The sequence below is a fragment of the Silurus aristotelis genome (assembly GCF_946808225.1).
Source record: "Silurus aristotelis genome assembly, chromosome: 26".
NCBI classification, from domain to species: domain Eukaryota; kingdom Metazoa; phylum Chordata; class Actinopteri; order Siluriformes; family Siluridae; genus Silurus; species Silurus aristotelis.
The window spans coordinates 7,621,833-7,766,011 of NC_139599.1; the positions used below are offsets into that span (position 1 = coordinate 7,621,833).

Here is a 144,179-nt window from a genome sequence, read left to right on the forward strand (position 1 = left end):
TCAAACTCAAATCTTACGCTCGCCCATTTTTCCTGCTTCTTACACATTAACTTTGAGGACAAAATGTTCACTTGCTGCCTGATACTGTACTTTATATCCCACACACTAACAGGTGCCAGGATGATAATCAGTGTTATTACTTCAACAGTTATGTTATGCCTGGTCAGACAAACAATAAATTATGGTCAGTGCTGGTCTTACAGTTCATGGACAATATTTAGGGGCTGCAACGGATAACTGTACTATAATCCAGGCACCTTTAGAGTAGGTGTTTGCGATTAAATCCTTTCCCTGTACAACTATTAATCCTGTAAATTTTACAGAATCATTGATCCCAGATAATGTTGTAGAACCCCTAAGGACAAGCAAAACATGATGAACTCCAAAGGTACCAACTCCGAGGTACAATCATGTTTAAAGCTTAATCATTCTCCAACATTTGCATTCCTTCTGGTTTCCTGTGTGATTTGTGATGACGGCACAAGCAAAGGTTTTATGTGGTCACGGAGTCACAGGGTATTTCGAATTCATTCAACCCACCACCATAGTTTTCCTTCTGTTCGACATTCGTCCTCAACCCACTGTGTTTCTGAAATTCTCAGAGTGGACGACGCAGAGAGACAGACCGAGAAAGAGAGGGATGGAGTGATTAAAGTAGAGGGAGGGAGGGAGGCAGGGAAGGAGAGAGGGAAAGAAAGAGGCAGGGCTGACTCAGAGATGTGGGGGCCGTTCGAGTGCAGTACTGCACTGAATCATCAGCATCTTATCCAATATATTCCCCCTCGGATTTGATCACTTCAAACATCATCATCATCATCATCAGCAGTAGTGGGTGGGACTGTAAAGTGTCCCCCGCTCTCCCTCTACACACGGCTGGAAACGTAGTGGGAGGCAAAAACGAGTGGGAGGACTAGTAGTGAGAGAGAAACAGGTAGAGGAGAAGAGATAGAATGAGATCAGCTGAAGTAAAGATGCACACATTCATTCAGGTGATGAAGAATGCGTTTAATTTAGCAAGAGCGGAGACATGCGAGCCTCCGGGATATATGAGAGAGAGAGAGAGAGAGAGAGAGAGAGAGAGAGAGAGAGAGAGAGAGAGAGAGAGAGAGAGAGAGAGAGAGAGAGAGAGAGAGAGAGAAGCAAAAAAAAAAGAAAACTAAAAACATATGACATGTAATACTATAGAAACAGATGGTTTACATACTAGGAGGGTACAAACGGTGACATTGATAATTATTTGCAGTGGATATGAGATGTTGTTTTAAAGGGCGTAACAAGATGTTTGCTTAGGTTTAACACACACACACACACACACACACACACACACACACACACACACACACACACACCAGTGAGACATGAGGCAAAAGCTTTAGGAGAGAAAAAATAAACTTAAACAGTAGAGTACTAGTGATCTCTGATATACAAAATAATAGGAATCAATACAGATACAGGTAACAAATATGGCACTGATACCCGCTCATTTGCTTATTATCAAAATGCCCAAATTCATCATTCTATACTAAACGTTGCCCTTCAGATGAACAGCTCATCACAGTGCAAACTGTGCAATTACAGCATCGTCCTACACAAGAACCCAAGAACATCCACACAGAGTCTTTCAGAGAGAAACAGAAGTGGCCGAGATGAGAACACAATGCATGAGGAGTCAGTGTTTGAAACAATGAAGAGAGCATACAGAGAAACTGAGATACGTGATCGAGGGCGTAGTTCACCTCTGTGAGCACTGCGACATGCACATGTGTGTTCCATTTTTCTGGGAATGCTGTCTGCTAATGCTCTACATACTGTACTCAGGTTTAAAGATACCGTATTTCCCGGACTATAAGCCGCTACTTTTTCCCACTCTTTGAACCCCGCGGCTTAAACAATGAAGCGGCTAATTTATGGATTTTTCCTGGGTTTTTCACAAACTTCAAGCCAAAACACTGAGCCCCATAACATTAGACCGATGAATTTGCCGAACGGGTTTAAGGTGAACCAATGAAACTCTATATTAAATCAGATGCGCTCCCACTGAATCGGGCCGCACCACATCATAAATATGGATGATGTTCCTCTGACGTTCGACCTGCCGCTCACTCGGACTGTCAACAGGAAAAGCGAATCATTCATCACGCTGAAAACAACCTGGCATGAAAAAACCCACTTCACCTGTGTTCTGAGCTGCACGGCATCGGGAGAAAAGCTTCACCGATGATGATTTTTAAACGCACGACGATGCCAAAAGGAAAAACTCTCGAGAGAAATAGTTGTGAAAGGAAGGAGGAAGACAGTGAACAATGACTTTCTTGGTAGGCTACTGTTTAGATACAAGCCGTGTTACAGACACTGTCTTTCATTAAAGCCTGTGTAAAGTTCATTAGTTTCAGTGTAGACACCTGCAGCTTATAGACAGGTGCGGATTATTTATGTTCAAAATCTTTGTCAAATTCAGTGGGTGTGGCTTTTATTTGGGTGCGTTTAATAGTCCGGAAATTACGGTACACACTCTTTTGATACAGACACTGTTCGGTGCTACAGTAAACCTTCTGTGACGTTTCCTGATCGATCAGCAGTGTCTGTATGCAGTACAGACCAAAAGTTTGGACACACCTGCTCATTCAAAGAGTTTTCTTTATTTTCATGACTATGAAAATTGTAGTGTCACACTGAAGGCATCAAAACTATGAATTAACACATGTGGAATTATATACATAACAAAAAAGTGAACTGAAAATATGTCATATTGTAGGTTCTTCAAAGTAGGCATTAAGAGAATGCCAAGAGTGTGCAAAGCAGTAATCTAAGCAAAAGGTGGCTACTTTGAAGAATATGACATATTTTCAGTTAAATTTTTTGTTATGTATATAATTCCACGTGTTAATTCATAGTTTTGATGCCTTCAGTGTGAATCTACAATTTTCATAGTCATGAAAATAAAGAAAACTCTTTGAATGAGAAGGTGTGTCCAAACTTTTGGTCTGTACTGTATGTATCGAGGAGCCCCAAGAAACAAAACAAAATAGGTATTAATGCATCCTTTACAAATAGCCACCCTGAATTCATTTAAACAAATAAAAAAAATAAAAAGAAGAAAAAAAAGAGAGAGAAACAGAAAGCCATGGAGCATCAATTGCATTTTAATTAAAAAGTTTGTTTGGGTTTTTTTTTTCTTTTCCACCAAGTGCCATGAAATACAAAAATCAAGAGTTAAATCTTAACCCAGAACAATATATTAAATAATTTGGATTTATCACGGGGAGCGAGTTGATATGAAATACATTTTTTTTTCTCTATATGTGCAATTACCATTATATAATACAGAAATATTTACATTCATGTCCATTTGAATTTACATGAAACATCAACCAAGTAATGGATAACCAAAATACAAAAAAGGATGACTTTCATGGAAATAATAATTAATAATAGTAATAAAAAAAAGAAGTTTTACATGAAATGAAATCCATAGAATTCTCATATTAAAAAATATAACGGTTTTAAACTTCTATGACAATGGCATGACAAATCAAGATTGCTTCATTTTCAAACATAGGCACGTAAATTGATTCCGATCTGAGGCTTGGAGAGACTGGAAGGCTACTTGGCCGCCATCTTGAAAGTGGAGTTCAGGCACCGAAAGCGGCGAACGCTCTGTGTGTACTTGCATTTTTTTTCAATATTCGTTTTTTGTAAACAAAATCGCTGAAGACTAAAGGGTCTGGGTTTAACCTCAATCCTATTCATCGACTTCAATCCCATTCAGTCAGCGGTGCAAAAATACCTTATCGTCTATTATTTTATCATGCAATATCTGGTTAGTTGCGCTACCCTCTGGAACGTTCCTCGTTCATTTTTTTCCTCTCGCAGGTGAGTAGTTTCTTTGGCGTCGATGACTAGTTCTAATCTTTTCTAGCTTACACACTAAAAATTAAATCAATCATGCTTTTTAATCACAAGTCTAATTGCTGATGTCCTATGAAATGAAAAAAACAAAACAAAAAAAACAAACACCCCAAAAAACAATTCTGTAAACCTCCCACCACCACGCCACTCTGTATTTAAAATATCAATTAATTTACTCTTGCTTATCTTCAATTGAAGAAAAAATTAAGCAGCTGATTTAAAAACAAAAAAAAAAACAACCACCTAAAAGATTTCATTCTCAGGTCTGGAGCAGTCCCTTGTTTTAAACCTGTCAGTATACCGATCGCTTTAAGGCTACAGGTGCCCATGGCACATCGAAACCGACATCTCAGGAGTTCATGAGCGAGTTTGTAAGGGATGGATATATAACAGTATGTATATAATGTGAACATTCAAATCATAATAGTAGTGATTATTAAAAAAAAAGAATAATAAATACAAGCAGTTTGACGTTTACAGACGTTTTGTGAAGCTAAAAACAAAACGTCCGAGCGACTCTGCGGCGTGATTCAGACGCTACCTCTGGTCTGTTCTTTGAAGTTTCGAGCAGCTCTGACAGATGAGGCATGTGTGGGCCGCTTGTATTTTTAGGGCCGAAGCGGCGAGAGGTGACCTGCTTTCGGTATGATCGATTGTCTCGCCTGAGGTGCGCTTGCAACAGAGGAGCATAAATAAAGGGAGGAAAAGAGCGACTTTTGCTGAAGAAAACGGTGGCGAATTTGGCAAGCTGCACCGATGCCCTGTTTTCAGCGCTGGAGCTGCTTCGAGTAAGGGGAAAAGAAAAAAAAGGAGAAGAAGGATGCTTTTGGAGTTCAGATCCATGTCCTTAAAATGGCACGGAGAACTCTTGACGAGTAGAGCTCTTCTCACCGTGTTCCTTTTTTTGTTTAAGGAGGGTTCTGGGTTCTGGAAGACGCTCATATGCCTGTGTGTGTGTGTGTGTGTGTGTGTGTGTTTGTGTGTGTGTGTGTGAGAGAGAGAGACTGAGTGAGCGAGAAAAAAGAAAGAGAGATAGAGAGAGAGAGTGGGCTTTCCAGGTACACCTTTCACCGGCCTGCTATAAGGCAGTGATTGAGAACACGCGCCGACAGCGCCGACTTTCCCCTCAGTCTCATGTAGAAACATTCAGCAGTCTGGTGGATTTATTCGGGTAATTGATGGCCAGGCTGATAGCAGCGATGTTCTTCAGGGCCTGCGCGATAAAGAATGACATAAAAGAAACAGAATGAAGGTAAAAAAAAAAAATTAAACAGCCAGAGGTTATGAGAATGCAAAGTATTACAGGTAATTAATCAGTCTGTTTTTACACAGCTGGGGTCCTGACAACCCCTACGCACTCGTCAATGACAGTCACACAAATGACTTGTTTTGTTTGTTCATGTGCACTTAAAAAATGTTTTTGAAATAAATCAGGCTGCCAAAAAAAATGATTCCCGAGCCAAAATGGAAGCGTGCTACAGCTACGGTACTCTTCAGCGCATCTGAGCAGCCTACACCGTGTTCACACACAACACAACACAACACGAACGTGTTCCCACCTCTACCGATCGCATCCCTGCAGGATAATTACTAAAAGCATCAGAGTTAAACACAACCCACACACACACAGGTCGACATTTCATGTTCTGATTTCATGTCACATTGCAGAGGCAGCGATTGTCGAGTTGTTGTTTTTTTCAATCCGCTGAGCGAAAACATTTTAGCCTTGAGACACATGAGGAACCTTCTGGACTTTTCTGGCTTTGATCCTGAAGAGACACAGAAGTGTCAAGACTGAGGGGGAAAAAAAAACGAGTAATTTTTACCTCAGAAAACCGCTGCTGTATGTTGCTGTAAGAAGCGAATCAATGCTAATTTACTGTCTAAACTGATATTTAAGTTCATGCTTCTAAAAATGTATAAGCAACTACCTGATTATACTGTATACACTTTGTATGACATGAGCGATCCGAATCACTGCTCTGGCGTCCTATCTTTAACATTATACAAAAAAAATTTGCAGTTAACTGCTTTCATTACACAATGTCATGTTCAACACTAACAGTATGATGGTTCTAATAAGTTTTAGACCACTGCAATTACAATCATAGCCAATCGTGATGGCATGCGATTTGCGGCAGGAAAAAAAAGAGTAAGGTTATTATCATCCCTTTTCCGAGAATAGAAAATAACCAGATCCAGGACTGTCTAGTTTGGGAGAGTCTGTTCCTCATATTTCTGTTATTGGTTGAAAGAAATGGAACCTGATGTGCTCTTCTGCCGTTGTTGCTCATCCACGCCAAAGTTTGATGTTTCAAGCAAGTCGGGATACTTTTCTGCTCACCTCGGTTGTAAAGAGTGATTTAGGCTTTTTTACCCACAAAATTGTCGCTTACTCTGTGTTTTTTGTTTTCACACCATTCGGTATGAATGTGTATAAAAATCCCGGCAGATCTGCATTTTCTGCTAAACCACGACACTGATAAAGCCACAGAATTCACACTTTTCCCCACATTCTGATGTTTGATGTAAACCATAACTGAATGTCTGGACCTGGATCTACAGGACTGGCTGATTAGACAACGTCCAAGTGTTCCTAATAATGTAAATAACAGGTGTACGTTAATGCGACACAATACATTAATGCATCAAGGCCTTGTATTAAATCAATAGACCTAGTATTGTTTAGTTTTTTTACCTTTCTCTTCCATTTCTATTAATTCGCTCTGATACGCCATACAACAATGCAGAGTTCTCCAGACAACATCTCCAACCCAATACGTGTCCTTTTCGCTTTTAAAACCAACGTAACTGCATCCGTTCAAAACCCGGTCACTTCATCGTTTATCATTATGTGCTTAAACGCTTCAACCTCCTCGTTTTCGATCTGCTTTCCTTTTTGTGTCTCTCATTCGCCAGCGGCAGCTGTGGATTCGTGTTATTAAAACTTGAACCAGCAGCACTGAAGGACCTTTATTCCACTCAATATTGCCAAGGAGAAAACAAAACATAAACCGTAACAACCTCATTAAGTTTTCATGATATGTAGCTCAGCATATAGATACGCGAATGCAGTCATGAATGCTCGGGGCTAGGTGTTTCCTTTTTCATAGCAAAGTCAGATAAGCAGCTCGTTTTGTTACGTTTTTGTTCAACAGTTCAATTTCGCAGTTTTTCACTAATTCCCTCAGCTTTGTTATGCGCTTTTTGCTTGAAACAGATACCACTTTCCTGTATAGATTGTTCCCAGGTAATGTAACACTATTTACTTTTTTGGTGTTCAGGCTTGAGAATAATAAGATTTTGCCCTGCTCTGCTTGCCTCTTATTTTATAGCCCCGCCCCCTGACAAAATATCACAGATCAAATAAAACAAGGTCAAGTGCTGAATTATTGATTAAATGAAATGTCCTGTCTCACTTTTCTGCAGCTTGAAACGCAGATGTACACATCATGGTGTAATTACAAACTGATTATACATCGGTTAAAAGCTAGTGCACGTGACTCCTGGGTTCATTCTTTACTCACCACAAACTAGTCCTATTATTTATTTATTTATTTTGTTTACATTTCCAGCATTTGTACAACTTCTTCATGCTACTTATTTTTAGCATGTATTTCGTCAATCATTTAAAACAAAGTGTTCGAACACTTGAAGGAATAGAACAAACTTCATAGATAGAGGAGGACTTTAGGACGTCTTACCTGAGCTGTGCGGGTTACGAGCTGTTCGCTGGTTGTGAGAGCGAGCAGATACTCCTGGAGTACGCCCTGCTCCTGAAGAACAGAAAGACAAAACGAAACAAAAGCAGCCATGTGTCAGCTAATGCTCCACAACCAATACTCCACTCTCAAATAACATCAGACATCTAATCCTTCAGTGTTTAAATTTCCTGGGGGAAAAAAAAAGTAAAAACTAAAAAAAAAATACGTTCATGTGCAGATCAGCAGGGGAATCATTAAATGTAATAAACAGTAGGTCAATTTATAGCCTTAAAGTCATCCCTTATCATCTCCCAGCGCTGCCATTCCATCTGTTTGTACACCGACAAATTGATTTTCCAACTGCATTTATTCACCGGCTATGAAGTGGAGGATTTGCTGACAGACCAGCGAGCTTGGAGATAGATAAAAAGATTGCAGTGTTTATAACGAGAGACTGAAAATTGGGATTGTGGCAGAAAAAAAAAAAAAAACCTCCTGCAGGAGACATCGTCCTGATTCAAGCCAGACTCCTCTTCGTCTCTCTCTCTGGAGCTCTGTTTTAAACCGACTTAATGCCATCTATGGTAAGAAGGTGCACCATGTTCCCAGAACCTTTTCTCACTTTTAGGGAGTGATTAAGGTTTTTTTTCTTAATGTGCTTTGGTCTTTCTACACTGTTAATGGAGTTACACAGAGCCTGTTTAAGCTGAACTGCTATTAGGGGAACATGGTATCACTGACTGTGGTGTATTTTTGAATGGCAATCACAATGACATAATAGTATATGGTAAAAAAAAGTTGAACCAGCTCTCTAATAAACATTAATTGATTGGTTCCTGGTTCGAAAGACCAAGTCAGCGAAGTCACAGTAGGATGCTGCCTATAGCTTCACACGTTAATCAGCGGCCCAGACGTGTGCAGCGCATTTAATGGTTATAGAGTGCATTTTTACTGATGTTGATTTGCATGCCACAAGAAAAGCGTCTAGCAAGAAAACATGTCTAGCAAAAAATGTCTATTTATCTGGTCTACTGCCATAACTTAAATAGCACAAGCTATGCCTCAGGTAAAGTTTAACCTCTAAAATTTCTTAGAATCGAGTGTTCGAGTTACCTTTAAGATTAAAACGTGTCTGCATGTATAAGAATGTAGGGAATGAAATAGGACAGGGCGTGCTGTCAATCACCACTCGGGTCCTATAAGACGACATGACGTAATGTGGAATTAATAAAAAAGCCTATAGATGATTTTTTTTTCTTTACACCAACAATTTCCTGTCGATTGCAATTTATTTACTATACAAGGCACACAAGTGTATGTTGGATGTGGTAGCATTTAATTTTACTTTCACTTGAACTATGTTCCAGCATGACAATGCACCTGTGCACAAAGCCAGCTCCATGAAGATATGGTTAAGGTCTTGAGTGGCCTGCTATAGAGCTCCGATCTCGACCGTACTGAACACGTTTGGGATGAATTGGAACGCTGACTGCACCCCAGAACTTTTCACCATACATCAGTACCTGACTTTACCAACACCCTTGTGGCTGAATGAGCACAAATCTACAAAAACACACCCCCAAGATCTAGTGGAGGTTATTATAACAGCAAATGGGGACAACATTTGGAATGGAATGTTCAAAAAGCATACACAAATCCTATAATTAAGTGTCCACAAACCTTTGTGTATATAGTGTAGCTAATATCAGTAACTATATATGTACAGTACATGTGCATAGCTGGTGAGAATGTGTGTGTGTACAAATGTAAGGGTGTAATGAGGACTTGCTTTGAGCTGTCAAGATGTGCTACTGCCCTCTAATGGAGTTTTTTTTCCCTTCATTCCTCTCTTGCTCTTTTAGCCACGCACACACACGTGCACACGCTGCTATGTATTTGGTCAGATGAGCAAGTGGATAACAGTAATAAACACAGAGTGTGTGTGTGTGTGTGTGTGTGTGTGTGTGTGTGTGTGTGTGTGTGTGTGTGTGTGTGTGTGTGTGTGTGTGTGTGTGTGTGTTAAGCACTACTCCTAGCACAAACACTTAAACACAGCAATGTGATGCATGCAAACACATGATTTGATGCTGGGGGATTATAAATGATACTGTGTGCGTTTGCGCGTGTTTAAAAGCGTCTGAAAGGAGAAGGGAAAGATCGTACCATGGCTTTGGTCTCAGCAATAAAGAAGAGTTCAGTAAGAGCTCGATGAAGAGGCAACAGGACCGTGATGCTGGTGGGATCCTGATTCAAACCGCCCTCCATGGTGGTAAAGAGCTGCCACAGTGGTCTCAGCAAAGTCAAATCACAGCCCCTGCAAAACACACACACATACTAGTCTTACCATTTTGCATTGATGTAATAATTAATGCGATGAATTATGCTGTGCTCCAGCTATTAACAATTCAACCCCCCCATTATCGTTGAGGAGCCACTTTGGGGAACATGACAGTCAAATAACTAACATTTTAAATATTTAAAACACGTATAAAGATGTTTAATCATTTACTATAACGTCATCGAGATGGTTTGGACATGTGCAGATCAGGGACATAGGGTATATTGGTAGAAGAATGCAGGGAGGCAGGAAGGAGGAAAAGAGGAAGACCAAGGAGGGGGTTCATGGATGTGGTGAAGTAAGACATGCTGGTGGTTGGTGTGAAAGAGGCAGATGTGGAGGAAAGAGTGGTATCTCCATATCTCCATATCTCCCATTGGAACGCTGACTGCACACCAGGTCTGCTCACTCTACATCAGTACCTGACTTTACTAACACCCCTGGAAAAGCACACTCCAAAATCTCAAGCAACATCCTCCCAGAAGAGTGGAGGTTATTATAATAGCAAATGGGGACAAAAACCACAAATCTTATGGTCAGTTGTCCACAAACTTTTGTCCATACATTGTATGTTCAACTGAACAAACATACTTCAGGTTCATTTGCAACATGAGAAAAGTTACAGGAAAGAGTACAGCAAAATCTCAGTAGCTGCTTGCAGCCATCATGTTTATATATGATAGAAAAAAACTAAATTGGAGAAAAAAAATTGGAGGTTTTTTTACAAAAAACAACATGACTATCCTCTATTCCATTAATTTTTATTTGTAAAATGTCACAAGCAGCTGTACAGAAATAAATTTGATAAATGTATGAATTTATCCCCAAATGATGGTAACAAGGAAGTACTCGCTGACAGGATATCAGGAGAAAACCTTGAAAAACAAGACTAAAAAAACCCAAAATATCCATTTATCGCGGTTTCATCATTGTTGAAGTTGATCAAGGCCAACCAGGTCGTTTAGCCAAAAAACTGAAGCATGAGTTTCAAATAGACGAGTGACAGAAAATGGGATCCGCCATCAAGTAAGTAAATGTTATGGAAGTCCAGATAGCATTCAAATAGTAAAACCCAACAGCAGGAAAACACATCCACATTGTGTGGTGTTTGTACACGAGGTCTGATCTGTACACAGATATAAACACACACACACACAGCATACACACACAAAATAATAATAAAAAAAGAATGAGATCATTCTTTTTTAATAGGCAGTGATCCAGTGTAATTCAGTGCTCTGGCACACTGCTGCATCATTTTTAGCCACAGGTGGGCAGAGAGCCATTTGCATGGCCTATTCCTCCAGCCACTTATTCACAGACCATAATATTCTCATTTTAGATACACACACACACGCACACACACACACACACACACACACACACACAGCCTGCTGGGGATGATCGTGTCCAGGAGTCCAGACACCATGGAAAACATGCAAATCACCTTACTGGCATGTGAACCCATTGTCATGGCAACAATCAAGGAAGAACACATGCGGCCAGTGTTATATGCAAAAGCTTTGTAAATCTAAAGTGCGGACGCTTACACACACACACACACACACACACACACACACACACACACACACACACACACACACACACACACAAAACTGTCAACTTATTAACAGAGAATTTCACAACCTTCTAAATGACTATGCATGAGATAATGAGGCAACAACTTTATTTACTCTGGATCTGAGTTCAGCCTTTTATAGTTGACTAAACACCAAATCTGGAACACACATGCACACACACACACTTTTGTGCATAAAGTTATAAAGAAAATTAGATTATAAAAAAAGAAATATGTTAATGGTCAGTATCAGTTTCTATATATATATACCAACCAGACATAACACCTAGACTTGGTCGCCCATGATCCTGTCGCCGGTTCACCACTGGTCCTTCCTTGGACCTTTTAATAGATACTGACCACTGACCTGTACTTATAGATACAGACCAGGAACACCGCACAAGAGCTGCAGTTTTGGAGATGCTTTGACCCCAGTCGTCTAGCAATCACAATTTGGCTCTTGTAAACCTCACTTAAGTCCCTACACTTGCCCATTTTTCCTGCTTCTAACACATCAACTTTGAGGACAAAATGTTCACTTGTGTGTATTGAAAATAAAACCCAAAAGGCACCTGCACTTTTTTTTTTTTATTTATTTGTGCTCAGCTGTCCATTTCTGCCCATCATAGAATGCCTTTTCATCAGAATTGCCTTTTAAAACATTTTTTAAAGTGGCGCGACGAACTCCGACCACTTAGCTACGCCCCTTTAGTGACCCATCACTCTCTACTCAACATGGACTGAGCAGGAATATCCAGCTCGACTTGAACATGCATCTAGGAAATGTCTCAGAAATGCATGTAGTTTCATTAGAGAGTTGCAGGTTGTTAACGATGACGAGTGCCGGTAAACACTGACTGGAAGTGGCTGAGAGATCCACTCCATTATTTGGGATTAAAAGTGTGATCCTCCTTCAAAGCCCTGCCTTCTCATGAACAAAGTGTCAGAGGTCAATAATGAAATTGAATCGTTCCAGACGTTTGGAAAATTTCAAACAAAAAATTGGCTTGATGATTTGAAAACATTAGTATTTAGAAACTGCTTAATACTTTCAGGATGATAATAATAATGAAAATAATTAGAATAAATGAGAATAACGAAATAAAAAATAAAAATAAGGTACATGGAAAACCAGAAGGCATCATTACAGCTGATTACAAACTGCTCTACTAAAAGTGTAAATATTAGGGCTGTATTTGAAAATTTTCAAATTTCATAATGCGTAGCTGTTTGTTTAGAGTCAAATAAAACCCACTTTTGGTAAAAATCCTGTCACCTGATGGAGGTAAAGTTAAGTAATGCTAATTCTCTTTAAAATAGTGATAATAGTTTAGAATTAGGGGTCAGCAGACGTGTGAAAAATCTACAGTACAACAAAAAATTCAACCCTTTTTTTTTCCCAGCTTGGCCACATGAAATATTTTTTTAATTGCCATTTTAACCCCTTTTTTGGTGCAGCTATTATATTTCTTGCATACTGAGATGCTTCATTATTACACTGAGTAGTAAACAGTAATGAGTCAAACAAAGTGGATATTTGGTGCGACAACACTGATGCTTTAAAAAAGATTTCTGGAACACTGCTTTCCTTTTTTTAAGGCAATAAGCTATTATCTTGGCCAAGCTGCCACAGTTGGTGAAATTGCAAAAACCTTCATTTCCTCAGATTAAAATTGCAAATTCATTTGCTAAATGATATTTTAGTCATGGCTACAGACCATGGCAGTAAATGCTTTTTCACTAAGAACATCATACTGTATGTCAAAACATTGCTGTGGTAATTGAGAAATATAATATCATGGGACATTATGAAAAACGTCATTGGCATTACAGAACAATATTCACGGGAAGAAGCCAGAAGCAATAATATCTGCTGATGTTTCCAAACACGAATATTCTTTGGGAAGAATACCAGGGCAACTTTTTCCAGAAAAGAAGCAGAAATGTATAAATATCAGCCTGTCTCTCGCAACTACACCTGTAGCTATTCCACTAAAATGAAATTCACTATAAATTTTGATGTATGAAAAACATTCAGTATATTATTGGTCCGGAAATGTGGCCCACTGTCCTGTCTAAAATATACCTTTCTTTAACTACATACAAACATTCAATCATTTTTTTTAAATGCAGTTCGATTGTTTGAAATATAAACTGTTTTTGTACTCAACTTGCAATAAATGAATGAAACTAACCACTATAACATTTACCCCATTTTCCGGACTATAAGCCGCTACTTTTTCCCCACACTTGGAACCCCGTGTCTAAAAACAAAGAAGCGGCTAATTTATGGATTTTTCCTGGGTTTTTCACAAGCTTCAAGCCAAAAAACTGAGCCCCATAGCATCAGACCAATGAAATTGCAGAACGGGTTCAGGTGAACCAATGAAACTCTTTATATTAAATCAGATGCGCTCCCACTGAATCGGGCCGCACCACATCATAAATATGGATGAGGTTCCTCTGACGTTCGACCTGCCGCTCACTCGGACTGTCTACAGGAAAAGCGAATCATTCATCACGCTGAAAACAACCGGGGATGAAAAAACCCACTTCACCTGTGTTCTGAGCTGCACGGCATCGAGAGAAAAGCTTCACTGATGATGATTTCTAAACGCACGACGATGCCAAAAGATAAACTCCAGAGAGAAATTGTTGTGAAAGGAAGGAGGAAGACAGTGAACAATGACTTTCTTGGTAGGCTACTGTTTAGATACAAGCCGTGTAAGAGACACTGTCTTTCATTAAAGCCTGTGTAAAGTTCATTAGTTTCAGTGTAGACACCTGCAGCTTATAGACAGGTGAGGATTATTTATTTTCAAAATAAAAATCTTTGTAAAATTCAGTGGGTGCGGCTTATATTTGAGTGCGCTTAATAGTCCGGAAATTACGGTAAGTGAATGTAATATAAATGCAAATTATTTTATTAAGAAAGTCCCCACAAAATCAACATTTTGTGGCTTTAAGTTTTACTATGTTGGTTGATTATCTATAAGATAATCTACACGTTAGCATTCTCCAAAACAAACAAGGACAAAAGTTTGTGGAACACCTCATCAAAAGAAACCATATCCATATTTAGTCCCCATGATAACCTCCACTCTTCCGCTATTTGGATTGTGCTTGTGGAGATTTGTGCTCATTACACCACAAGGGTGTTAGTAAAGTCACTGATGTAGAGTGAGGAGGCATGGGGTGCAGTCAGTGTTTCAATTGATCCCAAAGGTGTTTAGTAGGATTGAGATCAGAGATCAGGCCACTCAAGATCTTCTATTCCAACTGATGTAATCCATATTTTCAGGGAGCTGGCTATGTGCAAAGGGGCGTTGTCGTGTTGGAACAGGTTTGGGTCTCCTAGCTCATGTAAAGGAAAAATGTAACGTCCTATTAAAAACTGTGCGCCTCCAAATTTGGGAAGAAACACTTTTGGCTGGTGTCCCAATTCTTTTGTCTATATAGTGTATGTGCAGTCAAATATAATTAGCATTGGACCTTTCAGAATTTTTTCTGAAGAAGTCGTTGTTGGATCTACAATGATCTCAAATGTTGAGTTATTTCATGAGTTGCTCAGTAGCCCCTGGTTCCACAAAGTCAACTGACTGTATAAGACTGTAGAAAGGACATTACTCATAATCACACACTATGGTGCTTGAGTTAGTTCTCATTCTCCAGTGTATTGTATCGTTTTAAAATGTATAATCATACTCTTGATTTCACCCGAATGAGGACGGGTTCCCCTTTCGAGTCTGGTTTCTCTTAAGGAGTGTTTCCTTGCCACAGTCGCCCCAGACTCGCTCATCAGGGATAAATACACATAATTCGCTTTAATTCTAAAGCTGCTTTAAAACAATGTCCAGGCTGTAAATGTGTTTCTGGCTGTCTGAACATGTCTGAGTTTCCCAAATGAATGATGATCAGGGGACTTGCACCCAAAGTACTAGCTATAAAGTATGATGTAACCCAAGTTTTGAGGTGATATTAACATTACTGATTATTAAAAAGGGGGAGGAGCCACTTGATATATCCCAGCATTGACTTCCTGTCAGTCAACACATCCAGTGTTTTTCAAGGCAATTCACAGGCAAATTAAATGAATTTAAACATTTCATGCGAGTTCATGGCCTGACAGTTCACCACCCTCGGAACGGGAGGGATATGTTCACCCAACCATCAGAAGCAACCTCAAATAGAAGATGCAAATGTTTCGGAATGCAGTAGGAAAATTCTCCTGACTCGATGTGATCTAAACTTGCATTTCAGTATTAGCAGAGCAGTGCTTGGGATCGAACTACAGAGCAAATACACATTTTTCTTTGGAGCGTAGAAACACAACATATGTCCTGTCCTTCAGCATTATTTTCATTAAATTGTTAATGATATTATGGCTGAGAGAACCCAAGTGAATGAAAGGAAGGTAGAGAGAGAGAGAGAGAGAGAGAGAGAGAGAGAGAGAGAGAGAGAGAGAGAGAGAGAGAGAGAGAGAGAGAGAGAGAGAGAGAGAGAGAGAGAGAGAGAGAAGTATAACTAGCACATACCACTGAGTGGAACACTGCAGTATCCGCAGCAGCAGGTGAATCGCCTTCAGACGCTGACCTCCTGTCTGCCGACAAGCCACACCCACCTGCCATTCCCAGATGTCTGCCAGCGGCAAATGGGCGAGAGCCTGGTTATCGGCCAACATCTGCTTCAGGATCTCGAAACCTGCGTTCGGAAAAAATAAAGTGGAAACGTTGATTACTTGGATCAGTGAAGAGACCAAAATCTCTACAGGTTAATTCATCTCATTTAATAAGGATTAAACCGTATTACTAGATTTTGACTCTTAATGAGGATTTCTATCTAGAAAAGCAATTCCAAACAGACGCAGCTCTCTGACGAGTGAGATTTACTGTACTGGTCTGCACTATTTTCAGCTCCACTAATAAGGCCTTGCTTGGCCGACATTGTACCCGGGCAGGATGGGTAAGCAAATTAACTTTGGTATGGTTTGTTTGGCAGTGAAAATAGAAAACATTCTTGGATCAGTTAATTTTCCAATAAGCTACATCACCAGAAAAGTGAGCTATTCGAGAACTGATTTAATATCAGATTTTCCACACAATAGGATTCTTAGACATTCAAACAAAAAGAAAATCCTTGGTTTAGCACATCTAAGATTATTGCCAATTATGGACATTGAGGGCTCCTGGGCAGCAATCGGAAATATTTATAATGAAGCCAACGACAAAGCACTACATGTTTGGATTTTTTATAGCCAGATAGAAAGAAAAATTTAAGGATGATTTTCCCCTGAACATTGTTCCCCTCACCAAAAGTGCTTGTTTTGTTACTGCAGAGGTGCTTTTCAAAATCAGAGCAACAAAAAAACACATCATCCTTTGTTAAAAAAAACAAAAAAAAATGTCCTTTACTCCATCACGACTCATTTTCCACTATTTACCTGGAGCCACGGAAAAAACCTGGGTTGCCAAGTTTAACCCGATTTCCCTCCTGCCTGAGACAAATGACTCTAGCGGTCTATATAAACAAAACATTTTTGCACAGGGAATGGAGGGGGAAAAAAAGGCTATTTGATGTTCTAAGACAGACTCGTCGTTCCAGAGTCGGGGCAGAAAAGGTGCACGACTCAATTAGTCTGATAATTAAGAGTGTCGGGGGGGCGCAGGTGAGGGGAGTGCACCTGCTGCTGCCCCGAAAATGACTACAGTAATCAATCACGCAGAGAACAGGCTGAGGTAGAACTGGGTCAAGCAACTTTGATTGAAATAGACGAGATCTGCGAGCCATTTTACTAAAATTAGGATAAAGTGTGTAAGAAAACAGGACTACGCTATTAAAGGGTGGGAGAAACGCTGACCAGTTTGGAAGCGTCCGCGGTGTCCTCCAGTCACAGTGAACTTGTAGCCCCACTCTGTATTACTCATATCTGACGTGAACCTGTAGTAAAGAGTGTCCCCTATAGGAGAAAAGAGAGAAGCATTACAAATCACCACTTACTACATTTTACTTTCTTACATCACAACAAGCGCTATATAGTGCCGTTTATAGAGTATTCAATCTTTACTTCGTTGAGGAACCCTTGTGGAACCAAGATGATTTCATTGTGATTTTGATATTAAGCATTTATACAAAATAATCTATAATACTGAAGTGAAGGAGAAAATCTGTACAGTTTGAAATAGTAATTTATATAATAATAGGTAATCACGGTCTCAGTTCTCATAGGAGAGCTATACATAGCTAAAAAAAAAAACAGCATCATGAAGACCAAAGATCTATTAATACAAGCCTGGGACAAAGTTATAGGAATGAGGAAATCCAAATTTTGAATATCCCATGATGCACCTTTGCATTTATTATTTTAAAAGATACGGCACAACAGCGGTTAATACTAATGTCAGTGACAACATAAGATCCACTATCTAGATCAGATGAGTTGTTTACCTGACATCCATCAAAGCTGGAATTTATGGAGGACTAGGCAACTTTTTGGAAGGCATTTTGTAAAATCCTTTTCGGAAGAAAATAATGGTTCTTTGGTCAGATGAGCCCAAAAGAGAAATTTGGCTTTGGCACAAAGCTTTACATTCTGTGGAAACTCAACACTGCTCATAGCCCTGAGAAAAGCGTCTCTACATGAAGCATGGTGGTGGTAGAATCCGGCTTAGTGCATGTTTTTCATCATCAGCAAATGGGAAATGAATCAGGCATAAGTGGAAGGGGAGTGAAGCAAAATACAGGATTATCAAAGAAGAAAACCTGTTCCAATCCACAAGACTCTCTCAGAGATTCGTCTTCCATCAGGACAGCAGTTTATGAGAATGCAGTTAAAATTACACTGGGGTTGAAAACTTAGACAAGTCTCTGCTCAAGCTTGTATACCTGGTATCTCCACGTCGGCCCATTTATGGTAGGATCCGCTAAAGGTGTGCAGGTCCTGCTGGAAATCGGCGCTGCTGGCCAGCTGCAGCTCATCACAACCATCCTCAGTTTGGCAGCGAGAATCGAACTTCACAGACAGATAAAAAGCCCCTGGGATGTGCACCTTGTCCTGAAACAGTGGGGGAAATTAGAGCATGTCCAAGCATCTTTTATATAATAATTCACACTGTCATGGCAGAATTGGGCAAGATGGGGAAGGATAGGGCAAATTCGAGTGAAATGTGGGTTTTTAGAGGTAGAATGTGACATGAAGCTAAAAGGGGGTGTGGTGGGAGGTTATGGGGCAGATTTAGGCAAAATAATGGCAGACTCGTGGAGTAATATGATGGCAGTGGTCGAATTAGGTAAACCGAGGTGTTGAATCAGGAATCAGGGCAGGTGGATCAAATTAGGAGATAATATTAGCAAAATTATGAAAGCATAGGAACAAATAAGGAAGGTATAGAAGCTGTATGGTAGCAAAAAGTGTTACGGGAAGGATTTCGGACAGAACGAGAGCAGTAAACTGGTTTATATGAGCAGAATGAGGACAGACTCATTCTGCTAAAACAAAATGTTGTCAGGAAGAATGGGGTCAGTACATGAGCTGTATGTAGCCCGCATCGAGGTGAAATAGGGGGGGATTGGAAGCAGAAAAGTAGCGAAATATTGGGTCAGTATATACAGTAGCTCACGACTGGCATGAAGTCTGTATGAAAGCAGGATGACGGTTGAATAGGGAGGCAGACATGAAGCAAAATGAGAATAGAAGCTCTGATTTCATACCTCAAAGTTGGTGTTGTTGTCGTAAGGATGTTTGGATTCCCGGACCTGCATAGCCATAACAGGCTCCTCCATGAACTGACAGGCAGTCAGGGACAGACTGTCCAGCATGTTCTGACTGCAGCCCTTTATGACTTTCTGCAGAATCTGTGTCAAGGCAAAAAAAGGACAGTCAGCACACACACAAATTCACAAGCATACTTGCCCTTTGTTAAGAAAAGTTTTCAACTGATTTTGGAATGCAGGTTTTATAAAGAGGATCTGAATGGAATGTGCTTTGGAGAAATAAAAGTTGTAGATGGAGATGGATAATGTAGATGTTTGGAGAAAAAGGTTTTCCACAAGACTGAGGTTGAATCTTATTTATACATTTATCTACATTTCCATTCCAGAAATGGCACGGCACTCCATGTACTCCTTCTAAACCAAAAATGCTGCAAACATGCTAACAATAAAAATAAAGTAGTTAGCCAACTATTTTGTTGTGTGTAAGCCTTTAAACACAAACGTGCCTTCTCCCACAGCGGCTTCTCCTCCAGCTGCATGAGCATGTCCAGGATGTGGGCCATGTGTGAGGCTCCACTTAGCTCCAAGTCCTCCTCCCTGATAGGTGCACAGTCGGGCCAGTGGGCCAGCAGCAGAGCCAGCACATGGCGGGCGTACAGGATGCTGATGGCCTCGTTCACACGGAACAGGTAGTGGCGAACAGCCTTGTTGCTGCGTGCATCCAGCTCCTTGTGCAGCAGCGATGAGCTCTTTGTGCGCCGCTGCTTGGCATAACTGAGCTGCAGCTCGCTTTCTGTGATGGTTATCAGCTTCTGGGTCACCGCGTTCGTCTCTTCGGTGGCCGTCTCGCAACGCTTCGGCTTTAACTGTAAGACAGAGGATTGGAGAAGTTCAGAGTCTCACAAATAATATTTAGTACATCTGTACCATATATAATATTTCTTTGTGGTACCGATTCCACAGCCACTTCTGAAAGAAACCTTGCCAGGTAAGTGCTAAGATATGCTTTGAATAATTTATGCTAATTAAAGAAGAATTTCTTTAAAAAAAATTTAAACAATAAGATTTTTTTCAACCATTATGCAGTGTCTACATTTAGGTGTGAATACTACTGTATATACATTACATGGATAAAAATCTGTCAATAAGATTCTATAAGCGTACTGAACAGCTCATTCCACGTTTAGTTCCCAACCTCTGTTATAATAACCTCCACTCCTCTGTGAAGATGTTTCACTAGATTTTGGGGTGTGCTTGTGGAGATTTGTGCTCATTCAGCCACAAGGGTTAGTAAAGTCAGGTACTGATGTAGGTGATGTGAGGAGGCCTGTGGTGCAGTCAGCATACTAATTCATCCTAAAGTTGTTCAATAGGTTTGAGGTCAAAGCTCTATAGCAGGCCACTTAAGGTCTTCAACTCCAACCATTCTTTATGGAGCTGGCACATTGTCATGCTGGAACAGGTTTGGGTCTCCTAATTTAAGTGAAGCGACATTAAAAGACATACTATACAATTGTTTTGACTTCAACTTTGCGGCAACAGTTCGGGGAAGAACCACATATGGCTGGAAAAGTCAGGTGTCCCATCCCTTTTGTCTAAACAGGGTACTTCAACTCAAGTAACCCACTAAAACTCAAGATTTCCTTGTAAGGCTTACTATCAGTTATCATCTCATCTAACATTTAAGAACGGCAGAGAGAAACATACCGCACAGGTGATGATGATCATATCCGTGTCCACCGCCTTTGCATGACGCTCGTCTGAGTGTGCGCGTTTTACAGGCTGCCATTTCTGTGCCAGTGTCCTTATTGTCTCATCAGTCTTTATTACGTCTCCGTCAAATCTGACAAAAAGAAGCGTTTTCCGATCATTTTCGCAATTCTTATTGTGGTTATTATTATTATTATTCTGCTATCCCGAACATTTCCTGAAAGGAGGAATATTTTGAACAGGAAATGAAAAAGCTGCTCACCGTTTCTGCACTTCACGAAAAAAGGAGTCTGTCCTCTTCATCTGGAGCTCATACAAAGCTCTCAGAATGTGTAATGGAGCGTTTAGAGCATCATGAGTAAGCTGAAAGCACACACACACACACACACACACACACACACACACACACACACACACACACACACACACACACACACACACACACACACACACACACACACACAAAGGTAGATAAGGTGAGGAGGAGATCTTTCAATCCAACCCATGTAAACCATATCTTCATAGAGCTGTCTTTTTGCATAAGGGCATTGTCATGCTAGGACAGTTTAGGGTCTCTAATCATTACTTAATTAATGACGGTGATTAAAACGAAGCAGCTTGCAAACTGCGCAAAACGTATCGAGAGGATTGAACATCTTCAACATCAAACCCAGCATGAGGAGTTCATTACTAACACGTACATTGGCAAGGTGAGAGAAATTGCTTATGCCAATGTTACTAACGTAGCTATCAAACACATTTCAGTACGACCATCCTAGTACAAAAACTTAAGCATTTTTGATGACCAATAGGTATCTAGAAAAACAAAGATCATAACATGTTCCATGAAAACCCTGACCGACGGATATTAAGTACAACCCCAATTCCAAAAACTTGACACTGTAAAATGTAAATATAAACAGATTGCAATGATTTATAAATCCCATAAACCCAAATTTTATTCACAATAGAACATAAACATACCAAATGTTTAAACTGAAGAACTGTACCATGAGAGCCTAAAGATCACGAGCATCCAACTATCCATTTTCGCCTTGATTTTTCCAGATTCTTTCAAACGTTTGATAATATGTACAGCAAACTATGAGATATTTAACTGTTTTGCAATTTTATTTTTCGAGTAACATTATTCTGAAATTGTTCCACAAGTTGTCTTTCACAGTCTGGTTATGCTCTGCCCATCTTTACTTCTGAGAAACTCTGTCTCTCTTAGACAGTGGTCCCCAAACCCTGGTCAATTGTTACCGGGCCGCACAGAAAGAATACATAACTTACATTATTTCCGTTTTATTTATTATCTGATTCTGAACTAAGTTTTTTTTTTTTTTAAGAAAATTACCGGATTCTCTCCATTACATCTGTCTATGACTCACTCTTGATGTATGTCATAATGCCTCGGTCACATGATTTACCTCCATCCGCTACCTTTTTAAAGAGGCTGCTCCGGCTGCTAACACATAATACATTACCGCTAAATTCAAACCCCCAAGCGAGCAAAATGAAAATAAACAGTGGATTTACATTTATTATTATATTTAAATAAAAGCAGTTTTTATGCCTGTCGTATCGTTTTATTTTGTTGTATTTATCCGCCACACCTTAAAGGCCGGTCCGTGAAAATATTGTCTGACATTAATCCGGTCCGTGGCGCAAAAAAGGTTGGGGACCACTGCTCTACACTAATCTAGGGCTCGAGTAATTTGCTTCGTTTAGTCCATTTAACTACACACGAAGCACTGCGTTTCCCACAGACCATTATTACTGACTTAACAACACTTACTTGTGTTGCCCCGTCCCAACTTTTTTTTTTAATGAGATTTGCAAATCTTTACATTCTGTTTTCACACAGATTTGACGATGTCCCAACTGTTTTGAGAATTGGGGCTGTCGATTCTGCTATTAGTACATGCACTAAGTGGTAAAATTGTCATCAGTGCATCCCTACTCCTGCGTTCCAAAATGACTGTGCATCCCATAAATGAAGAAAAGGTAAAAAAAAAATATATATATATATATTAATAAAAAAAAATTATGTATAATGTGCCTGCTTGGAGCTTAGTCATGACAATGTCTGTGTTGCCCTGTCACTCTCACCTGGAAGCAGGCCTTTGTCTCTTCGTCCAATCCTTCGAGAGGGTCAACGTCTTCAGCGCAGCAGCTGGAAAAGTCAGAGTCATGCTCTTTCTCTCTTTCTCTGTCCTCCTCTCGCTCGCCGCTCTCGCTCTCCTCGGCCATGGAGTGGATCTCGCGTTTGGACGAGTACAGCATGATGGAGAGGATCTCCAGGTCACGCAGCAACCACGTCTTGCTGAAGCCTGTGCCTTTGCTGCATTTGCGTACGAGCAGCTGCATGAGGCCGGCGCTGTGCATGGCCTCCTGGGCCTGCTCGCTGCCGTGCTTCTGTTCACACACACACACACACACACATTTTACCATCTGCTGGGATATAATCGATGATGCAGAGTTGAAAAGCTGAGTCTTTAGGCCAATACATTATATTATATTTCCGCACAAATGTTAGTATGGTGCCAAGAACGAAGCGAGCTAATAACTGCAGGTCTGACCAAATTCCCCTGTTCTCTACTTCTACAAACTCAGCTGTTGAGTTTATTATAACCATTGGGTTACAGATCTTTTTTGTTTTTTTTGCTGTTTTTCAGATCTTTTTAAGTTGACAAAACAATACAGTACATATTACTATAACCACATACACTAGGGCTCAAAAGTCAGCAATTGAATAAATAGGCATGATTACTACAGTGTTATCTCTCTTAATTTCGATAACACAAAACCCAAATAACAGTCTGTGTATTATTCACCTTCACTCCACTACCATTTACTGCATGAGCTATCTAAATAAGAAATAAATCCGATAATCTTTAAGTGTGGAATAATGACAAATCACAAAGCTAGGCCGCTGTGACACAGCGAAAGGAATGTGGACACCAGCCACCACCATCACACACATTTGTTGTTCTTCCCCAAACTTGGAAAGTTAAAACATTTGGAAGCCTACAATTATATAGAATTCACTTGCATGCTGTAGGCTTTACAATTTCCTTTCACTGGAACAAAAAGGCCAGAACATGTTCCAGGATGACAATGCATCTGTGCATAAAGCAAAGTCCAAAAACACATTATTACTGAGGTGGAAGAACCGAGGAAAATCCCCAACCTCAACCCCATTGAACATCCTTGGGATGAACAGGACTTATCATACTACGTCAGTGCCTGAACTCGTTGATGTTCTTGGCTGTGAATGACCACCAACCATCTCCAAAATTTTGTGGAAATCCTTCCCAGAGGTTCAGAAAGATTCTTGGGTATATTGGTCAGGTGTCCACAAATCTTTAAATTTGAATTGTAGAAGGCCTAATTGATCACCTGCTAATGATGTATGATGTGAGAATCTGGCCACATTTACACCATTCAACAAAAAAAGTACTATAATCTACAATAAACTGACTTTTTTGCATTTCACGCACAAGCAAGACAAAATGTCAATCTGCAAAAGCCTGCATAAACAAAACAATTTTCAAAAAAGGGAAAAAATCTAAAGAGATGTCATTATAACTCTCAAAAGAATAACAGAATTAATGTATTTAGTATTTAGTATCTAGTAACTTGTTACCAACAAACACATCACAGATATGGAACTTGTACAGTTCATTAAGCGTTCTATATTGTTGCTTTTACTTCTTGCATGAAATAAAAAAAATTGATTTTTTGACAATATCATTAAACAAATATCGATGATCAGACTACGACCACGGAGCGCGTGCGTCAGCTTTTTGTGCGCGTTTGCGATAGCGATAATAAGCTCGCGTCACCTTAAGGATGCTGTAGAGGCCTTTGAGGGCGAGCGAGAGCACCCAGGTGGCCTCCACTGCGTCGGGGGAGCTTCTGTCCACCCCAGTCTGCAGTAGCTGGTTCACGATGGAGATCAAGTTCTTTAGGTAGTGGCTGGAGAGAGCCAAGCTCTCTTCAGCCTGCACCAGCTGGTAATCCTTCACTGTGAGGAAAGTGAATAATGAGTACAGACATAATAAATGCAGTGCAGTAAGTCGGGAATGAAACCACAATGGGGCGTGCTGGAGAGAAATAGTCGATGAAATTGTGTGGTGATGAATGAAATGAGGGTTTAAAAGGTTTGGCTTTGAATTCTTAAACTCGTGCAGCAGATCAGAAAGTGCTGTTCCAATATAAGATGCAGGATTTCTGATTTGATTAAAATGGCAGTTAAAATAAAATAATTGTATTTAATTATTTCTTTTTTTGTAAGTCAACTAGGCTCACATTTATAACAATACAATTTAAGCATCATGGCTATAAAGCACATAAAGCACCCTAAGCCTAAAAAAAATAAAAAATAAATAAATCCAAAATATGCAATATATGGACAAAAAGTATAGGGACACCTGTTTTTTTCTATCTTTTCAAAACGTCTCTTCCCCAAACTGTTAACAAAATTGAAAGCATTTAATTGTATCGGATTTCTCTGGATGCTGTAGCATTACATTTTCCCTTCGTTTGAACTAGGAGACCCAAACCTGTTCCAGCATGACAATGCTCCTGTGCACAAAGCCAGCTCCATGAAGACATGGTTGGAGTAGATCTTGAGTGTCCTGCTATTTAATCCTACTGAACACCCTAGGCCTCCTCATCCTAAATCAGTACCTGGCTTTACTAAAACCCTTTTGGCTGAGGACAAATTAAAACAAATCTCTACAACCACACTACAAAGTCTGGTGGAACATCTTCCCAGAAGAGTAAATAGCAAATGGGAATAAAGGTGGAATAGAATCAAAAGGTACTAAGAATCTCATGTTCTCATGTTCATGTGTAATTTTCATCATACAACATGTTCAGAGAGACTTTAAGCATTGATTTATTAAACGGTCCAATCCAGGCCAGTCATAACCATAGAAATCTAGTCAGAACACACTCCAGAAATACTCTCACCCGTCCTCCTTTTCCGCGTCTTGACGTCGACCACGGCGGCTCGGTTCTTCTCGGTGAAGTGTTTAAGCAGGATGATGTTGTGCTGCTCGTTAGCGTTGTCTATGAACACCGACTGAGTTCCCATGCACAGCACCTGAAACCCAGCCGTTTGTTTAACTTCAGAAAGGTATATTTGGATCATGGTCATTTATGTTTATAGCTTCTCGTCACAAAAGCCCTTTAAAATGTGAAGGATTGTTTGACGTTGTAGTGAGATGAGCCAGACGTAAACATGGCTCGTGTCTGGGACTTGACTGCTCCTTTTTTTTACATGAAGACACACCAGGGAATCTTCCAGGCACTTTTAATTAATGCCCTTTAAAACTATTTCAAAGATTTTAAACTATTTTTCTACTGAACAAACCTGTTCGCATTAAACTGGCACAACCTGACTAAAGAATGTGTACATTTACATTTCGATCTCCAATGAGGAAAAAAGCCAGAGGCAAGAGTGTCATGGAAAAAAAAAAAAAATTATTAAGACAGAAACTGAGCATGAAACAGTAGAAAAATCTAACTGAAAAAGAAAACCATCCACTTCTAGGTGTCACACTATAATAGATTTATAAATCATTACGCTTTTACACCCGCACACTATAATGTCAAACATTACAGAGTGTGTTAAAAGAATATTCAGTATAAATAAGAGTCCAGAGACGAGCACTTTGACTTTATGATTAGAGCAGCAGTTCACTACATCCATGAAATGATCTACTAAAGTAAATAATAAAACGTCATAAACTGTGCTCACTGTGTGCGTTTTTATTTAATACCTCAGGGAAGATGACCAGGACATGCAGAGTGAAGATGTTGGTGCGTTTAAGTTGGTGTGGTAGATGCTGAATGCAGTGGTCGGTGAAGAGTGCGATGACGTCGCACCACTGAGGACACGAGTTCAGATTTCGCAAGATGTCCGCCACTGAGCTCGCCCAATCTAACCCGATGCGACTGCAATTACACAAAGGTGTGGGGAATATAAACAAAAAGAATTATCACGTTTCATTCTTTATAGGCACAAACCTTTAGCTCATACAACTGAAACATTCTCTAGTGTTTACAGAGTCTTTATGGATCCAACCTTTTGTAATTATGATGTCATGTCCTCCCAAATAGCAAATATTGGTTTAAAAAGGGCTTACGGATGTAAAGTGGTGACGATTGATAATTAACAGCAAATAAAATGATTATGTGATGTGGAAGTGCGCATGCGCACTTGTGGCGAGTTGAATAGTTTTGCGATGGCTTGCAATTTAAATAAAATCAAGAACAATAGAAGCTCATTTGTTTCCCTTTTTGGCCAAAAAAAAGATGAAAACCTTTCCAAAAATTGTGTGAACATAAAAGCCTGGTCATAGGGTGGCAAGTGGAAATGTAAATGAAGGCTTTCAATTTGCTGGAAACATATAAAATATATTTGTTTTGTAATTTTCTAATGAATGCATTTTTTTTTTATGTGTAGCCGGTTTTATTATGCTCTTGAGGACCGGCTTTCAGATTTTTCCAATTTCTTAATTGGATTGTGTGAGATGGGATTTAGTACCTAAAAGGAAAAGAAATTCAAAAATCAAGTGTAAAACGAATTTGTCAAATCAAGGCCAAATTCACAAATTACAACTTTCAAATCTTTTCAAATTGAAACCCCTAGACAGACAGACAGACAGACAGACAGACAGACAGACAGACAGACAGACAGACAGACAGACAGACAGACAGACAGACAGACAGACAGACAGACAGACAGACAGACAGACAGAGATGCCAGGTTCCTGCATGCTTTTATTCCTGGTTGGTATCTGTAATTGGATTGCCCAAAGGTGTAAGAAGTTCTGACCTGTCCAAGCACACAGCACCGAGGCTGAACAAAAGCTGAATGGTTTTCCAGCCTGGTGTATCATTGATCGCTCCGTTGGCTTGTGCAAGCAGCTCAAATTTCTCAGAAAGAGCCTCTGTGACGGCTGCATCGGCCTCGGCAGGGGAGATGCGCAGAAGCAGCTGTCCTAGAAGCCCGAGTGTCAGGTGGTAGGCCTCGTTCAAACAGCCCGCATTGGAGATGACAACACGGAACAGTAAAGGCAGGATAGGGCTCAGACCGGAGAGGGAAATCGTAGTGCCCTGAGAAGTCAAAAGGCCAAACAGTCATATCTTTTTTTTGTGTGTTTTTTTCAGATAACATTAATCCTCAGGAAACATTCGGAACATCTCAACAGGTACACTGTATGGACAAAAGTTTGTGGATACATGATCACAAGATTCAATGTGCTTTTTAAACGTTTCCACATTCAGTCTCAATTTTAATATTATAATATCCTCCACTCTTCTGGGAAGATGCACTAGATTTTAGAGTGTTAGTAAAGTCAGGTACTGATGTAGGGTGAGGAAACCTGGGGTGCAGTCAGAGTTCCAGTTAATCCTCAAAGGTGTTCGGTAGGGTTGAGGTCAGAGGTTTATAGCAGGCCACTCAAGATCTTCTAATACAACCCATGTAAACCAGATCTTGTTGGCGCTCACTTTGAGCACAGACACATTGTCATGCTAGAACAGGTTTGGGTCTCCTAGTTCAAGTGAAGGGAAATTTAAATGCTGCTGCTTCCAAAGAAATCCAATACAACTGTTTGCCTAAAACATTATAGTCAATTTGGGGAAGAACCACATATGGCTGGAAAAGTCAGATGTCCCAATTATTTTGTCCATACAGTGTATATATGAATAATACATCTAAAAAAGTTTCTGCTGAAAAAAAAATAAAATAAAATAAAATGCCTGCAGTTTACAGTTGGGTGCAAAAGTTTGCATCTGTGCAAGTGTACATTTCTGCCTTCGACTGTGCGTAACGTTGAAGTAGAGTATAAAAGTAAACGTTACTGGTTTTGCTGGAGGTAACATGGCTGCTAGCAATCCCAGAATCCTCTCCCTGGAGCACTCCGCAAACACGTGCTCCTGCAGAGGCCCTTTAGGTGTCCCATCCTCCTGTTCTTTGTTCAGGTTCTCAGAGGCGGCAGAAGTGATGGTATCACCAGTGGAATCAGCATCTGAAATGGAAAAATACAATTTGCACGTTCTATCAAAGTTATTTGTGCATTAAGAATTCTAACATTTAACAAAAAGTTAACATGTCTCATATCATGCTCGCTTATTCATCTTAATATGCTCTCACACTATCGTACTCAATAACTTTTGGCACACTGACTTATGAAGGTTGGTGCTCCCTGTGACTGTGCGTGCAGCCTTTTTTTGCCATCCATTGGCGTGTTATATGGTATAGATGTTGTGGCTTGAACATGTTAATTGTAGATTCAAAGTGTTCTACATAGTTACATTGACAGTAAGCTACATTGAAATATGCCTTGCAGTCTCACCAACCTCTGAGCTCTGGAGACAGTGTGCCCTCGCTATTCAGTGATGGAGAATCAAGCGTATCCTGGGAAACCAACTGGCCCCGCTCGTCTTTCTCCTCTGCGGACAGTGTTTTTAAAAAAAAGGATGGTGGAGAGCAGAGAGCTGCAGTGCTGCCAGGTAGAGAGGATGTGTCCGAGATGCTGAGCTCCTGACTGGGCACTGGGCTGGGAGGACACGGCTCCGGCTCATTAGGGGACAGCAAGGACAAAAGAGCTGAAGCACGCAAACCTTAAGGAGGTCAACGGGAAAAGGAAGGAGATGGACAGTAAAAGTCAGAAGATCAGAAATAATTGGGCTCATTTCCCGCAAGCATATCAGTACAGAATGTTTCCGTAAAAAACCCGACAAATGTCCATCAGCTGTGCGAGCAAAGTGCAACATTTCAATTCATCTCAGGAGCATTTGCTCATACAGATAATGAAGGAGACTGATCTGAAACTTGTCATTTCTGCAGAATCACTTTTCACAAAATCCACCATCTATACTGAAAACACACTCGATTTTTCTTTATAGGTTACCTTTTCCTGTCTGGCCCTTCATTAAACACTCAGTGATGAGCTGGGAGCAGCGGCTTTGCAGCGCTGCGGCATGACCCTGAGTCACGGGCTCCGTTGACTCGCACATCAGCTCGGAGGTGAACAAGGCCAGGCTGGCAAACAGGAGCCAAGAGTAGTTATGGATGTAAGGCTGGATGAGCCGGTGTCGATCGCTGATGCGGATGGTCACCATGGGGTAGACTGTGATACGGTGGGTGGGTAAATGACTAGAAAAAAAATTTAAGAAAATGTTACAGAGGTGTGGCCAAAAACAAAATGCTGCATCTTTTTTTTTTTTTTTTTTACATACACATATACTAGGAATGATAAGATCCATCGACTCGCATTGGTGCATTGGCATAAAAGTTAAAAAAGTGTGCATTAGAGATACAAATTTGCATTTGTACCGCAATGCCTTTTTTTTTTTTTTTTTACATATTTGCAATTGTAAAAAAACTATTTATTTATATATAATTATTAGTAGATGTGCTACACTTTTTTTTATTTATTTAAAAAGGGATGAATAGTTTGTGACAAATATGTTACATTTAAATAAATTTGTCCTAACCAAGGCATGTCCTGAGTCACCTAAAATGTAGATTAACCTGGCAGAGGTAGAGCTGCAACTTCCTGGAGACAACAGGAAAAGAACCACTGGTTTTATTAAATCGTTCTTTTTTTTGGCACTACAAAGGCCTGTTTTATAAAAGGGCCATGCGTTAGAAGTCACGTAAGTAAATTTACGATTTGCTGTCTGTCTGAACCAAAGAAATCCAAATCATCTGTACCATATTAAATTGTATGGAATAGAATTTTTTTTTTCATTGCATCGTATTGCAATGAATCGCACTGTGTTGAATCAAATCAAAATCGACTCGCACTGCATTGTAATAGGGGTTAATCGTATCGCATCTTATCGTATCGCTGCTTCATATGCATTTTTAAAGTATCGTTTCTTTGGCTATGCAAGTGAAATGCAAAATGCACTGTCCTTGGTAATGGAGATGCACATCCCTAAAATATACATACACTTTTTGCATAGTTTTTTATTATGCAAATAATATTTTTATTATTATTATTTCTCTTATACCTGTCTGGGTATTTCTTGGTGTTGTAGCAACCGAAGCAGAGATCAAAGTCCTCGCAGACATTGCAGTTGATTCTGCTGCCTACGATGAGACCCTGGCAGTGATCACAAGCATACTCCATGTTCACCATCTCATGCTCGTCCTCGTGGCCTTCAGGCTTCGCGCCGCCTGTAGAGATAAAGCAGAATCTATTAACAACAGAAAACACACCATTCACGCTAATAATCACTAACAGGATTCCAAAACATTGGCACTACTCCTGTAATGAGGCTGCCTTGAGTGGTCAGACTTTACAAGCATCTGCATGCCTTTGGGGGAAAAATGATTTAAGGTCATAATTGGAGAACGGAAAGAATTCCTTTCATTCCAATATATATACAGTAGCTCACAAAAGTAAGTACAACATTCACATGTCAAACATTTTTGTAGATCTTCTTAACGGACAATACTATAGAAATGAAACTTGGCAGTATAGATTTACTCTCCTCTGAAAACAACAACATACAGCCATTATTGTCAAAATAGCTGGCAACAAAAATGAGTACACCCTAAGTGAACATGCCAAAACTGTGCCCAAAGTGAGAGCATGGGCATGGAATTCACCAGAGCTGCACAGGTTGTTGCTGGGATCCTCTTCCACTCCTCCATAATGACATCACAGAGCTGCTGGATGTTAAACACATCTCCACCTTCCGCATGAGGATGCCCCACAGATGCTAAATAGGGTTCAGGATGAAACATACTTGGCAACGCAATCACCTTCAGCAAGGAATTTTTCATCTTGGTGGTATGTTTGGGGTCGTTTTCATGTTGGAAACCTGCACTTCAGCCTGAAGTAAAAGGCATCATGTTCTGCTTCAGAATGTCACATGTTGGAACCCATTTTTGCCCTCAATAAACCACAACTCCCCAGTACCAGCAGCACTTCTGCAGCCCCATTCCATGATGATACCACCACCATGTTTAGACAATTTTTTTGGCAGTCCTCATCACAGTGTCGCCACACATGCTGGACACCATCTGAGCCACGAGACTTGTTGCAGTGTGTGGCAGCACTCATGTGTGTTTTTTTAAGTCAGCTTCTGCACCTGATGCACAGCACATCAACTTATTTGATCGAACCCTTGCGAGGCCTCTTCCGAGTGGAACCCGTCTTGGAAAACCTCTGTATGACCCTGGCCACTGTACTGTACCTCACTTTGTTAATAATCTTCTTATCTTCTAACCCTAACCCATCTTTATGGAGAGCAATAAATCTAATTCTTAAATCCTCAAAGAGTATTTGCCATAAGGTGCCGTGTTGAACATCCAGTGGTCAGTATAAGAGAATTGTACCCAAAGCACCAAATTTAAACTGCTCTAATACAAGATACACAAATTTCTATGATCCTGTCAAGCAGACAAAAACATGAACATGATGAATAGCACATGTGGCTTTGCATGGTTACACGATGTACAGCTACTCCAAAATGATATCCAAGTTTTATTTCTATAGTTCTATATATATATATATACACAGCACCACTGTGGGTAACTTTATACCACTCTTTTTTTGCAAAAAAGCAAAAAGCTCAGATCTGCTTGATGGTTTGTGACCATCCATCTTCCTGTTGATGACATTCCAGAGGTTTTCAATAAGGTTCAAATCTAGAGATTGGGCTGGCCATGACAGGGTCTTGATCTGGTGATCCTCCATCCAGACTCCAAGTGCTCCGGATGTATGGCATGGCACATGGTCCTGTTGGAAAATCCAATCCTCTGAGTTGGGGAACGTTGTCTTAGCAGAAGGAAGTCAATGTTCTTTAAGAACAACCCTGTACTTGGCTTGATTCATGCCTTCACAAAGACAAATCTGTCCAATTCCAGCCTTGCTGAAGCACCCCCAGATCATCACTGACCCCCCTCTATATTTTACATTTGGTGCAAGACACTGTGGATTGTAGGCCTCTCCAGGTCTCTGTCTAACCAGAACACGCCCAGGTGTCGGGCAAAGCTGAAAACTGGACTCATCAGAAAAGATTACCTTACTCCAGTTCGCTACAGTCCACTTCCTGTGGTCTTTTGCAAACTTCAGACTGGCTCTTCTTTGCTTTTCACTGATGAAGGGCTTTTTTTCTGGTTTTATATGACTGTAGCTCTGCGTGTAAAAGCCTGTTTCACTTAACCACAGTCTCAGTTTGCCACTGTTGTTGAAGGTCACTTGAGGTCAGCCTACAGTTCTTGATTGACATTCGAATAAGTTTGCGGTAATGATACGTTTTCAGCCTGTTCCAGGCTGTAGCTTTGTTGCTCTGTTGCTTGATCTTGTTTTTGTGAACTGCTGTCTTTGAAATATTAAGGATAGAAGCAACTTGACACTCACTAAATCCTTGTGCCAGTAAAGCTAGGATTGATCCTTTTTAAATTCACTCAAAATCTCTCTTTTCACTGTTTTTGGCATGTTCAATGGTTATTTTTAGATTTCCAATTACATTTGAAAGAACTTTGTACCATCCAATTGGTCACATTGCAAGAAGAGTGTGTTGATTACAGCAGCGCTTTTTTATACTTTTCCCATTAAATAGGATTGGATTCAGGTGATCACCAAATCAGTACCTCATTAAGCAGAACGAGGTGTGCTTGTGTAGAAATAAAAAAGAAAACTGGCATATAATATGAAATCATCATTAGTGTTATATCTGCTACAAACAATCATACCTTCATTATTCACGTTATTCCTATTCCCTTATTTTTGTGTCGACTAGCAACCTCTCATGTTAATGAAAAAAAACACTCATTGCTGTGCTACTGCTTTTACGAGGAGTTAAAGATTTCGGCGGCTCACTCAGGAAGCAGGTCTTGCACAGGTCCATGTCAGTGCACTGAAGACAGCGGTAGCGGTGTCCGGGCGCGATTCTCTCACATCCATCGCACGAGATCTCCACGTTCAAAAGGTCGCAATAGCGTGCGATGAACATGTGCATCTGCAGAGAGGACACGAGGTTACTTTCAAAAATCTACAAGGAAACACACTTAATATTGAGGATTTAATTTAGTGTATGTCCAATGTTTTAGTTTTGTGTAGTCCATTTAGTTCCAGTTTAGAAAGAGTGGCGGGGCGGGGGGGGGGGGGGGGGGGGGAGGTTCGGGGGACAAATGAGCATAAATGTATATGTGGTATTTTCCATGGAAAGGAGATTTGTGTAAGAGTGAAATTTACACAAGTTTGGGGTTGAATTCATTGTAAATATTTATAAAGAGCTTAAGCCTGGCTGGAGCTCTGGAATTAGAACAGGTGTTGACATTTCCCCCCTCATGTGTACTGAGACAAAGAGACTCGCTGTTGCGAAAGACACACTTAGGACACAATATAATGTCCATTTTCCTTACTGTCATTCTGCACAGGGCACTTGTTTGCTATAAAAACCTAATTATTTACAATGCTTTCGACAACTTCCTCCATTTGTTTCTATTTTCTAATAGGTTTATGCTGTGGTTTTGAAATTCTGTAACTGGGTTTTTTGTAACTAGTTGACAAAGAGCAACATGCAAAAGTGAAGTCTTTGCATGGCAAAATCACTGAACATTAGCATTTCTTTGTGGATTCAGGTGTGTTCTACCTTTCTCTTGTCCTCAGGTGAGGCTTGCGAGATTTTGTCGAACCATTTCTCGAACATGCCGTCCATGCACTCGTCCATCCACTCGGTGTTCCTCTCGAAGTCCGCGATCTCGTCCTCTTCCGTCCACTGGCTGCAGGAATGACAAAGAAAAAGAGGCATAAATTAGCAGACATTAGAGACACTGAAGTCATGCACACATGGTTAAAAATAACGCTGAATCATTTGTGTTTAAATAAATTGATTACTGATTAAATAAACAAGACTGAACACAAAAATCAGAACCTGAAAGGGGGCGCTAAGCTTCATCACACACCTTATGGCGATGTCATGCACGCTGATGTTCTCCTGAGACATGGTGAGGAGCAGATCAGGAAGTCTGATGTCTTCAAATAGAGGCAGATCTTGAACTTCCCAACTCATATCTAGCAGGTGTAGCAGACATGTCTGTACACATGACAAGGCAGGAAGCAGCACCCTGGGGCACAAGATACAAAGCTTTATTTAATCTATTACACACACACACACACACACACACACACACACACACACACACACACACACACACACACACACACACAAAATGAGGGTTTGAATCCTGCCCATGATTCTTGTGCTTGTCTTTGCAAAGTAACAGACATAAATTGTAAAAAGCTACAGGAATCTGTCAGTAATGATTGCGGCAGGTGGAAACGCTGTTTGGTTCTTCCGGTTTCCCTGTTTGGATTCAGAATACAGATTCCTGCCACCTGCTGGTATAGGAATGTTATGTCTCATGCACACGCAGAACGTACACACCCTTGTTGGTGTGTCAGAGGTGCCTGCCTAATAATCGCAATTAATTGGTCGACCTCTAGTTTAAACTTTATTGTTTTGCACCACTCTGTTTAAGGTTCAATACTTTTTAACACATTTTCATAAATATGCCTGCGGTACATAATACTTTCAGTTTTATTGAATATACATCATCATTAGTTAAATTTTTCTCTCTCTCTTTCTCTATTACATATATATTATATATTAGGGCTGTATATATATATATATATATAAAACGTGTGACTTACAAACTAGTTGTAGTGTACTATCATTTTAAGGTACTGTAAGAGCAAGTACAGTACAGTATTTGTGTGTTTGGTATACAGCACACACACACACATACTCGCAAACCTATATATATATATACACACACACACAAACACACACAATATTATATATATATATATATATATATATATATATATATATATATATATATATATATATATATATATATATATATATCATGCATTCTCTGTAAATGTGAGATTTTGTTTTTGTTAAATCATCTGGAGCATGACCACAGGCATGCTCCAGATGATTTAACAAAAACAAAATCTCTCATTTACATAGAATGCATGATGTTATACTGTGCACAGAAGCTACTTTAATGAATTAAAAAAAGCCTCATTCGCACAATAACATTTTATCTTACTTGTCATTGAGTTTACTGAATCCTTGCACGGCCTCTACAAGCATGTGAATGAGCTGATGGTAGGACGACCTGACTCGATCTTTCAGATCAGGCCCACAGCCAGACAACTGGGAGAAATAACTGTGGGGGGGGGGGGGGGGGGGGAGAGAGAGAGAGAGAGAGAGAGAGAGAGAGAGAGAGAGAGAGAGAGAGAGAGAGAGAGAGAGAGAGAGAAGACTGCTTTAAAATAAATACACACTAGTAAGTAGGAATAAGGAAAGAGGGACTGAATAAGCAGTAACAGTAACAAAAGAGAAAGCAAAAGAGAAAAAAAAATCCAGGTAAAATGCTTGAGATATAACCAAAATATAAGATCACTATGAACTTATGATGTTAATCAGCATGGACCTTTACACAATATTACACTATACTAAACAATTCTATGCAGCAGTGCTTCAGTTTGTGTTGTCAGTCGAAATAAACGTCATGAAGGTTTAATCTTCTACTCAGCATTGTACTGGATTGGTAAACATGTTCATTATTTCATAATTTCAATAAAACAAACCAAAAAAAAAACCTACATATAAATGGCAGTCTGTGTTTATTAAGTAAATTGTACTGCTGCAGGAGACAAAATTCAGATGGAAAAGAAAATGTGATATGGATAATAATCACATCATTGCATCCTAAACCAAAATCAAATCAAATAATAAGGTACCAGTGACTCCCTCAACCCGAATTACCCCTGTTATCATAGTATAAAAGTAAGAGTAAACATAATCCAAACCATTTAGATGTATGACGAGAGAAGTCGTACTTGGTGAAGTCTTTCTGGCAAGCCAGCAGCTCCTGCAGGAACAGAATGCAGGGAGCCTGGAAGAGGTGCGGTTTCCCCATGGACAGTAAAAACTGCTGCACCATGTCTAAAACTTCACACACACTCGTAGTCTGGGACTTTTTTAAGGCAAGAGTCTGAAGAATGCTACACACAGACACACACAAAAATGAATTAAGGAATTATGAGTATATAGAGATACATTTACTTCTTATTAATTATATAAAGTCTAACATTACAGTACTTTTAAAGATGAATTAAAAAAAATGATACAACTATTAAAAAATATGCATCGTTTTGGAAGAAATAAATGTGACCCTTTATTTTAACGTTCCATGATCCATTATTTCTTGCATTTGTTAAAAAGTATACAACACTAACTTCAGAATCACTTTACCACAATGGTTACAAGCTATAACTATAAAAATACTTATGTTAATGTCTTGGAACGGCTAAAAAACGTTAGTTAATTTTATTGCAGTTATAAAATCCAATTTTTTTTTTTTTTTCCCAGCTCTCGTCATTTTTACCAAGAAACCACAAATCTCTCCATCCGAATGTTTCCCATGTCTGAAAACTTACAACTCTGACTGTGAAAACATTTACATTGTATATTACATTTATGGCAATTTAGCTGATGCCTTTATCCAGTGTGATTCACGTTTATGACCACCTCCCTAATATTGTGTCGGTCCCCCTTTTGCTGCCAAAACAGTGCTGACTCGTCGACCATCAACAACATTAACTTCTTCTGCAATTTGAGCTACAGGAGCTCGTCTGTTGGATCGGACCTTCGCTGAGCCTCGGCTGCCGCCGGTTCACCACTGTTGCTTCCGTGGATTACGCTTGATAGATTCTGACCACTGCAGACCGTAAACAGCCCACAAGAGCAGCAGTTTTGGAGATGCTCTGACCCAGTCGTCCAGCAATCACAATTTGGCCCTCATCAAACTCGCTCAAAACCTTACGCTTGCCCAGTTTTCCTGCTTCTAACACAGCAATTTTGAGGACAAAATGTTCACTTGCTGCCCAATAATATCCCACCCACTAACAGGTGACAAACAGATAATCAGTGTTATTCAATTCACCGCTCATAATATTATGCCTGATCGTGTATATATATATATATATATATATATATATATATATATATATATATATATATATATATATATATATATATATATATATATATTTTTTTTTTTTTTTTTTTTTTTTTTTTTTGTAACAGCTGAGCTACAACTTCCCCATTTCCCCAAACCTAACCAGAAAATTTTAAACATGTTAAAATATGGCGTGTTCATTATACCTGGTCTCACTAATCACCATGTCCTTCACAAAGCTGAATATGTGTTTGAGAATCGGGAATCTGTCTTTGACCGAGGGCGTGGGACGTGTTTCTTCGACCGAGCGGTAGGAAAGCAGTCTGAGGCGACCGCGGCTAAACGGTGCTCTGCGGGAGAAGGTCAGAGGGGAAACGGGCTCTCCGCACTGCGAATGAAGGCTTTCTGTGGATCCTCTCGAATCCTGAGCACTGCCACTGCTGGAAGCTCCATGATCGGAGGGAGCGGACATCTGAGCCTCTACTTTTATAGGACTCTGTGAGGATGAGGAGGTGGATGGAGCAGGACAGGCCTGGAAATCCTCTTCTGATATAGACACAGAGTAAGGGAATACAGGGAGAACTGGGACAACAGGGGTCTCTTCGAGTTTACAGGGGTCAGGATGTAGAGGAGGGGCACTGCAGGCATCGGGGTTGAACCTGAACAACAGCAAGGTCTTACTGATGCAGATCTCAGCTGGAGAGGGAGCGAGAGAAAACATGAACATGGAAGAGAAAACATAAAGAGTTTGAAAATTATAGTTTCAATAAAGTCAACATTTTCTGGTGTTTAATGTTAATGAAAGCTGAAGTTTTCTGTATTTCTAAGTAATTTATTATTATTTTTTTTAATAGATAAATAAATAAATAAATAAATAAATCGGTATTGATGCTAGCTGATACTTTCGGTATCAGAACCGAAAATGTTGTACTACACCATTTCTAACTATTATTATTCGTTGTATTGTTTTCATTAAATGCCGCTTAAAAATAATAATAATCATTTTAAAAAACCAACCCAAAGACTCTGGTGTAACTTCTACGTGACTTTCCCCTTTCTCTCCTGCACCATTCATTTTGATCACCATGGAGCGCTGCTTCATCTCCAACTAAAACACAAAAACACGGTTCCCTTAAAAAACAACTGCCGCATGGTTCGCATGCAATAAATAAAATCGATCAGGTCTCACCATCCATGTCCTGATGCCATCGGCAAGCATGTAGACCTGGAAAAGGTCCTCAGTCAGACAGCTCTGCCCCTGCTTCACCACTGGAGAAGCAAAAAAATAAAAATAAAAAAGGCAAATCAGATGAATGAGTTGTGGGAAATTTAATTACAGCCTACAGTCCACACACACACAATGTGTGTGTGCATGTGTGAGAGATACACAAAGATTCAAGGCTGCTGAATGGGTGTCACAGTTAATTAAACATCACTAACATTAAAATGATGCTCATATGAAAATAGGGTTTTGGACATGGTCAAGCGCCGGTTTGTGAATGGGGGCGGAGCTGGAGGATCAAGTGGTAAGGATAACATACCTATGCATAGTTCTTTTAATGAGCATGCTCAGTGGATAATATAAAGGAGAGAGAAGAGAACCATGAAAAAGAGAGAAGCTGAACTGTTTATTTTTTCCTGGGTTTTTTTCACCAGTGTGGAGAGCTTTCCCTTATACAAGCTTTATTTTGCATTATATCACAAAGAATAATCTCGGAAACAAACACACACACACACACACACACACACACAAGAACACACATCTCTGAGAATTCAACTTTCCGCTTTCTCGTGGGTCTCATCTCAAACTTTTTTTAACCTCCATGCCACCCACTGTGACAGAGCACACTCAAATAAATCTACTCACAGGTGTGTGATCCTTACCATTCAATTCTTCCAATTCTGCCCTCTATTCACAAGCCTATGCTCAACCACGCACCTGCTTCCACCAGTGTTTAAAATATTCAAGGTTTTTTTGTGTATAATAAAATTTCTAGAAGCATGCTGGCTCTAGAAAAAAAGAAAAAAAAAATTGCCATAATCACTGTAAATGAACTATTCATTTTTTTTATTCTACTCCACATACAGTTAAAAGTAAATAAGAACACAATCAGTTCATTCCTCTGCTTTTCACACATCATTCTTGAACTTTTCATAACAAAAGGCTTTACCAAAGTTCCTGAGAGAAGTCTGGATCGCCGGGGTGTGGTACACCATAGCCGCCCAGATCGCGTTCACCGCATGATCGACCTTCGACCCGACAGCGATCTCGCTCCTGAGGAGCTGCTTCTTGCAGGACAGCATGAGGTTCCTCATGAGCTCTGCCCTCTCATCACATGACTCATGGGAAGGATCCCAGCGAGCGAAATCCACCAGGAACTCCACTAGGTCATCTCCAGAGTAGACGGATTTGGTCTGTGAGCAAAACACGCACACAGGAAGATAAAGACTATTGATTCTCGAGGGGAAATTTAATATCCAGCTTAATGCTTGCTTCAGAGAGAGATGCATGAATGGATTAACCTGTTCAAATGGGTTTGCTCTGGTTCAGGATTTGGTTGCCCAGATACCTCACTGACTTGACAAATAAATAGGTAGCCAACAATGTAATAATGTTTAGAGATGTCATGCATATTGTATGTGCTTCTAAACACAGTCATGTGACCATCATTTCAGCTATGAGACATGGTGTTCTATCTTGAACTGTGTGTGAAAAGTATTAGACTCCACAAACACTCCAAAATCAAGTGGAACATCTTCCCAGAAGAATGGAGGTGATTATAACAGCAAATGGGGACTAAATGTGGAATTCCTACTTCATAATGATCAGTCTGCCTGAGCGCTTGTACCTGTTTTGTATCGTTGCTGCAGTATTCGAGTTCTCGGCTCCTGGCTGGTCCGATCAAACCGTGTGTGAAAACGGGTCTCCACAGAGGAGAAGAAATCACGTGATTCATTACGGCTGCAGGAATCTCCTTCATGCTGTGAACCTCTTAAAAAAAAATAAAAAAAAAGTAATTACATCAATATTTCACTAAAGAATTCATTCTGGGGGAGGGGTAATAGCATTTACCTATTCAGAGTAATACACCTGTTTTTGGATCATCTCCACTGGTCCATGGGATCATATAAATAGAACGTTATGTGATGTATATATATCATACCTTGTGTGGATTTGAGAGCCATGGTTCGTGAAGCCAAGCGGCCCATCAGCCTCGACACAAGCAGCTGCAGGTCGGAGATCCAAGAGACGCTGATGTCTGGAAGGCCGAATGCAGTCACTGTGAACTTGTAGCCCCACTCGGTGTTACTGCTGTCCGAGTGGAAGAGGAACTGCAGCTGGTGGCCTGCTTTAAACGTGACTTTCTAAATAAATTTAAATGAATAAAATGAATACAAATAAATATAGAAATAAAACTCATTTCACTTACTCGTTCCACCATTTTATTTTCCACATTGCTGTATTTTGTTCACTTTCCCTCCTTCAGCATTACAACATAGACTTGGAATTATATAACAGAAAAGTGCAGCAATAGACCAGTTTTTGCAAAATTATAGGCAAGTAAAAATAAAAAGGTCAAAGTCATTAGCACGTTGTGGCAATAAATTAGTTTATTGCAGAGTTTTTTTTGTGCAGTTTTCCAAAATTGTAGATTATGGATACCATGTTCAATATATATTCAGCAGCCCAGAATAACCATTTACTGGACGAAGATGTAGAAAATGGGACCTATACAATGTCAAGATCACAGGGAACCAGTGGTACACAAACCATGTAGTTGAGTTACAGTAGAGATATGCAAGTTAAAAACACCACTCAAGTAAAAGTGCTCCCTTTGAACTTTCACTTGAGTAAAAGTACAGACGTATTTGCCTTCAGATGTACATGAGTATCCAAAGTTCTATGATTTATTACGGTTATTATGTTCCTATGATAATTTTTGTCACAAGACGCTTTGCTTAATCAACTCAGTGATTGTGAAGACTCTATTGTTACTATTAGCACCAATCTATTCATAAAATGATACTAATGAGTCAAACATTGATTGATATCTAATAAACATGAGCCCAAAACCTTCTTTTTAACAACAACAACAAAAAGACCACAGGTGTAATGGCAAATTAGAGTATGTCATTATCAGTATGTTGGTGATAAGTAGATACCACCAAACAGCGATCAAAACCAGGTAGGAACAGAGCATGCACTTTACTCTGATTGGTGGATTGCTAGCGTGATCGACCGGTTACGTTTTTATCCACTCAAATAAAAAGTAACGACTGATTTGCAGAATGGAGTCAAGGACAAAAGTCAAATATTTGACTTTGAAATGTAGTGAACTTAAAGTAAATGTCTACCCAAATAGAAACAGTTTAGTAAAGTACAGATACGAGAAAAAGCTACTTTAAGTACAGTAAAGAATTACATTTACTCCGCTACTGTCCACCATCGTGAGAAACTAATATAAAAACGCATATATCTCACCTTTGGCCACTTTTCAGTGCCAACTTTCATGTCGTAGCGCACTTTGCCTCCTCTGTAATCGGTGAACTCCAGATAGTCGTACCTGTCAATTCAGTAATATACAAGTTTAATTGATGATTTAATTACAGTAACAGGTATAAATCTATTATAAGGAAACATTCATGAATACATCAGGACCACCTTCTTTTCAGACTGGCTACAAGTGTCTCAGTGCTCTCAGACGTGAAGTGTTTTTACACTAGACACCCGCTTCAATACCGTTCCACTTATTTCAGTGATGAAACACTGTTCTGTTCGGAAAAGGTGCTTTGTCATCAATAATCCTGTAATTCGTGTCATCAGTTAATTTTGTGACAACGATTTGTTACATTCTATGATATAGGTAGTGAGTGCGTCCTAATTATGAGATTTCGAACCAGATACCTTTTCTCTGTCTCACAGCGCTCGTCGAACTCCACCTCGAAATACGTCGCACCGGGACACAGGAACACAGTGTTCTCATGTTTACTGTCTTCGTAATTGTGAGGGGACTCCATGACCCATGTCCTCAACACCACCGGCTGCTGAGGATGCTGCCAGCCATCCACATCCCCCTACAAACCGTGCAGCATTTCATTAGTTAAGAATATATTATATATATATATATATATATATATATATATATATATATATATATATATATATATATATATATATATATATATATATATATATATATATATATATAAATGCTTTTACTGTCACCTTCTATTACAAACAAATGAATTAGAATGCTCTGAGATGACCTTGGGAGGAAAAAATAAGCATCTCGCTCACCTTGGAGGACTCTTCTACACCACAGGACAGCTTTTTGAGCAGCTCCAGCAGAGAAAAAAAGCTCCTGAGAATGATGCAGTGAGGAATATCCAGAGCACACATCTCCAGCAGGAAGAGCGCCTACATCAACATATTTTGAGCAAATCTAAGCAACAATACAAATAAATGCTAAGCTACTAGCGAGTATGTCAGGTATAGTATGGAATAACGCAGTAAAGGCACCCCGACTTGGAAACGCATTTGGCGGATGTCGGTACAACAAATAACACCGAAACTGGTACATGTTCTAATATACGGTAGTTGCACCATTATGATCATCTCCATTCTAGCCCTTAATGATGAGCGGGTTTCAAGTTTTACAGTTTGGTGTTCATACGATGTTCATTTTGGAATCAAACTGCTTTTATTTCAGCACAAACAGATTGTTTTGGTGTTTGTTAGTAGTGTGACTGAAAATGAATACTTTTAAAAAATACAGAACAAAAATGGACAAATATAGATTATGGATGTGCATCAACTCAAATGGGAATCTTTGCTATGCATTTACAGCATATGCTCATTCATCCTTAGTAACTGCCTGATCAGGGTCAATTTAGTTAGGTTAGGAAATTCACAGCATGCTGACTGTGGTGGGATTTTTCCACCTGCTATATGGTTTAAATAAAAAATGGATACAAGTATGGATTTTGGAGGCATGATACAGAATTTGCCAGTCGCTCACATCCCTAGGGTTTATTTTTTGGGGGGGGTTTTTTGCTGTGGAAGATTTGGCTATTCAAATTTTTCTTTGGACTTTGTGGAAAGGCAAATAGGATTTAAGACAAACAAAAGACACACCCCAAAATATAGGCTCTATCTAAAAACACCTGTTTTTCTAGCCACCTTTGCAGTTTATCATTTTAGAATTCTAATATTAAACTATGGCTACATCTTATTTAAAAATAAACTGACAAAATAGCATGCAGAACAGACTTTATAAACATTATGGGTAAGTCAGTACCAGCTGCCTGGTTGCCATGGTGCTGATGGAGTTGCCGAGTTTGGCAATGATGTCGGGAGCAGAGTACGTCTCCAGCAGGGAGCTCAGAGTGGTTTGGGTGTTGGCGAGGAACTGTGCTACATCTGTTCAAATGCAAGCAAAAAAGAGCGTTTAAAGCCTTACATCATGGAAAACTCGTGTTCACAGAAGTGCAAATTAAGTACAAGACGCTGACTCGTGTTTTTCTTTAGCAAATGCAATGCGAATAATAAAAGTGGATTATGAAAAAAGTTATTATTCGAATAAGTACTTGATACACATGAAAAAAAAAAAGAATGTAGCTTGTAGGATTGAAATGTCTCAAAGTAAGAAATTGGCATCTAGCTCTAGATATCTGACTCATAGAGACAATTACATGCAGATGGATTTTTTATTATTATTCTGTTCATCTTACATTTGATCAATATGTCTCTGGCCAGATCACAAGATGCCACCACGCCTCCTTTGAGCTGAAGGAAGCACCAGGAGAGCAAACTGCCTTGAAGAGCCCAGAACAGAGAGAGCAGGACCTTTCGACTGGGTCCTCCAGGGTTGTCCACCATCAACATCTCACACTGACACACACACACACACACACACACACGCACACACACACAAATATTACACTCCAATCACAAACCTGTCTACTATACAAACAATTAACTATAATATACAGCAATGTCTAACAATATAGACGGTGTTCAAAAACTGTTTAAAGCCTTTAGAACCCAAATACTGAGTGATTTAAAATAACATACATACCAGACATACATATACATATATACATACACACATACACACATATATATATATATATATATATATATATATATATATATATATATATATATATATATATATATATATATATATATATATATATATATATATATATATATATATACACATACATATACATATATATATACACATACATATATATACAGTGCCTTGCGAAAGTATTAGGTCCCCTTGAACTTTGCGACCTTTTGCCCCATTTCAGGCTTCAAACATAAAGATATAAAATTTTTTGTGAAGAATCAACAACAAGTGGGACACAATCATGAAGTGGAACGAAATTTATTGGATATTTCAAACTCTCTCCAGAAGTTCAGTGAGGATCTCTGAATGATCCAATGTTGACCTAAATGACTAATGATAATAAATAGAATCCACCTGTGTGTAATCAAGTCTCCGTATAAATGCACCTGCACTGTGATAGTCTCAGAGGTCCGTTTAAAGCGCAGAGAGCATCATGAAGAACAAGGAACACACCAGGCAGGTCCGAGATACTGTTGTGGAGAAGTTTAAAGCCGGATTGGGATACAAAAAGATTTCCCAAGCTTTAAACATCCCAAGGAGCACTGTGCAAGTGATAATCTTGAAATGGAAGGAGTATCAGACCACTGCAAATCTACCAAGACCTGGCCGTCCCTCTAAACTTTCAGCTCATACAAGGAGAAGACTGATCAGAGATGCAGCCAAGAGGCCCATGATCACTCTGGATGAACTGCAGAGATCTACAGCTGAGGTGGGAGACTCTGTCCATAGGACAACAATCAGTCGTATACTGCACAAATCTGGCCTTCAGAAGAGTGGCAAGAAGAAAGCCATTACTTAAAGATATCCATGTCGTTTATAGTTTGCCACAAGCCACCTGGGAGACACACCAAACATGTGGAAGAAGGTGCTCTGGTCAGATGAAACCAAAATCGAACTTTTTGGCAACAATGCAAAACGTTATGTTTGGCGTAAAAGCAACACGGCTCATCACCCTGAACACACCATCCCCACTGTGAAACATGGTGGTGGCAGCATCATGGTTTGGGCCTGCTTTTCTTCAGCAGGGACAGGGAAGATGGATGGAGTCAAATACAGGACCATTCTGGAAGAGAACCTGATGGAGTCTGCAAAAGACCTGAGACTGGGACGGAGATTTGTCTTCCAACAAGACAATGATCCAAAATAAAAAGCAAAATCTACAATGGAATGGTTCACAAATAAACATATCCAGGTGTTAGAATGGCCAAGTCAAAGTCCAGACCTGAATCCAATCGAGAATCTGTGGAAAAAACTGAAAATTGCTGTTCACAAATGCTCTCCATCCAACCTCACTGAGCTCGAGCTGTTTTGCAAGGAGGAATGGGCAAAGATTTCAGTCTCTCGATGTGCAAAACTGATAGAGACATACCCCAAATGACTTACAGCTGTAATCGCAGCAAAAGGTGGCGCTACAAAGTATTAACTTAAGGGGGCTGAATAATTTTGCACGCCCAATTTTTCAGCTTTTTATTTGTTAAAAAAGTTTGAAATATCCAATAAATTTCGTTCCACTTCATGATTGTGTCCCACTTGTTGTTGATTCTTCACAAAAAATTACAGTTTTATATCTTTATGTTTGAAGCCTGAAATGTGGCAAAAGGTCGCAAAGTTCAAGGGGGCCGAATACTTTCGCAAGGCACTGTATATATACACACACACACACACACACACACACACACACACACACACACACACACACACATATATACACAGTGGTGTGAAAAAGTGTTTGCCCCCTTCCTGATTTCCATGGCCCTGTGTAAAAAAATGTTTGCCCCCTAAACCTAATAACTGGTTGGACCACCCTTAGCAGCAACAACTGCAATCAAGCGTTTGTGATAACTTGCAATGAGTCTGTTACACTGATGTGGAGGAATTTTGGTCCACTCATCTATGCAGAATTGTTGTAATTCAACCACATTGGAGGGTTTTTGAGCATGAACCACCTTTTTAAGGTCATGCCACAGCATCCTATTGAGATGCTGTGGCATGACCTTTTTAAGGTCATGCCACAGCATCTCAATAGGATTCAGGTCAGGACTTTGACTAGGCCACTCCCAAGTCTTCATTTTGTTTTTCTTTAGCCATTCAGAGGTGGACTTGCTGGTGTGTTTTGGATCATTGTCCTGCTGCAGAACCCAAGTTTACTTCAACTTGAGGTGACGAACAGATGGCCAGATATTCTCCTTCAGGATTTTTTGGTAAACAGCAGAATTCATGGTTCCATTATTTACAGCAAGTCTTGCAGGTCCTGAAGCAGCAAAACAGCCCCAGACCATCACACTACCACCACCATATTTTACTGTTGGTATGATTTTCTTTTTCTGAAATGTGATGTTACTTTTACACCTGAAGTAATGGGACACACACCTTCCAAAAAGTTAAACTTTTGTCTCAGCAGTCCATAGAGTATTTTCCCAAAAGTCTTGGGAGCATCAAGTTGTTTTCTGGCAAAACTGAGACAAACTTTTATGTTCTTTTTGCTCAGAAGCGGTTTTCGTCTTGGAACTCTGCCATGCAGACCATTTTTGGCCAGTCTCTTTCTTATGGTGGAGTCATGAACACTGACCTTAACTGAGGCACGGGAGACCTGCAGTTCTTTGTATGTTGTTGTGGGGTCTTTTGTAACCTCCTGGATGAGTCGTCGCTGTGCTCTTGGGGTAATTTTGGTCGGCCCGCCACTCCTGGGAAGGTTCTCCACTGTTCCATGTTTTTGCCATTTGTGAATAATAGCTCTCACTGTGGTTTACTGCAGTCTCAAAGCTTAATAACATTTTCCAGACTGATAGATCTCAATTACTTCTCATTTTTTTCTAAATTTCTCTGGATCTTGGCATGATGTCTAGCTTTTGAGAATCTTTTAGTCTACTTCACTTTGTCAGGCAGGTCCTATTTAAGAGATTTCTGGATTGTGAACAGGTGTGGCAGTAATCAGGCCTGGGTGTGGCGAGAGAAACTAAACTCAGGTGTGATAAACCACAGTTTTAAAAACTTTTTTAAACAGGGCCATGTAGTTTTGAATTTTGTTTTCCCTCCATTTAACCTCCATTTAAAAACTGCATGTTGTGTTCACTTGTGTTATCTTTTACTAATATTTAAATTAGTTTGATGATCTGAAACATTAGTGTGACAAACATGCAACTGTATATATATATATATATATATATATATATATATATATATATATATATATATATATATATATATATATATATATATATATATATATATATATATATCATACCACTGTCTGTGTGTGTGTGTGTGTGTGTGTGTATATATATATATATAAAATAAAGAACACACCTCTTTAGTGGCCACGAGGAGCAGTGTGTCCATAACGCTGAGGATGGGGGAGATGTCAAAGTCAGCTGGTGCTTCTTTCGGGGGCAGAAGCAGCAGACCACTCGGGTCCTGATCACTAAAACAGGAGAGAGAGAGAGAGAGAGAGAGAGAGAGAGAGAGAGAGAGAGAGAGAGAGAGAGAGAGAGAGAGGAGTACAGCAGAGACAGAAAGAAGAGACAGAGGAGTGGAAAGAAAATAAAAAAGGCAGAAAAAGTGAGTGAGTAAAAAAAAAAAAAAAAAAAAAAAAAAAAAAAAAAAAGGAGAAAATTTTACAGTTTACATTGTAGTGATGAAACTGTGCATGTGTGTTACCTGAAATAATTACAGAGTGATTCGAATGTCAGCTTAGCCGACTCGGGCTGAGCCTCCTCTGTCAAGTTCTTCTATAAATGGAGAGAACAAAAGCACATGACACACAGACCAGAACACAACTCTCTAGCTCTCTCACACTCACACACATACCATCATGTCAAAGAGTTTGTCTCGTCGGCTCTTTTTGTCTGGGTAGAAGATGGCAGCGCCTCCCAGGATGGTCTTCACTGCCTGTTTCTTCAGAGCTTTCTCCAATGAGGACTCTCCTTCAGACCCATCCACCACTGCACACATCCCAACACCAACATCATTAACCAAAAGCACAAAGTTTTTGCAAACTGCACTGTTAGTTACACAAAATCACTTAGTAGCTTGCAAAAGTGAGACTAATATTTGAAATGGACTAAAGAACTGGACACCTGACTATGTTACCACTATTTTAGAGGCACACAATTGTATTAAATGTCTTCGGGTAGCATTACATTTCCCCTTCACTTTAACTAGGAGATCCAAACCTGTCCTACCTTGACAATGCCTCTGTGCATAAAGCCAGCTCCATGAAGACATGGTTGGAGTAGAAGTATTTAAGTGGCCTGCTATTCAATCCTATTGAACACATTTGGGATGAACTGGAACACCGATTGTACCTCAGGCCTCCTCACCCTACATCAGCACCTGACTTTAATAACGCCCCTGTGGCTAAAAGAGCACTAATCTCCACAAACACATTCCAAAATCTGAACTTTCAGCAAAATACTTTTGTATCAATAACTGCTTGGCAGTATATTTCACATCATTCTTCATTAATATAAGTTGTACAAGTGTCATGTATTGTCATTTGGAATAGCAGATTTGTATTTTTCTATAGTTTAATATATCAATATTTTAATATAAGAATGCATTAAAACAACAAAAATTACATCAACTAAATCCGATGGATCTAGAAATTTTTTTTTATGAAATAAATAATTATGCATGATTGTACATTATTATAATTACTACATCGTCACAGCCATATAGTTCATACCCTGACATAGGTGACTGTACAGCTCCCCTACAGCTTCAGCAGGATCCACATCTGTGCTCGCTGACGCTCTGGCTGCGGATGACGAAGGTGATGAAGATGATGACTCCGTGCTCTCTGGTGAGCTCCGGGACTCTGGCAAGGCAGGAAGAGCTGAGAAACAGTTCTGAAGGAGCTGCAGCAAAAGTACCTGGGCCTTCATCGACTCCTCTCCACCACTGACAGACGCAAAAAAATATATATAAATAAATACAAATTATTTTCTAATTTTGAAAACACATTTCCAAATTTTCAGTCGCATCATTGACTTTGTTTTTTGCAGTCAATGTAATTACAGTTACTAAGGCATAAGAAGAATATACTACATAACGTTTGAACATACTGGTGTCATTCGGATGCATTTTCCTATAACATTATGTCTCAATGAGACCTGAATACTCACATAGACCTGAGTTTTCTGTAGAAGTCCCAGAAGAGTGGCAGATTCAGCCCACTGAAATCTAACAAAGATTTCTGTTTGTGCAGCATCATGTCCTAAAAACGACATGTAAAACTCCATTAGTCTACACACAAAAATATACACCACTGAGGCACGAAACTACAGCCTCCTGGTATACTGCTCTATTATCTATCAAAAAAATGTTTCTGACAGAAAATAACTATTACAACACTCACTGGCACACGTGAACAAATCATGCCTGTGTATATGCACTGTACATGTGCGTTACCATGTCCCGAGTCAGCTGCTGGATGAAGTACAGAGTCTTTCTGATTAGCGTGAGGCCTGTAACCGGGCCACAATCGACTCCCTGTGCACGAGTATTCAGCTGCTCTTCTAATTCCTCTTCCTCACCCACACTCTCAGAATCCGGACACACATAGCCGCTAAAGGCTAGCTGTTGAACCCCGAGACGCTCGGCTGAGTCCTGCCTCACACACACGAACTTCACCATGAGGAACTGCAGGAAAAAAAAAAAGACACACACACACACACACACACACACACACACACACACACACACACACACACACACACAATTATCCAAAAATACTGGCTACACTATTGCTGGGTTACTCTGCTTGCAAAATACATATAGATGGCGATGAAGGGATTTCACAACTTGATCTGGATTCGATCGGTGGTATCTTAGTCGTTAAGCATTGGACTAGGGCTGAAACGATTCCTTGAGTAACTCAAGTAAATTTCGAATACAAAAATATCTTCATATTGGCTATTTAACTACACACGGAACATTGTGTTTCCCCACGGACCATTATTACTAACGCACCACCCACCAAACTCTGGAGTGAACAGGGAGAAAACAGCAAGGGGCGAGGAGAAGATTCAGGCCAAAGAAAACACCAGAAAGTTTCCAAAGTTTGGGATAATTTTAAACTAAAAATAGATAAATAAATAAATAAATATATAAAGTACAGTGCATTTACCTTTTTTGAGAGAATTGGAAATTGATTTTTTTAAATATTTTTATTTATTTTAATCCATATATTTGTATTTGCATTTTGATGTCATATGGCAATAAAATGCACTAAATGGGTTTAGTTTTCACAGATATTCTGGTATGCAATTTCAGCAATAAAAAAAATTTCAGCAATTTCTAAAAAACAAAACATTTCTTTTAGATACTCGTCTTATTTTCACCTGTATATTTTCTATTGCTCTTTAATAAAGAAAAGGATACTTCTTATCCGATTAATCGATGAAATAATCGGTAGAATACTTGATCACTAAAATAATCGATAGCTGCAGCCCTAAACTGCTCAGTTGTAAGTCGCTCTGGATATGGAGGTTTGATAAATGCAATAAAACCAAATGTATAAATATGGGGGTTTGGGGAAATCACAATTATGCACCTTTACATTTTCTTTTTCGTTCTATGGTATTTACAGCCTATTACATATTTTATTATTTTACAATTTCACTTTTGAAAATGATTCATGAAATACTTTATCTTATGTATTTGGAAAGGCAACATAATGACTTTCGATTAGTGATTTCCAAATATTCAAATGACTTATGTTGATTAACATAAAGAAAACATGTCTGCATCAATGGCACTCAATTATTTTACATAGTTTATCATTTATTTTTTTTCCTATATAAATTAATAAACAAAAAACACAAATAAAAAGCATGAAGATCAAAAATCCAACATTCTATGTAGTAAACTTGGGTTATTCTCCTAAACCGGAGAGAGTTTATAAAACAAACGAACAATAAAAACTGTATATGGAAGTTAGTTAAAATAAATTAAATTACAGCGCAGATTCTACAGAGAGTGTGACTTTGACGGGGGTGGGGGGGGTGGGGGGGGGGGGCATGGTCGAGTGTCGCTTTGTTTATGGAGGGTGAAGGCGGCCAGGCGATGAGCAGAAAAGACAAGAGAAAATAACAAAGAAAAATGGTGAACAGAATGGTGCTTAACTCAAACGTTCTTCCTGTCATTTATTTTCCACCGTATTCAATTAGCAATAAAATGTCTGCATCACCGGGGTGAAAAGTCCAGTGACTGTAATTGGTTCAGGAAACAGAATTATACATGGAAGAATGATTGGATTTTTAGATCCATCATATCCAATTCCTATTTAACTTCAGTGTAACAGAAGCAAGAATGGAAGAAAAAGAGAGAAACGGATAGGGTGGGAAAAACATGTCCTACATTTGTGACGCGGAAATGCTGTAGCTTGATCTCCACATCATTCCAGTCGTCCTCCAGCTCAAACCAGCCCACGGGATTCTCCTCTTTCCAATCCGCTGCTCCTTTATTCAAATGTCTGAGTGTGTGTGTGAGAAAGAGAGATTAGGGCAGAAAGAACCGGAATGTACGCATTCACACATGGTACTGATGTGCTTAGTTTATTAGCCGGAACATATTTTTTTATTTGAGCTTGATAAATCCAACACTCTGCCATATTACTAATATTATGGAGACTCAGCATAATTTAAGAACTCCTGAGTATGAAGCTTTTAATCTACATGCACCAACACACCTTCAGCCTGCTCTGTGCTCTGACGTTGAACCTGTTCAGAATTATAGTTTTTCTTTTACAGAAGTTCAACTGGGCCATTCAAGAAGTTCAAATTCTCATTGACTTCCATAAAAAAAAAAAAAAAAAAACAGACTTTTATAGCTTCTTCATTCAATGCTCAGAGCATGGCTCGAACTGTTCGAGATGTCAAAACTCTGTCAAAACTCACATAGCCTCCTGTTCATCAACGCCACACTCTCTCTGCATTCATCTCTCCATCAATTCACCAGTAGAACTTTAAAGCCATATTTCTTTTAAATGACCTGTTAATTGAAATATCAATCTATCTCCTATTTTCTACTAAAAACACTCTTCATCTATCAACTTGTATCACACCATTTGTTCATCTACCTTTCTACTAGACAGTTAATCGTCTGGCTCTCATCCATTCTGTAGTGCTGCTCACACAGTTCTACACCGGCATCATCGAGTCTGTCCTGTGCACTTCCATAACTGTCTGCTTTGCCTCGGCTACAAAATCAGAGAACCGATCCGACTGCTGAAAAGATTATTGGTGCTCCCTTGTCAAGCTTTCGTGAAGTGTATATATCCAGAGACAAGAATAACTCTGGATCCCTCACATCCAAGCCATCTCCTTTTTAAACTTCTGAATAGAATAGACTAGAATAGAATAGAATAGAATAGAATAGCTTTTATGTGTTACATATACATTACAGCACGGTGAAATTCATTCTTCGCATATCCCAATATGCTCAGATGCTGGGGTCAGAGCGCAGGGTCAGACCCTGGAGCACAGAGGGTTAAGGGCCTTGCTCAAGGGCCCAAGAGTGGCAGCTTGGCGATCCCAGGGCTTGAACTTCTGACCTTCCGATCGTTAACCCAGCACCTTAACCACTCAGCTACCACTCTTTACAGAGCACCGAACACCAGGACAGACAGGCACAAGAATAGTTTCTTCCCCCAGGAAATCGACCTCATGAACAGTTAAATGCAATATTGCATTTCTTTGTGCAATACCACTTTATATTCATTTCATTTATAAAATATGTGCAATACCAATAATAATTTTTTTTATCACTCGAAGCTTCTGTCAACCAAAAAAGTGCATACATACATGCCAAAAAAGCTCTCTGATTCTAATTCTGAAAAGTATTGGTGTGCCTGACTTTTCCAGCTGTGTGTAGTTCTTCCCCAAAGTGTTCCCACAAACACAACTGTATAGCACGGCTTCGGATGCGGTACTTGAACTAGGAGATCCAAACCTGGCAATTCCCCCCTGCACACAAAGCCATCTAGTGGAACATCTTCCCAGAAGATTGGAGGTTATTTCCAAATCCATACAGTGTATTTTTAAGCTTAGGAATCAGTTTCAGACGGACTTGGGCAAACCCCCCCACCAAAATTTTTTGTTTTGTGAGGAACATTACCTAAACACCAAACCGAAATACACTAATACCCGTCACACGTCCACAAACACCACACCAACACATCAATTTGACGTACTTGTCTTTGACAAACTCCTTGTAGTCCTTAAAATCCCACGAGTCGTATTTCCTGAACTTCTTAAAGTGCTTGTCTGCATCAAAAACCTCCGAGTCATTGTAAGCAAACACCAAGCCACATTTAGCACCGATGGCACCTTTACGCACCTAATTAAGAAAGATGTGAAAAAAGATTAAAATTCAAAATATAATCACATGGTTTCTTCTGCATGAGTACACAAAGTTTAATGTGAAGATGGGAATTCCTAGAAAAGTATGGGTTATTATAAAAGCGAATGTGGAATGGGATCTTCAAAAAAAAAAAACACACACACAAATCCTCTTATAATCAGGTGTCCACAAATTTTTGTTTATACAGTGTACTCTGCAGGCTTAAGTATCTCCTTTTCATTACCCTGAGCACAGTAATACAAGCAAGATGCTGTCTGGACCGAATATTTGGCCGTTTTTGAACAAAACCCATTTATTTGCAAGTGAAGCCCTGAAGTGTCATTCACCTTGATTCTGATCTGTGTGATCTGGAAGCACGTCTGGTCCTCGGTGGAGAGAATCACACTTGCTCTCGTCTTTCCGCTTTCTGTGAGAAATCCTACACGGAAAAATTGTGTACAGGTTTCAGCACGGGTCAGTAACCTTTGAAAGCTTAAAACATCCCGTAATGTCAAAATTGTATTTTATGGCCAATTTTGTCGCGAATAGAGGTTGACCGATTACTATGCACCGATAGTTGATTGCTGGAACTATTGCCTATTGGCAAAAATAGATACCGATAGCTTTTATGGCTTCCGGTCTGATGTCGTTACGAGAGATGCCTGTAGATGCGAATCACTGATACAAAGCGCTGTTTGTTTTTACACCCAAGACTGTGTGCTGCACGGAGAGCGCTATATTTGATTTTGAATTTATTGATTATATAATATGTATTAATTGAATTATTTCACATGCATTTAATTTAGCCCATTCTTATGAGTCACTACTGCTTTTTTTTTCATAATAAAGTTCACTACCATTTTACATGAAGTGTTATGTTTTTTTTTAATCCAGTATCCATTTTGAAAAACTATTTGTTGATTAATTGGTTATTGGCAAGTATGATTTAACCTAGCAATCGATAAAATCCACTCGGTCGACCTCGAATCACAACGTACTTCTATTTCTGTCTCCAAAGCTTGATTCCAGAAGAGAATTCAAGAGCTGTCAAACACTAAATTGGCTGCAATTCGAGGGTTAAATTTTTTAATAATGGATTTAAATCAACAAAGACCCTGTAAACAGGAAGGTGAAGTAAAATGAGGTTCAAAATTACCATCTCCTGTTGAGGGGTCAGTCAGCATGTTCTCTGGACCACTTTTATCATCTCGGCTCTTTACGTCACACGCTTGCAAACGTAGCTGTAAAGTTTTTCCTACGGCAAAAGCGACAAGATTATGTAGAAATATTGTGCCGATCTACTACATACACTACACATAGTGTTTTACATTGTGAACTTGGCCATCTTAAGATACTGATCATGATTGTTGTGGTCATGAATGTGTTATTATAGTACAGAGAAGTACAGTAGTGTAAAAGCAAGAGTGCGTTACCGTTGCGGTAGAGCAGCTGGAGGCGCACCGAGGCCATGGAGGCCAGCAGTGAGGCCGCACGATACTTTAAGTTCACTCGCTCGCACATCCCGGCCAGAGACAGCAACAGCTTCATCACACTTCCCCGAGCCAAAGCAAACGCCAAAAGAGTCAACTCAGCATCCGGCGTCACACAGCAACTATACCAGAGAGAGAGAGAGAGCGAGAGAGAGAGCGAGAGAGAGAGAGAGAGAGAGAGAGAGAGAGAGAGAGAGAGAGAGAACGCAAAAAAACGACGGACAGACAGACAGACAGACAGACAGACAGACAGACAGACAGACAGACAGACAGACAGACAGACAGACAGAGGGAAAGAAGGAGAGAGAACGCAAAAAAAGGACGGACAGACAGACAGACAGAGGGAAAGAAGGACAAAGAAAATCAGAAAGAAAGAAAGAAAGAAAGAAAGAAAGAAAGAAAGAAAGAAAGAAAGAAAGAAAGAAAGAAAGAAAGAAAGAAAGAAAGAAAGAAAGAAAGAAAGAACGAGGACAGAGAAAGAAAGGAAGCATAAAAGAAGGACAAAAGAGGAAGGAAAGAAAGAAAATCAGAAAGAAAGAAAGGGGAAAGGATTGTGAAGAATAGGGAAAAGAGAGAGAGAGAGAGAGAGAGAGAGAGAGAGAGAGAGAGAGAGAGAGAGAGAGAGAGAGAGAGAGAGAGAGAGAGGGGAGATGAGGCTGAATCAGACACGAGTAAAAAGCAGCAGTGTGTAATTATGCAGTAATTACTGCTGCGTATACAATTATCTCATCACGGCAAAGCATTATCAATACATCAAAACAGAACATCTTCCAGCTTATTAAAGTGTGTGTGTAAAGATGAAGCTTACTCTGCGATTCGGAGGAGGAAGGCGTCCACCTCTTCCAGAATGTTGGGGGAGAAGAACTTTGGGAACTCATTGGAGGACGATGATAACGACAGAGGCGGCATGTGCTCTAAGGCTTTTCTGAAGACACACACACCAGATTTACACGATAACATACCAAATTCACACAATCACAGTGGGACACTTAAATCTGTACTTCTGTTAATATCTGTCATCTATCTATCTATCTATCTATCTATCTATCTATCTATCTATCTATCTATCTATCTATCTATCTATCTATCTATCTATCTATCTATCTTATTCTTAACCTTATTTGTATACTCTAATGTCTACTATATAGTTATACTTTTCTATTTTTATTTTCATGTTTAGATGTTGGACACTTATAAAAAGCATTTCACTACATGTGCTCTGTATGAATGTGTATGTGGCAAATAAAATTTTAAGTGAACTTGAATTTGAGATTCGTTTACAAATCAAATAAAACCCTTGAAACCTGTTCAAGCCTACACAAAATCCAATGCTAGCTATTGACCTTCAAAAGTTACAGGGGTCCCTATTTAGAAAATGCTTTCAAATTCCACAAGGCGCTGTTTTTTCATTAAAAAAAAAAATAAAAAAAAAATTAGAAAAAAAATGTGACCATGGATTTTGACTGCAGCATTGTTTCATGTGCACTAGACTCTACACAGGATGGCGCAGAAAACAAAAAACATCTGGTGAGAAGCAGGCTCTGGGTCAAATCAAGAGCTGCTTTGTTTGATGAAATAGATTAGAGAAGAATATCCGGACTGGTTAAATTTGACAGAAGGTGTGTCAAATAACCACTCTGTACAAACCATGATAAGCAGAAAAGCATCTCCGAACTTGTAATATACGGAAAGACTCTGATGTGTGATAAAAGGTTTAACAACTCACTGTGTGCTCTGTAGGACCGTGTTGGCAAGGGCGGGGTTCGTCTCCATAGACGCCGTCACCAGCGAGGTAAGCAAAGAGAGGTACCAGATGGCCGAGGCGTCTGACACGGATACCTCTCTGCTCTTAGTCACCTGGTAGCCCATGGTCTTCAGGCCGTGAATGCGCGTGTCACAGCCATCGCTCAGACACCGCTTGATGTTGATCTGAACATCTGGACGGGCAGAGTGCGCAAGGTTATTCACTTTTGTTCATTCGGAGATGAAAAAAGGTCTAGTAGATATTTACAGCTATTGTCTCTAATTCTACCCGAGTTCTCTGATTAACATTTTGCCAACTGAACAGCGAGTCTTCTCTAAAGCTACAGTATGTTCACACACAAATCTTTAGCTATGGATTTTCAATTAGAGCTGCTGACTTCTGGCAACATAAATGAAAATAGACGACTCAGCGTTGAAAAACTTGAACTTTAGGCAAATATGGAGAAACTCAGTACATCGGGAGTGAAGAGAGCAGAGCGCACAGGATCCTTCTCCTGATTTGTTTGTCAAAATGGTAGCTAAAAAAAAATTTCTATGGCAACCAGTAAAAGGAACGCCTACTGGTGACTTCACTGTACAGCGACTGATGATTTGAAGCGATACAATTGTACGGTTTGAAGAAGGCAAAATGTTTTAGAGCCTTACAAAAGCTCTCAAGCACCTTTAAGATCTTGTGGATTTCCAGCTCAGCCACAGGTCTTCAGCCAGTGTTTAATGACTAAAGGCAAATTCTCCCCTCATAATGATACCCTGGATAAACAGGAAGTCGTGGCTTACTGTTTAAACGTTCCTAAACACTCAGTATGGGAAATGTCATTTCTGACCACAAAATTAGCAATGGGACAAAATATAAGCAAATACCAGCACTAGAAATATGGCCTATAAAGATAAACAACAAGCTACAGTTACCATCATGTTTGTGCCTACGTGAAAATGTTACGTTGCTCTACTAAGATTTCAGATCATATTATCGACATGCTTCTGGAAGCTTACATGGCTGGGAGATGTTGGCGTTGTCCAGCAAGGGCACGTAGCCTGTGACGTTGCTGGGGATGCGAATGTCTCTGATCTCCTGCAGCGATCGCCGGCTCTTCCCTACGGCTACAGACACCAGCTGGGGCATGTAGCTGTGATCGCTCGAAGCCACAGCGATAGCCAACCGCCTGAGCACAACATCCGGCTTCAGCTTTAACCTGCAACAGAGTAAAAAAAAAAAAAAAAAGAAAGGAAGTTAAATTAGTGCTGCCCAAAAATCAAGAACTTGGTTTCGAATTCAGTCAAAAGGTTTTCAAGCTACTTTCATGGAACACGGTTCTTTGTTGTAATAACGATGGGGTATTCATGGATACTCAATGGTTTTATGAAATCAAAAGCCCTTGGTGTAAACAGTTTATAGAGTATATATAAAATGAGGTCCATATACTTCTCAAAGAAGCCATTGGTATTTTTTTTTCTCCAAAAAATAAAAATAAAAAAATTATAATTTGAATTATTTTTTGGGGACAAAAGTAAAATATTACACAGATGTATCATGTAAGATACTGAACTCTTTCTTTTAAAATTGTATTTAATATTAACCATGTGACTGCATTTGTTCCCAAATGGATCATCAGTTGTTGAACAAACTTGTGGAATCCATGTCAGCCTGAGAGCAAAAGTTAGGAGGCTGTCCCCAAATACTAAGAAACTCAAAAATTCATGTAAATATAAAATAAAATCTACCTTTAACACAAGAATTGAATCTATTAACAATATACAGAATGCAAAATAAAAGCATTCTACTTCTATCAATGTACATAAAAGAAATATGACAAGAGCATGTGCTTTGCCCATAAACTTTCTTTCGGCTTCTCCCATTAGGGGTCCCCACAGTGGATCATGCGTATTCATGATTCGCATGTTTGATTTGGCACGTGTTTTTACGCTGGATGCCCTTCCTAACGCAACCCTCCCCATTTATCCGGGCTTGGAACCGGCACTAAGAGTGCACTGGCTTGTGCAACCCTAATGGCTGGGGTTGGTTCCCTGACCAGGAAATTCGAACCCGGGCCGCATCGGTGAGAGCGCCGCATCCTAACCACTAGCCCATATCCTTACAATAATTCGCTGATCTTATGAACCCCCGCACAAATTATTTTGAATGCTACTCCAGAGTCGTAGCTTCAGATTATAAGTTTCTTTAATGTGCAGAAAGCTGCACAAACAACAGACAAAAGCCTTGAATATAGAAAAGACTGGGGTGGACTTTGTGTGCGTGTCGGTTTAATATACAGTTTGTGTGTGTGTGTGTGTGTGTGTGTGTGTGTGTGTGTGTGTGTGTGTGTGAAATGGTTGGCTGGTTTAAATGACAATAAAAGCTTCTTGACTTGAAAAGAAAAGCAGGGATGTATTTGTACATAGGCAAGTTTGTGTGTGAGAAAGTAAGTTGTCCAAAAAATAAATAAATAAATACATTTCACAAAATAGATTTTTTAAACTGCTAGCAGTCTTTTCTCTCTAGTATTGGTAGACTAATTCTCTCAGTGTCATGGGAAAGAAATAATAATAGAAAAAAAAAAAAATAGTAATAATAATAACAACAACAACTGCTTCTGGTTGGAAGTCGATGTTCTACAATGAAAAAATTCCCAATGGGCACCAAAAGTGGCACCATGAAATCCTACACAGGTTTGAACCCTTATTAAGCCAGTGTGCGACGCAAATATCAAGAGTTTAGATTTAGAAATTGTGGTGAACGTTTAGATTTATGGCATTTGGCAGAATAATTCTAGAGCACCTTACGATTATCTCAGTTCTACTGCTGAGCAATTGAGAGTTAAGGGCCTTGCTTAAGGGCCCAGCAGTGGCAGATAAGTGGTGCAAGGATTTAAACCCATGACCTTCCGATCAGAAGACCAAAATCTCATCCGCTACCACTTCCCATAATTCAACTGCCTGTAAAAATGAATGAATGAATGAATACCTACAGAATTTATGCCCCATAATGACTTAATGTTTCTAAAGGAAATTCATCAACATACTAAATCAAATTATGGCTCTTTATGAACACTTTAATAGCAGAGGCCTGGCATTAAACCAGCTGTTACAACCATCCAAACATTTGCCCTCAGTGAAGAATGTGCATCTAAGAATCAGAATTTTAGCAAATGTGCTTAATGCTGACAGTCAGAATTTGACTTCCAACTGAATCACAATCTTCTCTTATTCAAAGCGTTATCAGTAAGAGCTTAAAAATTGAGTAATATCACTTTTGACCTATTAATAGACACACCCAAAAAGGATCGAGTCAAGCGATGCTGTCAATGGACAGAACAGACAGAGTTAGACAGAGTTTCTAATGACAATTATATAATAGCCATTAAATACAACCATTATCGCCACAATGTTTACTGCTCTGAATCCTTCAGGAGTAACCTGTCCAAACAAGCCCTGCACTCGGGATCACGAGGTGTATTTCCCAGGAGGCGAGTGAAGTGAGAGAAACAAACCCTCGGAGACTATGTAGGTTTAAAAGCGGAGAAAGACGATCCATACCTGATCCAGTGGGATCGTGCACTGCCGTCAGACTGCCAGTAGGACACGGTATCACCGTTGGTCATCCTGAAGATGTCTCCGCCGTTGGACGAGGCTTCGATGGAGCTGTAGCACTGAGACACCACCCTGACCCGATCCACTTCAGGGCCCTGGGACAGCTCTGTCCCGTACTGAATGTCCAAGTCTTTCAGACACAAAGAGAACAAGGATAACTAGAAAACCCTGGATTAAGACTTGGAGAGTCCGTTTAAGGAGCAACAATTCCATAAGGTTAATGACTTCTATGAAAACGGGGGGGGGGAAGTAGGGACCACACCAGACTTTCACATTACACTTTCTTCTGAGTGCAGGTTTCCCCGCGCTACGATGGAGATCCGTTCTGATGACCCCATCGTAACTTGAAAATATGGTAAGTTGAAACATGGCCTAGTCTTCCCAGGAGTCTTAAAAAATGGTGTTCAGAACAAGGTAGTATACTGTGATTTGTCAGAAATTTTATAAATTACAATACATAATTTAGCAAAACAACAATTTACACTACCTGAATGTACAATATTTACGATAAAGTATATATGTATGTGGTAACGGGCGCAGACCATGAGTGCCGATTTGCGAGTGGAGGATGGAGTCGGACGCACGTGATGTGGATAAAATGGAAAGAGACGAGAACTAAAACCGGGCTTTGAAACACCGAAAACACAGGAACTCTGTCGACCGCTAGTGAGAGTACGGCATCTCACAGGCGTACATCCTGTTAACGTCCAAACATACCGTACAAAAATGTAAATGCTGTGCGAAAATGTTAATACTGAAATCTTTCCGTATACCTTTTTTCGTCCAACCATCGTAACTCGGGTACTACCTGTATTATGTTTTGGGGTTTTTTTGCTAATTATTTCCCGATTTTCATTAATGTCTGGTTCTATGTAGCACCAGGGTTCTGGAGAAACGTTGTCCCATTTCACTGTGTCCTGCGTCAGCTATATCTGCTAAAAACATTATAGTTTATTATCTGTCTCTTAACAGATGCAGATTAAGATGTATGGCTATTATGTGAATTTATACTACGATCAAATACTTGACTAAATACTTGATTCTGATTGGCTGGAGGGTGTGCCTATAAACTGCTGTTCCAGTCAGGCTTTTATTATATTATTATTATTATTATTATTATTATTATTATTACTACAATGCATTATGTATAAACAGTTACATAGTTACCATAGTAACATACAGTCACAATGACATACAAAGTAAAGCAGCTATTGTAAATATTCCCTAATAACCATTGGATCGTACAAACGAAACTAATCCAAATCCAGCACCACCATGGTGTCAGTCCGACCTCTACCTTTCTCTTTCTGCAGCAGACAATCCAAGTAGTCCTGCAGCACTGCAGCCCTCATGGAGCTGATGCTATTGTAGCCATCCAGAAAGGGGAAGGGAATGGCACTACTCGGGATGCGATTCCTGTGCAGGAACTTCAGGATCTTTGAGGCGTGTGCACCTATTCTGTCTTTTGACTTGGAGAAGATGTCCACAAAACCTGCAAAAGAAATACAAAGATAACAATGGGAATTAACATGCAAGTCGAAGCACTCCCTTGTTGTGAATGGATGTATGTTGGCTGACTTGCATTTGATCTTATTTTATTTCATTATTTACAGAAACTGAAGTGCAACAGAGGTCAGGGTGTCTTTTCCTGGAACTGCAGGAACTACCACTACAACGATCAACTGCTACTACAATAACTACAACTATAACAATACAAATAAATAAAGACACAAATAATACTATGTGGGGTCCAAGCACTCAACTCAAATGAACTGATTAACATGTGGATTTACTATACAGCAGAGACATATTTTGGGGCTATATATATATATATATATATACACACACAGTACAGACCAAAAGTTTGGACACACCTTCTCATTCAAAGAGTTTTCTTTATTTTCATGACTATGAAAATTGTAGAGTCACACTGAAGGCATTAAGGGCTATTTGACCAAGAAGGAGAGTGATGGGGTGCTGCGCCAGATGACCTGGCCTCCACAGTCACCGGACCTGAACTCAATCGAGATGGTTTAGGGGTGAGCTGGACCGCAGAGTGAAGGCAAAAGGGCCAACAAGTGCCAAACATCTCTCGGGAAACTCCTTCAAGACTGTTGGAAGACCATTTCAGGTGACTACCTCTTGAAGCTCATCAAGAGAATGCCAAGAGTGTACAAAACAGTAATCAAAGCAAAAGGTGGCTACTTTGAAGAACCTAGAATATGACATTTTTCAGTTGTTTCACACTTTTTTTTGTTATGTATATAATTCCATATATAATACCACGTGTTAATTCATAGTTTTGATGCCTTCAGTGTGAATCTACAATTTTCATAGTCATGAAAATAAAGAAAACTCTTTGAATGAGAAGGTGTGTCCAAACTTTTGGTCTGTGCTATATATATATATATATGGTATTACTTTCACAAACATGTTCTGCACAACAGAAAGTTTAGGTTTTTCTTACTTTTCTGTCTGTAATGAAAACCTTTGCGTGTCTGTGTATAACGACGATTATTTTAAAATTTAAATGGCGAAATGCTGCTGAAGTGGCACCATGGCAGCTCTGGAGTTGAATGTTGTCAGACAACAGATGCCGGATACACGAAAAGTGTGTGTCAGTATGTGTGGTAAATGAAGCCACGTGTCGGTGACGTTCATTCTTGCATCAGTCTTGTGATGCAGAACACGCAGACATTTTTTAAACAGCCGATGTTTGTGTGTTTATATTCGGACACGATTACATATCCCGATTTGATCAACTTTTGCAAGAATTTTGTGACATTACACTTCATATAGTACATTTTAATGAACGGATTCCTCAATATTTTTGGCATATTTTCAACATCGCAGAAATTTTTTTACAGACACCACCTTCATAACATCCGGTTTACATTGCTAGTGGTCGTTCTTATCAAATCTGTGAAGAAAGGCCAAAAACCCTAGAATAAATTCACAAAAATACCTTTTGCATAATAAACATATAGGCAAAAAATTATGTATTCTAAGTCGGCCATGCTAAATGGTTCTCGAGGCTTTTTGCATTTGAAGAACCCATGCAATCAAAAATGTAAATCAATAGTAAATAGTTTGTAGGGCGGACGGTTGATAAAATACAGGTCAAAACAAAACATGGTGCTAAAATGGTACCAATAGGCTAATCAGGGCTGTGTCTCTTGCATGAGAGGCCATCAAAGATCACAACCTACTGAAAAGTTTCCTGTCTCTAGGATTTACAATGTGGTCTCCATGATACAGTGTTTCCCCGAAAAGAAGGTCTCCTATTCTGCTCCAAAAACGCGGTAGGGTGTATTTGGTACATTTATTGGTACAAAATTCTACAGATCATCCACTTCATATTGCAACCTGTACTCTGTTTGGTTATCTGTTTACCGTAACCTCTCGTCCAAAGGCACCCGCTTGGGCATTTACAAATACTTAACGATAATTTTTATTTATATTACCGGTATTAATTGAATATTATATTACTATAATTATTATTATTATTATTATTATATAGTAATATTATATTACTATAATTATTATATATTAATATTATATTACTATAATAAATTTTTTTATTATTATATTATATTAATATTTTATAACCCAATACATCATCGTATGTTGCATGTTGCATGTTTTAAAGCAGACAAATAGACGGATGAATGACTGAATGGATGGATCTAAGGAGGGAAGGAAGACGGGTTGAAAGCAAGAAAGAAAAACTAAAAATTACCTCACACATGATCCTCTTCTAAACAGAGAACAGTTATCGTTAATCCTACCGCATTGGATCATACCTGGAGTCAGCGAGCAGGCCTGTAACTGTCTGATCACGTGACTGAGTTCTCCTTGCAGATTTGCACCGTTGCTGTTCTTCAGGGCCATGAGCATGCTCTCGACATCGACAACCCCATCGCCCTCGGCATCAAACTGACCAAAAGCCTGATCAAACACAACAAGAGAACACAACGTTCGTTAGTATGTTACATAACGATATTTTTCCGCTTCAGTATTATGCAATTCAAGCAAATTGACCATTAGTGTCGAATTATTAAGACTGGCCTGAAATCGTCATGCTTGTAGCACTAAAATGGGGCAAAACATTTGATATTATAACTGTTCATAGGTAAAAGTGTAATTAGGTGAACACTACACTCGCCAACTAATCAATAAACCTTTATTAGATGAGCCGAATAGTGCATGAGCATGAAATTCATGTCATCCGGAATACAAATGGGAATTCATTACTCAAAATAATTGGATAATGTTTATAAAATACAGATACAAATGGAGCGAGACTATTTGTGCCTTCTGTAAGCTTGGGGAAAGGGTTTGCAGAGTGCTAGGCTGAGACAAGCACTGTAGAATCCCATGGGACGTGGAAAGAGAGCAGGCAATCAGGACGTTTTACTTTCAAGTAGACGCAAGCAAGCAGTCAGACATGCAGCTTGAATTAAGATATTGAATGATCAAATACAGATCAAATACAGGCACCGATAATGTTTCGTTTTTAGTTCTTTGATTGAAAAACTAAATATTTGCCTTTTAATATAGAAATCCTTAAACTATTACTGAACAGTGGGAACAATTTAACTTTTAGTCGAATTTGTTTTCAGGGACATCATTATATCTAAAACATACATATTGCCATTAATGTAATAAAAAAAAAATATATATATATTCTGCACCAAGACAGTCATACTATACAGAAGATTACACAGAAGTCGTAATCGTCATGTAATGCGAATGCACATGATAGCGGAGGCATATGCAAGTGCGGGGAAACAACGTTTTATTATTACCTACAGCAAACAAATCTGAATCAACAGGCAAAAATCTGAGCATATAACAGGCAGAACGTCACGACGAGGACAAAACAGGAGGGAGAAATGAGAAACGAAAACGTGATCAAAAACCATGAAACGTACCGAACAACAACAACAACAAAAAAAAACATCAAATGGATACACATGGGTTTTTGAACACAAACTACCCATAGTTGCGAACAATAAAGGCATGAGACAAATGACAATACGGGGTGGAGACATAGCATGGCACATCAAACGCACATGGCTGAACAAACACAGAAACGCGGAAGTGCGCTCCCAGCCTTCTTTTTGTCAGCTGCCGTGTCGCATTCGGCATGAGAGGGATTCTTTTTTCCGAGAAAAAGTCCAATTACTTCTAAAACATTTAATATGAATGTCTAAAAATATTAGAAACGGTCGTGATATATCGAGAATAAAGTTTTGCGAGTGTAAAAAAAAAAAGTTACATTTCTGAGAAATGTTCATGTGCAAAAATAGTATTTCTGGTAAACTTACTGTGAAGTTTTCTTAAAATATCATGACTATTGTAACTTTATCATATCAGCACATATTGCAACTTTTGTCTTTCAAATATTCTGACTTTATTACCAGAATCTTGTACTGTAATAAAGTGTACCTCCACGACACTGTCAGATCGGGGTGGACACACACACACACACACACTCACACACACACACACACACACAAGAGGTTGGAGGCCATTCTAAACACAAAATAGTGTCCAAAAGACTAGACAGCAAGATACAAACTGTTTAACTGATCTTTTTTTTTTTTATACTAATACCTCAGCATTTCTCTATTCAATCTTATTAATAGCATTTCTTTATAACACAGCAATGATGGATTCTTGAATCTGATTGATCAGAAAGTAAATTTTCCTTTGTATTTTTTTACCGATTGTCCATCAGCACATACACTTAGGAATGTTACTTGGGAACATTACTATGGTGGGGTCAAAACACATGATACAGCACCCCTGGAGCACAAAGAGTTAAGGGCCTTGCTCAAGGGCCCCAACAGTGGCAGAAGTGATAACAGGGATTGAACCTCTGACCTTCTGATCAGTAACCCAGAGCCTTAACCACTGAGCTACCACTTCCCCAAGGTAATGGTTTATTCCGGTTTTAGTTTTTTTTTTCATTTCTTTTAATGCATTTTACAAGCATCCTTGTATCCCTGTCAAAATGCTTTGATTATATCTGACAGAGCTGATTTCTTAAACTAGCGTTGGTAAATATTTAATAAAACACAGTCAGAGACAGGTGTTAAGGGTGCGTTTCCACTGCTGGGCTGAATCGTTCCATCCCAAACATGCCTAAATCGAAGCTATTGAGCAACGAAACAAAGTCCTCGCAGCACTATGAGCCCCACGTGATAAGGCGGCAAAAGTGCCAAGCAATGCGGGTCAATAAACGCAAGACGAGCAGATTTATTCTGGACTGATGACTAGATCAGACTGGAAGTGTCAAGGCAGATCACTTAGATAAGTGAAGCTTGGAGCAGCTATTGGATAACGCCCCGATTAGATCATTGGCATGATGACGTCACTATGACTATAACTAGCAGTAGACTTCTTGCATGAAAATGACTCATCTTTTGCCATTTTTTTCCTCAGCAAAAGCTAGAAAATGTACTGGGAGTGTGGGTAGGCATTCAAAACACCTAATCCTGAGTGAAATCAATAGGTTCTAAAACAACTTCTCATGCTAAAGGTCACTGTACTATCAAACTGAAATGCTAAGAAACCTTTTGGCTAGCATGAAGTGTAGTATCTTCTCCTTTGTAGTACACATTCCACTACTACTACTGTAATAAACATTCTACTTTTTCCACATAATGCCAAAACGAAGTTTTTCACTCAACCTGGCAATATGTAGAGATGAATATTGCCTCATGTAAAGTATGTAAGAGTAGTTTAGGGTTAAATACAGGCTAGTTTGTGATAAACATCTGTTGCCCCCTTGTTGTTTTTATTGACTAGGGCACAAAGAAATTTTAATATTCATTGATCCATTTAGTGAGTGGATGATTGGTTGGATGGATGATTGGATGGATGGATGGATGGATGGATGGATGGATGGATGGATGGATGGATGGATGGATGGTAAAAGGTACACAGCAACTAAATGCACTTCAGCATACTACATGGTTTGTGCACTTCAGCCACCACTGCTACACACGGTTCTCCTTTGGCCATTAAATTTTCAACCAATTAAAATATACAAACATTATGGAAGTACAATAATTAAAACTTATAACGACACAGCGTTTGCGAGGTCCATTCCAAACTTTTAGCAGTGTTTAATTAAGCAGTGTTTCATTTTCATTAAAGATTAGCTCCCTGGCCAGGCTGTCACTACCATGACTCTCAAAAGACGCCTGTCTGAATCATCACCTTCTCTTTTCTGATTCTGCTCTTAACTACACTATATAGACAAAAGTTTGTGGACATCTAATTATAGCATGTGCTTTATAGCATTTCATTCCACGTCCCCATTTGCTGTTGTTTGTTTCGACTAAAGAGTTTTACTGAATTTATGAGTGCGCTTGTGGAAATTTGCGTTCATTCAGGAAACAAGAGTGTTACTAAAGTCAGGTAGTGATGTAGGATGAGGAGACCTGGGGTGCAGTCAGTGCTCCAATTCATCCCAAAGTTATTCAATATGATTGAGGTCAGATCATATTGAGCAGAGTTTACTCTACATCAGGTGCTTCAGAGTTGCCCGGAAAGTCAGAAATAAATGAGAGTAAAACTAATACATAAATACTAACATTTGTTCTTTACAGTCTACAAGTTTGATCAAACTTTGCATTTTTCAATGGATTTTTTCATCTACCGTATTTTCCGGACTATAAGCCGCTACTTTTTCCCCACTCCTTAAACCCCCCTGGCTTAAACAATGAAGCGGCTAATTTATGGATTTTTCCGGGGTTTTTCCAGGTTCACAAACTTCAAGCCAAAAAATTGAGCCCCAAAACATTAGACCAATGAAATTGCGGAACGGGTTTAAGGTGAAGCAATGAAACTCTTTATATTAAATCAGATGCGCTCCCACTGAATCGGGCCGCACCACATCATAAATATGGATGAGGTTCCTCTGACGTTTGACCTGCCGCTCACTCGGACTGTCAACAGGAAAAGCGAATCATTCATCACGCTGAAAACAACCGGGGATGAAAAAACCCACTTCACCTGTGTTCTGAGCTGCACGGCATCAGGAGAAAAGCTTCACCGATGGTGATTTTTATACACACGACGATGCCAAAAGAAAAACTCATGAAAGAAATTGTTGTAAAAGGAAGGAGGAAGACGGTGAACAATGACTTTCTTGGTAGGCTACTGTTTAGATACAAGTCGTGTAACAGACACTGTCTTTCGTTAAACAGGTGCGGCTTATTTATGTTCAAAATAAAAATCTTTGTCAAATTCAGTGGGTGCGGCTTATATTTGGGTGTGCTTAATAGTCCGGAAATTACAGTATATATATATATATATATATATATATATATATATCTATATATCTGTATATATAAATAAATCCATTTAAAAAAATGCAAAGTTTGAAAAATATATATATTGACAACACGGAAAAACACACTGCCTGTCTTCTCTGAGCTCACATTTTGCATATTTCTTCAGTATACACTTAGATTTTTGCACACACTACTTAGCACCTTGAGTCAGGTTTGAACTAGGTGAACGGTGCTGTGTAAAAAAAGTTACTATTTTTAATTAAAACAGCTTCAGGCACTTTTGTTTACTAAATAACACCAAGGTAATCGGGTGGGTGAGGTAACGTGTCAATATTTCATTCTTCAACCTGTAGCAGCTAAAGTAGCTCGAGAGTACTGTATACACAAAAGTCTATTCCAATGTTCCATTGTTACAACGTCTCTTTTTATTGGACTGACTACCAGGGTGTTATTTCGGAGAGCAATCTAATATTGGAGTTAAAATGCAGGAATCCTTGACGCTGCCTGACTGATTGTTAAAATCACATGCCTTTCATTTCCTGTATTGGCAGGGCGATGCCACATCAAGGTGTGTGATCAGGTTACCAGGAGGTGTACTGAACATGTTGCGGTTAACCACAATCAATTCTGAAATTGTCAATGTGGGTCCGCTATGACAATTTACTATACTACCGGTTCCTGCTCAGAGAGTTATGAAGCGCAGTATGGAAGGAATAAAATGCTTAAAAGCATTGAATTATAAGAAAATAATCTGATGGTTCATATTACTGTTACCACCTTGACGTTGCTCCAATTACAGGACTTTTCAAAGTGCTCTATTCCTCTTGCATCACAGATTGTCAAGTTAATAAAACTAAAAACCATTAAACCTTCCTCGGAGAGGCAGGAGACTTCAATTTAACTTCATTCCATTTTAAAATGCGAACACTGAAAACTTCTACCAAACATCTCTTCACGGATCGATTTCTACGTCGATTCTTTATTCTTGTATATTTTTCTCTGCCAGAGACTCACGTCCACTTCATTCCGGACCGTCAAATGCCATCAATCTCTTGGTGGATGTTTAATGCCTCATTTACCTGATGATGCTTCTGGAATTGCACTGACTCAGCATTATTGTTTATATGAATAGCTTCTTTGCATATTCCAGCTATTTTTTTTCCTGACATTCGGTCAAAGACTGCTTATTCAACATCACTACACTCAGAGGTAAAAACTCTTTCTGCCCCTGTTTGGCACTATTTTGATCAAATATACCCAGATTTAGAATGGGGAAAAAAAATGCCCCCCTTCTATTTATAGAGCATAGCAAATTTGGCTTGGGTGTATTCCTGGGGGCAAATCTGATGCCTCTGTGCACATTTTATATCTTTGCAATAATGTAATCTTTCGAATGTCTTCCAAAATCACAATCATGGTGGTCCTGTGTTCATGTAGATATTAATGATTTTCTAGCTACATGATTAAATGTCTTTCCTATTACATGGGCTTTAATGAAGGTAAAATCAAATCATGACTAATTCGATATTATTGTTGATCAACCCTCCCTATGTCAGGACACCTCCTGGGCCCAGTTACTGTAGGTGTGTGTCCTGACTGGGGACAGGGGGGGGGGTGAGAGGGTGGATTTCCGGGTTAGAGAGATTTGTAAATAGTAGACAGAGGACAAAATATTCAGGCAACTCCACTGCATGTCAATGTTAACATCCACAATGTGGTTGAAATGCAGCTCTATGAGGACATTCAGCAGTACAAACTACTCTTATTACCGACTGTGCGTGATTTAGTAAAGAGTTTGGACACCGATCGGACAGTTGATCATTAACTTGTGTTTGTGTGCGTGTGTGTGTTCTTGGGATAAAAATCCAGCACGGATCTTTCTACCTCCTCACACTCGTCCCGCTGCGCGTCTCTGCTCTCCAGCATGTCGCAGAACTGCTCCAGGGTGAGCGCTTCCTCGCCGCGGCCGAGTCTCTCCTCCAGCCAGCGCACTAGCGCGCTCTCGTTGCGTGCGATTGCGGACTCCGACACGGTGAGAGTGTTGGTGTCGCCGGCGCGGCCCGCCGCCTCCCTCAGACGCACCTGATCCATCAGGGCCTCCGGGGACGGCAGGCCGGAGCCTGCTACAGGTGCGTGAGTCAAGCCCCTGCCGCTGCGTCCCGAGCCGGAGCCTCCTGCTGCTGAGCCGCCACCGCCACCTCCTCCGCTTCCACCGCCGCCGCCGCCAGTCCCGTTCCCCGTGGCCGCCGCAGAGGCCGGGCCGCCTTCCGTGAAACTCGGGCTCTCCGCCTCTATGTCCTCCTCGTCACCGCTCCCAGTGCCGCCGCTCTCTGCGTTGCCCATCACTGATGTCCTTAGTGCGGACTAACACACGAACACTTGACCGCTTTCACCTCCGTGACTCGGTCTCTTTTCGCCAGATCCGCGCTCCACTCGACCGCTTTCGGTCGCTGTCACTACCGCATATGATGTCGGCGAGCGTCACAGCCTGGGTTACGGATCTGACAGCGAACTTCCGCGATGCTCCACCATGACCCGTGTGTAACAGAGACCCCCCTCTAGAGCCTCCCTCCAGTACTGCACCAATACCTCTCTTTTTCATTATCTTTTTTTTTATAATCTTTTGCTTATTTCTTTCTTTTTTCACCCTTGTTCCCTTTCCTTTTTCTTCTCTTCATTACTTAATTACTGTAGGGTAATTTGTATTTGGATCATGCACATGTGTGTCAGTCTTCTTCTTCTTCTTCTTCTTCTTCTTTCTGCTGCTCCCATTAGGGGTCGCTACAGCGGATCATCCGTCTCCAAAACCCTCTGTCCTCTACATCTGCCTCTTTCAAACCAACTACCTGCATGTCTTCCCTCACCACATCCATAAACCTCCTTCTTGACCTTTCTCTTTTCTCCTTCCTGGTGGCTCCATCTTTCCAGCGCGTACCTCCACCTCTCCAGCCCCTTCTCAACCTGTTCCCTACTCTCACCAAAAATCACAATATCATCCGCAAACATCTTAGTCCACTGGGACTCATGTCTGACCTTGTCCGTCAACCTGTCCATCACCACTGCAAACAGGAAAGGGCTCAGAGCGGATCCTTGATGCGGTCCAACCTTCACCTTAAACCAGTCTGTCGTTCCTACTGCACACTTCACTGCTGTCACACTGTCCTCATACATGTCCTGCACCACCCTTACATACTTCTCTGACACACCTGACTTCCTCATACAATACAACTCCGATCTCTGCACCCTGCAGTACCCTTTCTCTAAATCCACAAACACACAATGCAACTCCTTCTGACCTTCTCTGTACTTCTCTATCAACATTCTCAAAGCAATTAATGCATCTGTGATGCTTTTCCACTGCATAAAACCACACTGCTGCTCACAGATGGTCACCTCTTCTCTCAGCCTGGCTTCCACTACTCTTTCCCATAACTTCATGGTGTGACTGATCAACTTTATTCCCCTGTAGTTACTGCAGGTCTGCGCATCTCCCTTATTCTTAAAAACCAGCAAACCCCTTCTCCATTCCTCAGGCATCATCTCACCTTCCAAAATCCTGTTAAACAATCTTGTTAAAAAACTCCACTGCCATCTCACCTAAACATCTCCACGCTTCTACCGGTATGTCACCTGTCCGATCGACTTTCCACTCTTAACCTAGCTATCTTAACCCTATCCACTTCCTGCTTTACCATCTCCACACCATCCAACCTTCTCTCTCTCTCATTTTCCTCATTTGTCATCTGCTCAAAATACTCCCTCTATCTTCTCAACACACTCTCCTCACTAGTCAACACATTTCCATCTCCATCCTTTATTGCTCTAACTTGTAGAACATCCTTCCCAGCTCGGACTCTCTGCCTGGCCAAATACTTTTCTCCTTCCTTAGTGTCCACCTTCTCATTCCACCACCACAGCTCTTTGTCTTCCTTTCTATTTCCAGATGTCACACCAAGTACCGTCTCTTTTATCACTTCCACAGTCATTGACCAATCATCCAACACCTTTTTACCACCACCGAGCCCCTGTCTGACCTCTTCCCTGAATCTCACACTACACTCTTCCTCCTTCAGTTTCCACCATCTTATTCTTCTTTTAGTCCTCACTCTCCTCCTCTTATTCACCTCCAAAGCCATCCTACAGACCACCATCCAATGCTGTCTAGCTACACTGTCCCCTGCCAACACCTTACAGTCTCCAATCTCCTTTAGGTTGCATCTCCTACACAGAACATAATCCACCTGTGTGCACCTTCCTCCACTCTTATATCTCTATGATCCTCTTTCTTCTTAAAATAAGTGTTCACCACTGCCATTTCCATCCTTTTAGCAAAATCTACCACCATCTGCCCTTCCACTTTCCTCTCCTTAAAGCCATACCTACCCATCACCTCCTCATCACCTCTGTTCCCTTCACCTACATGCCTAATAAAGTCCCTCCCATTCACCAATCTTTCATTCCTAGGTACACCATCTACCACTTCATCCAACTCACTCCAGAATTGTTCCTTCTCCTCTATTTCACAATAATCATCACCCCTTTAACTTCCCGCTTTACGTTTATTACTCAATCAGAAACTCTCTTCACCTCCACTACACTCTTACTGTACTCTTTCTTCAGGATTACCCCTACACTATTTCTTTTTCCATCCACACCATGATAGAACAGTTTAAATCCACCTCCAATGTTCCTGGCCTTACTCACTTTCCGCTTGGTCTCCTATACACACAACATATCTACCTTTCTCCTCTGCATTATATCAGCTATTTCTCACCCGTCATAGTACTAACATTTAAATTACCAACCCGAACCTCCACTCTCCTCCACTGCTCCTTTCCCTGCCGTCTCTGTAGACGTCTTCCTCCTCTCCTTCTCCTCCTTCGGCCAACAGTAGCCCAATTTCCACTGGTACCCTGTTGGCTAACAATAGCTGTGGTGGTTATTGGTAACCCGGGCCTCGACCGATCCGGTATGAAATTCTGATTCATGATCCGCATATTTGATTTGGCGCATGTTTTTACGCTGGATGCCCTTCCTAACGCAACCCTCCCCATTTATTCGGGCTTGGGACCGGCACTAAGAGTGCACTGGCTTGTGCAACTCTAATGGCTGGTTTACTTTTGTGTCAGTCTGGCCAAACAAATAAATATTTTCAAGATCCACAATATAATCCTTATTTAATGAATGCATTTTTTTAAGCTGAATGGATAATTTTTTTTTTCTACAAATTGTCATTATAAAAACATTAACATTATACTGAGAATAGATTTTATCTGCTTCAAGGCTATAAACAAGCCTTGTTTAGTCATCTATATTCATCATTTCTTTTTCTTTCTTTATTTCTTCCTGTTTCTTGAAATAATAAATAAATAAAATACTGATTTTCAAAATATTTGGATTGGCCATTACAATATAAAATTGTATGATTTAATATTAAAGTATTATAATAAAATATTTTTTTTAAATATACAATTTAGCATTAAGTTTCTTACGATTGCTTAAGCAGTTTTAAAAACAATGCCCATTTTGTCAAAACACTACACACAATTTACACATTCTTTTTCAAAATAAAACACTTCAATGTACACAAAATGTACAATAATTTAACAAAACCCAATTTTTACACCATAAGAAACACACAAGGGTAATGCTATGATTGATTCATTTACACACTGCTGTTCACGCTTCTGAAATAAAAAACATTTTCTAATGATATATTATGTATTATATTATATCTAATTATAATAGATTCAAATACATTTGATATATTATAAGAATATATTATGATATATTCTTTCCACATTGCAAAACCATTTCTTTCATTCATGCATTTTTAAAAGGTTGCATTTTGCGCTGAAACTCTAAAGATTCTAAATACAATATAGTTCATGAACAAACACATTTGTGGAGACAAGACAAAAGCATGACTTGAAAAAACAATCCCACCTAAGATCTCTAATCTATTCACCTAGCTAGATCTGGCCATAGCACTTCATCCACATCGCAGGCAATGTCCTCTCTCGCAAGACTGTTTTTGAAATGGCGAATCCATCCTTGCACAGATCCTGCACCAATTAGGTCACAGGCCTCCTTTATGGGTTGAATGAGGGGCATCCTGACATAGGGCTGGAGATCATAAACCTTTCCGAAAAAATTAACTCAATGGGGTTAAGGAAGGAAGAGTATGGTGGGAGGTACTGGAGTAAAAATTGTGAATGATCATAAAACCAGATTTGGACCAGAGGGATTTCATCTGCTCTGCATCCATTTGTTCTTCTGCTTTGACAATGTTGTGTAGTCTGTCTAAAGATTTGAGAATATGGGCCATGTTGTAAGGACCTAACTCGGCATTGCGGTGGACGACCCCATTCTGCATAATTGCAGCACACATTGTAATGTTGCCTCCCACACTGGACCAAGACATTTTAAGTGGCTAGTTAAGTTTCCCTTTCCTCTTATTTTAGTCAGGTTCGACCAAGCATCATATATGAAGATAAATGCACATGTGATTGAATCAGCAGGGGCATATTCATGCAATATGTCTTTCTCGCTTTCAGAATTTCTTTCAGATGGCACTTGGTTGAGTTGTTTCAGCTGTATATGATGTTTTTTTAAGGATTCGTCCCAGTGTTGAGAGAAAGACCTGATGGGCATTACTGAAAACTGTGTGGTCGTTCAGGATGTTTGGCTGAATTTCTGAGACGAATCACATTATTGGTCATGTTTATCATAGCTTTCTCTTGTTCCTCTTTGAATAGGGGGCCGCTTCCTACTCAATGTTCTCAAACCTTAATTCTATGTTGATCAAGCAAAATATGTTACTGTAAAAGTCACAGGACAGCAGATAAGACATTCAAACATGGGACACACTGAATGGCACCAAATAGTACTGAGGGAGGTCAAGTAGTTGTCTATATTGTACTGTAGACAGGAGTGTAAAACGTTAACCTGTTGCCATTTTATAATGCGTACACCTGATTGTTGAGTTTACAGTTAAGCACCTAAGTGTCTGCACACTTAAATAATTAGTTTGTAGGAGTGGTGTTTTAGAAATCACTGCCTTGAAATGGCAAAGAAGTGACATTATGTTAGATTTCTGTAGAGAAGTGTGTTTAGTGCTTTATAAAACAATGTGTGTAATGTTTTGCAAAGGGTGAGGCTGAGAATGTGCATATCTTTTGCTCCTTGGGTGTAAGGTTTCGCTAACTGTGTCTCTTTTTTTTTATTTAGTGTGCAAGCATTCGTAAAACAAGTATTTTTAAGAAATGATTTTGCCTTCTGCATCACAGTCTACACACCGACGTTCATTCAGTAACAGACATGCGCACTACGATCAGCCCAAACCCGGAAGTGTATGCTCGCTTCACGCTTGTGTTTATCCTGGTGTTGAGGATGCCGGTTATGTTGTTGTGTTTGAGAGAGCTATATTTTTTTTTCGTGTCCCGGTTATGTTTATAAAGTAGCACAATGATAAAATATGTTGTGGTGCTTATTTCAGTGAGTTTGGCGCTGTGGAGCGGGTCTGAGTGGATGAACTTTTGGATTTCTGAGCCGGGAGATGATCAGGATTTGGTGCTCAACAAGGAAGAGCTGTCACTTTATAACGGGGAGAAGGACAGCAAAGGACTTTACCTGGCAATTTTAGGCCATGTGTTCAATGTTGAAAAGGGGAGGAAGCACTATGGTCCAGCTGGAGGTTATCGTTTTTTTGCAGGTATTTCTCCAGCACCACTTTCTGACGCTATATATAAAATGCTTTACATAGGAAGCACGGCTAGGGGGCGTAGTCAGGGTGCAGAGCAACAACAACAAAAATGCAGGGAATGGAGCTGGACCTGATCCAACACCTTGTATAACCCGAAATCTGATTCTACTCCCTGGATTCTGGTTCTGCAGCATGGAGATAAGAAAATGATAAGATTGGGATTCACCCACTGAGAATCTAGGAATCCCTCTATGTGAGGTGGTAGCTTAGTGGTTAAAGTATTGGACTTATCTGAAGGTTGTGAGTTCAAATCCCAGCCACACCAAGCTGCCACTCCAGGGCCCCCCGAGCATGGTCCTTAACCCCATAGCTGCTCAGTTGTATGAATGAGATAAAAGTCGCTCTGGATAAGGGCTTCTGCCAAATGCTGTAAATGTAAGGATTGTGCACAAAATACTAACTCCTGCATCTGTTGCAACTGCATGCGAGTCATTGTGTTCCTGTGTTTGCAGGCAGAGATGCATCCAGAGCCTTTGTGACAGGCGATTTCACAGACTCGGGGTTGACTGACGATGTCTCGGACCTGTCTCCGTCTCAAATAGTGGCACTCTATGACTGGCTGGCTTTCTATCAGAAGGACTATACACCTGTAGGTAAGATATGGTGGTGTTCGCAAAGACATTTGATTAGAAAGCATCAGAGAGGTGGTAGCTCAGTGGTTAAGGCATTGGATTTCGGATTGAAATCTCAGCAGTTCTAATCCCAGGACCACCAAGATACCACTGCTGGGTCCCTGAGCATCAGGGATCTTAACCCTCAAATGCTTAGTTGTAAGTCGCCCTAAGGGCATCTGCCAAATGCTGAAAATCATAAAGCTATTTGCAGGTTGGATGAATAACTGACAGCAGTACCAATAGGGAATTTAAAAAATATATATATATTTTTACCCAAATGAATAAAAAAAGACAGTGGTGTCAGTGATTCGCCTCTAGAGGCCGCTCTTGCACTGTATAACGCAACCCGGAATATCTATCAGTATTGATTTTTGCTGATAGTTCAGCGGAACCGATAAATTGGTCGACTTCTAATACCAAGCGCGTCGTTATTTTTCTTTGTCATTACCTTATTGAGGCATGTTTTCACTGTTTAGATGTTTTGTCAATTTTGCCCTTATATGGAATCGAGTGTCTGTATTTCTATTTATATCAGTTGTACAGTAAAACTGACTTGTCATGTAATCAGTTACACTGTTAATAAAATACAGTATTGATAAATGAGATCCACTTTTTCCTCACATCTGTTTGCTCTGTTTCCTCCACAGGTAAGGTCATTGGTCGTTTCTACAGTGAGGGCGGAAAACCCACCGATGTCCTGCTTCAGACAGAGACTTCTTTGGCTCAGGGGCTGAAGCTCAAAGGCCAGGCTGAGAAGGAAAACAAACTTTATCCTGCCTGTAACTCCGAGTGGACCGCGGACCGAGGAGGACGGGTTTGGTGCTCCACTAAAAGGTAACTCTGACACATCCAGTGGTGGACAGTAACGAAGAAAATGTAATTCGTTACTGTAATTAAGTCGCTCTACCACATATCTGTACATACTGAAGTGTTTCCATTAGGGGAGACTTTAACTTTAACTTTACTACATTTCAAAGTCAAAATGATAACTTTTTATTTCACTACATTTTTGTAAAATCAGTCGTTCCTTTTTATTGGGTGGTATCTGCTTTTCACCAAGATACAGTTCAGCATCAGTTTAACAGCAGATAGAACATTTAGAGAGGAATAAATGATGGGAGAAACTCCTGACTCGAATTCGCCACAACACCCGTGACTTTATTTGCACGATTTAACATTAGTCTTTTAAAATAAACCAAGTTAATAAGCAAGAGTCTTGTGACAGAAATAATAATGACCATTATAGCCATAATAAATCATAGTACTTTTAATTCTTAAGTACATTTTGAAGGCAAATACTTTTGTTCTTTTACTCAACTGAAAGTTTAAAGGAAGCAAAGTACTACCAAGAATTGTAGTTTATGCCTCTACCACTAGGTGGTGTAAGCACCAACAAGTGTTTGAATGTTTGGAGAATTAATATGAAATGATCAATGTAACCAAGGCAAATGTCTAACATATTTTAAAAATGTAATAGCCTGATTGAAGTATATTTTTATTTCAGAAAGAATTCTGCACTTCATCTTGATTAGATTTTTATTTTTTTTAAAAGAAAATATGCTGCTGTGAGTCAAACTGTAACGCCTACAATATTAATTCAGGTTTGCTTTCGTGATCATTTTTTGCAGCTTGGAGCACGTCAGATAAACACCAGAGCCATTTGAATACTATCAGGACGATACGTTGCGTTAATCACAAATCGCTTAAGAATTTTATTCCAGAAAATCCAAAATCTCCATATCATAAAAAGTTGCTACTTTAATATGTAATGACTGTAATCTGGGTTGTATGCTTTTCAGCGGTGGAGTGCACAGAGACTGGGCTGGCGTTCCCAGAATGCTCTTCTCACCTGGTTCGGGCCACACGCGGTGTGTGTGTGTACGACTGGATGATTTAGGACAATCAAACAACCTAAATCTTCAGCAGTACAAAGGCTGTCCACCTCAGGCAGAGTCGTGTCCCCTCAACCCAGACTGATCGCTGGGAGATTTTCAAACTTTGTATACAGTGTCTGCAGTTAATTTTATTTTATACAATATCATTTTTAATAAGTTTCCTATGCGATCAATAGTGTTCTGATAACACGGGTTGACTGGTTTCAGGATAGAGAACCAGACAGGGAAGATTTAAAGGTGTTGTATGTAAGATTAAAAACAAACAAACAAAACACTACTTTGTTGTAGGCTTCAGTGTGTCTGGGTGTTTGGGATGGTGTTGGTTCATCCTATTCCTGTTTATTCGCAGCTGATGCTTGACCAATCCCCTGGCCACATTTATATTATGTATTGTTTAAACTGTCAAGAGTTGTCTCAGGGCAGTCTACTGATTCATAAACATGTTGTTTTTCCCCGCAACCAGAATATTTACACCTATTGTCCATTTTATTCGAAATACATTCAAATGTTCATTCAGGGAATTATGAAAGGCAGAGGCAAATGCTTAGTCATGCTACTAAAATATTTCATCAAACATCAGCATGGAGGAGATCGCTCTAAATTTTACCTGTGGGTGTGGACCCACAGCTGCCTGTTTGGGCTGCGTTCTCAGGTGCCTTTTCCACTCGCCACGGAGGTAAAGAGTGATTGAGTTACCAAAGCCTTCCAGATGTTTCTGACCTCTCTCTCAACGGCCCTTGTGCGCCTGCAGAACTGCTGTGAAGACCTGCTGTGGAGACTTTAGAGACGTTTGTGTAAAAAATAAAATAATCCTACATCAGCCTTTTTCTAAACCTCTCTTTCTATTAATGTTACATAAACATCTCCTTACAGAAAACCTCACAATATCATTTATTTATTGTAAACTGTAGCACGTTTTAAATGCAATAGCTCATGTGGACTGTCTGCCATACACGTCCCGTTCCTGTAGAAACAATAGCCTTACTATGTGGTGGTATTATTAAAACGTTTCTATACTAGCTCTATTTACAGGAAATGACTTTATCTACGTTTACACACAATCACCTTCAAAATAGCGCCCTTGCCCAGTAATAAAGCTCTTCCAGCGTTCCTGCCACATCTGGAATGCGTCCCGGAAGTCTTCTTTTCGAAGGGTGTCAAGCGCCTTTTGCCATTCGCTCTGGATCCTCGCAATGGTGTCGAAAAAACAGCGCCCTTTGATCTGGAGCTTCATGTCCGGGAAGAGGGCGAAGTCCGCAGGAGCCAAATCTGGCGAGTAAAACTCACGTGTGGAGACCTTGGTGACAGTGCGCTCACGTAGTCAGAATAGCAGACGTGGTAATGCATGTGGTTAGAATAGGATTTTTACAGCTGCTGGTGTACACAGGACGATGTCTTTTGGTGCACCAAAGGAACGGTGCTTCCTGTGACTGCGTGCAGCCTTGTGCTGGTCTCGAAACGTTTTGATACTTTTGTATAACCCCTTCTGATAATCAGCCACTACAAGGGATTAACAACATGTCGGATATCATCTAGTTCCATATAAAAGCTGCAAAGGATACGAAAAGGATTTTAAAACACGACCAAATGTTGACATTGTTTATTTGGTTTATTTTAATATTCCGCTGATAGTTAGTGATCAGTCGATCGGCTACGTTCATATAAAAAGCAGTAAGACCCTCTTTCGCTTTGTAAACAAGTGAGAAAAGTCAATGCAACTCGCTTTCATTAAATTTTTTTTTTCTTTTTAATCATTGGATGACCTCAATGTAAATTTGTCCTCCCTTCATTTTTTTCTGAAAAGGATACTAGAGGAAGTGACAGGCTAGATATCCGAGCATACAGATACAATATAGTGTGCATAAGAGATCGGACAAGCCAACAAAAAAAAAAAAAAAAAAAAAAAAAAGCCCAACCTGCGTTTAAGTACAAAACAGTTGTAGTGGTCAAAAATAGTATACAATTAGCTGTACAAGTGAACAAAACCTAGAATGGACTGTGAACTCTTCAAGCTTGAATGCAACATTCTCGATTTTGCACGATCAGGGAACAAAAACAAAATCAAGTATGATAAAGTGCAGCCTTTGAAAATTTCAGAAGAGTTTAAAAACATAATACTATCAACTTAACGTGATTCAGAAGAAGGAAGAATTTTTCAACAATTCAGAAATATGTCATAGATTAACTGGAATGGATGCGTCGGTGACCAGAATGATTAAGACAGTGCTAAAATGATAAACGTGCATATATGCATAGTCGGCAACATCATGACTCTGCACCTAAATCCTCTGTTTACTTGGTAGTAGTAACGTTGTTTTTTTTGTTTGGTTTTTTTTTGCTTTTTGTTCAGGTTCAGAAAATGACATTGTTCAGCTGCGAATGTTTCACGAATTATTAAACAAACAAAAAAAGTGCTAATGGAAGAATAATAATAAAAAAATCTATTTAATATGCAAATTCCTCACTAATTAATGATCACAACTAAGGTTGAATAACAGAAGACAAAGTAAAAATCGTATACTGAAATGTGCTTGACGTCGAGTTAAACCTTGTGTTCTGAGGCTCTTAGGGTGATAATTCCCCTCTGTAGTTTTAATAGGTGCAAGAAAATAGTAAAGGTTTATAAATTGCCTTTTGTTTAAGACTAAACAAAAAGCATCGCTCAGGCCAGCGTGATTAAGGCTTTGAGAGGAATGGCTAATTATCCGGATTATACGGATAATTCTTCATTCCTTCCTGTTCCATGATCGCTAGTGAAATAATCTACGTATTATGTGCGGTTTTACACTGAGATGACGTAAATTTGTCGTTCATTTTTATACACCTGTAGTCATTCCCTCTGCACCGTCCCACATTAGCAGGTTCTGTCTCCGGGCCTGGCACCTACAACACCTACTAGGTCTACTTCAATAGCGTTTTATTACTTCGGAGCTTCTTAACTCCATTCGTCCAGACCCCATACCCTGCACAAGTCCAAACTTCTCCATACTTGACAGACCTGGCCCATGCCGTTAAAGGAAAATGTCACCCTGAAATACAGTTAATATGCTCGTCATGGGTAGATATGTAATAAATGTAGAGATTGTGGTGCTGTTTTGTTTTCATAATTTCTGTGAGGAGTCGAATCTGCTCTGGCTCTCTCTAGAGTGGCGATAAAAATGAACGGAATGAAAAAGCTGTTGGAGCAAAGTATATAGATGAGAAGGTAAATGAGCTGGACAGACTAAAGCGCTGATCCATCACTCTCTTTAGGTTAACAAAAAAACTGAAACCAAATTAAAGGTAAAGAAAACTAAGCAAGGTCTTTTAACACTTGTCACATGTACAATCCATTATTCACATTTCCCAGTGATGGGGTCAGAGTGCAGGGTCAGCCATGATACAGCGCCCCCTGGAGCACAGAGGGTTAAGGGCCTTGCTCGAGGGCCCCTGAGAGTGGCAGCTTAAACCCTCAACCTTCTGATCCACCACGTGAGTCCACCAAATTTACCCCAAAAAAGTCGCTCCTAAAATAAACCCTCTACACCTTTGAAGATGGAATATTGATTATAAATATTATGTACATTCAGGGTGATTTTTTCCTTTCCCCCCCCTCACAGAATACAGGGTCATCAAGAATCAAGTACTCCTGCACTACTTTCATCGTGTTTCTTGACAGATGTTGGTATTAGAACATACATACACAGTTGTTTTGTTCAGAAATGTCTGTAATAGTAGTAAAAAGTTGTGGTCCATACAGTTAGTCCATTCTATCTCCTCCCTACCTTTTTGTTATTTTTTTAAAGCACGGTCGAATTTAGTGTGTGTGTGTGTGTGTGTGTGTGTTACACCCGGTGTGTTAGGAAACTCCACCCAAAGTTAGCACGTCGAAGCAGATATCGCACACGCGGACTGGCTTGTTCAGGTCGAATTTGATGATGGGGATCTCCTTGATGGAGCACTTGTGGCAGAGCAAGCGGCCACAGTGACGGCTAGTGGGACGAGAGGAAAGAACCGGTTTAGAGGGACAGATGTAGCTTCCGAGAGATACGAGTTTGATAATTGGATTTGTGCATTCCAAATACATACCAGTGATGTTTTCTTGTAGTGACTCCAAACTTGGCAGTACATTCGTAACAGTTGGAGCCGTCGCACCACGGGGGCTCTTTGGACAGCATATCTTGGGGGGAAAAAAATAGCATTCAAAAGAAAAAGATTTTCAAAAATGATCTGAAGCATGATTTTAGATGAATAGATGGATGGTATTAGTAGGTTAGTTAATGGATATTGAGCTATAGTTATCCACCAAATGCTAAACTTGTGGATTTTGTACCTAAAAGGCGGAAGAGCAGCTGCTTAGTGGCCACTTGGTAGTTGAAGATGTTTATGCTCTGATTGTTGTTGACACCCAGACGAGCTCCAGCTCTCACAATGGCACGACAGAGATTAGCGTTTCCTTTCATATAGGCCAACAGCAGAACTAAAGAGAAGTAAATAAAAAAGAAATGAATAATCATCTCAAATCATGCCTTCAGAAGAAACATATGTAACTCATTATTTCATTTCCAGCCAATAAAACGCAGCGTATTTGTGCGTTTATCATGCGCTATGATCGAAACACTATTGTTTCCGCAATGCAGGCAGAAATCTCCCAATGAGAGCGTTCGGAGGAGAATAAACTGGCTGTGTAAATGGACTTGTAGGCTATGGAATCTCAATCACTCGTTACAACCACGATGAGCAGAAAAGCGCAAAACACCTAATCATGACGCAAATGGGCGACTACACCCGAAAAATCTTTTACTGTCAGGGAAAAGGCTCTCTGAAACTAGACAATTTAATATCGGAAACTCTTTTTCAAATGTTCGAGTTGTGGAAGATGTTTTAAAAGCATGTGAATAAAATAAACCCTGTCTCTAGTAAAGTCCTTGTCCCTGATTCTCCTCACTGCATTTCTTTAATGTCAGAAGTAACCATTAAAAAACTAGTACTAGTACAGTTAAATCTACACTGCTTATTCAAATCTTTTTAATGTACATAATGTCTGGTAATTGAGGAAATTGCAATGCACCATGATCGAAACACTCAAAAACATATAATTAACAATTAAATCAATATATTGCACAAAACTTGTGAGGAAAATGCAAGAACACCAACCAGTATTCCCTTCACTATCCGGTTTATCCAGAGGATACTCTGGCATGCATTCCAAGAACAGCTCAAAGATGGCTGCTGCGTTTTCTTTCCCGTAGTGTCCAAGAACATGCATTGGAGACTGCCCCCTGGAGGTGACAAGCATAAATCAACAAAATGAAAAGCATTCCTTAGGGGAGTTAATGTGCATTTTCATGCTAAGTGTACCTGTGATTGTAGGCTTCTGCGTCGATGTTTGACTCGGTGAGAAGAGCCCGGACGTTATTCAGACGACCCTGCATCACAGCTAGGTGCAGGGCTGAGACAAAAACAAGTAAAGATTTTAACAGTAATAATCGAATCTTAAATGGATCTACACTATATGGACTAAAGTTTGTGTGCTTTTTGAACATTCACTCCCACATTTAGTCCCTATTTGCTTCTATAATAATCTCCACTCTTCTGGGAGGGTGTTTCACTAGATTTTGGTGTGTGTTTGGGGAGATTAATCCTCATTCTGCCACAAGGACATTATTGAAGTCATGTACTGATTTAGGGTGAGGAGGTCTGGGGTGCAGCATTCCATTATTCAAAGGTATGCAAAAGGGTAGAAGTCAGAATTCTTAAGCATCCACTCAAGATCTTCTACTCCAGTCCATATAAACCATATCTTTATTAAGATAGATTTGTGCACAGAAGCATTGTCATGCTGGAACAGGTTTGCCCCTCCTAGTTGAAATGAAGGCAATATTTTATTCTACCACATATAAAGACATCCTTTATAATTAAAAGCCTTGAATTCTGTGTTAACGGGTTTGGAAGAAAAAAACCCACATGGTTGGTAAACAGGTGTCCCAATACTTTTGTCCATATAGTGCACGTCTATGATTCTACCTCGTTTGATGAGGTTTTATTAGTACAGATATTCACCATTGTTTCCGTTCTCATCAACAGCCGGGAAATCGACGCCGTTTTCGAGCAGCACAGAGCAAATAGTGGCCAGATCTTGTTGCGCTGCCAAATGTAGAGCCGTTTGACGATGTTTAGTCAACTCGTTCACTTTAGCACCCGCCAGCAGCTAAAAATAAACACGCAAAGTCCTGAATTACACAGCGATCATAAAACCACAATCATCACTGTTGCACAAAGACACAAACACCAAGCACGTTACAGGGGGTAACAATATAATCTATTCAATTCAATTTGATTCTCAGAATATTTTGAACAAAACTCAAATGCAGAAAATTTGATTTCAAAAGATTTCTGAATGATAAGCAATGCAATACCTTGTGCATTTTTGTCTGCAAAAAATTCTACAAAGAAAAATGCATACATTCTCTCTAAATTCCATAAAATAAACAGTTTCTAACGTAAGGAAAATCAGAGATAAAGATAATGAGCTTTTGAGAAGCACCTGAGGCATTTGAACTGGAATAGAGCCCCAAAGTCGACTAAAGTGCCCGAGGTCGGCGAACGCTTTCCTGTAGATCGCAGCATAAAACTACTGAAAGCTAACTATAGCATGCTGTTGTAACCAAATTAAATATAATTAGATCTGGGGCTGTCAATCATGTGCAAATTGCGACCTCTGGTGTTCAAGCAGTGAATTTGTTTTAGATGCATTATTTAAAGAATGCTGATTGCCAGGAAGTTTTGGAATTACAATGCATAGTCACAATGCACCTTTAGTGATTAATGACATGCAACCCCCAAAACCACATTGTGTTATAAATAAATATGAAAACTGACACCTGTAGCCATGTAGCACTTACCAAGTTGCGCACGATGATCTCAGATCCGGCTTGCACAGCGAGATGCAGTGGTGTGAGTTTGGCTGCATCTTGTACTCTGGAGTTAACGTTTGCCTGCACGCTGATCAGGAAAAGAACACTCTCGATGTCAGAGTTCTGCACAGCTATGTGAAGGAAGTTGCGTCCCTTGTTGTCGACCTGCAAAGAAAAGAGAAAAAGCGTGAAACCCAAAACCCATAGACTTAAGAAATAAATTTTTTTTTTCAACTATAGCATACTTTAGATATCAGAATCAAATGAATAAACCAAATTGCTCATATGAAAACTATACCATTACATAAGTTTATATAAGTGCAGTTCTGATAAAGGTTAAAGTACATTTCAAATCAAAGGTTTATGGAGGTTCCACAACATTAAATTAAATTATATAAAATACAAATTATAAAGTCATTCTTGTCAATGCTGATAAACTGGTGGGCTATGGAGAGAAATAAAACATCTCAGGGGCTTGCTGGTATTGGACAATAATTAACTTGAGAGTGAAAAAATGATCCAGTCATTGATTATTTTTCTAAACCAGCATATACTGTTATATTTTATTCCTCAACATTGAAAAAAATAAATAAATAAATCAACATTGCATAAAAAATGGATAGATTTTAGATACATATAGAAATGTAAATAGATATTTTCTACACAGATATAGCAATTTTCTGGTCCACTAACCATTAATGGCAAAGATAGTTATATAAGATAGTTAATGGGCATGACAGAATGTATACATTATTTCCTAGGAACGACAAATAAGAAACGTGTGACGCCAGTTGACATGCATCCAATCCACAATCTGCCTTCCTCTTGCCTATCCCACCTGCTCGGCTGCTCCAGCCTCTCTTTTGAGGATGGCTTCTGCTGCTTTGTTGTTCTTGTGGGTCATGGCACAGGCAAATGGAGTCATGCCCTGCCGGTCTCTCAGGTTCAGACGGATGTCTGGGTGTGAAATGAGAAGCTGGATGATCACGCTGTGCTGGTTACTGATAGCCACATGGATTGGTGCCCGGCCCTCAGAATCCTACACGTAACAGCAGAGCGGGAAGACCATGGATGTGAAGAATGGATGTATACTGTTGCAATATAGTGTGTACAATAGGGTATGTGCTACCAATATCTTAATACATACATTTCTAAGAAAACACACCACAGGAAAGTGTTTTTGACACGTTCATATAAGAATGTTAGAAACACGTGCACTGTTTTAGTACCTGTGCATTGACATTAGCGCCGAACTCCAGAAGGCACTGCACCACTTCTTCAAGGCCCCAGGAGGACGCCAGGTGCAGAGGAGTCTGACCATCCCGTGCCTCCTCTTCTCCCTCTCCGTTAGGACCAGGCCTCCGAGGACTGTTCACATCACAGCCACTGAGAAACGGATAGTCAGTATTGAGTAGGTTTAGTTCATGGAATTCATGGAATTCTTTTATTTTATATCTGAAGAAAGGGTTGCCTATTTTATACTAAAGCTGGTGCACACTGCGATTTTGGACACGATGTGGTCGTCCCGAGACAAATATTGAAAATCATGAACACCACCATATAGTGCATCTGTGCAAACCTGCGTATAAGGAAGCATGCGGAGACCTCGTTGTTCTCATCAATGGCTCTATGCAGCAATGTTTGTTGGCACCCTGCGTGTCCCGTACTCCAGCAAGTCGAGTCACAGCCATGCCTGACCTGTCAGAAGTCAAAACACAAACTCAAAACATTTAACAGATTCACGTCAATTCAATTAACAAAACCAGTGGTGGCCAAAGTACACAAAGCATGTGCTTGAGTAAAAGTTGAGATTGACTCCCTTTAAAACTGCTCCCTTTAAACATTCACTTGAGTAAAAGTCCAAACATATTTGCCTTTAACTTTGTACTTAAGTATCCAAAGCACTATTATTTATTATGGCTATAATGTCATCATTTTTGTCACATGACTCTTTGCATAATCAACTCAGATTATGTGAAGAGACTCTCATGTTACTCTAAGCACCAATCTATTAATAGAATGATATTAATGAGTCAAACACTGATTGATATACAATAAATTATTTTGAGCCCAAAACCTTGTTTTCAGCTACACAAAAAATTGTGTAAAATAGGCCACGGGTGTTGTGGAGAGTTAGAATCAGGAGTTTTCTCCATCATTTAATCCTCTCAAAATGTTCTACTTGATGTTGAACTGACGCTGAACTGTATGTTCTTGATAAGCAGATACCACTGAGTAGCAATGGCGGTTCTCGTTTAAATGCCGCCTTGGGTGAAACACGCCATGACCCAAAGTCTCCCCCGTTGATTAGTTTCAGCTCTAAAAAGCTCTTCTCTGCTTTAGGTACTATCACTGGATGAGTAAGAACATATTCTCAGAGCAGTCCACAAATTTCCTTTTCATGTATAAATATCACCCCAAATGCAGATATTGCACATCAGTGTGCACAATTGATCAAAATCAAGAACCAAACAACTCCTTGGTTAATTGTAGCCATAAGATACATCTATATACTTATATGTCTTTAAAATTAGCCTTTTAAATTATCACCTCAATTAAAGGTAACCAGAACAATAAGTGCTGTTCAACTACAATCCAACTAGACTACTCAGGCTGTAAATGTTTTGTTGGTCCCTACACACATTATGATAAACTACATACTATAAATTATAATGTTATGCAGCTAAAAAAATATTGCTGCTCTATGCGTAAAAGCATTATGTAAGTAATACACAGTTATTAGCCTATTTCATTAAATGCTTTAGCTTATACTATCCTTATAATGAGATGAGTGAAAGAGCTGCATACACACCTTTAACTTTTGCACATTTCCCCCCTACTCCTTTCCTCTTTTTTTTCTAAATTGGGCTCCTGCGGGATTAGACCTTTTTTTGGCATCCATAATTTTATTTCGGACTCTGCTCTCCCTTACTGATTTGACGTCACCCAACCCCCACCTCTCTCAAGTTTAAAACGGAGCTGCTCTACCCTTTCTGAGTGATTGACTTAGCAAAATGTAGTCGAGTAAAAAGTACGATATTTGACTTTAAAAATATTTAATTTAGCACAAATCAACCTGACACAAAAAGACAAAACATCGAGAAACCTTTGCAATAGGAAACCCCAACCAATTTCCTGGTCCCCTTACCAATGTTGATGCAATGTCCTCAAGGCCATTCTCTAAGGCAAGCCACAGTGGAGGATTTCCCTTCTCATCCACCACCGACATGTCTGCTCCACGTGTACAGATAGCGTCCACAACCAAGGGAAGCTGGTTACTGATGGCCAGCTGCAGGGCTGTCTGACCCTCCTGTGTCCTGGGGGTTGAGAGAACAGTAAAAGATGGAGATTAATAGTTATCTGTTACAGATGTCCAAAGTAGCTACATTTAGCTTTGATGACAGCTTGGAAAACTCATGGCATTCTCTCATCAGAGTCCCGAGTTGGTCACCTGGAATGGTTTTTTAATTTACAGTCGTGACTTGTCATAAGTTAATTTGTGACATTTCTTGCCTTCTTAAAGTGCTTGCTGCAGATGTCTTGTGCAGAGAAAATGGTGACTACAGAGTCAATAGCCCTATGAGTGCTACTAGAAAGATTTGGACGGGTGGGGACGGGATTCTCTTTAGAGTCTGGTTCCTCTCAAGGTTTCTTGCTCATAACATCTAAGGGAGTTTTTCCTTGCCCCAGGATTCTCATCAGGGATAAATAATCATTCACCTTAATTCTTAAATTCTGTAAATCTGCTTTGAGACAATGTCCATTGTGAAACGCCCTCAAGAAATAAACTTGACTTGACTACTACAACTGTTGTACAGATCCATATTACGGCAGAAATCATGCTATTAAACGCTGTGATGAAACTCACGAGGACTGTTACAGGTAGAGAAGACCAAGAAGCACCTCAGATAAGAGCCCACAAAAATGCTTCTGGGAGTTCAAGTGGCAGACACATTTCACACAATAAACCTAATGTACGTATTTTTGGTTGTTAACTGGCAAAATACAGAAGTAAGTCTAATTCGAACACTGGTTTACACCTGAAGACCAGATTTATGTAATATATTTATATTTATTTACATGATATAAATTTTTTCTGAGAAGCCTTTTTTTAAATCACGGTTAATTCATCCTAATTATCTGTTAATAATCTGAAAATAAAAAGCCTTACGGATAAATCCAGAGATCTTAAGAAAGAATTCTTCAGATAATACAAAGATCCCTTTCGGTTCCTTGAAGTAACATACCTTACATTGATGTCTGCCTGGTGCTCTAGCAAGAAAAGAGCACTCGTGCTATCCTGTTTCTTGATGGCCATGTGGAGAAGAGTCTGGCCATCTGACATAGTGTCATTAATAGCTGCCCCTGACCCCAGGAGCTGAGCAGCAACGTTGTGCATTCCTGGAGAAAAAAAAAAATAACAACGATCATTATTAATACAGTGGAACCCGGTTATCTCGACCTCGGTTAACTTGCAACCCTATTAAGTCGACGGTTTTGAAGTGGAACCGCCAAATTCTCGCTTTTTCTAAGCATTTTTTATCGGTTATGTCGACTTTTTTTATGTCGCCGAACCCTGATATCTCGAGCACAAGGGGCACGCCGAAGGGGGCGTGGCAGGTGGATTCCTGACAGATAAACATGTACTGTATGTATTTTTATAGCATGCCTTCAACAAACAAATCGCGGCAACGCTGTTGTGTAAAAAAACCCTTCAGAAACACGTGCATGCACATTCTCATTTATTAACGCACATCATGTACATAAAGAAATTTCAAGCACGTTAATATATTGCCGCCATTTTGATTTTCGTTTATCTCGATCATCGGTTACCTCGATGCTTTTTGGCAACCCCCTAGGACATCGACATACCCGGGTTCCACTGTATATTATACCTAGATAATCACGGTCATTTGTTACTAATCCATAATCCATAAAAAAGATTTAAAAAATAAAGTAATATCATTTAGTAGCACCTGTCCAGAGAGCAAGTCCGAGCACAGTCTGGTCCAAGGAATCCTTAAGGCTAAAGTCTGGGATGATCTGTAGGTTGTTGGTGGCATGGAGAGCATTGGCTGCGATACAGAAAAGAAAAATGAAACAACTATTCCTATAATAATACATTCCCTATAATTGACAACAGAACCAAGGACCAAAAGTACCTTTCTGCTCTAGTATGACAGACACCACGTCGGGATGGTTGTGATTGATAGCCATATGCAGAGGGCTCTGTAAAGACACGCCATGGCTCCGGTCCCCTGCGTCAGGCAAGGCAGTGTGGGTTTGTAGATTGGGATTGGCCCCCTGCTGCAGAAGCTCAGCCGTCAGAGCTGCTAATCCGCAGCGGCATGCAGTGTGCAGGGGGGTTTCTCCCTACGGAGAGAACAGAGGGCACGAGAGTTAACAAGGGGGCATTCGTTTTAATTTACAAGAGACAAAAAAACCTTTGCACACCACTCAACAGAAGAAAGCAACAAAGAAATAACAGGTCATTTAAACTGAGAATATATCAATCCAATGTAAATCGGAATGGCACGTCTTTTTTTTTTTCACCAAAGAATCCACATACAGTCATGGCCAAAATTGTTTTTTGTTTATTCTTTATTCAGAAACACTCACCCATTTATTGGTATGATTGACCTTTGATTCATGGGTGGCCAGAAAGATGGCAGCTGCCTCACTTCCTGCAAGGGCTGCTCTCTGAATGAGACAGTTTCCTTAAATAAAAATAAATAAATAAATGTTTAAGATCAAAAGTACTGATGTTTTAAGAATGCATGGCCCTGAATGAAGTATACAAGTCCTTACCCGAGGCGTCCGGAGAATTGGGATCACTTCCTCTTTGTATCAGTTGAGCCGCAAAACTGTTCTCATCAAATGAGGTCCCGTTAACTACAGGAGCTTCGTCATCGAAGGGGTTGATCGAAGGATCAGATGCTACTGTAATGTACTGCAGGGCCAGCCACAGAGCAGTATTCCCTTCATGGTCTTTCAGATTCAAGTCCAGTCTTAACATTAATAAAGACATTAAAATATTATTTAAAAAAAAAAGGTTTCACGTATTCATTTTTACTTAAATAAATGTTTTGCTTACTGTTTGCACTGAAGGAGCTGGTTGAATACATGATCATTTCCTGACAGCACTGCTTCATGTAAAGGTGTTCTAAAAAAATTTACATAAAAATAAAGACCATTTTAAATATGTGCAATACCACTACTTTCTATTTATTTATTTGTTTTTCTGTGCAATAATACTCTTGATTTATTTTCCTTTATAAAAATGTGTAATTACACTTTTTTATTCTCTTTTTTTATTATTTTATTAATTTATTTTAAATGTGCAACTGGGGAGCCTCTGTCACCAAAACTAATTCCTTGTAAGTGCAAACACAAAAAAGAGACTTAGTTCTGATCTATACGACGTTACTCACCGTCCTCTGCTGTTTTGCATGTTGGGGTTGGCGCCGGTTTTGAGCAGTGCCTCTGCAATGCGAGCCATACCGCTCATCACATCAGCACTGTGTTTCTTTGGGCTGAAGGAGCAGACGAGGTGCAGCGGCGTCTCCACTGCCCCCACCGTGGCAGCGTTCACCTGGGCTGAGTGGCGGATCAGGAAGGTAGAAGCGAACTCATCTCCTGAAACCACACACAGGCAGACAAATATTTACATGTAGAAAGTTTAAAATCAATTAAATGCACAGTGGAATGAAAAATGACAAAAAAATAACAACAACAAAAAAAAGCATTCTTGGAGGGGTTGACATATGTTTTTGTTCTTGCCTTCACTATCAGAAAGTAAAACAAATCACAGTGCCACACACCTCTCTGGATGGCCTTGTGCAGGAGACTCCAGCCGCTCTGATCGACCATGTCCACGTCTGCTTTGTTGTTGACCAAGGTGGTGGCAATGCTCTCCAGTTTTCGGGATAAGGCCAGGTCAAGAGCCAGATCTCCGTTATTGTCCAGCTCATTCAGCTTTCCTGGCAGCTGAGCGGGAAAAAAGAAACAAATCCCAGAATTCACTCTGATTGAACAACAGTCCACAAAAGCATATGGCTACATTAATCCAAGCTTATTGGATGTTCATTGCAAACGGAAATAACTTGAATGTAAACACTATACATTTTACACTGCAACATGTCTAGACTGTTATATCTAAGTAAATAAAATAGTTTTAAGTATTTATTAATTTATCAAATGATTAAGTATTGTATTGCAAGTATTATTGTAATTTATTACATTACAAGTATTATTGGATTATATTACACTTCTTACACATTAATATTATTATTATATTACAAGTATTGCACATACTGCACACACATTTGTATTTTATATCACATACAACTCTGATCTTATTTTTTTATTTATTTATCTATCTGATATTTCTATATAAATTAAATCTTTCTTTTGTATTGCCAGTAGTTGTGTGTGAGCAATAAAATTGTATTTGTAATTATATTTAATCTACAAAAAAAAAAAAAGATTATTTCATATAATTCATTTCTGATACATTATTTGGAAATTAATTTGTTTTGAAGGGGAAAATGTGTGTGTGTGTGTGTGTGTGTGTGTGTGTGTGTGTGTGTGTGTGTGTGAAAAATGGAACATATTCGAGTAGTTGGAGTGTACCAATCTAATTCGTTTTTTAACAATACCATTTTTTGCAGGTTTATGGTTGACCCACCTGAGCATCCATCTCGATAAGATACAGGAACATCACGTCCTCTCTTTCTACTTTAATGGCTTTGTGAAGAGGAAACTCGGTCTTGGATTTGATCATCTTATACAGCAGCGGAGCGCTCATAGTACTGAAGTCCTCTTTCCTCAGATCATCCTGTAACAAAGCACAGAGTTATGCCTGTTCTATTTGAGACAGGAAGGACATGGTGGGAAGGATAATACACTTGGATGTACAATATTCATAAGGGAACATAAATCTGTTTATTTCTACACAAGATGAACTAAAACATGGCACTGTGTAGTAAATAAACAGCCCAGTGATACCCTGGCTTAGCCTTGTATGTAATTACACACACACACACACACACACACACACACACACACACACACACACACACACACACACACACACACACACACACACACACACACACACACACACACACACAAAAGTAGGTGGAAATAAGTGCAGAGAAAGAGACTGAATCTGCAGCTACAACATGAGCATATAATTACTGTCTGCCTCTGTGACCTATTCATGAAAATCACCTTGAGGATCAGTAAGCATGCTCCATAGGGATTTGGGAGAATTTAAGGAAGCATAAATGATGCCCTGAATACCAAGGACAGTTCTTCATCTAAATTTGCTTCATGCTGCTGTGGGAACAGAAATTACTATCAGCCACTGACTCACAAAGACAACAGAGAAGCAGGGCAGCCTTACTGAATGGCAAAATCAATGATCCTGCAGAGGGGGAAAAGTTTTTCCTTTGTTTAAGGTACATTTTTTTGCATGATGATCTGAAGCTGGAGACTTGGTGTTAATGACTCATGGCCATCTGACTCACCCAATGGCTAGCGATGATTTCACCGCAGTAGTTCATCAGCGTTGCAGCGTCCAACTCCTCGGCCGTCTGGTAAAAACGAATGCAGTTCCTCACGTTTACTGATGACATTACTCCTTTCTCACATCTATAAAATTGAAGCGCAATAAACCATTAGAATCATGTTAAACAATACACAGAATTTATATGCCAGCATGACGTGGTAATGCTGATTTTTGGCATCTGCTTTTGTTTTTGTTCAGAAGAGAAGTACATATGTTAATGGAGGCAGAAGTACTTTTTTTTCAACAATGAGACTAAAACAGATGTCAACTCAAAGACCGTGTCAGATTTAAAAAAAAAAGCTATTTGTTATACAAAAAATATATATGTATGTTTCTAGAAATGTTTTTGTATTTTCCTCATTTTAACAGTAACTATGCACGAGGGAAGCTATTACTTATAGGTCTCTCCTTCTGGTCACTTTTATAGTATTAGTCATTAAAGGAGCTTCACTCTTTATATATGGTGAGATTTGAACTCATGATCTGATCGTCCTATGTCTTTCCCACTCAGTGACCACTTCCTTTACATACATTCCACTACTTCCTGTGATCTGAACTGCAATAATAATGAAAATACATTTTCCTTAGCATTTTTTTAAGTAATTTTTTTCAATTACTTTTTCTGTGTAGAATACATACATTATATATAATGAATGGATTTCACACAGAAAGAAAAATAAGATGAAAAATTAAATAATAAGCCATGAAATCTATATAGCAACCTCAGCCAATCACAGTTTTTGTTCTAAAACCTATTCATTATTAATTTTATTTTACCGTTGTTAATTACTACACCTTTAATAGTATCATCACTGCTACAGCTGCAAACATGACACCACTAGGGCTGAAACGATTCGAAACAAAGTAACTCGAGCAATTCAGATACGAAAAAGCATCGAGGCACTGTGTTTCCCCACAGCCCAATGTCACGGACCGCTAAACTCTGGACTGCTCTGAGGTCTCATTTATAAACGCGTCTGAAAACATGCGCTCTGTGTGCCCACCTCTCTCGTAGAAGGTACAGTTGAAAGCGGTTGGCCAGCTTCATCAGGTCAATGAGGAAAGTGTCATCTTCGCTCAGTTCCAGCTCATCTGTGTAAGTCCAGCGCAGCATCGCCATGGCAACCTCTGGCTTGGCATCTGAAGACGAGAGACATTTATTGAAAAAGAAGAAAATAGATCCTGCAGCAGAAACAATGCATGGCAGCAAACGGACTTTCGGCATTCCGGGTCAGATTTGAAACTGTCTGGTTCTTGAAATATGTTTATAAACCTCCCATTGACAGACGATGACCGGTTTGAATCTGGATAATTAGTCGAGTACCCCGTGCCTCAGAACAAAACATACACTGGGTGGAGTCTAACCTGCTCTGGCCCCACCCACAAAAACTAAGAGTTTCGATAAGTGTGTAGTTTCATGGTGTACTGCATGCTGTGGAAAATCATAAAACCTCAATGATTCTCACCTGATAGGTCAAGCTCAGACGTGGAGGCCATGTTGGCCAGACTCCAGGCATCACTGCGTGCTGCCAGGACAAACTTATGGGCGCTCAGCTGCTCCTGTCCGATCTTCACCTTCAGATCACTGCAACATGACACCACAGTTCACACACACACAAAGCTCCAGATGAGCAGTCAAACATCATGAAGTTCTTCCTAATTTTGGAGGGTTTTAAAGCTAAATTAATGCAGAAGCAGAACAGAATATGAATATAATATGAACTGACATATTATGTTCTAAAATAATCAGAGACTAGTTTACTATCACAAACAAAGCATTTAACAGACACATGGACTTATAGCCACATCCAAATATAGTCTCTTTACATTTAACCATTGTATGTTAACATCTACAGCTCCCTGTATGCACCTGTAATGGTCTTGTTGATAGAGCTCAGCCACGATGGCCAGCAGGCGGCTGATGAACGAGTCACTGAGCTGTGAGCAAGTGAGGCCGTGACCGGAGGCTTGCGCCGCCAGCAGGGAGCACCTCCTCTCCGTCTCCACCAGTTTCTGCTGCATTTTGACGTACTCCTGCCGCAGCAGGGACAGGTGCTTCTGCAGTTTCTGCACCTCCTCTGCACAATGAGGGGAGAGAGGATTGAAGAAAAGCAGGGCAGTGGGTGAGCAAAAAGCAGTAACGAGGTGTACAAATGCAGCGACACCCAGAGACAAAGAGACAGAGATTCATAGGAACATAATCATGCATAGACACACACAAGCGTAGAAAAGTACCCAGAAAACCAAAAGAAATACCTACAACAGAACGAGGAAACCGTTATGACCAGAGTTTCATAATATAAAATAAAACTGAAAGGAGACAAACATGCTGAGGCAGCAAACTGGAAGCGGCTTCCTGATCATGCACACAACCTTTCCTAGAGGGACTAACTGCAACTGAATTTAATGTAAACTTTTAATGTAACTTTTACTATTTCCCAACTATCATTATGACAATCCAGATTTAGGAAAAAATCTCACAGCTTCACCATAGACAGCTGAGATCAGCCCAAATTCCTACCCCTCTAGAAATCATGATGAAACACCCACACCCTCAATGCCCTCACTTCTCCAGAGGCGACTTTGGAATCTAACAGCTTAGCAGAAATTCTGCAGGCCGAGCTTCCTTCCTCTTTACCATCCCGCCGTATAAGAAAGGCACAGGAGACACTTTGCACTGGCTGGTGGATTGAGTGCGCTCGTGGTGATTGGTGCACGAGTTACTCCAAACCACATGACTGTGTCTTCCCAGGGGGAACAATAAACGCTCAAGTAAAACCGACATGGATCTTACAGAAATGCTGCATACTAAACAGCACAGCTTTGACTAATTACAGCCGACGAATTCTCCCAGTAATCTTTCTGATCTTTATAATGAGACTTAATCCAGGTGATTTATCCAAGCGAGACATTTCGCTTTCTTCCCAAAAGAGTCAGGTGCTCTGTTTCTGCACAATAAAGCAGTATAGAAGCTTTAAAAACACAGGGGACACAACCATGAAACTGTAAAATGCAGTCTGGGTGCCAAAAGTTTCAGTCTGACAAAGAAAACTGTCGCAAGTCTCTGGTCTAACAGATATGACAGAAGTGTGAAGACACCCATCACGTGATCACACGAGGCAAAATGACAGTAGTGTCTCCCCCACAACTAAGACGTAAAGACGCACTAAGGAGCGTAAGATTTAGTATAAAGCGCAGGTGATCACTCCCTAATAAGTTCACTAAATAAGCAACAATGAGCCATTTGGGGTTCAGCCCCAGTCACCAAACGGTTCCCCGTTGGGAGCCGCGACCTAATGACAATTGTTGATATCCCACTATTTCAGCTAGGGGTCAGCTACAAGGCCACTCCCGTCATCTGACAGGCTCATACTGCCACAGAAAAGACTTTAACACAAACCGAATACAGCAGGTTCCCCCAAAATGTTCATGTCAAATGTTTAATTTTGTATTTTCTCGTTTAATTTAGACTACAACCACCGCCCAACCCACCACCAGCTCACTCACGGACCCAAAAAACCCCACACGCAATATTATGCTAGTCCATGCAAACGTTTTCTTTATCACCAAACCACGGTGTAAATATATTCACGTATACACTGGCGAGTTAAGTCGCGGCAAAATGAAATGTTATGTTCTAAAGGTAAAAAAATTGACGGTGGAAATAGGCAAGAATTCATTTTCATACCTTCCGCCATGTTGGATCCGCGACTAGCTGGTGCGATCTCGCGAGAAGACGCGAAACCGCAGGCTGAGTATCGCGAGAGGACTGAGACACTCGGGAGGGGGAGGGGTCGGGGGTTTAGGAGGGATATTATTTTGTTGTAAATTTATATCAGGTCAAGTACATTAAGCTAATGATCATTAACAAATAACAATACAAAAATATGCCAAATATATAAATAGAAAAACACAGACTAATGCTGGTACACTGATCAATTTTATTTGTATTATTATTTTTTTTATAATGTAGATTTAATAAATTATATTTATTACACTGAGGCTATTTAACATTGTTCTTCACTCTGGCTTAAAAGCAGACTATAATTTGTTCATAAAATGTCATATGATTGATATTATAATCACGTTAATTTTATATCTATTACATATTTGTCTAGCAATTGAAATTGCCAGAGGTATATATATATATATATATATATATATATATATATATATATATATATATATATATATATATATATATATATAAAATACAAAAAAATCAAGTACCCTAAATTCAAATGCCTAATAAAGCTGTCTCTAAAATGTACAAAATACAGATTTAATGTAAATGATGGCAAATTCTAATATTCGGGACACCATGATGAAGAGAAGAAAAAAGTGCTGATGTGTCCATTTCATAAAATCTACTTTTGGATCTAAGGCTATGTTTATACAATTTACAATGATTGAAGTTCAAACCTATCCATTTAAAGTGCCCAGGATTAAAGATAATTTAATTACTGTTATGCCATTTGTTATAATACATTTACACTGAAGATAATGTGATGGTCCTGTGATGGTCAAACACACCTATATGTGATTTTGGAAAATACTTTCCCAAAATGGTGTTCTTTTTTGCTATTATTATATAAAACCAATCTTATGGCAAGGTTTTTCACTATTTCTTCAGTGTTGCAGGTGGAATTTGTGGTCATTCAGTCACAAGAGCATTTATACTAATTGCAGTGTTCTAGCTCATGGTGGATTGAGGACAGGCCTCTGAAAAGGACACTTGAATTCCTCCATTGCTTCTTTTACAATCCATGTCTTCATGGAGCTTATTTTGTGCATATTTTGTGCATTTACAAATTTATAAAAAAAATAAGCACTTAGATAACATAGATAAGCACAATATTTACAGTTAGATTAATATATATATATATATATATATATATATATATATATATATATATATATATATACATATAATTAATTTAATACAGATACTTCAAATCTTATTTATGCATTAATATGTGTATCCACACAGCCACGCATGCTTGAACACCTTCTCATAATTCATCAGTTACAGGGTAAGAAAAATTGACATTTTATTTCCCCATAACATTCACTCAACCTTCTTACCCCATCACCAATATAAAATATTTGAAATATTCCACAAATCACATGTTCAACAGGAAGTTACATCAACCAACTAGGGTTTCTTATTGATTTTTATGTAAATTTTTTAGTGGTTTCAATATTAAGGTAGCAAGGAAGCAAGTAGGAAGTGCTATTTGGTGTATTATTTATTTCATAGTTATATTTATGTAAAAAATGGCCATGGAGCAAATATTACAATATCTAACAGGAAATATATTATTTCAGTTACAACTATCATTTTCTTCCTTCTTACATAACTGGCATACCATTTGACTTAGCTTTCTTTTTATTAAAGCAGCTTTTACATCATCAGTAATTCTTCCAAGTCTAAGAGATGTCATATACTATTTTTTGTTTAATTGGGTGTGGGGACCGAGAGGGCCAGGGATTTAATTTGTTTTCTGTTTATCAGGACCTAATTGTACGGTGGCCGAGAAGTGAAAAACACAATAACAAATCCGAAAACAAAATAACAAATCCGAAAACAAATAAACAAATCCGAAAACAAAATAACAAATGCAAAAAAACAAATGAACAAATCAGAAAACAAATGAACAAATGCAAAAAAACAAAATGAACAAATCTGAAAACAAATTAACCAATCCAAAAACAAAATAACAAATGCAAAAACAAATGAACTAATCCGAAAACAAATGAACAAAAGCAAAAAAACGAAATAAACAAATGCAAAAAAACTAATTAACAATCCAAAACCATAATAACAAATCCAAAAACAAATGAACAAATCTGAAAACAAAATAACAAATGCAAAAAAAAAACAAAATGAACAAATCCGGAAACAAATCAAATAATCCGAAATGTACATGTATATCCTGTATATCTTGAATGACAGGTGTCTCGTCCAATAATCGGTAAGTGTTCCATTCCCAAACGATACCCTCCTTTTCCGGTTTGTCTAAATTGTCCTTGTGTTTTCGGATTTGTTAGTGTTTGTGGATTTATTTTGTCTTTGGATCTGTTTATTTGTTCCGAATTTCTTAATTTGTTTTTTTGCATTTGTTCATTTGTTTTTGCACTTGTTATTTTGCTTTCGAATTTGTTTCGAAGTTTTTTGCACTTCTCGGCCACCGTATAATTGTCTCGTGATCTCGATATAAAAAAAATTGTTTTCTTGTTATCACGACTTTAATTTCTCCACGCACCCGCACCGGCGCGTTCACGTTATCCATGATGCTGCCTGTAAGAACATCTTATGCCGAACACAAGGTGCACTTAAGTACTAATCATGAGGAAACTATTTTTATGTTAAGATCGCGAGAAAATTAAGTCGTGATAACAAGAAAATAAGAACACGTATTTTTTAAGTCTAGCTATAAAAAAAGTTATAAAAGATTGTGACATTGAGACAACGTTTTACTCACAACTGGTACTTACCTGAAGTACCGTGTCCAATCATATATAATTATCTGGTTGAGACCGAATAAAACGTCTATCCGAGAGAATCCGTATAGACTTCTAGTCTAGTTCCTCTATGTGGAAGATGTTTATCTTGTGTTTGGTGAGGGTTGGAGCATGTCAACCGCTGGTCAGAACTTTCACTGTTTGGTTCGTCGCTATGGTAACGGTGGAGGTTTTTAGTGCCTATTCCAAGAAGCACTTTTTTTAAATGTATAATGGATGAGTTTCACCTCCAGATGTTCAATAAATAATGTGTTGATCTTCCAGTGGTGAGAAACCTATCGGCAGAACAAAGCCAAGGACCCACGAGCGCGCGCGTGCGAGCTCGTGTATTACACCACGCGCGTTACAAAATTAATTGTGTTCCATCGTAACTTATTGTATACTTAATTATTTCATTCGTATTTGTGTAACCATGTTGCTGTGATCCTCGTTAGTATAGTGAAGATCGTATCATTTTAGTGACTTGTTTTTAAATCTCGTTCATCATAACAAACGAAAACATTTAGTTCATTTCGTACCTTTAATCACCTGCATAGCGTATATGGGAGTCACGTGACAAAGGGGCGAACAACTTGGAGCATAGAATTCGTGAGATGAACTACTCAATTCTATTTCCTTCTTTTTCTTCTTTTGGATTCTCCCATTAGGGGTCGCCACCGCGGATCATCCGTCTATTTTATATATATATATATATATATATATATATATATATATATATATATATATATATATATATATATATATATATATATATATATATAAAATAATAATATTATTATTATTATATATTATTCGGGCAACTTTTTACTTTCTCTCATTACATTTTTACACAAATATCTGTACTTTCTACTTTTCAAACCAGACTTGTTACTTTAGTTTTAATCTATTTTTCTGTTCATAGCGATAAGAGGATGAAGAGTGGAAAGTGGGTTGGACCAGATGACATACCGGTAGAAGCAAGGAGATGTTAAGGAGAGATTGCCTGAGGAATAAAGAAGGAGTTTGCTGGTACCGGTTTTTAAGAATAAGGGAGATGTGCAGACCTGCAGTAACTACAGGGGAATTAAGTTGATCAGTCACACCATGAAGTTATGGGAAAGAGTAGTGGAAGCCAGGCTGAGAGAAGAGGTGACCATCTGTGAGTAGCAGTATGGTTTCATGCCGAGGAAGAGCACCACAGATGCATTATTTGCTTTGAGAATGTTGATGGAGAAGTATAGAGAAGGACAGAAGGAATTGCATTGCGTATTTGTGGATTTAGAGAAAGCGTACAACAGAGTGCCAAGAGAGGAGTTGTGGTATTGCATGAGGAAGTCAGGTGTGTCAGAGAAGTATGTGAGGGTGGTGCATGACATGTATGAGGACAGTGTGACAGCAGTGAAGTGTGCAGTAGGAACGACAGACCGCATCAAGTATCGGGTCTGAGCCCTTTCCTGTTTGCAGTGGTGATGGACAGGTTGACGGACGAGGTCAGACAGGAGTCTCCATGGACTATGATGTTTGCGGATGATATTGCTATTTGTGGTGAGAGTAGGGGGCAGGTTGAGAAGAGCCCGGAGAGGGGAATGAAAGTCAGTAGGAGTAAGGCGGAGTACTTGTGTGTGAATGAGAGGGAGTGCAGTGGAGAGGTGTGGTTGCAGGTAGAAGAGGTGGAAGAGTTTAAGTACCTGGGATCAACAATGCAAAGTAATGGAGAGTGCATGCAGGGTGAAATGGGTGAAGAAGAGTGGCAGGAGTGATTTGTGATAGAAGAGTATTTGCGAGAGTGAAAGGATTGTGCTGAGACCTGCGATGTTTTACGGTTTAGAGACAGTGGCATTGAGTAAAAGACAGGAGGTGGAGCTGGAGGTAGCAGAGCTGAAGATGTTGAGGTCTTCATTGGGAGTGACGATGATGGACAGGATTAGAAATGAGTTTATTAGATGAGAGCAATACATCATTCGAATCTGTAAAGCTTCTACTTTTATTTTGTGTGTATACATTCATAACATCAAAACGCTGTGCTTTTGTAAAATAAAGAAAACATACAGGGTGCGCTTTCCGTCATCTCGTTCATCTCTCCACAGGCACAAATAAAACAACCTGAATCTCAGTAAATATTTACCTGACATACATAACACAAGAATAGAGAGTATGAAATGTCTTCTTTTATTTAAATCAATTTACATCGAAAACAAATACTCTCTTATTGTAATCCATAGGAAAGTTACAGTTTTTCTGGTATCACCTCATTACCCGTCCGTGTGGAAACATAGCAAAGGTTTCGTTTGGTGTCCTGATGATTCAGGTCATTTAAAACACCGTAATTACTTTTAAACATTTACAAGAATATTTTGTCTTCATGCTCTATGTTGAGTTTGGTTCACTAATAATAAACATACATTTGCATAAAGCATCCATATTTGTCCATGCACATGTTGAGTAGAGTATTATAAACCTGAGTATTCATTTAAGGCACATTTAGAACCAAACATAAAGGTGATTAACGGCTTTTTACTTGAGTACACGTCAAAGCCCATACTTTACTTTAACTTGAGTAAAAAAGTGGTCAGTACTCCATCTTTTAAAACATAAGTATCTGTATGTCTAGTTAAGTGAAGGATGTGTGTACTTTTCCCAAATAGTCTGCAGTAAGGTGGTAAACGCTGAAATGTGGGCTTTTAATAGTTAGCGTTCTGACATTTGGAATTTTAAGATGCAAAATAGTAAATACCTGCTTGTATTGAACAAACGGCCGCTTTTGCGTGGTAGTCTTCTATATTTTATTTTCGATCGCAATGTCTAAAAACAACTTCACATTTAAACGATTTTGTCTTTAATCAGATGAAAATATGGCTATTTAATATTCTATTTGTGTAATATTGGTGATTATGTTAGAGGTTTGTTTATTTTTAAGACAGATTTTTGTTGGAAAAAATAGAAAGGGGACAAAGTCAGGCACAGCAGCAATACATTCACAGACTGGTAGATGCAGTACAGTGCAGTTCAGAACAATTATCATCTGTTCAATGTTTTTTATTTATAAAAGGAGAGATGCGTTGTTCAGGCACTAGTGCAGTGCCATTTGTATCTCATCCCACTTGTGTTGGGGCATATGCCTTTTCCAATGGGCCCCCTCTTACTGGTTCTTGTGCCACCCCATTAAAAAACTCCTAAAATCACTCCTGTGGCAACACGTCCTTTTTTTCTTAACCAATTCATATTAAATTCGAATACATACGGAAGTCTGAAAAGGTTTTGACTTATGAATATGTCACTTAATTACATTAAGGAATGGCCATTGAAATAGTCTACACCAGGGGTGCACACACTTTTAGCATACCAGCTACTTTTAAAATGAGTCAAGATGTTCTACCTACTATACAAATGCATAAATAAATCTTTTTTATTTGTCATGTGATCTACCCACACTACCTTTGCAATCGACCGGTAGATCGCGATCGATGTATTGGAAATTCCTGGTCTACACAGTAGGTCATGTCACAAACTAGAATGCAAGCTCTGAAGACACGGTTCTGAAAGTGTGATTCTGGTATCCACAAGGGCCCATAATGCATAGCAAAGTGGTATATTATTGAAAATCCCCCCCCCCCTTGGGAATAAAACTTTTTAAACAAAAGTACTTACTTTTCTAGCCATATGGGTTTCTTTAATAAATTCCTACCACAAGGTTGAAGGCCTCCTACCACAAGGTTGAAGGCCTCCTGAACCCCAGGCCTCCTCATCTTACATTAGTACCTGACTTTATCAGCACCCTTATAGCTGAATGAGCACAAATCTCCAAACTCCAAAATCAGGTAGGGCCTGAGGTTTTTATAAAAGCAAATGGGGAATAAACATGAAATGGGATGTCCGGAAAGAATTTTTTTTTGGTGTCCACCTGATGTATAGTGCATGTTAACACCTGACCATCACAAGGTACCTCCCCAAACTGTTCCAATAAAGTTAGCACACAGTAGTTCTTGTATGCCTCTCACCTTGTTGAAAACTGAGGGCCCCATCCTGTTCCAGCTTGACAATACCCCTGTGTACAAAGCAAACTCCATAAATACACACTTTACCAAGATTGTCCTATACATCAGCCACAGTAAAACATCTTTAGTAAAACTGTAATGCCAAGTGCACTCCAGGTTTATCATCCAACATAAATATCTTGTGGTAAAATGAGCACAATCTGCATAATCCCCCATACCAAATTTCCTTCTCACAGGAGATTAAAGGTTATTAAAGCAGGAACCAACTTTGAAATGTTTGCAACATATGGACATTGTGGTCATGTTTGCACAACTTATGAAAGAATATAAACTTCTGGTCATAATGTGCATCATTTGCTCGCTTCTTTCATGAAGTGATTTGACTTTAATTCAAGCAATTAAATTCAAGAATTAAAATCAATATTAAACATATATTTGATTCACAGAATACTAAAATTTTGAACCATTTCTCCACAATCCCTATCCGACCCACTCATTTTTACGAAAATATTTACCACAATTTGATAGAAAGACACAGGAAGACCACAAGTATTGGAAAAAAAAATTATATTTTAGAAGAATTCACTAGAAGGAGACAACTTCCATAACATGAAAAATATACATCAGTATTTTGTCTTTGTACATTAGGCAAAAGAACTGCAGTAGTCTGTCGGCGCCAGAATAAAATTAAACGGAGAATAAAGGATTGTGGGGAGTAGCGGTTCTGACTCTGTAACATTCAAATACACTCACGCGCTCACGCATACATACACACCCCTTCTGGACACAATCCAAAAACTGCTTGGGAAAAACCTACAGTTAAAGCATGCTTACCGAATCCTAGCAAAGACAACACAAAGGAAAAACAAAGCCCTGTAAAAGAATTTTGTCAAAAGTTGGGCAAATGCATAAAGGTTTACCAGGTTCTAAATTTTAGCCGAATATTGAAACTTCACACATCTGGGAAATAGAACAATACACACACACACACACACACAGTTGTCAAAATGGGCCGTTATTGCTACACCAAATGATCTTTAGTAATCCATGACTGCTGGTACAAAGGATTAAAAAAGACAAAAAAAAAGGGAAAAAAAAAAAAAAAAAAAAAAATCATTGACACGAGCCTGAAAGAACACAGAGAGATGTCGGGACATCTTACGTTTTTGGCTCCAGATCCAGATCCAATGTAGGAGGTGCAACAAGCCAAGCAACTGTAAATTGGAGGCACTTTTGAAAGAAAAAGAAAAAAAAAAAAAAGACCAAAATTAAAACCTTTGAGCTTAAACATGCAGGTTATCACATCTGATGGGTTTCCTCGTCAGCTGTCCCGCCTCTGAAAACTCACCGCAGAGCCAAGCACAGCTGCAGGACAGTTTAATAGAACTTCTCTACAGCCAAAGCAGGGACACAGCCCCCATCCCACCCCTAAAGTTAAAACCAATCCAAATGCTTATTGATTGTTTTAGAAACAAACATTTCCCATGCTTTACATCAATTAATTTAGCTCGAGTGTCCAGCCCGATACGACATGCTGAACCTCAGTAGCGCCATCGACCCTTCCCGCCCATCAACCCCTCCCTCGAATACTACATGCCGATAAAGAACACACCCCTTTCCGGCTTGTTGGTTTCTTTATATGAGTCTCATTGCTTAATGAAAATCTACAAGAGGTGCAAAAAAGGCCCTTGCCATCGCTACACATCTCCCTCGATATGACCTGTAAAAGAACTGGAACACTACATGAAAAGCTGGAGGAGGAGCAGGAAAGGGATGATTAACCATTCTGTTTAAGGGTTTTTTCTTTTCTTTACATGACTCATATTCTACCTACAGAAAGCGCTAATTATTTGGTACTAAATATTTTGCTGGATGGATACGAGGAGTCTTATATATTATCCGGATTTTTTTTTTTTTTATGTCTGTGCTATTTACAGGTCTTTACAATTTCTTTCCTGAATGTTGTGTCAGTTCATAAACTTGCGTAGAAATGTGTAATCATCTTATGTTATGCTTTTCTCTTTTATTTTGTGGATGTTGGCATTTGCTTGGCACGTTCCGTCCGTATGTGTACGAGCCGTTATTGTTCTATTGCAGCCTTATGATGCCAGCTTGCTTCTGCCAACACTCAATCAAGAAGAATCCGGCAATAGGGTGGTAGAGTGCAGGAAAACAGTGCCATGTTGTTTCTCGACTGGATACCTGGTCGAGACAGAAATATAAAAATTTTACGTCAGCGCTATCTGCACGTTATTAGATTGCAAACACTGCATAGTAAAAGAACTTGCCACACCAATCATTTCAACACTTTCTCAAAAACATCTAAATGTCAAAAACTATTTTGGGGGAACAAATGCATTGCTAGAGAGAGGAAAACAGATTATGTTTCTGTTGCACAGTAAGCAAATAAAAGTAAAAAAAAAAAAAAGTACATAAGTATTGTAATGAGCCAGAGGTATCAAAAGAACACACTTCACAAAATACATTTCCTTTGTTTTAATAAAAGCCTTAAAGCACAACAGTACTGAATAATGTTACGGTCTGAGCATTGATAAGGCAATAGAATCAGATTGATATCATTTGTATTCTCGTCAAAACATTCTGCGAGCCCCCGAGACTGTAAATGGTGGCATAATCATGCTGGAAGGAGACCACTCGCATCAGAACAGCAACGTCACGAAAACTCTGCATTTATTTGCAGCGAGTTTGCTATTACACACCTCTTACCCAACAAGATTTCCTAGTTAGTGCTTTAAATTGTGTAAAAAAAATAAATAAATTACAAAATAAATCTCCAGTAGTCTTCAAACCTACTGTTTTGTCTACCAGTCTTCTGGGTTTTTTTTTTTAGATTTATTAAAATACTAAATATATACTAATTTTGAGATGCAACTCAAGACAATAATCACAGTGGCAGCCGAGTTTGGGGTGGTTAACTTGAGTAATTTTTTCATTATATGAAAAAAATGACTCCTACACGAACCTCCACTCCCCTACACTTCTCCTTTCCCTGCAGTCTCTGTAGCAGTCTCTGTACCTTAAATGTTGGTACTATGACTGGTAAAGGGATAGCGGTAGCTGATATGATGGAGAGGAGAAAGGTAGATATGTTGTGTGTTCAGGAGACTAAGTGGAAAGGGAGTAAGGCCAGGAACATTGGAGGTGGGTTTAAACTGTTTTATCATGGTGTGGATGGAAAGAGAAATGGTGTAGGGGTGATTCTGAAGAAAGAGTACAGTCAAAGTGTAGTGGAGGTGAAGAGTTTCTGATAGGGTGATGATCATGAAGCTGGAAGTTGAAGGAGCAATGATAAATGTCATCAGTGCTTATGCTCCACAAGTGGGTTGTGAGATGGAGGAGAAGGAAAAATTCTGAAATAAATTAGATAAAGTGGTAGGTGGTGTACCTAGGAATGAAAGATTGGTGACTGGGGCAGATTTCAATGGGCATGTAGGTGAAGGGAACAGAGGTGATGAGGAGGTGATGGGTAGGTATGGCTTTAAGGAGAGGAATGTGGAAGGGCAGATGATGGTAGATTTTGCTAAAAGGATGTAAATGGCAGTGGTGAACACGTATTTTAAGAAGAAAGAGGATCATGGGGTGATGTATAAGAGTGGAGGAAGGTGCACACAGGTGGACTATGTTTTATGAAGGAGATACAACCTGAAGGAGACTGGAGACTGTAAGGTGTTGGCAGGGGACAGTGTAGTTAGACAGCATCGGATGGTGGTCTGTAAGATAGTTTTGGAGGTGAAGAAGAAGAGGAGGAGAGTGAAGACTGAAAGAAGAATAAGATGGTGGAAACTGAAGGAGGAAGACTGTAGTGTGAGATTCAGGGAAGAGGTCAGACAGGGGCTCGGTGGTGGTGAAGAGGTGCTGGATGATTATGCAAATACTGCAGAAGTAACAAGTGAGAAAACTAGAAAGGTACTTGGTGTGACATCTGGAAATAGAAATGAAGACAAAGAGACGTGGTAGTGGAATGAGGAAGTGCAGGAGAGCATGAGGAGAAAACAGAATCGGAATCGACAGAGTGATGAGAAAAGTAGGCAGGAGTACAAGGAGATGCGGCAGCAGGTGAAGAGGGATGTGGCGAAAGCCAAGGAGAAGCCATATGAGGAGCTGTATGAGAAGTTAGACACTAAGGAAGGAGAAAAGGATTTGTATTGGCCAGGCAGAGAGACCGAGCTGGAAGGATGTGCTGCAAGTCAGAACAATAAAGGATGGAGATGGAAATGTGTTGACTAGAGAGGAGAGTGTGTTGAGAAGGTGGAGGGGTATTTTGAGCAGCTGATGAACAAGGAAAATGAGAGAGAGAGAGAGAGAGAGAGAGAGAGAGAGGGGGAGAAAGAGAGAAAGAAAGAAAGTTGGATGGTGTGGAAAAGGTGAAGCAGGAAGTAAATAGGATTAGTAAGGAGGAAGTAAGAGCAGCGATTAAGAGGATGAAGAGTGGAAAGTCGGTGTGACCAGATGACATACCGGTAGAAGCGTGGAGATGTTTAGGTGAGATGGCAGTGGAGTTTTAAACAAGATTGTTTAACAGGATTTTGGAAGGTGAGAGGATGCCTGAGGAATGGAGAATGAGTGTGCTGGTACCGGTTTTTAAGAATAAGGGGGATGTGCAGACCTGCAGTAACTACAGGGGAATTAAGTTGATCAGTCACACCATGAAGTTATGTGAGAGAGTACTGGAAGCCAGGCTGAGAGAAGAGGTGACAATCTGTGAGCAGCAGTATGGTTTCATGCAGAGGAAGAGCACCACAGATGCATTATTTGCTTTGAGAATGTTGATGGAGAAGTATAAAAAAGGTCAGAAGGAGTTGCATTGTGTTTGTGGATTTAGAGAAAGTGTATGACAGGGTGCTGAGAGAGGAGTTGTGGTATTGTATGAGGAAATCCGGTGTGTCAGAAGTATGTGAGGGTGGTGCAGGACATGTATGTGGACAGTGTGACAACAGTAAAGTGTGCAGTAGGAACGACAGACTGGTTCAAGGTGGAGGTTGGACTGCATCAAGGATCCGCTCTGAGCCCTTTCCTGTTTGCAGAGGTGCTGGACAGGTTGACAGACGATGTCAGACAGGAGTCTCCATGGACTATGAAGTTTGCGGATGATATTGTGATTTGTGGTGAGAGTAGGGAGCAGGTTGAGAAGAGCCTAGAGAGGTGGAGATATGCGCTGGAGAGAAGGGGAATGAAAGTCAGTAGGAGTAAGACAGTACGTGTGTGTGAATAAGAGGGAGAGCAGTCGAGTGGTGCGGTTGCAGGGAGAAGAGGTTGAGAAGGTGGAGGAGTTCAGGTACTTGGGGTCAACAGAGCAAAGTAATGGAGAGTGTGTTACACAAGTGAAGAAAAGAGTGCAGGCAGGGTGGAGAAGAGTGGCAGGAGTGAATTGTGATAGTAGGGTATCTGCGAGGGTGAAAGGGAAGGTTTATAGGACTTGAGGTTTTCGTTGGGAGTGATGAGGATGTACAGGTTAGAAATGAGTTTATGAGAGAGACAGCGCATGTAGGACGTTTTGGAGACAAGGTGAGGAAAAAGAGATTGAGATGGTTTGGACATGTGCAGAGGAGGGACATTGGGTATATTGGTAGAAGAATGCTGAGGATGAAGCCACCAGGAAGGAGAAAAAGAGGAAGGAGGTGGGTTATGGATGTGGTGAAGGAAGACATGCAGGTAGTTGGGTTAAAAAAGGCAGATGTAGAGGACAGAGGGGTTTGGAGACTAATGATCCTCTGTGGCGACCCCTAATGGGAGAACCCGGAAGAAGAAGAAGAAGAATGAAACTGTGCTGGAGTCCTACAGTTCTATTAAGTATCCCCATTTTGGTAAGCATATATAGTAAATACGTTTAGCCTAAGTTTGCTGGAAGAGTGGATTTTTGTTATTCCCAGGTTATATAAGACTTAAATATTAGCCAAAGGAAACAGTCATGTGGGAAATCAAACAATAATGAAAACTTAAAATCCAAACAAATGAATTAAATGAAAGCAAATTTAAGACTATGCAGTTGTATTAGAATATCTTAGTTGCATTAAGCATTATTGAGTGACAAACTTTGTTACCTATAAAAAAATAAAATAAAAATAAAAAAATTAAATAAAAAAAAAAAACACTTTTCTTGTGAACTGTATCCCAAATGTGCACCCCTGAACCTGTTCAAACAGGTTACCAGTGATGCAACAGCTTACTGCCAATGCCACATACAAACAAATGATGTAAATAATTACTTCTAAATAACCCGAACCCATTCATCAGGTTTTGTTCATCTGGCTTTAGACTAAAGTTACATGGAACCAGATTAAAGGCAAGCATCTTTTTCTTGCTGCAATACGCTCTGGGATTCCTCCTCTGTGGTGAATGCAGGGCTTAGCAAGACTAGCTGGATACACAAAAATAAACAAGTCACAGAATCTTTGCAATAAAAGCAAATGGGTAAAGTCCAACACTTACCCTGAAAAATAGTGACGCTACAAGCTGCTGAATGAGGATCAGTCAAAAGCTGTCTCTTGGCTCTTCCGTACACAACGGGCAACTTTCCTCTTAAACTCTCCATGCCGATCTTCCCTCCACTCTTTCTGAAATTTTCAAAAACAGTTCTCCTTAGTCAAGTTGCAAAATGGATCGATTTTATTCATTTGCAATCTAAGTGATTCAAACCACCAGTTCACTGCCATCAGACTTTAGGAAAAGGAACACTATTAAACCGGGAGTTCTTGAAGTCAGACTTACTGCTGCATCCACGTTGGCGGGCGAGTCTCCGTTAGGATCGGCAAGCATGGAGATGACGCTTATCATGATAGTCTCCACTGTGTGAATGGGTAGCCAACGCTCTTCTGGCTTTTCATAACCGTACTTGTCCTCCCCCGGCTCGTGCAAAATAGAAATACAAACGTCACCGTTCTTGTCAACTAGAGAACCAAGAAGACCAAGAACAGGAAATTAGTAAGCATGAACCCTGGCACGGAAAAAAAAGATCACATTTACAACCTGCTTTCCTGTATAATTAAAATATATTGCTAGCTATACTGCCATCCACTAAAATTGGCACCCTTGTTAAATACACTATATGGACAAAAGTATTGGGACACCTGACTTTTCCTGCCATACGTGGTTCTTCTCCAAACTGTTACCACAAACCTGGAAGCACACAATTGTATAGGATGTTCATTTTAACTTGAAAACCCAAACCTGTTCCAGCATGGCAATGCCCCTGTGCACAAAGTGAGCTCCATGAAGATATGGTTTACATGGTTTGGAGAGAAAGATCTTGAGGAGCCTGCTAGAGAGCTCTGATCTCAACCCTACTGAACACCTTTGGTGTGAATTGGAACACTGCATCCTCAAGCACACTCCAAAATCTAGTGGAACATCCTCCCAGAAGAGTGGAGGGAATTATATGAGCAAATTGGGACTGAATGTGGAAAGGGGTGCTCATAAAGCACATACAAATCTTAGAAAAAAACGTTTGGGAATATAGTGTATGATTGAAGGGTGTGAAAATGGTCTTTATTGATTAGCTAAAAAAATTCACCAGCATACTCTGTTTTCATGGATATGCAACAATTTTAAACAACTCCGTTTTATATAAAACCAAGAACAACAAACAAAGGTGGACTCTTCAGTTCACCCCACAGGTTTTGTATGTGGTTCAGTAGACTGGAACGGCCATGGAAGGACCTGGATGTCTTGGTCAGGAAACCATTTTTGTGTTTGCTTTGAATCCTAAGCCCCTGTCTTTGTCCTACTGAAAGATCCAGCCATAGCCCAGAATAAGCTTACTGGGTGAGGCATTCAGGTGTTTATTTTAATATGTGCTGAGATAGGATTTGAGTAAATGATCATGTATCTTAATAAAATATTATATGGCTACATATCTGCTTGTGTGTTTATCATCAAATCAGTATTATAATCTTCATTTCACCTACCCACAGAATCTGATAAGTTCTAGTAGTGTCAAATGAAGGTGCTTTTTTGAGAGGCTTAATTTTCCCCCATGAAACCCTTCCAAACAATTAGTGGTGATGTAGGTGACATGGGATTGTAGAGTGATAATTTGAGACCGCAATACACAAATAACTTCTGCGTTTAACCAGCTGGTAATAAAACATTCTTGGAGATATTTCTGGTCCCTCTAAACCATAAAGACTATTTATTTTCCCACAGCCTTCTTTGCTCATATTTTACAAAAGTTCCAATATTAGTGCCCTGCACCGGATGCCACGGCCATGTTCACACCTGGTATTAACATCTATCGCAAATGATCTGAAAGCCAAAGCATTTAGTATTATGAATCAATCACTTGATCAGATTTTATACATTGTATAAATTCTCCTGTTCCAGCAGGAGAATGTGATCTGCACGTTACGTAAAACAATACATGCCATACATACAACACTTATGTGAAACGGAGAACAGGAGACAAGATGTTAGCAGACCGCCTTACATCTGCAGTCAAACATGGAAGTGGAAGCTTACTTCAAAACAATCCGATTCCATCTGGACTGCTGCTAATTGACACAAACTTCTTCATACAACAAGTCAAATACCCAAAAAAGCATAGGTAAAGCTCTGTACGCATTATCTAAAAAGCAAACAGTTGGCTAGCGTTTTTTTTTATCATCATGGAATAGCTTGCCCAGTCACTGCACCTAAATACTGTTGAACTGCTCTGGGATAAACTGTATCACAAGGCCAGAAAGAAATCCACAACTAGTGAACATCACCTATGGCAAGTTTTAAAAAAGGCATGGTAAAATATTTCAGCCAAGTGTCTAAAATATCTGTCCAGGTGACAAAAGTGTGTAAAGCTGTTATTCATGCAGAGGGAAAAGAATTTCAATAAATAAAAGTTCAGTATCTATATATTTATATATCTGTTTGGTCAAAGTAAATACACCATTAAATAATCCAGTTTTTTGCATGTAAACATAAGGAACATGAATGTTCCTCTCTAAACCAGGACTTTCCAAACTACGACCTGCCAACACATTTGGAACGGCCTTCTTTGAAATTATTATTATTATTGTTATTATTGTTATCATTACTAACGTAGCCTTATAATTTGTCAGATTCATCCACCAACCAACTTAATGGTACATTCAACCCAACGAAAATACAAAGGTTTTGATTTCTATGGCAATGAATATGAAAATGTCTATGATAGTAATAATGCTTTTTGATAGGCTATATAGCTCTTTAAAAGTAATTGAAATGTAATGTGTACGGTGAATAACAAAAACTAATCTAGCATTAGGAGGCATAATAAACACACTTTAAATCATAAAATCTCCACAAAAATACTGGTAGTCAATTTAGCCCATGTAATTTTTTTGTCACAGACCAACCAGACCTCTATAAAAGAAAGGAAAAATTGTGTGGTCCTCACAGAAACCTTTTTTGGAGACCCCTGCTCTAAAATGATAAAATTCTAGTTCTTTTACAGGCACTGTAGCTAATCAGCAACTTTTCATTTTAAGTAAATGAAACTTTTCTTACCGTTTGGATGCCAAATTTCTGTGATGAACTTCATTTTAGGAGGTCTGAGAGGATAGTCTTTGGGAAATGTGAGATGTGCTTTGAACACTCCACCTTCACTGTAGAAACAAAATGTGTGTTAACAGAGTGCAAAAAATGCAGGAGAACAAGAGACGATTATCACACGCATCACAATCTACGTTATGCCCTTTTAGACACAGATCTCTTCTAATATCCACTGGTGGGGTCTAACAGATAAAAAACTAGCCTGAAACGGTCAATAATTTCTATAATGTTCAACATACACCTTCGGTTAGCTTGTGTGTGGGTTTTTATGCTCAATAACTGCATTATACCAGAGTATGCACTTAGAGGATTCATGTTTATACCAAGTGAAATTCTAATTCTCCACACTCCGTTAGCATGCTCGCATTTACATACTTTCATTACCTAGTTCTTGTAAAAAAAAAAATAAAAAAAAAATACCACTGAAGCATGTTAACAAGAACCTCAAATAGTCGTTGAACCCCACCCCAAAATTGAAAGCAGGTTGTCAACAACCACGATAAAGGATTAACATACCGTGCACAACTATGCTTGAATTGGGTGTGGGGGAAAACCAGTGTAGAAACCTGACAACAGACTCCATACTAGAGCTCTAACCGTTCACAAATGTCAAAAGTTACTCAATATTAGATTCTGTCTGATATAAACTCACTACTATTATGGATAGATTCTATCCATAAACTCACTACTACTCTATGCTCCAGTTAGGTCAGGAGAAGCAAACCCAGGAGAGGGACTGTACTTACTAGAGTGTATCCGGTGGACCGATTATTAGAACTTCCCATCTGTAGAGGTCATTATCATCTATCAGACCGGCAGAGAATCCTTCCACTGGATTCTTATTCAATTCTGAAGAAAAAAAAAAAATTATAGTTATTAATGATTGAGTAATGTACTGCAGTTTCAAGGTGAAATTGAGTTAGCAATGTCACTGTTTATTTTTAGACTGCAAATGCTGTTACTAACTAAACAAGAAGCGTGACTTTGGCCAAAAAACAAAAAAACAACAACAAAAAAAGTACTTTTGATGACTAATCCAGTATAAACGCTATAATTGGTTTCACAATAGACAAAACATCCTTCGTCTACTCTCATATCCAGTGCCATCATTAAAAATTCAGTAGATAAAGAGTCACAGATGAAAAAAAAATATAATAAATTACTGATACTGCTGATAAAAAGTAAAAAGAAATTACAGCTTCTTATTTTTTCAAAGATCAGCTTCATTACTCTAGTGCAAGGAATGAATTAAACTCTTGCTTTTTAATCAGTCATAATAACCAATACACTGCTACCTCCACTTCATTCCTAGCATGTCTATAACTATCCTGCATGATGGGCTAGCAACTGCAGAGAAAGACATTGTTTTGCTGACAAGGGGAAAAACAAACAAGCCAAAAAAAAATAATACCACATCTATTTTTGCCTAAAGCTGCATTACAAAGTGATTATTTTTTTCTTTCTTCTTCTTCTTTAGAACAGATAGTCAAAAAAAAAAAAAAAAAAAAGCAGATGCGATTCATTTTAGTTATTTATAAATGTAACGTTCATTTATTCTAACAAGGTAGGGCTTCTTCAGCCCTAGAGCAGTTTGCCAAACTGTATACTGTAATTGCCTTTTCTTAAAAAAGATTTAAAAGGACAATATATAGTCTTTGGGTTTGCTATTTTAAAACTCGCTAACTAATCCGCGATGCGCTTTGGGAAGAAAAGCGCAGCTGTTGAGAGAGTGCCGGTGGGAAGACACGTACCAGGATACCCATGAGCGATAACAACGACCGCCGTGAACCAACATATACCAACAATAACGGACAGTGAGAGTGTGGAAGTTTAAATAAGAGCTGGTGATGATGCTAAACGAGCACCATATGTGCGGGATTGAAGCCGGGAGCTTCAGAGAAAGCAGCCGAGAAAACACCTGACACGCCGAAGGGGGCTGAAGGGGGCATGGCAGGTGGATTCCTGACAGTTAACAAACATGTACTGTATGTATTTTTATAGCATTCCTTCATCAAACAAATCGCGGCAACGCTGTTGTGTAAAAAACCCTTTAAAAACACGTGCATGCACATTCTTATTTATTAACGCACATCATGTACATAAGGAAATTTCAAGCACGTTAATATATTGCCGCCATATTGATTTTCGTTTATCTCGATCATCGGTTATCTCAATGCTTTTTGGCGACCCCCTAGGACATCGAAATAACCGGGTTCCACTGTAATATGGAATATAGAAAGGAAAATGGACCCCCCCCCCAAAAAAAATCCTGAACATAGCCACAGATAGAAACTGCAGACCTGATTTCAGATCAGTACGAAAGAGGCTCAGGTTCCTGTTTGTGTTCATGCTCCGGTTTAAACAGCACAGGGCTGCAGTTATGGGGTGTAAATCTAGGAGTACATGTGGTGCCTGATTGTCCGTGTGAGTTATGAGGACCGGCCTGGCACAGCCTTCTGCATGTGATGTGTTTACGAAGTGCAGCAAAACAATCACAGAGGACTGAGGGAACACAGAGCATGTTGATGAAATAACTGTCTGCCTGTGGTGTCGGCTTTTATAAGCAAATGAATCATACATGCATTCTGACCTGATTACACAAAGCAGAAGAGTCTAGAAGAAAACGATTACACAAAAAAAAAAAAAAAGGCAACCTTTAAATAAGTTCAAATAAGTTGTCTGGTGAGAACTGGATTTTGTTTTACTATCCCAAGAATTAAAAAACACAGATATAAATCAAGCTTTATGTCCAGGAAAGAACCTGGAAATAAAAGCTCAATGACCTTTAGCTGACTTGCCAGTGATTGTCGTAGTAAGAGTATTGCACATGGCATGTAACAAGCTAAATCTGACTTGAAAACTACAAAAATCTACAAACTAGATTCAGAAATAAGCTATGTTTTCACAAATTTCAGAAAGCAAAACAATACCAAACTCAGCATCATGCTGGTAAAACTTAATTTCCAAAACATTTCTCAATGTGATGCATTCCCATCACTTACGTGCTACAGTCCAAGCGATTGTGTGCAGGTCAAGCAAAACAGACAATTCTAAAAGAGTTTGACAAGCGATGTGCAACATTTTACGGTATTTTTTTTTTCAAATATTTAAAATTAAAAATCAATCAAATTACAATTAAACATTCACAAAAATATAAATGTATTCTTTACCAATATATTTGCCATTTTCTACTCATCGATTCTACTAAAGGATACACTTTTTGTTGTTGGTTGGGTTGTTTTCTTTTACATTAAGCTTGGGACAAAAGTACTGGAAAGTACAGATGGAATCATAACTGCGATGGCTATCAAGTGAAATGACAAACATGGTGTTCTCAAGATCAACACAATCAAATAAGTCAATACAAGTACATGCAGTTTCTATAACTATCAGTTTATGAGAAACACCATCTACAGTCTCAACTTCATTCTGTTTTGTCTGTAGGGCAAAGTTTATACTCCATGCTGGCAGAAATCAAGCTTCTTTTTTTTTGCTGTTCCTTTAAAAAGCAATATTTCTTTGCTTGCATTTTGCCCTCATCCTCCCACACAAATCAACGGACGATAAACTGATGGATTCCCGAGATCTGCTGCGCATTACAGAAGACCAATTTCTGGTCGACTCTCATTAGCCGTTTCGCATCGTTGCACCTGAAACTACTTGCAGAGGGTTTCATGCTACACAAGCCATCAAAGCCTTGGCAACAAAGACCATCGTCACATGGGCATGCTGCGAGTACTCACAGAACGTTAAAATTAGAGCTAAAATAATATGGTGTGCACAAGCCTTTCGTTTCTGTGCGCCCGAGGCATAAGCAGGGTTCAGCGAGTTCACTACGCCGGTGCTAGAGAAAGCAGTCATAACACGATTGATTCCAATCCGTCAATTTGCTCCGGCTGGAAAGAGGACGAGGCAGATATGGTCCTGAGGATCTCTTTACAGTCCATGGACTGGGGGAGGATCTTTGGCAGGGTGCCAGAACAGACTTGGAGGTGCTTACGCTCAGCTGTGAACATTTGGCACGAAATACATGTTCTCGCTGCTGGCGTGTGTGTTTGGAAGGGGAGTTCTTTGCTGATTCTAAAGGGTGGGGGGGTATGGTGTTTCATAGCAAACATTGCTCAACACTGCTCAAGCCAAATCACTGCAAGAGTAAAAACAGTTGGGCGAATCTGGTTTGTGTAAGTTGTCGGTTTTAATCTGGGAATTTGGTCTACTGTTGGGCACATAAACGATTTAGTACAAATCCAAGTCAACTGTATTCTTGACTTTTTTATTTTTAGGTTCTTTTGATTATGTAGTCTCAGAACCATTTTTTCTCTATAGCAATCTCCCTGTAGTAAATCCTGAGTCATTTACATCATCACAAGCATGCTTGATGTAGATTACAAGAAACTAAAGCAGGGAGCTGTCAGTCATGCATCACACTGGGAGAAAGTCCTGATCCCAGTTTGCGTTGCAAAAATAGAGCAGAGCACAAACACATCACACCTTCACCGGACTCTAAATGTCCACAAAACACCGGATCCGCATCTTTATCACGCTTTAACAGGCCCGGGGTGTGATCGGGTTGCCAGTAGTGCTATGTGACCCTCTTTGGCTACAAGTCTGCTAAGCGAGCCTTCTAGCTTTAGCTTGCTAGCTGAGGGGAAAAACAAAGGGATATGATTACTTGGTTTGCAGTAGCCGTATGCAGAAGTGGTTCACCGATGAGAACAAGCACTACGTTCCGTTACCGTGCGATAAACCTAAAACTCGTGTTTTAGTGACAAGAAAAAATAAATCTGTAAGAAGGAATGGAGAAAAGGGGGGAAAGGCTGCTAGCGAGACGTGGCTTCATAGACGTCAATACACGAAGCAGTCACGCTAGCATGCTAGTTAGCATGGAGCAACACTACCGGCAGGTTGAACAGGCCAGAAAAAATCGCGAAAACATCGGGAGCGCTGTAAACGTCGAAATAAACAGAATCAACGTGTCTCATGAGACCCAAAGCAGCACCTCGTACTTTGATATCGACTGTTAATCGTAACCCTGAAACTACTAGCAAAACAAAGAACTGGAGCACGAGCGGAAATCAAGTCGATGAGTTAGCTCGGCTAACACGCTCACGGCTAAGAGCTTAGCTTAGCCGCGTTCCTTTTACTCGCCAGCATGTCGCTGGGGAAATGTTTTACCTGCCAGCTGTCTCCTGAGTAGCAGAGCAGACTGCGGCTCCGTCATCGTTATAGCTCCGACTACGACGTGAGTCCAACCTCAACTAAATAGACAGAGGCGCGGGGCTGGAGAATTTATTCCGTCACTGTGTGCGCTTCTCTCTATCTCTCTCTATCTCTCTCTCTCTCTCTCTCTCTCTCTCTCTCTCTTTCCTCAACTCTGCTCTGCTCAGCTCAACATGCTACACCCGGTGCGCGCATGCGCAGTACCAAATCAAGCCACGATAGGAGAGCAAAGCCTTCTCTGCTGAATCAGAATCACTGGCCAACGTTTTAATACATTTTCCGCATATAAGTATGTATTCAATTATTTCCAATTGTCTGTTCTCTTCATTTCATAGCTTTTTCTTTTTTTTTGTTGCTTGCGCTGTTTCCCGCAGCGTCTGTTTACGTTGGAGTTTCTAACCAATCAGATTTCAGCTCTTACATCACGTGTTGCCGGACCTCACAGTGTCTGCCTGGGCTCCTGTGACGTAATGTACACGTGGCTTGAAGGCTGTTAGCCAATTGGATTAAGAGTTTGGGGACCCAATACAATGCAATGCAATACGATACGGTACAATCTTCTGCTTTCGGCTTCTCCCATTAGGGGTCGCCACAGCGGATCATCCGTCTCCATACCCCCCTGTCCTCTACATCTGCTTTTTTAAAACCAACTACCTGCATGTCTTCCTTCACCACATCAATAAACCGCCTCCTTGGTCTTCCTCTTTTCCTCCGTCATGGTGGCTCCATCCTCAGCATTCTTCTACTGATATACCCCATGTCCCTCCTCTCCACATGTCCAAACCATCACAATCTTGCCTCCCTCACCTTGTCTCCAAAACGTCCTACATACGCTGTCCCTCTAATAAACTCACTTCTAATCCTGTCCATCCGTCACTCCCAACGAAAACCTCAACATCTTTAGCATCAGTTCTGCTACCTCCAGCTCCAGCTTTTACTCAATGCCACTGTCTCTAATCCATACAACATCGCAGGTCTCACCACAGTCCTATAAACCTTCCCTTTCACTCTTACAGATACCCTTCTATCACATATCACTTTGCTATTACTCTTCTACACCCACTCCACCCTGCCTGCACTCTTTTCTTCACTTCTTTAACACACTCTCCATTTCTCCATTACATGCAAACATAACGTTTGCATGTTTATGTCCTTTGATTGGATGTTCAGAGAGCGGACTAGCTAGAGCTTGCAAACCGTATGTATGTATGTATGTATGTATGTATGTATGTATGTATGTATCTATCTATCTATCTATCTATCTATCTATCTATCTATCTATCTATCTATCTATCTATCTATCTATCTATCTATCTATCTATCTATCTATCTAAATTGATTACAAAAATGAATCGAAATTCATTTGCTATGCTCTCTGGAATGAAAAAAAAGGCGTAACGGAAAGAAAATAGAGAGGGGCGAGGAGAGGAAGATTTTTATTTCGATTTTTATGTTTATTTATATACACTGCGGTCAAAAAATCTCTCCCCCGTGGCCTTGTAGAGCAGGTAGTAGAGCACGTTTTTAAAGCTGGCAATAAATACACAAATTTAGTGGGAGGAAAATTTCCAGCAGCTTTTCCAGAGGCAAGAAAACCACATCACGATATTGTGCGAAATGTAATAATTAAATACGTGAGTAAAAGTAAATACAAGTTTCATTAAACAAATATTTTCCTATAATTTACTCTACGTGGCCACAGCGAAGAGAATATTTGTACACAACTGTATTTGTATTTTGAGGTAATATGGCTATTAAATGCACTAAATGGGTTACGTTTTCACCAATATTCTTTAATGCAATTTTAGCAAAAAAAACCCAACATTTTTCTAAAAAGAAAAACAAATTACTGTTTCATTTTAAAAGATCGGATTACTCTAGCCACACCCAGGCCTGATTACTGCCATGCTTGTTCACAATTCAGAAGTAGACCAAAAGATACTCAAAAGCTAGACATCATGCTGAGATCCAAAGAAATTCAAAAACAAATGAGAAGTAATTGAGATCTATCAGTCTGGAAAATGTTAGAAAGCCATTTCTAAAGCTTTGGGACTGCAGCGAACCACAGTGAGAGCTATTATTTACAAATGGCAAAAACATGGAACAGTGGAGAACCTACCCAGGAGTGGCCGGTTACCCAAAATTACTCCAAGAGCACAGCGACGACTCATCCAAGAGGTCACAAAAGACCCCACAACAACATCCTGCATCGACAACAGCAGGCCTCACTTGCCTCAGTTAAGGTCAGGGTTCATGACTCCACCATAAGAAAGAGACTGGGCAAATATGGTCTGCATGGCAAAATTCCAAGACAAAAACCGTTAATGAGCAAAAAGAACATAAATGTTTGTCTCAGTTTTGCCAGAAAACATCTTGTTTATCCCCAAGACTTTTGGGAAAATACTCTGTGGAGTGACAAGACAAAAGTTTAACTTTTTGGAAGGTGTGTGTCCCATTGCGTCTGGTGTAAAAGTATCATCACATTTCAGAAAAAGAAAATCATACCAACAGTAAAATATGGTGGTGGTAGTGTGATGGTCTGGGGCTGTTTTGCTGCTTCAGGACCTGCAAGACTTGCTGTAAATAATGGAACCATGAATTCTGCTGTTTACCAAAAAATCCTGAAGGAGAATATCTGGCTATCTGTTTGCGACCTCAAGCTGAAGTGTACTTGGGTTCTGCAGCAGGACAATGATCCAAAACACACCAGCAAGTCCACCTCTGAATGGCTAAAGAACAACAAACTTTGGACTTTGGAGTGGCCTAGTCAAAGTCCTGACCTGAATCCTATTGAGATGCTGTGGCATGACCTTAAAAAAGCGGTTCATGCTCGAAAACCCTCCAATGTGGCTGATTTACAACAATTCTGCATAGATGAGTGGACCAAAAAAATTCCTCCACAGCAGTGTAACAGACTCATTGCAAGTTATTGTAAACGCTTGGTTGCAATTGTTGTTGCTGCTAAGGGTGGTCCAACCAGTTATTAGGTTTAGGGGGCAAACACATTTTCACACAGGGCCATGTAGTTTTGTAGTTATTGTTTTCCCTCAATAATAAACTTCATTTAAAAAACTGCATGTTGTGTTCATCTGTGTTATCTTTTACTAATATTTAAATTAGTTTGATGATCTGAAATAGTAACAAACATGCAAAAAAAAAAAAAGAAATCTGGAAGGGGGCAAACACTTTCGCACCACTGTGTCTGTATATTTATGTATGTGTGTGTATATATAAAATGTGTGAGAGAGAGACATTTGGACATGTAGAAATATAAATATATTTATTAGAATGTTAATATGCTTCACCACTAGGTGGAGACTTTTCAATTCAAACCTCCTGCTCCTGAAACAGGCACAACAGTAAAAAAAAAAAAAAAGTTCTACTTTTAATTTTAATTGATGATCGTTAAATTTCTCAGGATTATCTTGTTAATTTTTGACACTTCTCAAATTTAGCATATATTTCTGCTAAATATATGCTAAAAATATATAATATAAATATATCAAAAAAGTATACAATACATAAATAAATTCTAATTGATGTCAACGATTTCTGGCTCTAAGTACAAATACATAAACAGATAGACAGACAGATAGACAGACAGATAGACAGATAGATAGATAGATAGATAGATAGATAGATAGATAGATAGATAGATAGATAGATAGATAGATAGATAGAACAATGAACAGAAAGTACATGATGAAACAATATGAGTGAAGACAACAATGATATCAAAAATAAAAATGCACATTAAACTTTTTTTTTTACAAACTTCTGTGTCTGCAGAGTTGCAAACATATAAGGGCATTGTTCACAGATATCATCCTCTGTCATATTTCACATACCATAAGCTTGAAAATTAAACAGTGTCCACACAGAACCAAGATACAATTCTGAGATTGAGCTATTGATTGTTTAGTTTCTCCCTGATCTTCTCTCTGAGCCTTCCGGTTCTCTGGACATGGAGGTCGCTTGGCTATTCTGAACTCCCATTTGGTGTAAACATGTCTGCATGGTGTCCTAAGATGAACATCGCAATTGCTTTCAGTGCACATTTCTCCTTTACACCCAGTGATCCCAGGAATTGCTCTTGATGGTCAAGATTTCCATTTAGCTGCAAATTTTCTGCTCGCAAGTTCGTGTTCAATTACTTTGACAGATTTGAAGATGGCTGATAAACCAATGAAAATATAAATAAATAAATAAATAAAACCAATGGGAAACCGTTTGGAGTTTGCCAACAGGCATCTGAAAGACTTTTAGACTGTGTGGAACAGGATTCTCTGCTCTAATGTAACCAAGATTAAACTGTTTGGCCTCAGTTCTAAACGTTATGTCTGGAGAATTTCAGGCACTGCTCACCACTTGCATAAAACTATTCCAAACGTAAAACATGGTGGTGGCAGCATCATACAGCATAGGTGTTTTTTCCTGCACCAGGGACTTGGAAACTGGTCGGGGTTGAGGGAAAGCTGAACGGAGCAAAGTCCAGAGATAATAGAATACATAATAGATAATAGAAACCTATTTATCAGCACTGGGCGGAAGGTTCACTTTTCTACATGACAACAACCCTAAGCATACAGTCAAGACAACACAAGAGTGGCTTTGGGACAACTCTGTAAATGTCCTACAGTGGCTGAGTTGAACCTTATTAAACATCTCTGGAAAGTGTCTGTACACTGACGGTTCCCATCCAACCTGACCCAGCTTGAGAGGACTTGTAATTAAAAAATAAGCTTGTTGCAGCATACTAAAAAAAAATCGATGCTGTAATTGCTGCCAAAGGTGCTTCAACTAAGTACTGAGTAAAGGGTCTGAAAAATTATGTAATATTTCAGAATTTTTTATTCAAAAGAATTACCAACATTTCTAAAATTCTGTTTTCACTTTGTCATTATGGGGTACAGAGTGTAGATTTATGATCAAAAGTATAAATTTTTACCAATTTTAACATCAGGCTGCAACATAAAGAGAAAGGGGGTCTGAATACTTTCCAAATGCACTGTCGGTGGTGGGACAAAATGTCAATAGGTCAGTGTCTGTATCATCTCTCAGCACACAATTTTCACCAATCTTTCACCTAATTTATTTTTTCAATTGCCATATATCATTCAAAATCATTTACTGTACTATGATCATCAATATCAAGATCGTTTGTTTAATTTTATGAATTGTAAATTTTTTTAAATACAATACATTACCCGGCTTCTTCAACATAGATAGATACAGAATCTCAGAAAAGTGAGTACACCCCTCACATATCAACAACTATTTTAGCATATGTTCTGAAGGGACGATACTGTAGAAATGATACTTGGATATATTTTAGAGTAGTCAATGTGCAGCTTGTATAGCAGTACAGATTTACTGTCCTCTAAAAATAACTCAACATACAGCCATTTTTGTATTAATAACTAGCAACATAAGCAAGTACACCCTAAGTGAACATGTCAAAACTGCGTCCAACGTGTTTATTCTGTGTGAGCACCATTGTTATCCAGCACTGCTTTAATCCTCCTGGGCATGGAATTCACGAGAGCTGCACAGGTTGTTGCTGGGATCCTCTCCTTCTTCTCCTTAATGACAGCTACTGGACACATGGTGCTTCTCTACCTTCTGCTTTAGGATGCCCAATAGGGTTAAGGTCTGGAGACATATTTGGCTACTCCATCACCATCACCTTTAGCTTCCTCAGCAAGGCAGTTGTCGTCTTTGTGGTGTGTTTGGGGTTGTTATTATGTTGGAAAACTGCCATTTCTTAGTTTGTGAAGGAAAAGGCATCATGTTCTGCTTCAGAATGTCACAGTACATGTAAAAATCCATGTTTCCCTCAATGAACCGCAGCGCCCCAGTACCAGCAGCACTCATGCAGCCCCAGACCTTGATGATATCACCACCATTTTTGTCTGTAAGCAAGACACAATTTTCTTGGTACTCCTCACCAAGGCGTCACCACACATGCTGGACACCATCTGAGTTTATCTCAGTCTAAACAGACCACAGGACATGGTTTCAGTAATTCATGCTCTTGGACAGGTTGTCTTCAGCAAAATGTTTGCTTGCTTTCTTGTGAGCCAACTTCAGAAGAGGCTTTCTTCTGGAATGACAGCCATGCAAACCGGACTTGTTGCATTGTGCGGCGTATGGTCTGAGTACTGACAAGCGGACCTTTAGTTTCCACAACCTCTGAAGCAATGCTGCAGAACTCACGCGTCTGTTTTTTAAAGCAGCTTCTGCATCTGACGCACAGCACGAGGACTCAACTTTTTTGATTGACCCTTGTGAGTCCTGTGCGAATCCTCAGAGAGTCTTTGCCATGACTTGCCATGTTGAACATCTTGTGTTCAGTATGAGGGAATTGAACTCAAAGCACCACATTTTACCTGCTCTAATACAAGACACACAAATTTGTATGATCTTGTCAAGTAGACAAAAACATAACCATGATGAATAGGACATGTGGCTTTGCATGCTTACACAGCATACAGCCGTTATGATTTGGGGTTCATTTTTGTTACCAGCTATTGTGACATACATTAATGGCTGTATGTTGAGTTATTTTCAGAGGACAGTAAATGTGTACTGCTACACAAGCTGCACGTTGACTACTTTAAAATATATCCAATTTTCATTTCTACAGTATTGTCCCTTTAAAAGATATACTAAAATAGTTGCTGAAATGTAAGGGGTGTACTTACTTTCGTGAGATACTGTATATAGATAGATAGATAGATAGATAGATAGATAGATAGATAGATAGATAGATAGATAGATAGATAGATAGATAGATAGATAAATAATTGCATAGTACAGACACGTAGCAGCAAAATGCAGTTACGTAGGATTCTGTGCATCTACACTTAGAGAACCACTATCTATATATTGCAAAACATTGGCTTTTCTTTTTTTTGTGACCACATCCCTGTTTCACGATAAGGCAACTTCTGTTTTGCTTCAAGCCAGATTTCCCACAAACATTATAGTGAACATGAAGCATTTATATAGTTTGTTGTTAGGTAATAACTTATAAAAAAAAAATATTACATTGAAATGTGTAAAGCTTAAAAGCTTGAGGTGAGCCTTGTTTTCTCTTGATTAATCTTTAAACTCCTGGCTCGGTCTGCTTTAAATATCGATCTCTCTAGCCAGCACTGTGGAAATCTCAGGGGAAGTGAACAAAACAATGAAAAGTACACTGAAAGCCAGTTAAGCATGTCTCTTATTGCCTCACATTGCTGAGTGAGTTAAGTTTTACAATGCTTTATAAGAATCTTTATTCAAGATAAAAGCTGTCTGGCAAGTCTAAGTGTGTATTGGCTAAGAATACCAAGTGGAGGAAACCAAAAAAAGTGCAATTGGCTTCGAGTGCATGTTGAGTCACAAGTAGGAACTGTTTTCAAGCATGTGACCAGAAGGAGGAGACATGGGGGAACTTTATAATCAGGTAGTTTATTGAACTTATCACACAAAACCTTGAGGCATCTTAACAGCTTGCAGAGATGCTCAAAAGAATAAAAAAGATACATGCTGAAATGTAGAAGATGCCAGGACTGTTATCAGGTCAGTGTGTTTATATAAATTTATAAAGAAATGTTAAATAACTGTATAAGATGCAATTCTCTGTAATGTAGGGTTGACTGATCTCTTGGGCAAGTCATATGATATACTGGTAATGCTAATTATTGTGCAGTCTTGAGCCGACAAGTCTTGCTTTCAGTATCTCAAAACACTGAAACACAGGCGGTGGTCTGTGTCGAGGTGTAGTAAGACAATGACATTGTGTTGTGTTGTGTTGTGCGATGTGCTGTGGTGTGGTGTGAAGGCACACACACAGTTGATGCATTGTTTGTGGTTTCTGTAGTACTCAGAAACAGGAGCATGTCCGGATATTCAGCAGTTTCATAAAATAGTTTCAATAACACATAGGTCACATAACATACTATTAGATTATAAAATGCACCCAGGTATTCCCAAACCTCTTGAGCAATTGACCCCAAAACAAAATTATGAATTTTATGACTTGACTTTCATTATTTTTCTTCTTTAATTTGTTCCACTGAACCAGACTTAAATGATGAAGTTTTTTTGTTACTAAACCCCTATGCCAGTGTATTGTGTCAAAATAGCACACACACTCTTACACACTCGAAAAGTAATTTTTATTGACTGTGACTCCTAGTAATCAATTCTAATGTCGAAATTAGTTAAATGTCTAGAAATAGGTCATAGTGTGCGGTGGTTTAGAAAAAAATCCATGTGCTCTGGCTCTGGTTGAATTCTAGCAAATCAGACGTTGACAAAAGAAATGTTCATCATGGTAGGATTGAGATACAAGGAAAAAGAAACATTTTCTAGAACCCTTTTTTTTAGATACATATAAAGTCTTGCATTATTACAACTATATTCAGGGGGATAAATGTGATATATTTTGAGTGTTGATTATTATTAAATTTTTTTTGAGGGGTTAAATAAATTTAAGTTTGCCAGCTCAGGTTACTCCTTTTTACATTCCAGGATTGGCAGGACTCTAAAATACCTGTAGGTATTATTGGCCCAAGATGGCGGTGTGGCTAAAGCTTGCTGTGGCTGCTTTCGATCCAAAATGTGCTTCATTTATACTATTTTCACAAATTGCTGATAAAAACAGTGCATACATATAGAGGATTTATAACTATATGGACAAATTAATTTGCATTGCATTCATTTGCATATTACACCTCTACTGTACTGGTGAGTATGGCAATTTCAGTGTTTTTAGTCTCACTGTCTTGTGTAGTTTGCACTAGAAGTTTCTTCCATGCACTTTATGTAGTGTTCCAAATAGTTATGTTTTTGCCTTAATTTGTGTTGTTTTGAGTAGCATGTCCTGAGGCAAAGTTCTTTAATTTCACTGTGTACTGTCCTGTTAATGGCTAAAATGACAATAAAGCCGTACTTGACTTGACACATGTATGTGCATGTTGCTCTGAAAAAGACCGGCATCACATCCAGGGTGTATTCTTACCTCACTTTCAGTGCTCCTGGGATAAAACACTTTTTATAGATGAATATTTTCCAGTCCCGCAAAGGTTAAACACTGCAGTATGTTTGTCAGCAGCAAAGAATGGGCAAGGCATGACTCTTTTAGCCCTATTAGTGCTCAGATACAAGAATTCCCCTTAAATAATTTCGAACACATTTTTTGAACGTCTCTCCTCCTGCAGACGTGTGAGAATTGTTCTTCAACATGGAAGAAGAGACCCATGAAAGCCCATTTGTGCCTAGAAGAAATACATGTTTAAGTTCATCCATGAATGCCACCCGCCGCTATGGATCTATATTCAGAGAGCCGCAAGAGAACCAACCACTGACCACTATTAGAAACGACATCATACCCTCTAGCCGCAGATCTTACATTGCCGTGGCTGTGCTGTGCTATGTAAACCTGCTCAACTACATGGACCGCTACACAATCGCAGGTAAATTTAGCCTAAGTCTTATGGAGAGTTAGAAAAAACTTCTAAACTGTTGTTCTTTATATCTAACACACATACTGTTTTGGACTTCAGGAGTTCTGTCTAGCCTCCAGAAATACTTTGACATCACTGACAGCACAGCTGGACTATTACAGACAGGTATCAGCTTCACATCTCCAATCAAACAAAACCTCTACTTTCAACAGTTTTTCTAGGCCTTTAAAAGAAAATCATGTTAAGAGGATGGTGTAAGTTTGTTCTTTCAACTGCTATCTGTTTGGTATTTTAGATCTTTCACTGCTAGACCAGTTCCTGTAAAGTACACACCCACACACACCCAATGCACAGTCTTCAAATGCACTCTAACATCAATATGATATAGCTAGGTTTGATGTAGAGCAAGAATGCATAGCATCTGCAATTCTGATATGAACGTTTAACTGCAATGCACAAAAGTATTGGGACACCTGGAATTCTAACTCCATCATCCACTGATAAGTCATTATTGCACCCTGTAGTAGTAGTAGGAACTCCTCCTGGCAAATTCATTGTATAGCGCGTCTCGGCCTGTAGCAATATACAAAGCTGAAGCTCCTGAATAGGTGTTCTTGATGTTTGGGTTAATTATAGAGTACCTCTGTTGACACAAGAAGAGTCTTTCTGAACCTGTGCTCCTTCCTTGGATGCAAGCAAGTAGCTTTGATTTGACACGAATAACAGTGAACTGGAGTTTTGTGGAGTTTGGACATTGGATCTCTTTAAGTGTTTAAAGGGTCTGGCATGGAGGAGCTGTTGTTGGATCTATGATTATCACCAAAGTTGAGATATTTTATAAATTGCTCAGTAGCTCCTGGTTCCATAATCTCAAATGACTGTATAAGACTGTAGAAATTACTTTTAATTTTACATTTCAGTGCTCATGTTAGTTCTCACTCTTCAGTGTTCTGTATTGTTTAAAGACTATAATCACACTCTTGATATCACCCAAATGGGTCTAAGGGAGTAAATACACATCGTTTACCCTAACTGGTAAATTCTGTAAAGCAGCTTTGAGACTATGTCTGTTGTGAAAAAGGCTATAGAAATAAACTTGACTTGACTTTTCCAGCTGTATGTGGTCCTTCTGCAAACATTTACCACAATGTTAGATTGTACATTTTCACTTCACTCGAAATAAGAGATCCAAACCTGCTTTATTCAGCATGACAATGTTCAGTTTTGAGCTCATGTATAACTTTTACAGTCATATGGGGTTCTTTCCCAAACTGTTACTAGACAGTTGCAGGAACACAATTGTATCGCATGTCTTTGGAACATGATACATTACAAATCACAAAGCATGTACTTATAGCCTATAAACGCTTGTCCATGTAGTGTACTTTGTAAAGAAATGAATAAATAACCAATTTTCCAGATGGTGGATGAAATTTCTGTGGGTTTCCAAATGTGCATCATGGCACCAAAAAATTTATCAGTATTTATATATAACTTCAATATCATTCATATTCATTAATAACATTTAATAAGTCTGTTAATAAAACATTTTAATATGCAAAAACTACACATGTAATACACTTTGTTACCAGTATTTTATTTGTATGTTATCACTATATAACACAGTATACATGCTATATATGTTTAGTGCTTTGATATGTTCTCCATTACATACCATGTCATCATCGACATGAGTCACCGGATACAAAAATTAAATACAGATCCTATAGTAAGTGAAAGTGATTTGCAAGTGATTCCACTGAAGGTGGTAGTCACAAGATATGTGGATCAAATTACATGAAATTCATAGTATTCTTACGCAAAACACTTATCTGTTTACAGTTTTTATCTGCAGTTTCATGCTGCTGGCTCCTCTCTTTGGGTACCTTGGAGACCGCTATAACAGGAAGATGATCATGGTGGGTGGGATGATAACATGGATTGCTGTAACACTTGGCAGCTCTTTCATCACGGCAGAGGTACAGCTGTGCTCCCGGTTAAGGTCTCGTTCTTTACTTAAGTGTTGCCACATGCTGCTCGAATTCTTACACCACAAATGATTCATTTATCATGGTGTTATAGACTTTCTTCTCTTCAAAGCATTCTATGCCTTATTTCCTGTAGTACTTCTGGGTACTGGTCCTAATGCGAGCCTTGGTTGGCATTGGTGAGGCCAGTTACTGCACCATAGCTCCGACCATTATCGGAGACCTGTTCACTGGCCCCAAAAGAACCCTCATGATTTCCTTCTTTTATATTTTCATCCCTGTAGGAAGGTAAGTGTTTTATATGCATAATAAAATATCTGATTTACATAAGTGATGTTAAGGTGACAGTTTTAGCCCAGATTCAAGATGCAAGCCCTCTCATGGGAGAACACAAATAAACTCTTTTTTTATTTTTTTATGAAAAAACTATTTTGTTCAACAATGGGAAATGACTTTGAAATGAAATTGGGATTTTAAAAACACACAGTTCTGTATCTGTTCCCACAATACACTCCTGAGGAGAAAATGTTAAATCAAGTTATGATAGAACCCTTAAAAATGTAACCCCACATATTTCAGAAAGTGTAAACTACACTAGTCATGTTATGTACCAGGTGGGATAGCAATTGATTATTCTCCTATCTATATTGCATTATATGTCACATCCAGAAGTGTTTTACTCCCCTTATGTCACACCAATTTGTCTGTAACCATTGTGTAAATTAAATACAAAGCGACGTTGTAATATGTTTTCAATTAAAAGTTACATTTACGATGAGGAATGTCTATGAAACAAGTCAGTTCACTTTATAGCTTATGTTATAGCAGCAAAAATGCATTAAATTGCAATGTAAAAGAAAAAATTACAATTGACACCTTTACCTTTCACAGTTACAAAGTGCTGACACTGGAGACTCCTTTCAAAGTCCTGTTAGAGCTGTTCCAAAAAAATTACTTACACTTACTTACTTAACTTATGAAAATCGTATTTAACAATCATACATTTTTGGACCAAAAGGCTAAAACATGTACACCCATACTGGTTTCAAGCAGTAAAATTAAGTCAATAACAAATTTATTAAACATCCTAAAGTATTCTCTCCTTCCATTCAAAATTCAAAGTGGTCTTGGGTACATTCTGGGAGCCACGATTGCTACTGCTACAGGAGACTGGCGTTGGGCCCTCATGGTAAGACGCTTCTGGAATTTTCTTTCTAGAATTTTTAGTGAAGTACCAACATTGGTTGTTATTCAGTCCTCTGATTTCTTTAATCGTCCTAAAGCTTTGTAAAAAAATTTCAGCATTATATCAGAGTGTCTAATACCTCTAGTCTAAGGCATAGGATGTTCTGTGTGTTTTATTCCAGTTGAACCCGATTCTGGGGGTACCAGGGGTGCTCCTACTTCTGTTTCTGACCCCCAACCCTCCACGTGGAGCGTCCGAAACCAATGGAGAAATGTGCATAGAGCACACGTCTTACCTTGAGGACGTCAAGTATCTATTCAAGAAGTGTGTAAAACTAAAACAAATGAAACGATCAATAGGATGAAAAGCAGTTACCATATTTTTCGGACTATAAGCCACTACTTTTTTCCTACGCTTTAAACCGCGGCTTAAACAACGAAGCGGTTAATTTATGAATTTTTCCTGGGTTTTTTTTTTACCGGTTTCACAAACTTCAATTAACATTACATTAGACCAATGAAATTTCCGAACGGAAACGGAAAAACGCACCTCACCTGTGTTCTGAGCTGCACGTTATTGGGAGAAAAAACTTTTTTTTTTAACGCACGACGATGCCAAAAGATAAACTCCCGAGAGAAATAGTTGTGAAAGGAAGGAGGAAGACAGTGAACAATGACTTACTTGGTCGGCTACTGTTTAGATACAAGCCGTTGTAACGCGTTGAGTCTGGGTGAAGGGAGAGCTCGCTAACTCCAGTTGCAACACAAATCATATAAGCACAGACAGGTTTCCAAAACTCGTGCTTTTTAATTTTTCCTGGCAACAGCGTTAAGGGTTAGGCAAAGAAACTTAGAAATCAGCATTAGAAAATAATAAGGACATAATCCTCGTCTTGAACACACAGTAATACTGGAAAAAATGCAGTGGCATGCTATTCCCAAAATACCGCTATGCTCCTAAAGGAAGCACAACATATTTCACACGTTACACCGTGTCTTTCGTTAAAGTCTGTGTAAAGTACATTAGTGTAGACACGGCTTATAGACAGGTGCGGCTTATTTATGTTAAAAATTAAAATCTTTAAAGGGGTCCCTTACGAGGGAAATATCAAGGTCCGTGACGTCGGAGTGACGTTGGGCCGCCTTCCCGTGGGCTCACCACCTGCAGGAGGGACCGTAAGGGACGGTGCTGTGAGGATTGGGCAGCAGTCGAAGGCGGGGGCCTGCTTAGACTGCTGCACCCGCGACCCGAATTACGGATAAGCGGAAGAAAATGAATGAATGGATGAATGAATAAAAATCTTTTAAAAATTCAGCGGAGGCGCTTTATAGTCCGAAAATTACGGTATTTCACCAGTTAAGAAAGTGCAGCTGTTGTGGTTGTTTTTTTCTAGCCGGAGTTTTGTGTGGTCCACTCTGGGTGTGACTGCCATGGCTTTCGTCACGGGTGCTTTGGCTTTCTGGACACCTACCTTCATGTCTCGTGCTCGAGTCATTCAAGGCATCAGTAATGAATGTGCTACAGAACCATGTGACCCTTCAGACAGGTACACATACGTTTATTTCAATACTTTAATCTTTATTGCAGTTTCTTGGAATGCAGTGAAAATTCAATGCTAGCATACATTTATTGAGTCAGAATTTTAGGCTTATTAATTTAATTAGTTTGAATTGACTTCATCATTTATATTATTAAATATAAGAGTACATTGTGTTTTAGATCAAAAGTCAGTCGGATTTATTCCTCTATTCTGTTGTTCTTCTGCTTGCACAGTTTCATCTTCGGGGGAATCACAGTGGTGACGGGTTTTGGGGGCGTTTTAATAGGCTCCTTAATATCCAAAAAGCTGAAAGACAGAGTGGCCAATGCTGACCCCCTCATCTGTGCTGTAGGAATGCTCAGTTCTTCTCCCTGCTTGTTCATTGCCATGGTCCTGGCATCCATCAGCATTCCTGCAACATATGTATGTAACTATGAACTTGATTATCTTTTCTGCTTATCTTAAACATTGCAGATTTCCTAATTCAGATGATGACAGGATCTAGAGCTTGGAAGGCCATTAATAAGACATATCACCAATATGTTATTATGTACATGCATATACAAACACTGATGACAATGGGTTTGTTGAGTTGTAAAGATCAGGAATAAAAAAACACATGAATGTCATTGTTTGGCCATCAAGAAGGGCCCATAACCCCATCTGCTCCAGGTACACTGTATCATGGTTTACCATGTGCTCTAACCCCAATTTCCTAACAAGCTGGATATGGGATGACAGAATTTTATTGTACTGTAGTGTATGTATCATAAAAAATTACTTGAACAAACAATATTTATTTATATTTATTATTTATGAACAAAATTTTTTACAATTTAATTGGTCATACAAAATTATGTACTTACTTATTGTGTATATTATGTATTATGTTATGCAAAAAGCCATAAATGTAAATGTAAAATGTAGAATTATCCTGTTTCAAAATGAAATCAGAGATTTTATGATAACTCTACGACTGAAGGCTAGGTAGTTTTTTTGCTAGCTGGTTAGCTAAAAGCAACAAAAAGACTTGCATAGAAAAATAACTAAAGCAAAAATCATAAATCACTAGTTTGACATCATACTACTAACAGTTACAAGGTTGCACACTTTTAAACAAATGGCATTGTTTTCATATAATCATAATATTATATTTAAGCAGATTTTTTTTTTTTTACATTTTTTTTAAATGATTCTGCTCCAGATGCTGATATATTAATTGACAATTTTTATATCAATAAAGTCATAAATTTTTTATTAGGTAGCCTACAAATGGCAACAGGGGCCCAAGCACCTATCTTGCAAGACAGACTTGAGAAAGCGATAGAGAGCCTGTTAACTTTATTTAATTAAAGTGACAGAACTTTGAATGCTTGTGTTATAACAGTGTTCAAAACTTTCATTTTGTGTTTGAATCTTGCATATAATGCAAAAAGGCAAATTGTGATTATCAAAATTCCAAACCTTGTGGCCAGAAAAGCGAACAAATAAATAGCGTCTGAGGCTAATACTTTTAATTGTATGCACATCAAATTTTTCTTTGAAGCACTTTAGAATTTTCCTTAAAATCACAGTCTTTTTTAAGCCCTTTTACATTTTCTCTTCCAGACTTTTATTGGTATTGGAGAAATCCTACTTTCACTGAACTGGGCCATTCTAGCTGACATCCTACTGGTAGGAGTTGCTGAATGATAGATAGAAATTGTGGAGATGTATAAAACTTGATTAAACCTTGTTGTATTTGTCATTATATTTTAGTATGTTGTTATACCAACCCGAAGAGCAACAGCTGAAGCTTTACAAATTTTAACATGCCATGCACTTGGCGATGCTGGAAGTCCATTCCTCATTGGCAGAGTAAGTAGTTACTGTACATACTGCAAATGTAAAGGACCAAACAGGAGACATGCACACATATAAAAATGTATACCAATATCTAAATCTTTGCATGGCAGATCTCAGATTCTCTGAGAAAACTTAAACCTGACTCTTTGGACTGGAGGTTCCAAAGTCTGGAGTACAGCATCCTCGTCTGCCCTTTCATCTGCGTTCTGGGAGGCGTTTTCTTCCTTTTAACTGCCTGTTATATCAAAGAGGACAGGAAAGCTGCAGAGATGCTGACAAAAGGTAACACCAGATGGTTTGACAACTTGTATGTTTTTTCTTTTTGCTTAGGGTACCAGTTGTATTTCCATCACAGAATGAATGACATCTATATATGTTCTTGCAGAATCCAACAGGAAACTCTTGACTGCTTAAATTATTAGTTATTTTAGATGAGCTAGACAGAGAATTAAACACTGACTAGACTTAATTCATTCTTATAATAAATAAACACATACATAACAATACCAATACACAATAAACAAACTATACATATTCCATGAAAAAAAAAACACCACCACAAAAAGCATTAAAGGTTCACTTACTGTAAAATGGTTAGTAAGAAATGAACCATGAAGAAGAATACTGTCAGAGAGAGATACTCTTACCATCATGGATTCTTCTTCTTCTTCTTCTTCTTTCGGCTGCTCCCATTAGGGGTCGCCACAGCCGATCATCCGTCTCCATACCCCCCCTGTCTTCTACATCTGCCTCTTTCACACCAACTACCTGCAAGTCTTCCCTCACCACATCCATAAACCTCCTCCTTGGCCTTCCTCTTTTCCTCCTTCCTGGTGGCTCCATCCTCAGCATTCTTCTACCAATATAACTTATGTCCCTCCTCTGCACATGTCCAAACCATCTCAATCTCGCCTCCCTCACCTTGTCACCAAAACATCCTACATGCGCTGTCCCTCTAATAAACTAATTTCGAATCTTGTCCATCGTCGTCACTCCCAACCAAAACCTCAGCATCTTCAGCTCTGCTACCTCCAGCTCCAACTCCTGTCTTTTACTCAATGCCACTGTCTCTAATCCATACAACATCGCAGGTCTCACCACAGTCCTATAAACACCATCATGGATTCGATTAACTTTTAAATATTTGCAAATTCAAATTTGCAACTATTCTTATTCTTATACAACAGTTAAATTTCCAAATGTGGATCCTATGTAAAACAAGTTTTTGGGAGCACTTATGCTAGAGCAGCTATGAAAAGAATCCACCTTTCTTTTCCTATTGAATGCAGTTTGATTAATTCTACTTTATTCTGTCAGCATCACAATGAATGAGAACGAAAAGATACATGTTGAAAAAGAAACCAGTCCATGACAAGACAACAGACACACATGCATTCAAGAAGAGAACATGCAGTTTAAGTATTAAAGACTCACATTCTGCACATCAACATCTTGAAGAGAGCAGCTTAATTGTGCTTTCAGACAGTCTGGCTGTCTACTTAATGTGCAATCACAACCAAGGACATGTTGTTCTATACACCATGTCAGAAGACACAAAAATTATTTATAGCACTATATTTTTAATAATGTTTAGAGCACATCATGCCTCCCTCATCTCATTGTTTCAGCTGCGAAAAGCAATCAGCTCTAACAGTTTAATTATATTAAGAGATGTGTTTGAAAGATGAACGAAGGGACAGAAATAGAGCGCCAAGAAATGTTGGTTTGGAATCACTGAAAGAGTGCATTGGTTCCATCCGTCTCTCTATAGAAATTACCCTGCTCTCGTTTTTTTTCCGTCTCTTTCTCTTTCTGGAGGCTCTTTTATAATCAGGCCAGCACGGGAGGTGTGCTGATTTTTGACAATTTGATGCAACCTGATCCGCATTCAGTTCATTATTCATTTACATGAATATGCTATTCTCCTGCTAACATTTAGCTAGCTAGGTTACTGCTAACAAACTAGCCTGCTTTTGTCAAGAGTTCTGTAACTGAATCTTGAGTCAAGCATGACATTCTAAGTAATTATTTTGCGCAAAACAGGTCATAATACTGTGACAATCTAAACTCAACAGTTCATCCAAAATATTAGGCAGGTTAGCTAGCTAGCGAGGTTCTTTGGCTAATTTTCTGAGTATGTCCTCTTTTAATCTCTGATGTGATATGCCCAAACCCAATGCTTTTACAGTTTGGTGACATCGATTGACATCCATAGTTCTTTACAGAAACCTACATTGAAACATAATGACTATCATATAAAAGACAGATGAAGTCTAAAATAAATAATAAAAAAAAGCCATTTTAACATTGTATTTGATTAACCAAATACCAGCAAATGTTGATGTATTCAGTTGTTTAAAGGTTTTTTTTATCTGCCCATTTCGATATCACTGTGAGAACCATGAGGCAATATTGTATTACTTGAACTTAAAATTTTACTAAGAACACAACCTATTTATTATTAACCTCTGTATAGAGACAGTTATGCTTATTCTCTGCATGTGCGTGTCTTCCAGGAGAAACTTCAGCCAAAGCTGAACTCTTCACAGACTCAGCCTGACCTAAGAGCACACACACACACACACACACACACACACACACACACACACACACACACACACACATGACTCAGAAAGCACTTAATGAAGATAAATGACAAAAAAAAACAACGCGCACACACACATCATTACTCATATGCTATTAATTGACGTTGGGCAGGTGAATTATTACAATATGAGACAATTATGACAATCAGATTCATTATAGCACCATTTTCTTGGCTGTAAATACCTGATCCATGTGTAGTGAATATCACATTATCATGAAGACATTCATTAACATTCACACAGAATGAAAAACGCATTGGAAAGCTTAAAAACCACGCATTCTAATTGTTGAATATGAAAATCTCCGTAATTGCAAAATGTCACCACTAGATGGAAGCTCAATGTCACTTTAAGGTCAGCACCAAACTGTACACGCACATATTGGGCTGTAAAAAGACTCCATTCAGTCAGTCAGACAAAACAAATACTATATTTTTAGTTTAAAACTCAAAGAAATTTTTTCGTGTCTTAAAGCCTTTTTTTTATGTCCCCTTTGATGGAGGTCTGCAAAATATAGCTAATCCTGATAAACTCAATAAAAAAAAAATAAAAATAATTGTGTTCAGGTTAGTGACCACTTTGGACATCTTGCAGTTAACTGAAACGATGAGGGGGGAACTTCTACTATAACAAATCCGATTTCCTCAGCACAAATATATTTCATGAACATATAAATGTATAAAATAATGACATTCTAACTAAAGCCATATTTGGTTCTTATCCACACTGTTGTCATAAAGTTGGAGTCACTGATATGACTGTAGATAAAACTTTCTACCCACCCAGAGATTGTGTGTAAACTACATGGACAAAAGAATCCTATATTAACTATTATGTCTACGTATGACAATTGTTTACGATTTATTTGGATGCGGTAGCATTAAACTTTCCCTATTTGAACTAAGAGACCCAAACCTGCTCCAGCATGACAATGCCCCTGTGCAAAAGGCCAGCTCCATGAACATATGGTTTACATGGTTTGGAAAGGAAGATCTTGAGTAGCCTGCTATGAAGTTCTGACCTTGCTCTTATAATTCCCTCCACCCTTCTGGGAAGATGTTCCACTCGATTTTGGAGTGTGCTTGTTGAAATTCCTGCTGATTCAGCCACACGGGTGTTAGTAAAGGTACTGTAGGGTGAGGAGGCCTGGGGTACAGTCAGTGTTCAAACTCTTCCCAAAGGTGTTCAGAAGGGTTGAGATCAGAGCTCTATAGCAGGCCACTCTAGATCTTCCACTCCAACCTATGTAAATCATATCCTAATGTAGCTCACTTTATGCACAGGGGTGTTGATATGCTGTAACAATTTGAATTGAATGCTAAATTTTATTACAACGCATCCAAAGACGTCCTAAACAACTGTGTGCCTCCAGCTTTGTGGTAAGAGTTTGGACCACATATGGCAGGAAAGCTCAGGTGTCCCAATACTTTTGCCCATATAATGTACCTGACTTTACCAATGCACACGTGGCTGAATGTGCACAAATCTCCACAAGTGCACTCCAAAATATAGTGGAACATTTTCCCAGATGAACGGAGGTTATTATAACAGTAAATAGGGAATAAATATGGGTTTTGATGTTAGAAAACCACACACAAATCTTAAATGGTGTATGAGACTATGGGAAATTTTTGGAGAACATTAAATACACACAAAAATATCTAATTCCTAAGCAGGCATCTACCAACAAATATAATATATGCAAATTCATTAATAGAAGCCATGTGACACAGTAAACCTGTCACCTATTTGGTTTACTTTTTGTAAGAAGCATTCATCACTTCTTTGCTCAATATAGAGAAATTGAGCCAAGCAAATAAAATTTCTTGTCAAAAAGAAAATGTGATCGTTCCACTTTAAGTAAAAATGTAAAACAGAGCGCTTCTGACTACTTCCATTCAAGATAACTTAATATTTTGATAGTAATAATAAAGCATTGTGATTTCCTTCACTGTAAACAGGAAAGTAAAAAAAACAGAACTCTTTAAAAAGCAATGACACAAGAAGCCCCTACATGGTTAACATGGTTCATTTCAGCCTTATCCAACAGCAATTAATTCCTTCTCAAAATGTCATTCTTTGAAATAAATATGATTTTAACCTGGCTTTTTATAATTTATTTCACTGTAGATATTCAGTGGATGTGTGTGTGTTTGTCTGTTAAAGCAGTGAAGCCCCTGCACCCAAAATGCTCATTTTGTTAATCCATACCCTTCAGGCACTTTTGAAAGTCCCAGTGCAGTACCCATGTCGAACCAAACCCAGCCTGGAGCAAACTGTCCTTTCAAAAATGCATGGAACTGACAGCATGTCAGGGTCATGTTGTCATCACATGCAACGCAACACCTAAAGCTATCTTTTCAGAGAACTGAAAAGTCTTTACCGTGGTTTTAGGATTAACTCTCAGGCCTAACCCATATCAAGTGAGACATATAGCATTGTTTTCTTACTCAGGAAACACATTCCTTCGCTGTTTTGTTCACTTAAATAAGGCTGAATGTTTGTTTCTTTTCGCGTAACCCATCGGCCCATTGTTCTAGGCTATAAGTTTCCTCAAAACATGGCACTCAAACCTGAGAGCGCCAAAAGGTCAAGGTCGCCTGACCCAAAGTCATGCGTTTGTTTGTACTTCTTTGGAATGTGCTTCCACCTCTTCTATCAGGTCTCGTTTTTTTTCTCCTTCGCTGTTATTATTACCAAACGCAACAGAATGTTCTTACTCAAAGACCGTAAGGATCTATGAGTAAGAGAATAACTATGTGCGATTGCCTGCGAACCCACTGGTTTACACGCATGTAAAAGATTCCTGGACTACATTCCACTTGGCTAAGAGTTTGACCTGTAATCAGGACACAATGGGCATTGTATGCCTCTATGCTGTCTGACGACTTTATCTGCGCTGTTATGCGTTTCCCTCCTGGATGGGGCAGGAAACTGCCACAATGGCTAATAAATTCAGAGTGCCGATCAATGAAAAGGAGCGAGCAGAGCCAAGGGAGGGTAAAAGAGGACGCGGTGAATATTTACATAGGAATAGTCTACATTCCATATTGATGCACCAGTGCAGGTACACTCATGTAAGCAGACACAGGGGAACACATGCAACATATACAGTTATATCGTTTAAAAAATCCATAATATATTTCTTTTCTATACTACTTCCACAAACTCTCTATAGTGTGACCTAATAGTGTGCGTATTAGCCTTCTATTGTTCATGATTATGTACACTGAGCTGTCACTGTACTTTTGTTCATTGTTATGATATTAATGTTTTGCCATACTCATTCGTGTATATATACATATATTTTCATATATTTTCTATAGTTTCTACTTTTTTTTAAATCTATTTTATTATTATTATTTTATTTTTTATTTTTCTAAATTCTATTCCTTTTTTTATGCTTAAATGTTGGACAGACGTACAAGCATTTCACTGCGCCCCGTACTCTTGATGTATATGAGACAAATTCGATTTGATTTGATTTGATTTGAAGCAGAAGGCCATTTCCAGCTGAAGATAGACATGGTATACTTTTTAATCAGTTGCATGTAATATTGTTTAATGTCCATGAACTCATGGTGTTCTTTCCTGTTATCACTTTTGTTAAAGCAGTTAAACAGTCATTCCCTCAGCTTTCTCCATTTTCCCCCCTTTCATAAAGCTAATAAGGCATAAAATGCAGCTGGTCATGTTACTGTGAAACCCTTTTCATCTTCAATGTTAACCCTTACCCCTGACCGTTACAAAGCACTGACACTGAAGACTCATTACAAAAATGTTCAATAAGGACAATTCACAGCAAATTTTGTGATGATAACAATTACACACGATTTTAACATGTATTTAGTGTATTTCCATCCTGCAATTTGATTGTTTAAACTACCGTTCAGGAGTGCCCATATTCCCCTTAACCACACTATGATGTTTGATTATGTGTATCATTTTCCTCGTTTGTGTTTGCCATTTAAAATTTCACTTCCTGAGTAAGTGTAACTTCTTTGAGATCTATTTTAGCTAGTACTGTAAACGTAAACACTTGGCCATGTCTGAAATGTCACTTACTAAGTATTAATGCCTGGTTTATAGAACTATTGAGCAATATTGCACTTCATATTATATGAAATATTTGCATGGTTTTACTTATTGCATTTACTTTACTTTTATTATAACCACCCTCTAGCACAACTAACACATTCATATAAACCTGCAATTTGAATTACAATTCAGTTTTTGGCAAAAGTTTGGAAACACCTATTCATTAATCATTTTGAGACCCATGCATATTCCTTATGTTTATATGCAACACACTAGATAAAGGGCAAAAACATTGGACAGAGAATGACTTTAACAAGTTCTGTGGACAGGTGAGTCAAAATTTGACATTTTCGGCTCAAATAGAAGAACCTATGTAAGACAGTGTAAAGGAAATATGCTAGCTGAAATGTTAATAGTTTGGGTTTGTTTTTAGAGGGTTAAGGTTAAAGGTTTAGGACTTTCAGGTGAAAGGAATACCGAACCAACATGGCTACCATTCCATTATTCTGAGCCACAAAAATCCATCTGGACTGTGGCTAATTGGTACCAACTTCACCATACAACAAGACGCTGACCTGAAGAATATGTCCAAGCTCTGTAAGCCTATTTAGACAGAAACGAGTCAACTGTAGTGTTATTAATCATGGAGTGGCCTGCCAAGTCACTGCACCTAAATCCCATTGAACTGCTCTGGGATGAACTGAATTGCAAAGAGAATGTCAGGCGCAAATAACGTACTGGAAACCGAAGTGATTTCAACGATGGCCTTTTAATAAGGAACAAAAAGGGCAAGGCAGAAAGAACGAAGAATAGCACCAAACAAGGGTAAACTAAACCAAGAGAAAACTGTGGCAGAGTGAGAGCAAATAACACACAGAATCTTGCACGCTAATAGAAACCAAACGGAGTGGC

The 144,179-nt window shown here is 39.2% G+C and overlaps 5 protein-coding genes across 9 annotated transcripts; 2 read left to right on the forward strand and 3 right to left on the reverse strand.

Moving 5' to 3' along the window:
* Positions 1-3,121: 3,121 nt before the first annotated feature.
* Positions 3,122-72,126, reverse strand: zzef1 (zinc finger, ZZ-type with EF hand domain 1). Of its 3 annotated transcripts, none has more exons than XM_083531657.1 (53): positions 71,493-72,126; positions 65,103-65,247; positions 62,597-62,791; positions 61,246-61,429; positions 58,705-58,904; positions 57,674-57,884; positions 56,756-56,872; positions 55,891-56,069; positions 55,614-55,712; positions 54,805-54,896; positions 54,309-54,454; positions 52,475-52,589; positions 50,525-50,755; positions 50,239-50,330; positions 49,800-50,014; positions 48,923-49,056; positions 48,773-48,843; positions 48,422-48,536; positions 44,709-44,868; positions 44,276-44,397; positions 43,276-43,395; positions 42,883-43,052; positions 42,460-42,541; positions 41,141-41,342; positions 40,826-40,968; positions 40,148-40,391; positions 39,166-39,245; positions 38,994-39,084; positions 38,183-38,672; positions 36,856-37,020; positions 36,060-36,179; positions 34,905-35,066; positions 34,592-34,721; positions 33,817-33,955; positions 30,995-31,160; positions 29,887-30,131; positions 29,333-29,596; positions 28,835-29,001; positions 27,804-28,084; positions 26,746-26,920; positions 25,934-26,066; positions 24,802-24,983; positions 23,066-23,371; positions 21,213-21,313; positions 20,948-21,083; positions 19,747-20,106; positions 19,238-19,381; positions 18,413-18,581; positions 17,388-17,486; positions 16,066-16,231; positions 9,777-9,927; positions 7,614-7,685; positions 3,122-5,122 (listed from the first exon to the last, which is right to left on the reverse strand). In XM_083531657.1, the coding sequence occupies exons 1-53, from the start codon at positions 71,949-71,951 to the stop codon at positions 5,042-5,044; spliced, it is 9,018 nt and encodes a 3,005-aa protein (XP_083387783.1). In that variant the 5' UTR covers positions 71,952-72,126; the 3' UTR covers positions 3,122-5,041. The 3 variants fall into 3 exon arrangements, with proteins under 3 accessions (XP_083387783.1, XP_083387782.1, XP_083387781.1); XM_083531656.1 differs by having other exon boundaries at positions 23,066-23,368; positions 36,826-37,020; XM_083531655.1 differs by having other exon boundaries at positions 36,826-37,020.
* A 4,803-nt stretch (positions 72,127-76,929) lies between these two features.
* Positions 76,930-80,156, forward strand: cyb5d2 (cytochrome b5 domain containing 2). Its single transcript, XM_083532005.1, has 4 exons — positions 76,930-77,322; positions 77,826-77,966; positions 78,635-78,821; positions 79,787-80,156. The coding sequence occupies exons 1-4, from the start codon at positions 77,076-77,078 to the stop codon at positions 79,962-79,964; spliced, it is 753 nt and encodes a 250-aa protein (XP_083388131.1). The 5' UTR covers positions 76,930-77,075; the 3' UTR covers positions 79,965-80,156.
* A 1,316-nt stretch (positions 80,157-81,472) lies between these two features.
* ankfy1 (ankyrin repeat and FYVE domain containing 1) lies at positions 81,473-102,424 on the reverse strand. Its single transcript, XM_083531731.1, has 26 exons — positions 102,394-102,424; positions 99,039-99,119; positions 97,221-97,428; positions 96,817-96,935; positions 96,355-96,490; positions 95,310-95,433; positions 94,466-94,615; positions 93,600-93,765; positions 93,210-93,414; positions 92,873-92,941; positions 92,587-92,786; positions 92,398-92,495; positions 91,941-92,151; positions 91,755-91,853; positions 91,026-91,179; positions 89,927-90,095; positions 88,358-88,476; positions 88,008-88,164; positions 87,617-87,817; positions 86,767-86,943; positions 85,925-86,072; positions 85,223-85,313; positions 85,019-85,143; positions 84,195-84,341; positions 83,951-84,041; positions 81,473-83,853 (listed from the first exon to the last, which is right to left on the reverse strand). The coding sequence occupies exons 1-26, from the start codon at positions 102,407-102,409 to the stop codon at positions 83,721-83,723; spliced, it is 3,594 nt and encodes a 1,197-aa protein (XP_083387857.1). The 5' UTR covers positions 102,410-102,424; the 3' UTR covers positions 81,473-83,720.
* A 3,975-nt stretch (positions 102,425-106,399) lies between these two features.
* ube2g1a (ubiquitin-conjugating enzyme E2G 1a) lies at positions 106,400-120,946 on the reverse strand. 3 transcript variants are annotated; one of them, XM_083531993.1, is made up of 8 exons: positions 119,133-119,284; positions 117,980-118,002; positions 117,690-117,891; positions 116,136-116,238; positions 115,345-115,442; positions 112,579-112,757; positions 112,300-112,424; positions 106,400-108,051 (listed from the first exon to the last, which is right to left on the reverse strand). In XM_083531993.1, exons 1-7 carry the CDS (start codon positions 119,248-119,250, stop codon positions 112,338-112,340), a joined length of 810 nt encoding a protein of 269 aa, XP_083388119.1. In that variant the 5' UTR covers positions 119,251-119,284; the 3' UTR covers positions 106,400-108,051; positions 112,300-112,337. The 3 variants fall into 3 exon arrangements, with proteins under 3 accessions (XP_083388119.1, XP_083388120.1, XP_083388121.1); XM_083531994.1 differs by lacking the exon at positions 119,133-119,284 and adding an exon at positions 118,173-118,233; XM_083531995.1 differs by lacking the exons at positions 117,690-117,891; positions 117,980-118,002; positions 119,133-119,284 and adding an exon at positions 120,565-120,946.
* A 7,072-nt stretch (positions 120,947-128,018) lies between these two features.
* Positions 128,019-139,250, forward strand: spns3 (SPNS lysolipid transporter 3, sphingosine-1-phosphate (putative)). The gene is made up of 14 exons (XM_083531922.1): positions 128,019-128,175; positions 129,130-129,345; positions 129,819-130,073; positions 130,164-130,229; positions 131,907-132,043; positions 132,189-132,340; positions 133,175-133,241; positions 133,420-133,562; positions 134,632-134,784; positions 135,012-135,201; positions 136,387-136,452; positions 136,537-136,635; positions 136,734-136,905; positions 139,140-139,250. The coding sequence occupies exons 3-14, from the start codon at positions 129,842-129,844 to the stop codon at positions 139,181-139,183; spliced, it is 1,521 nt and encodes a 506-aa protein (XP_083388048.1). The 5' UTR covers positions 128,019-128,175; positions 129,130-129,345; positions 129,819-129,841; the 3' UTR covers positions 139,184-139,250.
* Positions 139,251-144,179: the final 4,929 nt, after the last annotated feature.

Excerpts from the sequence above, each read along its gene's own strand:
- spns3 (XM_083531922.1), top strand. The coding sequence starts at position 129,842 with ATGGAAGAAGAGACCCATGAAAGCCCATTTGTGCCTAGAAGAAATACA. Across the intron at positions 136,453-136,536 it reads TTCTAGCTGACATCCTACTG|TATGTTGTTATACCAACCCG; the intron begins GTAGGAGTTGCT and ends ATTATATTTTAG. Across the intron at positions 136,636-136,733 it reads GTCCATTCCTCATTGGCAGA|ATCTCAGATTCTCTGAGAAA; the intron begins GTAAGTAGTTAC and ends TTTGCATGGCAG.
- ube2g1a (XM_083531993.1), bottom strand. The coding sequence starts at position 119,250 with ATGACTGCTTTCTCTAGCACCGGCGTAGTGAACTCGCTGAACCCTGCT. Across the intron at positions 112,758-115,344 it reads AGAAATTTGGCATCCAAACG|TTGACAAGAACGGTGACGTT; the intron begins GTAAGAAAAGTT and ends TTGGTTCTCTAG. Across the intron at positions 112,425-112,578 it reads CCGCCAACGTGGATGCAGCA|AAAGAGTGGAGGGAAGATCG; the intron begins GTAAGTCTGACT and ends TGAAAATTTCAG.
- zzef1 (XM_083531655.1), bottom strand. The coding sequence starts at position 71,951 with ATGGGCAACGCAGAGAGCGGCGGCACTGGGAGCGGTGACGAGGAGGAC. Across the intron at positions 48,844-48,922 it reads ACAAACTCTTTGACATGATG|AAGAACTTGACAGAGGAGGC; the intron begins GTATGTGTGTGA and ends CTCCATTTATAG. Across the intron at positions 43,396-44,275 it reads CCATGGCAACCAGGCAGCTG|GCGCTCTTCCTGCTGGAGAT; the intron begins GTACTGACTTAC and ends ATGTTGATGTAG.
- cyb5d2 (XM_083532005.1), top strand. The coding sequence starts at position 77,076 with ATGATAAAATATGTTGTGGTGCTTATTTCAGTGAGTTTGGCGCTGTGG. Across the intron at positions 77,967-78,634 it reads GAAGGACTATACACCTGTAG|GTAAGGTCATTGGTCGTTTC; the intron begins GTAAGATATGGT and ends TTTCCTCCACAG. Across the intron at positions 78,822-79,786 it reads GTTTGGTGCTCCACTAAAAG|CGGTGGAGTGCACAGAGACT; the intron begins GTAACTCTGACA and ends TATGCTTTTCAG.
- ankfy1 (XM_083531731.1), bottom strand. Across the intron at positions 96,936-97,220 it reads TATCAACAAGACCATTACAG|TGATCTGAAGGTGAAGATCG; the intron begins GTGCATACAGGG and ends GTCATGTTGCAG. Across the intron at positions 92,942-93,209 it reads ATGCAAAACAGCAGAGGACG|AACACCTTTACATGAAGCAG; the intron begins GTGAGTAACGTC and ends AAATTTTTTTAG.